General features: G+C 35.4%; 8 protein-coding genes, 3 long non-coding RNA genes and 5 other non-coding genes across 17 annotated transcripts; 5 read left to right on the top strand and 11 right to left on the bottom strand.

Annotated features, from left to right (window-relative positions):
- Positions 1-12,776: 12,776 nt before the first annotated feature.
- On the bottom strand, positions 12,777-13,713 carry LOC148923555 (uncharacterized). The gene is made up of 2 exons (XR_016132271.1): positions 13,629-13,713; positions 12,777-13,041 (listed from the first exon to the last, which is right to left on the bottom strand). It is a non-coding gene; the product is annotated as an uncharacterized LOC148923555 (long non-coding RNA).
- Positions 13,714-36,151: 22,438 nt separating this feature from the next.
- On the top strand, positions 36,152-37,104 carry LOC125208579 (uncharacterized). Its single transcript, XR_007174138.2, has 2 exons — positions 36,152-36,330; positions 36,635-37,104. It is a non-coding gene; the product is annotated as an uncharacterized LOC125208579 (long non-coding RNA).
- A 3,930-nt stretch (positions 37,105-41,034) lies between these two features.
- LOC125204695 (uncharacterized) lies at positions 41,035-42,271 on the top strand. The gene is made up of 2 exons (XR_007173619.2): positions 41,035-41,455; positions 41,672-42,271. It is a non-coding gene; the product is annotated as an uncharacterized LOC125204695 (long non-coding RNA).
- Positions 42,272-46,893: 4,622 nt separating this feature from the next.
- LOC125204522 (uncharacterized) lies at positions 46,894-49,812 on the bottom strand. Its single transcript, XM_048103206.2, has 5 exons — positions 49,512-49,812; positions 48,384-48,472; positions 47,948-48,125; positions 47,201-47,278; positions 46,894-47,102 (listed from the first exon to the last, which is right to left on the bottom strand). The coding sequence occupies exons 1-4, from the start codon at positions 49,677-49,679 to the stop codon at positions 47,213-47,215; spliced, it is 501 nt and encodes a 166-aa protein (XP_047959163.1). The 5' UTR covers positions 49,680-49,812; the 3' UTR covers positions 46,894-47,102; positions 47,201-47,212.
- A 612-nt stretch (positions 49,813-50,424) lies between these two features.
- Positions 50,425-66,667, top strand: LOC125207338 (ARM repeat superfamily protein). Its single transcript, XM_048106631.2, has 31 exons — positions 50,425-50,621; positions 50,861-50,983; positions 51,639-51,796; positions 52,150-52,194; positions 52,834-52,912; positions 52,997-53,070; positions 53,482-53,588; positions 53,972-54,154; positions 54,644-54,847; positions 54,924-55,140; positions 55,221-55,295; positions 55,373-55,710; positions 55,915-56,107; positions 56,213-56,456; positions 56,541-56,877; positions 57,020-57,200; positions 57,310-57,447; positions 57,608-57,872; positions 58,006-58,458; positions 59,049-59,503; positions 59,834-59,970; positions 60,046-60,227; positions 60,321-60,665; positions 60,862-60,987; positions 61,081-61,146; positions 61,237-62,948; positions 63,036-63,315; positions 64,470-64,703; positions 65,106-65,600; positions 65,778-65,940; positions 66,275-66,667. Exons 1-31 carry the CDS (start codon positions 50,553-50,555, stop codon positions 66,529-66,531), a joined length of 7,935 nt encoding a protein of 2,644 aa, XP_047962588.1. The 5' UTR covers positions 50,425-50,552; the 3' UTR covers positions 66,532-66,667.
- A 24,163-nt stretch (positions 66,668-90,830) lies between these two features.
- Positions 90,831-92,597, bottom strand: LOC125206559 (protein NLP3-like). Its single transcript, XM_048105805.1, has 5 exons — positions 92,136-92,597; positions 91,992-92,054; positions 91,118-91,905; positions 90,926-91,013; positions 90,831-90,860 (listed from the first exon to the last, which is right to left on the bottom strand). The coding sequence occupies exons 1-5, from the start codon at positions 92,595-92,597 to the stop codon at positions 90,831-90,833; spliced, it is 1,431 nt and encodes a 476-aa protein (XP_047961762.1).
- A 4,356-nt stretch (positions 92,598-96,953) lies between these two features.
- LOC125203265 (putative F-box/LRR-repeat protein At3g42770) lies at positions 96,954-98,498 on the top strand. The gene is made up of 2 exons (XM_048101577.2): positions 96,954-97,878; positions 98,152-98,498. The coding sequence occupies exons 1-2, from the start codon at positions 97,060-97,062 to the stop codon at positions 98,347-98,349; spliced, it is 1,017 nt and encodes a 338-aa protein (XP_047957534.1). The 5' UTR covers positions 96,954-97,059; the 3' UTR covers positions 98,350-98,498.
- A 3,515-nt stretch (positions 98,499-102,013) lies between these two features.
- On the top strand, positions 102,014-106,181 carry LOC125204269 (protein LIKE COV 2-like). Its single transcript, XM_048102869.2, has 7 exons — positions 102,014-102,261; positions 104,228-104,280; positions 104,380-104,489; positions 104,676-104,843; positions 105,184-105,281; positions 105,512-105,638; positions 105,844-106,181. Exons 1-7 carry the CDS (start codon positions 102,103-102,105, stop codon positions 105,945-105,947), a joined length of 819 nt encoding a protein of 272 aa, XP_047958826.1. The 5' UTR covers positions 102,014-102,102; the 3' UTR covers positions 105,948-106,181.
- Positions 106,182-106,404: 223 nt separating this feature from the next.
- On the bottom strand, positions 106,405-106,522 carry LOC125208717 (U5 spliceosomal RNA). The gene has a single exon (XR_007174198.2). It is a non-coding gene; the product is annotated as a U5 spliceosomal RNA (small nuclear RNA).
- A 977-nt stretch (positions 106,523-107,499) lies between these two features.
- LOC125208719 (U5 spliceosomal RNA) lies at positions 107,500-107,620 on the bottom strand. Its single transcript, XR_007174200.1, has one exon. It is a non-coding gene; the product is annotated as a U5 spliceosomal RNA (small nuclear RNA).
- Positions 107,621-108,148: 528 nt separating this feature from the next.
- Positions 108,149-108,266, bottom strand: LOC125208713 (U5 spliceosomal RNA). Its single transcript, XR_007174195.2, has one exon. It is a non-coding gene; the product is annotated as a U5 spliceosomal RNA (small nuclear RNA).
- COG0212 (NagB/RpiA/CoA transferase-like superfamily protein) lies at positions 108,239-110,681 on the bottom strand. Of its 2 annotated transcripts, XM_048102015.2 has the most exons (6): positions 110,213-110,678; positions 110,039-110,129; positions 109,492-109,718; positions 109,261-109,336; positions 108,792-108,917; positions 108,239-108,658 (listed from the first exon to the last, which is right to left on the bottom strand). In XM_048102015.2, the coding sequence occupies exons 1-6, from the start codon at positions 110,606-110,608 to the stop codon at positions 108,510-108,512; spliced, it is 1,065 nt and encodes a 354-aa protein (XP_047957972.1). In that variant the 5' UTR covers positions 110,609-110,678; the 3' UTR covers positions 108,239-108,509. The 2 variants fall into 2 exon arrangements, with proteins under 2 accessions (XP_047957972.1, XP_047957976.1); XM_048102019.2 differs by lacking the exon at positions 109,261-109,336 and having other exon boundaries at positions 110,213-110,681.
- A 4,923-nt stretch (positions 110,682-115,604) lies between these two features.
- On the bottom strand, positions 115,605-121,655 carry LOC125203555 (cellulose synthase A catalytic subunit 2 [UDP-forming]-like). The gene is made up of 13 exons (XM_048101933.2): positions 121,250-121,655; positions 120,680-120,875; positions 120,386-120,594; positions 120,189-120,285; positions 119,936-120,110; positions 118,847-119,113; positions 118,423-118,768; positions 118,037-118,300; positions 117,735-117,947; positions 117,378-117,651; positions 117,064-117,260; positions 116,636-116,986; positions 115,605-116,549 (listed from the first exon to the last, which is right to left on the bottom strand). Exons 1-13 carry the CDS (start codon positions 121,328-121,330, stop codon positions 115,968-115,970), a joined length of 3,252 nt encoding a protein of 1,083 aa, XP_047957890.1. The 5' UTR covers positions 121,331-121,655; the 3' UTR covers positions 115,605-115,967.
- Positions 121,656-130,012: 8,357 nt separating this feature from the next.
- Positions 130,013-130,084, bottom strand: TRNAH-GUG (transfer RNA histidin (anticodon GUG)). Its single transcript has one exon. It is a non-coding gene; the product is annotated as a tRNA-His (tRNA).
- A 2,860-nt stretch (positions 130,085-132,944) lies between these two features.
- Positions 132,945-133,016, bottom strand: TRNAH-GUG (transfer RNA histidin (anticodon GUG)). The gene has a single exon. It is a non-coding gene; the product is annotated as a tRNA-His (tRNA).
- An 856-nt stretch (positions 133,017-133,872) lies between these two features.
- Positions 133,873-138,636, bottom strand: LOC125207776 (G-box-binding factor 4-like). The gene is made up of 4 exons (XM_048107254.2): positions 137,685-138,636; positions 137,532-137,603; positions 134,498-134,527; positions 133,873-134,259 (listed from the first exon to the last, which is right to left on the bottom strand). Exons 1-4 carry the CDS (start codon positions 138,363-138,365, stop codon positions 134,188-134,190), a joined length of 855 nt encoding a protein of 284 aa, XP_047963211.1. The 5' UTR covers positions 138,366-138,636; the 3' UTR covers positions 133,873-134,187.
- Positions 138,637-144,179: the final 5,543 nt, after the last annotated feature.

Raw genomic sequence — 144,179 nt, 5'->3', positions numbered from 1 at the left:
TGAAAAGTTTAGGAGGGATTGTTTGGTACCAACATAATAGTGGAAGCGCAATTAGAATTTGGATATATAATCTTTTTAACAAAATACAGTTCGGGAGAACCATTTACTAAATTTAATACTAGTAGATTACAGTCTCACTTATGTTGGATATTGATGGACTTTCTATTTGGGCTGGTTATTTATTTGGCCCATGTGTTATTGATTTGGGTTAAGCCCAAATGACTTACCTCTTGCCCCAGATGCTCTGAGCCGTTGGAATTGTGGAGTGTGTTAGTTATCTGAGTGGAGAGACTCTTGAGTCTCTCATTCAACCACACTCTCTCTCTCTCTCTTCTCTCGGCAGACCTAAATCTCTCTCTCTCTGTTTTCCCTTTCTTCTCCGATGGATCTTCCACCATTCTTGGGAGATGTCTCACGGTTTCTTCAGTGATTGAACAAGTGTGGGTGGTGGTGAAGGCAACTGCTTCGGTTGCTGAGTATTGTGAAGAACTAGGGTTTAGTGTGTGAGGTTTTCTGTGTGAGTTTGTGTTTGGTGCTTCCAGATCCTGTGAGGTTGAGTCGTGGGGTGTTGCTTTCTGTGGTGAGAGGTTGATCTCTAGTCAGATTCAACGGTGCTCCCATGGACTGGTTTCTGGTTGAATAGATCTGGTTATTGGCGGGTTCCTGAGCCATATTTTGATCTATTTCGTTCTCTCTTGTACTTTGATTTAACCTGCTCTTTTCCTTATAGATCCGAGAGGATCTTGTTTGTGTTACTGACTTGTGTGGTGAGAGTGTACAGGTTCTTAGGAGACTTGTTGATACATCAACAACCCTAGATTAGCATATCGACTAATATTGTAATAGTTGATAGTTCTTTGGTTGTAATCCTGATAACTCAACAAAATCAGTCGCGTGATTAGAGTTTGACTAAGCTCTCCTAATGAAGAACAAAGAGGTCTTGGTAAATAGTGAATCCGCACCTAATCTGATCCCTACAGTGGTATCAGAGCCACGGGGGGATTAGGTCGGCACGCCAAGTCGCATAAGGAGGTGGGCAAGTGGAATCCTCCTTCAAGAGGGGATTCGCTCTGGTAAATTAGCTGCATCTTCTTGTTTTATTTTGTTTTGTTTAGTGCCAAATATAGGTTTGGGCTTTTGTTTTCTGGTAGATAGTCTCTGGCAAAGACTTAGGACTTTCTGTGCTCTCTGTTCTGTGTTGCTTCCGTTGGTTCTTGTTTCTCTGCGATCTTGTGATCTCATCTTACTTGACCACCAAGCATCATGCACTGCCCAAGTGACCCCCTGCGCCCTCCAGTAGTGAGTGATTGCGAGCTGGGATAGCCTTGGCCAGTCTTGCCCGTGACAGTCAAGGATTTGAGGTCCTCTCTGTTGTGTGAAAGCTGTGTGTCTGTCCTTCTTGTGCATGTCTCTGTGTTCCCAGGTGTATAAGGCTCTGTGTTTCTGTCTTGCTTCCTGTGTTCTTGCTAAAATTCTTGCTAAAATGGCTCAACTTGTTGGTCTGGTTCCCTATAATGGTAAAAATGATTTTGCTATTTGGAAACAGAAAATGAAATATGTTTTGATTCAACAAAAAGTGTTCAAAGTTGTTGATGGTACTTTCCTTAAGGATACTACTCAGGATAAAATTGATGAAATGAATGATCTGGCTAGGGCTACTATTGTGTTAAATCTATCTGATTCAGTGATTAGGAAAGTTGATCATAAGGAATCTGCTGCTGAAATGTGGAAATTGCTTGATACTCTGTATACTGAAACCTCTATGTCTTCAAGAATGTATCTGCTTGAAAATTTATTTAAATTTAAGCTTGATCTTGCTAAATATATATATGACAATGTGGATAGGTTTCAGAAGCTAGTTGAGGACATTAAGAGATCAGGTGATAAAACTATAGATGAATACACTAGCATAGCTCTGATGAATGTCATACCTGATTCCTATAGTGATGTTAAGGCTGCCATTAAGTATGGTAGAGATTCTGCTCCTCTAGACCTTATAATTAGCTCCCTGAAATCTAAAGAACTTGAGCTTAGGGAGAGAGCTGCTGATAAGAATGCTTATAACAAAGTTTTAAATGTCAGAGAAAGATCTAAATCTAGAGGGGGCAATGAGCTCAGTAGTGGTTCTGGTAATACCTCAAACTCTAGGAAAAAGTTTAGGTCTAGGTCTAGAAGTAAGGATCCTAAAACCTATAGGAAGTGTTTCAACTGTGGTGAAGTTGGGCACTATAAGAAAGACTGCACCAAACCCAAGAAGAATAAGTTTCCCAACAACAATACCCAGGTTAAAACCCTTGTGAATGTTGCTACTTATGATAATGTGAATGATTCTGTCTTTATGGTGTATGATCTGCAATTTTTTAATGCTTCTCCTGCCTGTCCATTTACATCTAATGATTGGCTATGTGATTCTGGATGTACTTATCATGTGAGTCCTTTCAAGGAAGTGTTTTCTGAGCTGAAACATGTAACTAAAACTTTTGTGTCAATGGCTGATGACAAGAAATGTGAAATTCTTGGAATTGGCACTATGTGTTTAAAGTTTGAAAATGGTTATGTGCTCAACTTGAAGGATGTTAGATATGTTCCATATCTTTGCTATAAACTGATGTCTTGTACTGCTCTTGAAAATGAGGGTATGGGGGTTAAAGTGGGGGGAAGGCTGTATGAAAATTTGCAAAGGATCTATGTGCCTGTTCAAAGCTAAGAAGAAATGTGGTTTATATGTATGTACTGTTGTGCCTCTCTCATGTGAAAAAGCTTATGCTAATGTTGTTAAAATTGATAGAACCATGTTGTGGCATAATAGGCTAGGTCACATGAGTGCTAAAGGCCTGAGTATTCTAAAAAAGCATGACATCCTGTCTGATAATGATGTTCATAGTGAGTTGCCTTTTTGTGATTCTTGTGTGCTGGGTAAACAGCATAGGGTCTCATTCCCTTCTACTCCTGCACCTGCAAATGTGAGTACTTGTATTCTTGAATATTTGCATATGGATGTTTGGGGGCCAGCTTCTATGTCTTCTCACTCTGGATGTGTCAATTTCTTGTCTGTGATTGATGATTTTTCCAGAAAAGTGTGGTGTTTTTTGATGAGACATAAGTCTGAGGTGTTTGAAAAACTGAAAACCTGGAAAATTTTGATTGAAACTCAGACTGGCAAGAAAATTAAGGCTATTAGAACTGATAATGGCCTGTAGTTTTGTAACAATCAGATGGATGACTTGTGTGATGGTTTTGGAATAAAAAGACACAAAATTGTGCCTTATACCCCACAGCAAAATGGGGTTGCTGAGAGAATGAACAGAACTTTACTTGAAAAAGTGAGATGCATGCTTTCTAAGTCTTGATTGTCAAAAAAGTTTTGGGATGAGGCTTTATTAACTGCTACTTATTTGGTAAATAGGTCTCCTTCTGTGCCTCTGGTTGGTCAGTGTCCTGAATATGTGTTCTATGGAAAGCCTCTTACCTTTTCTCACCTGAGGATTTTTGGCTGTACTGCTTTTGTGTATACTAAGTCTGATAAACTTGAGCCTAGATCTAGGAAAAGTGTTTTTCTAGGGTATCCTGAAGGTGTCAAAGGTTATAGAGTCTAGCTAAGGGATGAACCTGGGTTCAAGGTCATAATAAGTAGGGATGTAGTCTTCAATGAAGATGAATTCCCCTGCTTAAGATTGACAAGTAGCCCAGATCCTATAGATGTGGACAATGAACCCCTCAACGAGGTGGAGTCCACAGATACACTCACTGGAGTGGAGCATCCCAATGATGCTCCAAGTGAGGTGGAGCAGCCATTCTGGAATACTTATCCAGTCTTTACACACCTGATGAAGGAAATCCAAATGTGATGCATGATAATGCTGCCCAAAATGTTGCTGGCAATGTGCCTAACGCATGATAGCCCTGTTAGAAATTCTCCTCCTGTTCCGGTCCAGAATGTGATACATAGCCCTAGTGGCATTCAAAATGCTATAGATAATACTAATTAGGATTATGTGTTATCCAGAGATAGAACTAGAAGGGTCAATGTCAATAGACCTTCTAGATTTGATGGCTTTGTTGGTATAGTTGCTCTTATAAATTTGGCTTTCAATGTGTATGAAACTGATGGGAATGAGCCCCAAACTTATAAGCAGGCTACTAAGTCTAAATTCTGGAGTCAGTGGCATAAAGCCATGTTGGAGGAGATGCACTCTCTGAAAATTAATCTTACTTGGATTCTTGTACCTTTGCCTCCTAGTGCATCTGTGGTTGATTGCATGTGGCTTTACGAACTAAAAAAATGAGGTGGAGGGCCTTAGGTACAAGGCTAGATTAGTGGAAAAGGGCTTTACTCAACAAGAGGGGGTGGATTACACAGAGATTTTTGCCCCTGTTGTTAAATTCACTACTGTCAGGATGATGTTGGCTTTGTGTGCTCATTTTAATTGGGAGTTAAAGCAAATGGATGTTAAAACTGCTTTCTTACATGGTGATCTTGATAAGCCCATTTTTATGAAACAGCCTGAGGGCTTTGTTGATCCCAAGTTTTCCAATCATGTATGCTTGTTGAAAAATGCCTTATATGATTTAAAACAGTCCCCTAGGCAGTGGAATATCAAGTTTAACACATGTACGTAGAAGTTAGGTTTTGTCAAAAGTACCTTTGATGCATGCTTATATGTTAAGAATCTTGATACAGTGCTTGTGTTCTTGCTTTTATATGTTGATGATATGCTTATAATGGGTCATTGTTTGAAAACCATTAAGGGTGTGCAAGCTGCCTTGAGTGAGAATTTTGACATGAAGGATCTGGGTGATACTCAGAAAATCTTAGGGATTAATATCTATAGAGATAGAAAAACATCTACCCTTGTGTTGCATCAAGAACCTTATGTGTACAAAATTCTAAAAAAGTTTAACATGTTTGATGCTAAGCCTACTTCTGTGCCTTTAGTTGCTCATTTTATGTTGAGTAAAGATATGTGCCCTAAGTCTCAGTCTGAAGTTGATGCTATGAAGAGAATACCCTATGCTAATGCTATTGGATCTGTTATGTACTTGATGGTTAGCACTAGGCCTGATATTGCCTATGTTGTGTCTTGCCTTAGTAGATATATGTCTAATCCTGGTCCTGTTCATTGGGAAGCTCTAAAATGACTTTTGAGATACTTGAAATTAACTGCCAAGTATAGGTTGTGCTATTTTAAGTGTGATGAAGGTGTTTCACTAACTGGTTTTGTGGATTCCAATTATGCTAATGACAGGGATAAGAGGAAGTCAACTACTTCCTATGTGTTTACAGTTTGTAAGTCTTGCATAAGTTGGAAATCCCAGCTGCTGCGCATTGTGGCTTTGCCTACTACTGAGTCAGAGTACATTGCCATTACTGAGGCAATGAAAGAGGCTGTTTGGTTAAAGGGAGTACTCTCTGAACTTAAGTTTGTGAAGTCTTCTCTTGTTGTGTTCTCTGATTCTCAATCTGCTATTCAGTTATGTAAAAACCCTGTTTTCCATGATCGGACAAAGCATATAGATGTAAGGTTTCATTACATTAGGGATATTGTAGAAAAAGGTGAAGTCTTTCTTCAAAAGGCGCATACAGATAAAAACCCAGCTGACATGGGAACTAATCCCTTACCATTAGAAAAACATCTTTTCTGCATTAAATATTTGCACTTTGATCTAGGATAGGTTGCATGTCCCGAGGGAAAAGACCTCAGCCACCTTATCAGTTGTGGTAAGGGTGGTAGGTGGCTGGAGGCATGAAGTCCTTTTAGACTAATGGGTGTCAACCCCTCTGGTGTAAAGGCAACCTGGTGGTTCCCAAAGTGCTTGTGGACTTAGTCCTTTGGTGCTGAGGGATCTGCCTTGTAGGCTGTGATGATCTTGACCTTAGCTTATAATCAGTTTGGTTTCCCGGAATAAAGTCCAAGGTGGAGTATGTTGGATATTGATGGACTTTCTATTTGGGCTGGTTATTTATTTGGCCCATGTGTTATTGATTTGGGCTAAGCCCAAATGACTTACCTCTTGCCCCAGATGCTGCCACGTGGTCTCTCACCCGGATCATGGCTCTGAGCCGTTGGATTGTGGAGTGTGTTAGTTATCTGAGTGGAGAGACTCTTGAGTCTCTCATTCAATCAAACTCTCTCTCTCTCTTCTCTCGGCAGACCTAAATCTCTCTCTCTCTTTTCCCTTTCTTCTCCGATGGATCTTTCACCGTTCTTGGGTGATCTCTTACGGTTTCTTCAGTGATTGAACAAGTGTGAGTGGTGGTGAAGACAACTGCTTCGATTGCTGAGTATTGTGAAGAACTAGGGTTTAGTGTGTGAGGTTTTCTGTGTGAGTTTGTGTTTGGTGCTTCCAGATCCTGTGAGGTTGAGTCGTGGGGTGTTGCTTTCTGTGGTGAGAGGTTGATCTCTAGTCAGATTCAACGGTGCTCCCTTGGACTGGTTTCTGGTTGAATAGATCTGGTTATTGGCGGGTTCCTGAGCCATCTTTTGATCTATTTCGTTCTCTCTTGTTCTTTGTTTTAACCTGCTCTTTTCCTTATAGATCCGAGAGGATCTTGTTTGTGTTACTGACTTGTGTGGTGAGAGTGTACAGGTTGTTAGGAGACTTGTTGATACATCAAGAACCCTAGATTAGCATATCGACTAATATTGTAATAGTTGATAGTTCTTTGGTTGTAATCCTGATAACTCAACAAAATCAGTCGCGTGATTAGAGTTTGACTAAGCTCTCCTAATGAAGAACAAAGAGGTCTTGGTAAATAGTGAATCCGCACCTAATCTGATCCCTACAACTTATTTGGATGAAAATAGTGAAATAGAGTTTATCAAAAACCAACCTAATAGTGAAAGTAGTAATAATTTGGTTTAGTATATCTTATTATTAAAAGTTAGTTTAGTGAATCACACAATAAACTGAATAGTAGAGATAGTCTGTATGAATAATTGTGGTTTAGTATATCTTATTATTAAAAGTTAGTTTAGTGAATCACACAATAAACTGAATAGCAGATAATAGTCTGTTTGATAATTGTAAAGGTGAGATTGTTTGACGCCAACCATATAATGGGAGCAATAATGATTTGATTTGGTCAATCTTATTAATATCAGTGCAGGAGAATCATATACACAAAATTGACTAGTATATTACAGTCTATCATTTATTTAGATGAAAATAATGAAAATGAGATTATAGCTTCTTTAGAAATAAATGTATGATGCACCAATATAAATAGTTGATTATAAAGCCATAGAAGAGGAAATTGGAACCTCAACGTGTCATCAAAATTTGGCTGTCTGAAATCACTATTGACCTCTTCCATTACATTAGAGAAGAATTTTCATTCAGATACCATGGAATGCACACTAAAGGTATTGTCTGTTCTCAACTATGTCACAATTTCTTTCTATACATGATTCTTATCAAATCAACAAATCAACTTTAACATTGTGCAGTATTGTCTAAAGAAGCATCAAGAGTCAAAAGAATGTAAAAAACATAGTGTTGGAGCAAATAGAAGAGAAATTCAACAAGATACAATAACAAAAAGCACCCATCCTCGCACTGTTGAGGAGATAGAGAGGGTGATTGTAAAAGTGGGACTTGAAGGACTTTACATACAATTTGAAATGTGTTACAAGTGTGGTGTGAATAAGATTTTTGAAAAAGTGGTCACGAAGTTTAGTCTGAGCTTGGGAACTTTCAGAATAAAATACACAGATGAAGAGAGGGATGATATATTATTAATAAATGATGCTGATTTACATCTTTGTCCAAAGTACCATTTTCATGTCAGCAATACTAGTACCTGCAACACTTATATCTTCCTTTTTATAGATTAGTAGTATATCTTTATTTATCATGGTTATCATTTATTAGTAGATAGAATTGAGTCCTCGCCATTTTCTGGTTTTCTTTATGGTTCTTTCGCGAATTGTAGAATCGTATAGTTAGAGCATCTTCATCCGTGCTCTTAACTTGGTCCCAGACCCACTTTTACTCTTTGTCCTTAGGCAAGAGTACAACACCTACATCCGTGCTCTTCCGCAAGTACAAGCTCAAGTGTCCCACCATTCTATTATTCAATTTAAATACTTCAATTACAAAAACATTTCTACAATATAAAAATACATTAAAAAATAAAAAAATACATAATTAAAATCCCAAAAAATAAAAATTACATAATTAAAATCCTAAAAAATAAAATACATAATTAAAATCCTAAAAAATAAAAATTACATAATTAAAATCCTACAAATTAAAAATTACATAATTTTTAATGTTGAAGTGGGAGTATTTATAGATGAAAATGTGAATTTTGGGGGAAAAAATTGAAAAATAAATTTAAAGTATGTAGAAAACGGATATAATTTATTGGGAAGTGGGAAAATATTTTTTTTATTTAAAAACAATTTTTTAAATTAAATTCGAATATAAAAAAAATAAAAAATAAAATAAAGAATTTCCAATAGCTAAGCCGTTGGTCAATCACAGCCTGTCACATCGACCTGCTCAGCGGCACGGACGTGCTCTTAGCTAAGAGCACCGTCCTACCGCTGGCAAGGACGGACAAGCTGTATTGGCGGACGAGCGGTGACCCCGCCGCTGGCACGGACAGACGGGGCACCACTGCTGATGCTCTTAGTAGTATTCAAAGTATCATTTTTCATCATTTTCTCATGGTTTATAAAAGTAATTCCTTAACAATTTCCTCTTCCCATCTCTATCTGCTACTCCATCTATCAACCATTTAAATAGTTATTTTTAACTTTACACGAGTTTTGATGTGAAGAAAAGTGAATGGAAAAAGTTAGCGAAATACGAGTCTCATTTTTAGTATTAATTTTTTAATGTAATGTGTGTGAAAAAGTTAGTGAAATATGAAGTTCGCATACTATAAGTAAGAAAAAGTAAATAGATCTTTAAATCATGGACATCTCAAAATGACAAAGTAGATCTTTAAATCGTGGACAGAGAGAGTATGTTTTCTCCCCATACCCTAACGTCGAGATCCTTTTTTCACAAAGATCATCCGGTGAAATGTATATTCTCCTAGGGGTGTGCATTCGGTTTCCGGTTCGGTTTTTTTCAAAATCGAATCGAACCGAAAACCGAACTTTTTAGAATTCGAAACCGAACCGAAAAATCGAAAAAAAAAAAAAAAAAAAGGGACCGAATTTTAAAATTCGGTTCTAATTTTCGGACTTCGGCTTTTTTGCTCACCCCTATTTTCTCCTCAAAATGACAAGTTTATTTGATATGTGAAATGTATTATCTATACTATTGTGGTTTAATATTAGTTAAGTTAATACTACTAATAATAATTTTAACATGGTGTGAAAGTTTGGTTTGTTACAAATAAAGAAAGCGTTGAGAATATGTTCAGAAACTTCATCAAAAACACTAAAGTGACAAAATGGCCTTGTTGTGAGGAACAATTGCAATATTGCAAGAGTCTATGTTTAGAGTCAACAGAGAACTAACAAAAACCGGATGGAAGAATATCTGCGGTCCATTGAAACCGTGCAACAAATTCGAAAGTATGCAAAGCTGCTAGAGAAGATCTCAAATTGTCCATATACTGCAATGAAATCATCCAAAAGCAAAGGACAGTCAAACAATGTGCAATTTATAAACAAAGAGGAGTACGGGTTTATGTTATCAAAACTTCATCTAGAAAATACAATGGTAGAAAGAAGTGACGGGCGGGCAAATGATGTCATTTGCCATATCGAAAATAAAGCGTGTTGATTGGGAGGCAATCCTAAGTTTATTTTCATTTTGCTTCTTAATTATAAAAAACATAATAAAAATTTTAAAATTGTAAAATTAAAATTTAAATCATCGGTCAGCTGACGTATTCTCAGTGGGCCACTGACGTTATCGCTGACCAGCGCCTATTCTCCTCCTACTCTCAACGCACGTATCTCGAACGTCAAGACATAACTCCTAATTCTACTCGTCCCTGCAGTTTTGTGGATAAGTCCTTTAACAGTTACCTTGTTGATTTGGGCAAAAAGGATTGGGTAGTGATACATACGTCAAAAAAAAAAAAAAAAAAAGAGGATTCCTTCGATGATTGATCATGGCGGACGAATAATACAAGAATGGTGGTCGGGAAAAAAGAAAATTACCCATTAATTTAGGAGTATAAATGTCTAACCTTATAACACTTTGCCACCAACATAAAAGTAATTTATCGGCATCTAATACTTGTACTCTCTTTGTTCCATAAATTTTGTCCCATTTTATTTGGGTATGGATTTAAAAAAAATAATAAAAAGTGAGTTGAAAGAGTTAGTGGAAGGAATAAGATGAATATGGAATCCACTATTAAAAATAATAAAAAGTTAAATATGACAAATTTTATGGAATAGGCTAAAATGGATAAATCAAATGTGACACTTTTTAGGATGGAGGGAGCACTAACAACAAAAACAAATCATAACCTTTTCAACTACTTTGTTGGTCAAAATCTCGTTTAGTTTCTTAGAAAACCTTTTCTATATAATAGTATCAAACTAAGTCTTAAATTGATTAGTACTAGTATATAGTATATTAAATTCATACATAAATAAATCCAAGAAGTGTGATCGAGTGGCAAGAGACTCTTCTATTCTTAATCAAATGATCAAAGGATCGATCCCTTGATGTATAGTCACTTGGCCTGAGATTGTCTAGCACCAACCTATAGTGAAAGTAGTAACGTTTAAGGGTGGAAAAAAATACAAAAATACCGCACGGTACGTATACCGAATCCTTAGTGCATACCGAAAAATCGGTATATATTGAAATATTATATTAATATCATATTATATTTATTTATAAAATAGAATTAAATAGAAAAAAATCACAGAAAATCCTACTTTTAAATATTTTGTGTATAAAATATATTTTTTCGTATAACAATATTATGGTATACCGTGTAGTAGAAGTGCGGTATACCGCAATAACGGTAAGGTATACCGAAAAATCGGTATATATTGAAATATTATATAAATATCATATTATATTTATTTATAAAATAGAATTAAATAGAAAAAATCACAGAAAATACTACTTTTAAATATTTTGTGTATAAAATATTTTTTTCCGTATAACGGTATTATGTATACCGTACCGTAAAAGTGCGGTATACCACAATAACGGTAAGGTAACGGTATCACAAATTAGTCATACCGAACTTTCAGTATACCACAATGTTCGGTATGGTATCGGTATAATATTTTGTCATACCGCAGTTTTCGATACGGTATAGCGTTCTCGCTGCGATATACCGTACCAACCAACCCCTATACGGTTTGATTAGTAAATCTTATTATCAAAAGTTAGTGCAAGTAATCATACAGTAAATTGATTCGGTTCAGTAAATCTTATTGTTGTGATTTTAGTAATAGTGAAAGTGAATCATAAATATACAATAAAATTTAGTCCTTATGAAAATTGTGAAGGTGAGATTGTTTGACACCAACCAAATAGTGGAAGCAATAATTAATGAATTGGTTTGGTCAATCATATTAATAAAAGTTAGTGCGAGAGAATCATACAATATATTACGATCTATAATTGATTTAGAAGAACATAGTGGAAATGAGATTATGGCTTCTTTCAAATTTAATGTATGATATATCAATATAAATAGTAGTAGATGTGTAGACGATAAAGCCATAGAAGAGGAACCCCGAGAGGAGTCAAATCAACGCTGAGCTCTCTTCCATTACATTAGAGAAGAATTTTCATTCAAATACTATGGAATACACATTAGAGGTATGTCATAAATTTTCTTCTACACAAGATTTTTTACCAAATCAATAAGTCAACTTTAAGATTATGCAGAATTGTCAAATGAAGCAACAACATACCGAAGAACCTAGCGTTGGAACTCCAGATTCAAAGTCAGCAGAGAATCCTTCACATTTGGAAGGAACAAGTAGCAAAGAACGTCAGCCAGAGAAGGTGATTGTAAAAGTGCGACATAAGGAAGATTTCATAAGATTTGAAATATGTCCCTACTGTGGTGTGAATAAGATTTTTGAAGAAGTGATCACAAAATTTGAACTGAACAGGGACACTTTCAAAATAAAATATACTGAAAACAATAAAGATGTATTGATAATAAATAATGATGATTTACAACTTTGTCCCAAGTTTAATATACCTACCTACGACACATGGGGATCTATCAACAACACTATTATCTACAGGACTTGTATCTACCTTTTTGTAGAATTGGATTAGTGTATGCTTATTTATCATAGTTATCTTTTATGTCTAGATAGAATTGATGAGTCCTTTTTCTTTTTTCTTTTTATGGTTCTTTCCCGACTCTTAGTCCGTGCAGAACTATATAGCTAGTGGTATTTAAGGCCTCTTTTTCTTTATTATTCTCAACATTTTATCAATGTAATCCTTTAAAATTTACTTTCCAAATCTCTATCGACTACTCCCTACTTCCATTTTTTAAACTGTCATTTTGACTCGGCCGAGTTTTAAGAAATTGTATAACTTTGTGAAGAAAAGTGGATGAAAAAAGTTATTGGAATACGAGTGGTCCCATTTTTTGTATTTATTTATAACAGTTAGTCTCTCTATCTCTCTAAACTACGGACAGTTACATGAATGCAACTTATGTACTCCCTTCGTCTCATAATAGATGTCACACTTTCTTTTTAGTTTGTCCCACAAAAGATATCATATTTCTTTTTTAGAAAAAACTCTCTCTCACGTTAAATAAATACTCCCTCCGTGTCACACCCCAACCCTTATGACTTATGCACTTACTATAAATAAATTCAGAAATTTTAAATAAATAATCCACGCGCCAAGTACATATAATGCACATATTATATAATTTCAAAACCCAACACTTATCAATTGAATATACCAAACCATTCTAAACTGCGGTGGGACCCTCTCACCACTCTATATACTATAAATTTATCTACAAGCAAAAATGATGAAGAGGAGAAGGTTGCCAAAATGCATCAGCCGCCGACCCTTATAATAACTGTAACTCACATCAACCCACACATCATTGATATCTTATTCCTGAAAAATGTTAGTGGTTTATATGAGCCACAACTCAGTGTATATAAATATTACCTTTAATTCCACATCTCAGATATCAATATATTCTTTAACCAATATATAAAACAATAATCAGCAAATATTAAAATTAATTCCATATACGTATGCATATGTCACTCTGTTCAGTTTATTATTCTGTGACAAATCAAGTCTGGCATCTGCCCGGGATTCCTCTATGACTTTAAGGTCCCTCTGTAATTGGACTCATAGGTCCCTCTGTATTTGACCCGAAGGTCCCTCTGTAATTGGACTCATAGGTCCCTCTGTATTTGACCTGAAGGTCCCTCTGTAATTGGACCCGAAGGTCCCTCTATGACCCGAAGGTCTCTCTATGTTTTTTTTTTTCAGATCCAGGACAAGACCGTCAGAGATCCTCTTTAATCACATGATTCATGTACTTTCAATACCACATCATATTCCACCATCAATATCAAATAACATATAACCATTTCAGGCTCATATCATATAACTAAAATATTTACTCCAATTTAACACATGACAATCAACCACATAAAATATGTAAAATTAAAAGTGTGATTTATACACACCTGGTCACGATAGATAAACTTATCGAACTCCCGATTCGACTCTTGATTTATAACACTCGGTACGAAACTTTTTTCTCAACTTCTGTTTTCCTTCTGAACCCTTTTTTTCAATAGGTATATGTATATATATTTGTACGTCGGCCATTTTGCCTGACTCATACCAATTAAATGAATGTTATAATTACAAGTGTCTTGCTCTTATCTAAAAATGCAGCACGTACGTCAACCACATAAATAATAATATAACAATGTAGTAATTATATTAACAAAACGTACATAGCAATTTATTTAATGCATGTAACCTTTTATCCAAAAGCATACATATATATATTATATTATAAGTACGTATAAGTACTAGTACTATATACACATGCACATATATTTAAATAATTATAGCATATACATTAATTTAATTACATACTATATACACACTTCTACTTAAAATTCTCCTGAATCAAAACTATCTATATATTCAACTATACCGAGTCAATCATAAAAATAAATATATTTTCTATGATACACTTCATATCTCTGTAGCATAAATGACAATATAATATGCAATATGATGATATGCAAAATAATGTAGATTTCGGGTTAGGGATGTCACACTCCGTCCCACATAATTTTATCAGTATTCCATTTTAGTCCGTCCCACATAATTTTATCCATTTCACTTTTACCATTTTTGGTAGTGGACCTCATATTCCACTAACTCATTCCTACTCACATTTTATTATAAAATCAATACTTTAAAAGTAGGACCCACATCCCACCAACTTTTTCAACTCACTTTCTATTATATTTCTTAAAACTCGTGCCCGGTCAAATTGTCCCAAATTATGTGGGACGGAGGGAGTATTCTATTTTCTTTCTCCATCTAACACAAAAAACTATATTTCCTAAAATCACGTGTCATTCCCCAAGTATGACATCTATTATTGGACGGAGGGAGTGAAGGTGCTGGCAGCGGAAGCGGGCGCGTAAATAACAATCACATAATAATCAGATCTATTTAGCAGATTATTTAGACAAAACCTATTCGCGTAATTTTCACATGTATCATGCTCATAACTTGAATTAATCATGCTTTAAGAATATTGAAACCTAAAACATGCTTTTCTACGGAGCAAAAAAATACCTAAATAATTCTCCAAAGAATTGAAGATGGCTAGCTTCTTCTCCACGTGATGCTTTGAGTACTAGACCACAAATCTTCTCTCTGGTTCCCGAACTGTATCCCAATATCAGTGTGGGCTGATCTTACTAGAATACTAGGACTTAAATAAAGAAGACAGAAGAAATCCTTTTTGAAACAGGAGAGGAATTCGAAAATTCCTTCAGCTTAGGGGCTGAAAATTTTCGAAAATTTTAAAGATAAAATTGTGATGTTTTTGTCTCCTTTATTCTCCTATTTATATTAAGTTCTTTTTGGGCCCAGACAGGGATGTTTTGGATATGGGCTCATCCAATTTACTTTTTACTAATTAAATTGAACCCACAATTTAATATAAGTTATAATTGGAATATTACGAGCAGCCACTACAGAAGTAATATTGAACTCTCCCCATCCAAATCCGAAATTACAAGTAATCCGGGTTTCCGTTTAACTTTTATTTCCTGCCACTGATAAGTAGTCCAAAAACTCGGCACTTAGGTATTCGCCTCCGCGATCACATCGTAGGCATTTGAAAGAGAGAGTCTAGGTGTGAAAATGAGTACTTCCTTGGCCCTATTCCCCTTTGACCTAAAAGGTCTCTTAGTCATCTTGCCTTCGAGACAGGACTCACACTTCGAAAACGGTTCCTTCTCAAGACCTTTAATAAGATCTTGATCAACCATCGCATGAATCCTTCTTTCGTTGGCATGACCAAGTCTAAGGTGCCATAAGTACGTTTCATTCATTGAAGTCGAAGGTTCTTTTCTTTTCTTAGAAATTTTCGATGTAGCATTGAGTTCTGATTTACGTTGATTAAATTGTGTAGAAGTGATTGTGTACAGATTGTTTTCCATGATACCACGACAGATATAAGAAGCATCTTTCTTAATAACGCAATTGTCATTAAAAGAAATCGAATATCCATCAAAAGACAATTTAGAAACCGAAATTAAATTTCTTCTAAAATAAGGTATCAACAAAACATTCTTCAAAATCAAAAATCTATCACTAGAAAAATGCAAATAAACGTCTCCCACCGCAACGGCCGCCACTTTCGTAGCGTCGCCCAGCTGGACTTCGATCTCACGATCATGTAGCCGTCTTGTCACCTTCATTAAGTCAGGATCAAAACATATATGATCAGTTGCTCCAGTATCAATAACCCAAGTATGAGTAGATGTCGAAGCCAAACATGACTCGACTACTAGAGCATGGTGCATACCTGTAGCCTTGCCCTTCTTAGGACAATCTGGCTTCCAATGACCCTTCTCTCCGCATTTGAAGCACTTTCCAGTAGGCTTCTTGTCACCCCGCTGTTTCTTCTTTCCCTTAGCATTTTTAGCTGCCACTGGGTTCGGCGCCTTTTTCTTTCCTTTTCTAGGCTTAGAGCCAGAGGAATTAGGCGCCAAACTCATCATAGCTACCTTAGCTTGAACCATGAGGTCCTCCGCCGACTGAAGTTCAGTCAGCAGCTCTGCCAAAGTGTAATTCCGCTTGTTCATCTCAAAATTGAGCTTGAACTGTCGGAAGCTAGGGAGAAGACTTTGAAGGATTATAGTAACCTGGGACTCGGGATCGATCGTCCCTCCCAATACCTCAATCTGGTTGAGGTGACTCATCATCTCGAGGACGTGTTGCCTCACAGACGAGCCTTCCTTCATAGACTTCGTCATGATACTCCGAAAGGCTTGAGACTTAGCTGTTCGATTCTGAGTACCAAAAAGATTTGCGAGATTCGTCATGATCTCGGCGGCAGTTTCCATGGCAGAATGCTGATGCTTGAGTACTGATGACATAGAAGCCAACATATAGCACTTAGCCATCTCATTCGCCTTATGCCACCGTCTATGCGCATCTCGCAGTGCTTGCGCGGCATTAGCTGCCGGCACAGCTGGGCGTGGAGTTGTGAGCACAAACTTGTACTCTTCGGCTGTGAGAACGATATCCAAGTTTTGTTTCCATTCGATGTAATTTTGGCCCTCGAGTTTGTTTTCTTTGAGAATGGCAGAAAGAGGATTAAAAGACATCTCGACGGATTTTATTGCACTGCAAACAGAAGATTTTACTATTTGTCATCAACTTATGTAAGGAAATTGAGTAGATTAACCATAGAACTTTTCAAAATCTTACAACAGCAAAATTAATAAATTGTATCCTCCTTTGGAGGTTAATACGCATCAAAACTTTGGCAATTTTACTGGTCACAACACCGACGCATCAATATCTTCCTCCTTTGGAGGTCAACACGCCTAATGCTGCCTAAGCACGACCATTAGATTTAGCATTACAGAATTTTATTTCTACAACACACTCCCATAACAATGTTCTATCTCATAAATTCTGATTGAACCCTGAAAATTGCAGTTCCTTAGGATTATTGTCCCCACTTTGCATGTGGCAATAATATTGGGAACCACTTTCTAGTTCATTCTATTTATTATGTGAGAAGTCCGCCCTTATGAACTTACTGTTTTCGTAGGATTATTGTCCCTACTTTGTAGGTGGCGATAATATTCGAAAATCAGCTTCACAAAATTTGGCAGTCCAACCGATGGAGACCATATATAAACTTATAGTTCATAATTATCGCTTAGATATTTTAGTTATGGTTTTTCATTAATTATCCTTTAGCCTAAGACAGATTAAGACTAATTAAATTCTGTTGGTATTTAATTGACTGGATAATTATATCTTTTATTATCTTTAGTATCTTAGTTCAGGAATTATTAATCTAGAATTTAATTCTTATTCATGTCATATTATAAGATATATCTAAAATAAAGTACATTATTTATAATCTTAATTAGACATGAAATATTAAATTCATATAATTTCCAAGTTCAAGATTAGGAAGAAAATTAAATTATATCATTTAATGTAATCTTATATATATCTATCTTATTATAGATTCTAGATATATTATATTTAGGAAACTATTAAATTATTCTTATCTATATCATCTAGGATATAAAATATTCATAGATATAGAAAATAATCCAAATATTCCTAAAATCTAGGGAAATCTTCCCAAAATATTTTATTTCATTAAATAATATTATTTTTAATGATTTCTATTAATTAATCAATTAAATAATCATTAAAAAAATCTTTTGTCAATATCTTGCGATTCGAGGTTGGCACGAATCTACACGACGAAGATTTGAAAATATCCTCCGGAGACGCTCGCCGGGGCGGCGAATTCGCCGCCCTACCGGCGCCGGTAGGCGCGCCGCTTCCTCCCTTCTACTTCCCGGCGGTAAACCGCCGAGTCTCCGTGCCTCCACCGAATTCAGCCAGCCATGCAGCGAAGGCCGCACAGCTCCGGTGTACTCCCACTGCTCCGGCGGTCTCGCGCTAACCAGCAACCGCTGCACTTGGCGCGGCTGCTCTCGGACGTGCGCCGCTAGTAGTGGGCGAAGGGTTTAGGGTTTCTAGGGTTAGGGTTAGGGTTTCCGGCGAAGAAGACAGCCGCTGCTCTCGGACGAGCAGCGCGCTCCGCCTCCCTCCACCACCGACGCAGCAGACTCCGGCTTGGGCGTGTGGTCTCGACCGGCGGCGCGCACGAGCCCATGCTCGTCAGCGCGTCGCCGCGTGATCACTTCCCTCGGCTCCCACTCGACGTCGGATATCGTCGAAATTGATCGGGACCGGCTAGGGTTACGACGAATTTTGGCCGGCGGCGCGCGCGAGCCCTTGCTCGCCGGCGCGTCGCCCCATAGCCGTTGACCCTCGGCTCCCACTCTCTCGACTACCCTACTTCGATCGCACGTAGTGCGATTCATCCCGGAGCAAGCGCCGACTAATAGCACATCTCGTTCGTTCGAATCATTCAAGTTCTATGATTCGAATGTTCTTGAGTTCAACATGCATAAACCATAATAACAAAAACACAAGAACATGCTCCGTAATCAAATAAGACATGCATACATGAATTTCACGAAATTTAAATCCAAATAATCAGAGCCAAAGACTGGCTCTGATACCAATTGAAGGTGCTGGCAGCGGAAGCGGGCGCGTAAATAACAATCACATAATAATCAGATCTATTTAGCAGATTATTTAGACAAAACCTATTCGCGTAATTTTCACATGTATCATGCTCATAACTTAAATTAATCATGCTTTAAGAATATTGAAACCTAAAACATACTTTTCTACGGAGCAAAAAAATACCTAAATAATTCTCCAAAGAATTGAAGATGGCTAGCTTCTTCTCCACGTGATGCTTTGAGTACTAGACCACAAATCTTCTCTCTGGTTCCCGAACTGTATCCTAATATCAGTGTGGACTGATCTTACTAGAATACTAGGACTTAAATAAAGAAGACAGAAGAAATCCTTTTTGGAATAGGAGAGGAATTCGAAATTCTCTTCAGCTTAGGGCCGAAAATTTTGAAAATTTCAATAATGAAAAATGCGTTATTTCTGTCTCCTTTATTCTCCTATTTATATTAAGTTCCTTTTGGGCCCAGACAGGGATCTATGGAAGGTTTTGGATATGAGCTCATCCAATTTACTTTTCACTAATTAAATTGAACCCACAATTTAATATAAGTTATAATTGGAATATTACGAGCAGCCACTACAGAAGTAATATTGAACTCTCCCCATCCAAATCCGAAATTACAAGTAATCCGGGTTTCCGTTTAACTTTTATTTCCTGCGCTTAAGATTAAAATGTCCATTAATTAATTAATGTCTGCTATTGACTTAATTAATTAACTTCTTATTAATTCCAAGAGTGGACTTAGCATGAAACGCTTATTTATTATTCATAGAGTAATCACACTCCAACTAGCTAGGTTCCGAATAATAAAACATTGTTTCGCGCTCCTCTTGAGGACATTATCAAACGAGACTCAGCTCGCGCACGATTCAATATAATAGCAATCCTAGCACCGCTAGATATTGATCACCACTACCCAATATATCAGGATAATTGGGTTACGAAAAACTCGCACCATTTGATAAGTCAAAGCAGTGCATAATCAATACCGTATGCTCAATGCTAACCTACATTGATTAAGAAATAAATATTTATCAAGACCTCGCCTTTCAGTAGATAGCCTAAGGCAAGTCTTGCTGTTAGATCCGTTCAGTGCTATACCACACCAATGTCATCTTATTTCAGTAAGGCTTAGAAATATGCGGACTGACATTGCAACCTTTCTCGTTGGATAGTCAAATTCCAACTAGGTTGTGAAATTCATCTTTTTCTTTGTTTAGAACTGACCGTATTACCTTAAAGTGGACGACGCCCACAACCGGTCTACTAAAACAAAGACTTAGACTTTGTTAAGTTAACTTATACATTTAAACATGCATTAACATCCATTAAATGTAAAACATAACAACATTATGACAAAAAATAATCTGTTTTATTTATTGGAAAATAAAATAAGAGTTTTACAGTATTCAATCACTCGAAACGTGATTTCTAGTATACAAACTCTAACAATCTCCCACTTATACTCAAAACACTTTCGAGTATACAAAAAAAATGTGCTAACGTCAAAAAAAATCTCCCACTTATACTGAAAGCGGATTGAGGTCTTGAATTAGTCGAACTCTCATTCCTTCAACATGGCTTTCATACGGCTTTACCGCTAATGCCTTCGTGAAAGGATCTGTCAGGTTGTTCTCTGACTCAATCTTGACCACTTGTATGTCTCATCTCTGCACTATATCTCGAATTATATGATACTTCCTCTCTATGTGCTTGCTCGCCTTATGAGCTCGTGGTTCCCTCGAATTTGCCACAGCACCAGAATTATCGCAATAATGTGTGATGCTCTTGGGCATATTCGCAACCACACCTAAGTCCAGAAGGAAGTTCTTAAGCCATACAGCCTCTTTTGCAGCCTCCGAAGCGGCCACATATTCGGCTTCCATGGTAGAGTCCGCAATGCATTTCTGCTTTACACTCTTCCAAATTACAGCTCCACCTCCTAAGGTAAACACATATCCGGAAGTTGATTTTCTTGAATCTACATCAGATTGAAAATCTGAATCTGTATATCCTAAAGGACAGAGCTCGGCTGCATTGTAAACTAGAACATAGTCCTTAGTCCGATTAAGGTACTTGAGTATGTTCTTTACGGCAGTCCAATGTCCTTGGCCGGGATTGGATTGATATCTTGCTACCATGCCAACAACAAAGCAGATATCGGGTCTAGTACAAAGCATAGCATACATGAGACTACCAACTGCCGAGGCATATGGTATTCTTCTCATTTCTGCTATCTCAGATGCTGTCTTAGGACACATCTCTTGAGATAAATGGATGCCATGTCTAAAAGGTAGGAAACCTTTCTTGGCATCTTGCATGCTAAAGCGTCTAAGTACTGTATCGATGTAAGATTCTTGGGATAAGCACAACATTCTCTTAGCTCGGTTCCTAAGAACCTTGATACCGAGAATGTGTCCCGCATCACCCATATCTTTCATCTCGAATTGGCTGGACAACCAAGTTCGCACTGATGACAACTTCTTTTTATTGTTTCCAATTAGAAGAATGTCATCTACATATAAAACTAAGAACACAACATTTCTCTTTTCAACCTTCTTATACACACAGCTTTCATTGGGACATTTTTCGAATCTAAACTTTTGAACTGTTTGATCGAAACACTGGTTCCATGATCTAGATGCTTGCTTGAGGCCATAAATGGTCTTCTTAAGCTTCCAAACCATGTGTTCCTTGCCATTTACCACATAGCCTTCGGGTTGTTCCATGTAGATGGTCTCCTCAAGACTCCCGTTTAAAAACGCAGTCTTGACGTCCATCTGCCATACTTCCAAATCCATGTAAGCTGCTATAGACAAAAGTATACGGATCGATTTGAGCATGGCCACTGGGGAGAAGGTCTCATCGTAATCGATGCCTTCCTTTTGGGTATACCCCTTAGCCACTAGTCTTGCCTTAAAGACTTTAACTCGTCCATCGGGTCCACGTTTACGTTTGTATATCCACTTGCTCCCAATGGCAGTACAGCCTTCGGGTAGGACAAACAAATCGTAGACGTCTTTGTCTACCATTGATTGTAGTTCCGAATTCATTGCTTTCACCCATTCGCAATGATCGATATCTGCCTGCGCCTCTGCAAAATTCTCCAGGGATCAAGTACATTGCTGTCCGAGGAGTGATCCATGCACTCACCCAAACCAATGTATCTATCGGGCTCATGAGAGACCCTCCCACTGCGGCGCGGCACTACAATATCTGGAGTATTAGTTGAAATTTCTGGAATTGTTGTTACACTAGGTAGTTGTTCTTGGTTAATGGAAGTTGTGACTTGAGTGAACTCTTCAAGAGCTATCTCACTGCTGGGCTTATGATTCATTACATAGTCTTCCTCTAAGAATGTGGCATGAGTGCTCACAATCACTTTCTGATCTCTGAGACTATAGAATTCATAAGCTTTCGTTCCTCTAGGGTATTATATAAACACACAAACCTCCGTCCTAGATTCCAGCTTAGTTGGATCCTTTTCCAATACATGAGCCGGGCATCCCCATACTCTGAGATGTTCTAGATTGGGCTTTCGCCCATTCCACAACTCATATGGGGTAGTAGGAACTGATTTAGAAGGTAAGTGGTCTAAGAGATAGGTTGGATCCTTTTCCAATACATGAGCCGGGCATCCCCATACTCTGAGATGTTCTAGATTGGGCTTTCGCCCATTCCACAACTCATATGGGGTAGTAGGAACTGATTTAAAGGTAAGTGGTCTAAGAGATAGGTTGCCGAAAGCAACGCATGCCCCCAAAACGAAGTAGGTAACCGTGCATAACTCATCATCGAGCGGACCATGTTTAATAAGGTCATATTCCTTCTTTCAGCTACGTCATTCTGCTGGGGTGTGCCCGGCGCAGTCGTTTGGGATTGAATTCCCGCCACTGATAAGTAGTCCAAAAACTCGGCACTTAGGTATTCGCCTCCGCGATCACATCGCAGGCATTTGAAAGAGAGAGTCTAGGTGTGAAAATGAGTACTACCTCCATCCCAACTAAGTTGAGTTAAAATTTTGGGCATAGAAATTAAGAAATTATGTTGAAAAGTATGAGAAAGGAATAAAGTAGGACAGATAAAGAAAGAGTAAAATAGGTAATAAAATAAAGTAAGAGTGATTGGATGTTTTTTATTTTTTTCTAAAGAGGAAACAACTCAACTTGGTTGAGATATCCCAAAAAGAAATACGGCTCAACTTAGTTGGGGCGGAGGGAGTATACGAGAGAAGCCAAACCGACTCACCATGTAAGTACTCACACAACAAACACCGGGTATAATCCAATTTGAATTAAAGCTCGTGTTTGTGTCATAATTTTGGAAACCCGTTTAACCCACAAATCCTAATTGGCTAAAAGTACAAGAAAAACCCTAAAACATAGATTTCTTTTAGTTAAAAATTGCAACCCATCGGGCCAATCCACAAACCAGCCGAGCTAACCCATTTTACCCACAAACCCTAATGGGCCAACCCGTTAAGTCCATGTGTTTGGGTTGCAAAATTACAATACTAACCTACTAATTTTATTGGACTATTCAGGCCGATCCACGAGTTTTGGCTTTGATTGGCATACTTATCAGTATCAACCAAATAATGGAAGCAATAATGATTCTCTTTGGTCAATCCTATAATTAGAAGTTAACATGAGAGAATCGTTTACTAAATTAAAGTAGAGGTCTGTTATTGATTAGGGTGAAAATAGTGAATGAGAGATTATCAAACACAAACCAAATAGTGAAAGTAGTATGATTTTGTATCTTTTTGATAAAAGTTAATCCAAGTGAGTCATACACTAAATTGAATAGTAGATTACAGTCATTATGAAATTAGTGAAAGGGAGATTTTTTACACCAATCAAATAGTGGAACCAATAACGATTTGGTTTTGTCAATCTTATTGTTATAACCTATCGAGGGGAATCGTAGGCAAAATTCAATACACCCGAGTCGTATTAAAAATGAAATGTTTTCCTTTTATTAAAAACCGAAATAATTTGGTTTAATAAATCTTATTGATAAAAGTAAGTGCAGTGAATCATACAATAAATTGAATAGTAGATTATTGTGTGTGTGAAAATAATGAAGGTGAAATTGTTTGACACCAATCAAATAGTGGAAGCAATAATGATAAGGTTTGGTCAATCTTATTAATAAAAGTTAATACATGACAATAATACACTAAATACAAATAGAATTGTATTTTACGGTATATCATTAATTCAGGAGTATGATATACTCCTATCACTATAAATAGACACAAAAGAGGCCCAAATAGAGAGAAAACAATAAATAAATTCTCATATTTGAAAGGAACAAGTACCCTCAAGATATACGCATAGAAAGCACTCATCCCTGCATTGTTGAGAAGTTTGAGATGGAGGAGGTTCCAATGTTTAATATGAGGGGCAGGGTGCCCGGTGATGTATTAATGAAAATGCATTATGGATCTGAGGTATATTTATTTATAATTCCATTTTTAAATGGTGCAAAGGAGCTATATAAAAATGTTTGTTCCAAATTGAATAAGGAACCAGACTCTATCAAAATTAAATACCTAGATCATGAAGAGGATGAAATATGGCTTCAACATAATGATTCTTTCAACTTATGTACTCAACTGCCCAAAACACCTGATGGACTTCCTCAATATGATTTTAATGTTTATGATATTGTTGATAATGATGTTTAGTTGGTAATAATAGTATTTATATTTTATGTCTTGGTACCGTTCGAGTTTTCTTCACTTGATTCTTTCCCGAACTATTAGTAGTCGAACGAGTAGTGGTATCTTGTAATGGTGGTAATTTATTTTAATGGATCAATTTTTTTCTAGTATCTATTGTTCTTCTTTATATGTATACAAATCGAATGTTAGTTTTAATCATATGCATTGCTTGCACTATATCTAGCTTTAAATTGGGATTTTGTGCCTCAAATTTGAAAACAAGAATTGAGAGCAATTTTTTTGTTTACTTACACTCATATAATAACCGGTGTTTTACGCAATCAGTTTTGGTCGATTTAATATAGAGTGAATTACATATTTAGGACCTATACTTATCACGACGAATGTTTGCGGTCCCTATACTTATAGAATATCATTTGCGGTCCTTATACTTGTACTTATGCACGTTTTAAGGTTCTTTTCACTTTTTGATATTTTTTTGGACAAAAATACCCCCAAAGAAAAAATTTGTACACTATTTTCTCTCTTTCATCCTCCTTCTTTCTTTTTCCTTTGTCTATAATAAAATTAGAACTAAAATTATGGGTTTGTTAATCTTATTTCCTTGTATTCTGTTAAATTTTTTGAGAAATTTAATCATATGATGATAAAGTTTATATTTTCACGTCATTTTCCTTCATCACACTAGAGTATTTGTGATCATGCTTCAAATGTGGAGTATTATAATTAATGATCTCGTAAATAAAAGATTAAATTTGAACGACAAATTTCAACAAGTGAATATTTGAATCTAATCAATCGTAAAGTGAGGAATAATAAGCAATAAATGGAATGTATCAAATTATGGTAATTTTGGTTGTGTGTATTTAGCAAGTGGGCAGCGCCCGTGACTTATGTGGGTTCTCACATCAGAAATTTCTCTTCGCAATTCTAACAAAATAATGTAAAATAAACTTCTTAGCTGAACATTTGATTTGTCTAATTTCCTTCTTCAAATATGTCTCATCTCAATTTTTGTTGTAATTATACAAGTCGTTTACAAAAAAAAGAAAGAGAAAATATGAAGAAGAAAGAAAAAGGAGAGAAAATAGAAATATATAAATTTGCCCTTCATTTATTGGGGGTATTTTAGTCCTAAAAAATGTCAAAAAAAAAAAAAAAAAACCTTAAAACGTGCATAAATACAAGTATAGAGACCGCAAATGATGTTTTGCAAGTATAGAGACCGCAAACGTACGTTGCAAGTATAAGTCCTAAATATGTAATTTACTCTTTAATACATGTCCATTACTAAATTCAATGCCACATCAGCAATAGTGGTGCTTTTCAATACATGTCCATTACTAAATTCAATGCCACATCAGCAATAGTGGTGCTTTTCGCGTGTCTGCTAAATTATGAGAGCCACCTCAACTATATCAATAAGTTTTTTTATTAAATTTCTGACTATATTTTTATGCATAAAAATAGTATAATGACATTGTAATTAACATGTTCTGCTAATTTGATATGTTAGTATTATTTCTAGAGAGTAAAGATTAAAATTGGTTCTAAACATATGATCAGCAAACAATGTTAATTTAAAATTTTCACTTTTTAAAAATCGGGTCCGTAACAAACAAAATCATTGTCGATTCGGTCCTTTTTTACCGAATTAGCCGATTTTGATCACTCTAGCTAATTTTTAAAAAAAATATAAAATTATGAAACACTAGAAAATGCAAAATCAAAAATCAGAAATTAGTAAGTACAAAAACCAAAGAATTATAAAATGTTTAGGACCTATTTGATCTTGTTTATGAATATGTTTTTTGTTTCATCTTCGACGAAGTCCCATAATGCTATGTAGCAGATTCAAAATCCAAATTCAAAACATACATATATAGAATTTTTTCCAGATTCTGGAGCTAGATTGAAATTTCAAAATTCAAAACTCAAAATTCAACAAAAATTAGGATTTTCATTTAAATCTATCAAATTACTTGAATATACAAACAAGTGTTACAATGTCCATGATGTTTATTTGTTGGTGAGTAGTAGTATTTTAATTTTTTTCTAAGTACCGTTCGCGTTTTCTTCGCTTGATTCTTTCTCGAAATTTAGTAGTCGAACCAAGTACGGTTTGAGTTTTGTTTGTTTGCTCCTTCATGAATTTTAGTAGTTGAACCAAGTACTGTTCAGGTTTTCTTCATTTGGTACTTTCCCGAACTTTTAGTAGTCAAACAAAGTATGGTTCGGGTATTCTTCGATTGGTTCTTTCCCAAACTTTAATAGTCGAACCAAGTAATGTTCGGATTTTCTTCGCTTGGTTCTTTCCTGAACTTTAGTATCGAACCAAGTACAATTCGGATTTTCTTCACTTAGTTCTTCCCGAACTGTAGTAGTCGAACCAAGTAGTGGTATCTTACAATGGTGGAAATTTATTATAATGGATCGATTTTATTTTCTAGTAGCTATTCTTCATTTGCATACTACAGTTGGAATGTTTGTTTTAATAGTCGACGCCGCCTCTTCTAAATCTGGCCTCAAATGATATTAACAATGTAATAACTAGTATAATTGATATGTTGGCCTTATTTCTGAATATATTAATTAATGTAAGTAACATGTTCTTGCAATTGGATATGTCAGTATTACTTCTAAATGTATCTAAAATTGTATTCATAATTCCTGGGCCTAAGGGAAGCCCAATGTTAGTATTATTGCTAATTATATGTAAAAAGGTATCCATAAGTTTTGGGCCAATTGGGCCGAAGAGAATCCTAATGTGTAATAACATAAACTGTGGCGCCAGTGCAAAAACTAATAATAAAATAATATGAATATTAAATAAAATGAAAAAGAATAAAAAAGAGAAAATTATCTATTCAACTTTTCCCAAAATTATATCATTGAAAACAATTTATCCACGTAAAAAGCTGAAACTTGAAGCCTGACAAAGTGACAATATAAAATCCCGACTATTTAAAGCCAAAAGAGATTGCGTTATTGCACAACTAATTACACATTGATAATTGTGATTTATAGCCGAGATTGGATGAATACTTCCAAGGAAATTTAATTAATTAATGATGGTGTTTGTGGGTAATTATGTAACTTGGGCTTTGAGTTTTAATATTCAAGTTGTGGTCCATGTTGTGTGATTTATTAGGTGATTTATTATTAGATTGACCTATTTTATGATAAAATGGGAGGACGAGAAGAACTATATTGATAAGAAACAAGATTTGTAAAATAAGATAAGAAATGCGGACTTTGTGTTAAGATAAATTCAGATGAAGGTTTTTTTCGTTGTTGTTTGGTAGACAAGAAATTATCTAGATTTTGTATTAATAAATCAAATTAAGTAGTACTCCAATTAATTAACTTTGATATAAAAGACCTATATTTCACAAAGAACAAAACAATTCCACCCCAAAAATTGAGAATTTGGAATCATTTCAACAAAAGTACTTATTGTACCATCCACTAATTCAAGCAAAATTTACGGAAAATCAAATAAGCCTAGATCAACCAAAGGATCATTATTGCCTTACAGATTCAAAATGAAAAATTGGTTGAACTTTCAAATAGAGAAAATTAAAGAGAAAAATTAAAAAATCACAATATCATCTCTGCATATTCTAGAACCTATATTCATCTAAGTGTAGAAATCAAGGAGAAACCCACCCCAAATTTCAACGACAATAGAGTGAATCACACTTCACACTCTATGTGAGTTGATCAATCAGTCAAGCACAGGAAAGCTAGGTAATGAATCAGCGTCTGCTAGTGAAACACACTCAAAAAATGAAAGCTGGGTAATGAATCAGCGTCTGCTAGTGAAACACACTCAAAAAATGAAAGCTGGGTAATGAATCAGCGTCTGCTAGTGAAACACACTCAAAAAATTGAAGGGTAACCGACTCGCCGAGATTGAAAACGCTAACGCCGTGATTAATGTCGCCCTGCAGAATCCGGACAGACGCCATGATAGAGGAAGGGGTGGGGTTGCTGGTGGTACGAAATTAGGCAACCTGAAGGCGAAGAAATAGGGGAGAAGGGTTCGTCAGTGGAAGATTGATGCAGGGTATGAAACATAATTTTTTTTTCTTGGTAAATAAATAAGATAGGAATACTATCCGACCAAATTTGTGAGATACATATCCTTGTATTTTAAGGAAAAATTTGCGGGCTCGGATGAGCCATAGAAAAAAACACGGGCTGACATAATAGGTTAACTATGATATCAAACGCTTAGAAATAATCGTATTAGTATCTATATCTAGGCATTACTAACTTATCAAACGGCCCCTGATAATTGTGATTTATAGCCGAGATTGGATGAATACTTCAAGGAAATTTAATTAATTAATGAAGGTGTTTGTGGGTAATTATGTAACTTGGGCTTTGAGTTTTAATATTCAAGTTGTGGTCCATGTTGTGTGATTTATTAGGTGATTTATTATTAGATTGACCTATTTTATGATAAAATGGGAGGATGAAAAGAACTATATTGATTTATATCAAAAATGGTGTTGGTTAGATTTCCGCTTACAAATTAATATTGCAATATTCCAAGGTTTGATCATATAATAATTATCATTATAGAATAAATCTAGCTTATAAATTTTGATTGATGGTTGGTTGCGATTTTTTTCAAATAAAATATTTCTTACGCATGCATAATGTGTTTTCTATGGTAATGTAATTTTTGTCGAATCCGACCTCCATATAGAAAATAATAATTCTTTAATAATAATCTAGTTTTACGCATACTATAATAATTTTTTATATTGTATTAATATTTTGTTCGAATATAATTAGCAAAATATAATTGGTTTCACCATATTCTAACCCACATGTGTTTGGATATTCTTAGGCTCAATTAAACTGAACTTGAATCAGTTATGTTCTTATTAGGTTCAAAGGCACAATTTTCATATAAACATACTCCTTTCATTCTTTAACACATGTCACTAGTATATTTAATTAGTACTACTAAATCTCCTTATATTGAGGCAATTTTACCAATCCTAATTATAAGCTACTTTTCCTTTCACATTCTTTATAAATGAGTTACTAAAGATTTAATGTCAAATGTCAATGCAGTTTATGCAACTTTATTTAAAGTACTCTTCTCCAATACTAGATAAATTATAACAAAAATATCATAGAACCAAGTTTTGAACATGAACAAAATGGATTTGAAATTGTCTAGAATTAAAACAATTATAACTAAAATAGGCTTGTGTTCGTTGGTTTTTTTGTGGAGCTATATATTTAAAAGTCATATCTACAAGTAAATTAAGTATACAATTCATTACTCCGTATTTTATTTCATTACCATATAACGCTGTATTAAGTGAATTAATGGTGAATCCATGCAGAGGCACGTCATTTTTGATGAATTTGTGCATATTTGCCACATTCAAAAACTTGTTGGTGAAAAACATGTTGGGGTGTTGTCAAATCATCAAACTTGTTGGTGAAAAATTTGTTGGCGTTATCAAATCATCAAACTTGTTGGTGTTGTCCAGTGACGGAGTTAGCAATTTTATGTTGGGGCCCAAAATTTGGAGTTATTTTTTGCGTCACTATTTTCAAGTCATGATTTAATAATAAAAAATAATTATCCTATGAATAAAGAGCAAAATATTAACTTAATTTGGTTATTATTTGGTATGTTACACATATACTATTAACCAAGTCTACTAATATTTGTTTGATTAATTATATACTTGTTTCACCACAACCAAGTGATCCATAACCAAGAAATTTATGAATAATAATAATTCTAAAAAATATAAATATTTGTAATAAAATTTAAGAAATAATAAGAATTCTAAAGAAATATTGTATCATAGAAACTAGAAAAAAAATATTGAAAAAAGAGAGAAAACCAAAACAGATATTATTGAAGAAAAAAGTATAAAATACAAGGAAATACTGTATACAATATAATATTGGATAAAAATACTTAATAAATATATAAAAAATGTTAATGAATAAGGATAAAAGCATCATAATATATTATGCTTTTATATTATGCTTTTATCCTTATTCCTTAACATTTTTCATATATGTAAAAGGAATAAGTTTGGGAGCAGAGAGGTACTCGTTACCTCATGGAGTTAAAAGCGCCAATTAAACCAACTATTTCATTACAAGGATGTAAGCATTTCATAGGTACACATACAGTCCCGAATTCAGAAATATTATACTGAGAGTGCGATAAATAACTTGGAGATTTAAAATTCAATCTATCTTTCGATCCGGAACTAATGCCGTAGTTGTGATTACCTGAAGCTGCCTTTAATTTGTTCTCTCGGTTTTCTGGAATTGCTTGTCAAATGCAAGTGCAATTTAAATACTATGATTTAATTGCAATTGATTTGATTCAAATGCTCTTAGTTGGAAAATAACGGCTGTAGCTGCAGGGAGTGGAAATTGGGCTCAAGATAGATTGAAATTAACTTTTAATTTCTTAGGCCTAATTTCTTTCTAATTTGTTTTAATTGTATTAGGCCTAAAAGACTGTAAATTCGTTTTAAATAATTTTTGTACTTGTAAACAAGGATTATAATTCATTTATTTAGACGTTATTATATTTGTCATTAAATCTTTTAATTTACTTATGAAGGATGGCCTCAAATGTATACAGTATACTTAATTTCTTTAACGTAAATTCCTTTACACTTGACAAACCTAAAGATTGTGCTTGCTTTAATTTCTTCGATTATGGCCAAAGAGATTATACTTTGATTATGCTTTATTACATTTGTATGCCTTAGGCCCAAGAATATTATTTATTTACATTGTTTAGCAGGGCCCAAAGATTGTTCTTTAATTTATTATCTTGGGCTATAAAAATTATGACAGGCCCAAAACAATTTATGCCAGAATTAGAAATCGAATGAACCAATGCTGAAATTTAACGATAAATATGCCAAAATTTAACGATAAATACACACATACAGTAATATTTTGATATTTTGAAAATCAGATCCATAACAAACAAAATCGTTCTCGATTTGATCCCTTTCTTACGGTTTCATCAATTTTTGACACTCAATCGTGAATTAGTGATTTTTTTTAATGAATTAGCCGATTTTGATTACTATAGCTAATTTTATAAAAAAATTAATTTTTGAAATATTAAAAAATACAAAATATAAAATAGAAATTAGTAAGTATAAAAACCGGAGAAGTATAAAATGTTTAGGACCTATTTGATCTTGTTTATGAATATGATGGACTAGTTTGACGTTTATTTTGTTGTATGTTTTCTGCTTCGTCTACGACAAAATCCCATAAATCTATGTAGCATATTCATCCAAAAATTAGATTCAAAATCCAAATTCAAAGTGCATTTCAACATACATCGTACATAATTTTTTTCAGATTCTGAAGATATATTGAAATTTCAAAATTCAACAAAAATTAGAATTTTCATTTAAATCTATCAAATTACTTAAATACACGAACAAGTGTAATAATGTCCATGATGTTTAGTTGTTGGTATAGTAGTAGTATATTTATTTTTGTCTAAATATTGTTTGCGTTTTCTTTGCTTGGTTCTTTCCCAAAATTTAGTAGTCGAACCAAGTACAGTTTGAGTTTTCTTCATTTGCACCTTCCCGAATTTTAGTAGTCGAACCAAGTACTGTTTGGGTTTTCTTCGTTTGGTACCTTCCCGAACTTTTATTAGTCCAACCAAGTACTGTTCGGGTTTCCTTCGCTTTGTTTTTTTCCGAACTTTAGTATCGAACCAAGTACAATTCGGGTTTTCTTCACTTAGTTCTTTCCGAACTACTCCCTTCGTCCCTGAAAATTTGTCACTTATTTCCATTTCGTCTGTCCCAAAAAATTTGTCACTTTTTCACTTTTACTCCCTCCGTCCCACAAGAATATGCACTCTTTCCTTTTTAGTCCGTCCTACAAGAATATGCACTTTCTAATTTTGAAAATTATTTTCTCTCTAATGAAGTGAGATCATTCTCCACTAACAATACTTTAATTAGTTTTTCTCTCTACATCTTTCGTACTTTATCAATTTTGTATTAAAACTCGTGCCGAACCCAAAATGCATATTCTTTGAGGACGGAAGGAGTACTATTTTTGGTAGTGGACTCCTCATTCCACAAACTCATTCTTATTCATATTTTATTATAAAACTAATATATAAAAATATGACTTGCCACTAACTTTTTTAACTCATTTTCTATTATATTATTAGAATTTGTGCCGAAACAAATGGTACAAATTATTAGGGATGGATGAAGTACAATGGATCGATTTTATTTTCTAGTATCTGTTCTTCATTTGTATACTACAATTGGAATGTTTGTTTTAATAGTCGACGCCGCCTCCTCCTCTAAATCTAACCTCAAATGATATTAACAATGTAATAACTAGTAATTGGATATGTAGGCATTATTTTAGAATATATTAACAATGTAATTAACATGGTCTAACAATTGGATATGTTAGTATAACTTCTAAATGTGTTTAAAATTGAATTCATAATTCCTGGGCCTATGGGAAGCCCAATGTTAGAATTATTTGTAATTATATGTAAAAAGGTAACCATAAGTTTTGGGCCTATTGGGCCGAAGAGTGTGTAATAACATAAACTGTGGCGCCAGTGCAAAAACTAATAATAAAATAATATGAATAATTAAATATAATGAAAAAGAATAAAAAAAATCATCTATTCAATATTTCCCAAAAAATGTCATTGAAAACAACTTATTCCACGCAAACGCTGAAATCTTGAAGCCTGACAATATAAGATCCCGACTATTTAAAGTCGAAAGGGACTTGCGTTATAGCACCACTAATTACACATTGATAATTGTGATTTATAGACGAGATTGGATAAATACTTCAAGGATATTAAATTAATTAATGATGGTGTTTGTGGGTAATATTCAAGTTGTGGTCCATGTTGTCTGATTTATTAGGTGATTTATTTATTAGTGGTTTATTATTAGATTGACCAATTTTATTAAAAAAAATGAGATGATGAGAAGAAGAACTAGATTGATTTATGTCAAAAATGGTGTTGGTTAGATTTGAGCTTACAAATTAATATTGGAATATACCAAGGTTTGATCATATAATAATTGTTATCATTATAAAATATAGCTTATAAATTTTGAGTGATGGTCGGTTGCGATATTTTTTCCAATAAAATGTATCTTGCGCATGCATAATGTGTTTTCTATGGTAATGTATTTTTGAACAAGGACATAGTTTTGAGGGGTTAAAATAAAAAATTATTCCAAAATAATAAGAAGTCATATAATGTTCATTTAAAAAACTTTTTCCTTGGTTCCGTTGGATCCGAACCCCATATACATATTAATAATTCTTTTACAATAACCTTGTTTTAAGTATATATACTACAATAATTTTTATATTTTAGTAATATTTTGTTCTAATATAATTAGCAAAATATAATTGGTTTCTCCAGATTCTAACCCACATGTGTTTGGATCTTCCTAGGCTCAATTAAACTGAACTTGAACCAGTTATGTTCTTATTAGGTTCAAAGGCACAATTTTCATTTGGAACATACTCCGTTCATTTCTTTACGTACGTGATTAGTTTATTTTGACTTGTAAATTAATAAAAAGTTGAACTAGTATATTTACATAGTACTAAATCTCCTTATATTGGGATAATTTTACCAATCCTAATTACTCCCTCTGTTCGCTATTAGAAGTCTCATTTATGGACAGTACGGATTTTAAGAAATGTTAAGAAAAGTGAGTGAAAAAAAGTTAGTGGAATAGAAGTCCCATTTGTATATATTAGTGGAAGGTAAGACCCTATTACCATTTATGTTAAAAGTGAACCGGGACTCTTATTCGCGGGAATGAGTTAGTGGAAGGTAAGACCCTATTACCATTTATGTTAAAAGTGAACTGGGACTCTTATTCACGGACTGACTAAAATGGAAAAACAGGACTCCTATTCGCGGACGGAGGGAGTATAAGCTATTTTTCCGTTTAATTTTTATATAAATCTCCTCAAATTGTTATGAGCCACGTATGAAAGCAGATAGATGGAATTATCTTTTTTATTTAACAGGATTTAATGTTACAAGTCAATGCAGTTTATGCAACTTTAATTAATGTACTCCACTACACTGGAAAAATTATAACAAAAATAACATAGAACCAAATTTTGAACATGAATAAAATTGATTTGAAATTGTCCAGAATTAAAACAATTATAAACTATATAAGATTGTGTTCGTTGGTTTTTTGTGGAGCTATATATTTAAAAGTCAAATTTACAAGTAAATTAAGTCTACAATTCATTATTTTATTTCAATGCTTTATTAAATGAATGGACGGTGCATCCATGTAGAGGCACGTCATTTTTTTTTTATGAATTTGTGCATATTTGCCACATTCAAAAACTTGGTGGTAAAAAGGTTGTTGGTGAAAACTTGTTGAATATAATTGTCAAATCAAATCATGTTGTGTTGTTAAATGATACTCCTTCCCTCTCATAAAAATATATACTATTTTTTTTTAATTTGTTCTACAAAAATATACACTTTTTTAATTTTGAAAACTTTTTCTTTCTAATGTGGTGGTACCCATTCCCCACTAACAATGCCAAATTCAAAAACTTGGTGGTAAAAAGGTTGTTGGTGAAAACTTGTTGAATATAATTGTCAAATCAAATCATGTTGTGTTGTTAAATGATACTCCTTCCGTCTCATAAAAATATACACTCTTTCTTTTTTAATTCGTTCCACAAGAATATACACTTTTTAATTTTGAAAATTTTTTCTTTCTAATGTAGTGGTACCCATTCCCCAATAACAATGTCAAATTCAAAAACTTGGTGGTAAAAAGGTTGTTGGTGAAAACTTGTTGAATATAATTGTCAAATCAAATCATGTTGTGTTGTTAAATGATACTCCTTTCGTCTCATAAAATATACGCTCTTTCTTTTTTAATTCGTTCCACAAGAATATACACTTTTTAATTTTGAAAACTTTTTCTTTCTAATGTGGTGGTACCCATTCCCCACTAACAATACTTTAATTACTTTTTGTCTCTACCTCTTTTTTACTTTACCAATTTTGCATTAAAACTCGTGCCGTCCCCAGAGTGTATATTCTTTAAGGACCGAGGGAGTATGATTGATAATGGAGAGAAATGTTTCATGTGACTACATTGTACTCCTTCATTTACACGATAATACATCTAACAAAGGGAATAAATGTTGATGTGATCTGAATTGTAAATCATTCATAAAGTTAAGAAATGTCACATGTGACTAAATTGTACTCCCTTCATTATATTTCCTCTGTCCGTGAATAGATCTCGTTTTTTATCATTTTGGTCCATTCATGAATATGAGTCCCGGTTCATAATGACCATAAATGGTAAAAAGGCTCCACATTCCATTAACTCATTCCACTCACATATCATTTAAAACTAATATATATAAGTGGGACTGCTATTCCACTAACTTTCTTTCACCCATTTTTCTTAATATTTTTAAAAATTCGTGCCATAAACAAATGAGGCTCTTATTCACGGACGGAAGGAGTTTGATTGATTAAGATAAGAAATGATAGTTGCATGTGATTGTGGTGGCCCAATCAAGCCATCATTCCTATTTATAGGAGTAAGTATTTGGTATAACAAAAAGGCGTAGCAACAATTTCACTTTGATTTTAGCCTGCAGGGAAAGGGATGAGTAAGTGCTGCAGCCATGGCCGCCAACTTCGGATCCATCCCCTTGATTGGTATCTCTTGAAATGCTCTTACAAAATCAAAGTGTAGCAAAAGTTGTTCAACAGTTGGACAAAGCTTGCAGAGATGCTGGCTTCTTTTACGTGGTAAGAATAATGTCTTTCTCTTCCTTATTCTATCAATATTTTTGTCATCTGAGACTGAAATGAAATAATTCTAAATACTACTATGTGTGTGTGAGAGGGGGGGACTTATTAGCGTGTGTGATGTTGCAGAATCACCACAAGTTGAAAAGATATGTGCTTTTCGTCTTCTTATTCTATGGAATTTTATAGATATTTTTGTATCTTAAGTTTTAAGATTCAACTCATGCTGATTTGTGTGAGAAAAAAAATCAGAGTTTCTTCCTTGTTCCTTAGCATTTTGATGAACTTAGTAGTGTTTATGCAGACGGGCCATGGGATTCCGGTTTCAGCAAGGCAAACACCAACAAAAATTGTTGTATGATTAGGAATATTGAGGAGTTCATTATCAACAAAATGATGGTAAAGAGCATTTCAAGAGATACCAATCAAGGGGATGGATCCGAAGTTGGTGGCCATGGCTGCAACACTCACTCAGCTCTTTCCCTGGAGGCTAAAATCAAAGTGAAATTGTTGCTGCACTTTTTGTTCTACCAAATAGTTAATCCTATGAATGTTTAATTGCTTGATTGCACCACCACATCCACGTGCAACTATCATTTCTTGCCTTAATAAATCATAATAATGGAGGGAGTACAATTTAGTCACATGTATCATTTCAAGATTACTTAGAAACATACTCCCTCCGTTTCACTATAGTTGAGTCATTTTACTATTTCGGAAAGTTTCTTCATAATTGAGTCATTTCCTTATATGGTAACTTTTTTGTTTTTCTTACTTTACCTCTTACTTTATTCTCTCTACTTTATTCACTTTATACTTTATTTTCTCTGCCTTTTCATTTCTCTTACTTTTTTATCTATTTATTTAACGCATCCAATATTCATTTCTAAGTGCCGAAAAATTTCACCTCAACCATGACAAAACGGAGAACAAATCAGCCGACATGTTACTTGCATTCGCATCTTCGTGCCACTACCATCCTCGATCTCCATATATACCTTGAGTAAAACTTTTACTTGAATTTACTTATTTAATTATTATAGTGTTGATATTTATCTCTTATTTTAATTTCATATATTTGAGATGCAACTGAATTAATGCGATTTAATAAGTTTATGTTTGATGCAATAAATGTAACAAGTTCATAAATTTGAAAAGATGTACTTCCAATTAAATTTCAAATTAACATGCCAAATTCAAATTAGAGATAAATACTTATAATAATAAAAAAAATCATAGTAACACCCCTCCATCCACCATAAGTGAAGAGTTTCATCTGGGAATGGGATTTAAGTAAATTGTTGTCCGCGAATAGAAGTCCCATTCATTTCCAGTACGGATTTTAATAAATGCTAAGAAAAGTGGATGGAAGAAAGTTAGTGAAATATGGACTCCCCCCCTATTTATTTTAGTTTTAAATGATATGTGAGTGGAATGTAAGACATCTTTACCATTTATGGTAATTATGAACCGACTCCTATTTGCGGATGAAGGGAGTAATATTTATTGAGTTAAGTGAGAATAAAGTATGCGAGAGGAAAAAGTAAAAGAGAATAAAGTAAGAAAAAGTGAATAAAATAACATAAATTTTTTTTGGCTTTTTGCCAAAAAAAGAAGAAATCAATCTTTTATAATAGAACAACCAAGAATGAAAAGTTGATTGATTATAATGGAACGAAGGGAGTACTATAACAAGTAGGGATGTCAATGTAGCCCGCAACTCGTGGGTCGGCCCGAATAGCCCGCCAAATTTTCAGGGTTAGGGCTGAAAATTTCTAGCCCGATAAAATTACAGCCCGATTAGCCCGCACCCGATTAACCCGCAACCCGTTAGGGCCAGACCCGAAAACCCGATGGGCTGGCCCGAAAACCCGATAAAATTTCTATCGTTCTATTTGTTTGACTATAATTCGACACTTCATTGATTATTTTATAATATAGATTACTAAACAATAACTTTTATTTTTATATATTAAATATATAAATTATATGTTAAATTTTTATTAACATAATAATAGATATATAAATTAGAAACTTCAAATTCACTAAAAAATATATTTAAATTTCTAAAACATGCTTTAAAATTTCTTGATGTTTATGTTTTATTGTACATAAATCTCAAATATTAGTATTTGATCATGTTTATGTTTGAGTTTAAGCATATATATATCAAATTTATCATAATTAAATATTTTACATTCTATAAATATAACTAATTTTCACTATTATTTATAGGATTGAACGCATGTTAATTTTATCGGTAGCAACCCGATTAGCCCGTTGGGCTAGCCCGAAACCCGACCTTTTAGGGTTAGGGTTGAACTTTTGTAACCCGAATAAATTACAGCCCGATTAGCCCGCACCCGATTGACCCGCAACCCGAATAGGGTTGGCCCGAAACCCAGTGGGCTGGCCCGATTGACATCCCTAATAACAAGGAGTAATTGAGAGTATAAAGATAGTTTACACCCAAGTCCACTGCTAAAATTTAAATTAGAAAATATAACTGTAGTCAACTATACTTGAATAAATAAATAAAATTATCTCTTGTTATTACTATAGTAAAATCTTGTTTGCCTCCACGTTTTCTTGCTTTTACTCTTAAAAATTTGTTGAAACTATCTTTTAAGCTTATATTATATGCACATGTGCATAAAATTTTGGCAAATTACAGATTAGATTGCAGATGATGAGATAGACCTATCTTTTTTTTGGCCTCTCATTCCTTATCAAATTAAAGAAAAAATAGACATCTTAAACAAGACGGAAGACATATTATAAAAAAAATAATCTCAACTATTATAATTTAAATATAAAATTAAATACATAATGTTAAATTGAAAAAACCCTTACAATAAAAACCTTATAAATAAAAATATATTGAAAGGATAACTCAAAAACTAATGTTAGTAGTCCCTCATCCGTCCCGGATATTCGTCTTAGTTTTTCATTTCGGTCCGTCCCACATAATTTGTCATATTTTACTTTTATCATTTTTAGTAGTGAACCTCATATTCCACTAACTCATTCCTACTCACATTCTATTATAAAACTAATATATAAAAGTAGAACTCACATTCCACTAACTTTTTCAACCCACATTTCATTATAATTCTTAAAACCAGTGTCCGATCAAAGTGACCCGAATTATACGACGGAGGACGTACAATTTTAAAAGATGCTGAAAAGACTCTCCCATGTGATATTGCTAGCCTATAGGTTATAGATGACTTGACAGCTAGCAGCTACCATTGTTTTTAGAGCTTCCGTATGCAACTTTAATTTTCAGCCGCTCCTTCCCACTATGTACTTCTTCATCGTTCAACAGTACTAATATTGGAGTACAATTTTTTGCATTTTGGTTTGTCACTAATAAAAATTACATTTTATTTTTAATATATATAATAAGTAGATTTCATATTTTATTAATTTAATATACTCACATTTTATTATAAAATAATAGGTACAAAACCATCAAAATAATTTAAAAATACTCTTTCCATCACATAGTAAATGTCACACTTGGAAAATGACACGAAAATTAAAGAGATTTATTTTGTATATTAAGTGGTGAGAGAAAATATAATTTTATAATAAATGTGAGAGGGAACTTTTTCTAAAAGAGAAAATATGACATATTTTATGGGACAAACTAAAAAGGAAAATGTAACATCTATTATGAAACAGATGGATTACTATTATTGATAGAAAATAAATTGAACATGATCTGTATGTGACTCTTTACATCAAACAGTTTATACTCAATAAAAATAATAATTGACCAAACCCGTTATGCGATTAGGATGCGCAAGTATCTTGAACTGGTTGATTAGCTTGGACAAGACTAGACATATAAAACTTTTTAGAGGTTTTTTTATTTTTGGTTTTATATAATTGTATGATTCAACGTCTTCCTAAATTCCTAAATGGTAGAATATGTTTAGAGTGTGCCTAATGAAAGAGTACAATTTATTATAACAACTTCAACATAATGGTGAACTCGGACTAGTCATAGACTTAATATTTGTTTCTACACTAATTCTAATGTATATTTGAGAAATAAATTATGCTACTGGCTTAATGGCAAAAAAATTTATTCACGGTAAAAATAACTTTATAGTTAATATGTAGTATTACTATTTTTTACTTTAAAAATAACAACTATTTTTATTTTAGTTAGAAAAGAGAGAGAGCAATTTATTTGTAAATATAGATACTGGACATCTTGAATGAGACAAATTAAAAAAAAAAGGACATCTTCTATGGGACGGGAAATATAAAATATACTCTCTCCGTCCCAACTAAGTTAGGTCAAAACTTTTGGGCATGAAGATTAAGAAATTGCGTTGAAAAATAAGTTATTGAAATAAAGTAGGATAGATAAAGAGAGAGTAAAGTAAGTGATAGAATAAAATAAAAGTGATTGAATATTTTAATATTTTTTATCAAAAAAGGAAATTACTCGACTTAGTTGGGTCATCCCAAAAAAAATACAACTATCCCTGCTAAGGGAGTAGATATAATGAATCATTATAAAGCTATTACTGCAATAAATTTTCAATTGGTAATTGAAAAAATATAAATATAGGACACTTTGTTAAGAAAGAAAATAAAAATTTTAATAAAAATATCCCATGCTCTCAATCAGATTAAAGTATAAAACTTTAAAGGATTCCCCCTATAAAAATACCCCCACTCCATAACATTAATAAAGTAATGTTACTACCTACTCCTCTATCTGCACCAATCACCCTTCTCTTTCTCTTCCATTTTGAAGCTTTTCTGTAAAAATGGCGGACACTGCTCTTGACCTATTATGCTGGTTCCGTTGGTAGCTATTTCTTAATGTCTCTTAAAATAGACCAATTCAATTTAGAAAATCCTTTTTTTTTATTGAATTTTTTTTTCATTCTCCACTTACATTGCTCCAATCAATTTTTTTTTCTATCTCTTTCTTATTTTACCAATTGTGTATTTAAAACCCGTAACTCTTCAAATATTGTACCCAAACCTTGGCATAGGTTTTTATTTTAAACTTAATATGGAAGTCAAGGCCGGCTTGGGGTCTTCTTCTTCAACATCAAAGCCAAGAGCTCATACTAGAAGAAGGGGCATGAGGCCACAGGTCAATCTTTATTTAAAATGCTCTATGGGAACGATGCTTTTTCATTTGAGTTTATTGTACAATTTGATAGTAGAGTATACAGAATTATATAATAAAGTTGGTTCCAAATTGAATAAGGAATTAACCACCTTTAAAATCAAGTACCTAGATCATGATGGGGATGAAATATGGTTGCCTTTTTCCTTTCTATTTAACATGCCCACTTCCCCTGTGCAGGAGCTGTATAATGTTTTGCTTCCAAACTAGGAAAAGATTCAACAACTTTCAAAATTGTTTAAGATTATGCTCAAGCGCGTGATGTATGGCTCAAACCTACCGATAATTTTAGATGGTAGTCGCAGTAATAGTACTAGTATTTATTTTTTCGCCTAAATATATATGGTTCGGGTTTTCTTTACTTGGTTCTTTCCCGAATCTTATTGTCGAACCAAGTATATACAGTTCGAGAAAGCTTCTTTCCCGGACTGTACTAGTCGAACTTATCTTGTAATTGTCGTCATTTATCTATTGGATGGTTCGAGTTTTCTTTAATTGGTTCTTTCCCGAACCTTAATGTCGAACCATGGTTCGACAACAAGGTTCGGAGCATGGTTTGACAATAAGGTTCAGGAAAGAACCAAGTAAAGAAAACCCGAACCATCCAATAGATAAATGGCGACAATTACAAGATAAGTTCGACTAGTACAATCCCGAAAAGAAGCTTTCCCGAACTTATCTTGTAATTGTCGTCGTTTCTCTATTGGATCAGATCAATTTGTTTTCTTGTATTTGTACTATTTCATTTCCTTTTTTTAGTAAAAACTTTATCATCTCTCATATTTTACTTTTTCTTTATCTTTTTTACGTTGTTTTATCCCTTACTTTACTCTATCTATTTTAACCCCATCAATTTCTTAAATCTCGTGCCAAAAAAAATGCCCAACTACCCAGAGAGTATAATGGATCGATTTTATTTTCTAGTATATGCACTTGTTTTGCAAAATACAATTTTAGTGTTTGTTTTAACAGTCGACGCCGCCTCCTCTAAACTTGCCCTCAAATGATATGTTAACAATGTAATAACATGTTCTAGTAATTGGATATGTTGGTACTATTTTATAATATAGTAACAATGTAATTAAAATGTTTTAGTAATTGGACATGTTAGTATTACTTGTAAATGTATTTAAAACTGCATTCATAATCTTGGGCCTATGCGAAGCCCACTGAGTATTATTTCTAATTATAAGTGAAAAGAAAGGTATGCATAGTATTTGGGCCTAAGAGAAGCCCAACGTGCAATAACATAAATTGTGGCGTCAGTGCAAAAACAAAATTAAAATAATCTGAATAATTAAATAATACTATGAATAAAAAGATAAAATAATTAATTCAAGTTTTGAATTTAACTCACGCAAAAAGCTGAAATGGCTGATTCAGTGGAATCGAGAAAAAGATATTAAGCAAAGAGAAACTAAAATTGCACTCAATAAATCAAATAAAAATTTCTGCACAAAGTGACTTGTACCTAATTCAACCAAACGTCCTAACCCTCTTGTGTTCCTCCACAGAGAAATAGTGGTTATTTTCTCGCTTCTTTCTTTAGAATTTTGGGTACTTTGTTAAATCTCTAAATTGTTTATGATAATAATAAATCCATAAATTTTTAATTCGATCTTTTCCCAAATTTTAATCAACCATTTCTTAAAATATTGTGCAGTAGACGGGTATATATATGTACTCTCATCGATCCTTGTTTTCTTTTTGGTATATAGATTGAGGAAAAAAAAAGTTAGTGTGTTAGAGTGAAATTAGAATAAAGTAAAAGAAATGACAATACATAAAAAGAAAAAATATACTCCTTTTTGATAAATATATAAATAATTTAATTATATTAGAACGTGCTAAAATAGAAAATTTATCTAGTTAACAGAGAATAAAGAGAGTACTTAATCCATACCAAATTACTAATTAATAATCAAGAATCAATATCTAAATTTTTAATATCTAAAAAAATCTAATTATTGCATTTATCACTACTCTTATAAGTTATAACAAAGATATTATATCTCTAAATTATACAAATTACTAATTGGATTGAAAAGGAAAGATTTGGGTTACTTTTAATAAAAATCGAGTTTTTGTTGTTCAGTAAATATAGTCAAATTATAAGAAAGTCTAATTAATTCTTAATGAACATTGGAAAATTAATGGTATCATTTATCAAATAAATAGGAGTGACAAGTAAAACTGCAAGCTCAATAGAAAGTATTTGAAGTGTAATTGAGGTGAATTAGTCATTGAAATTTTTTTGTTTTTCGATTTTTGGATCCCAGTTATTTATAGTAGTAGAATTACATTAATATCATTTACATACAGATATTATATAACATGGTACTCCAAATTCCATGCTTTTACCATTGCAACAAATGGTCAATGATAGTAATATTAATAATTATGTAAGACCAATTTCAATTCCAGCAAAACGACTATTATTAGTATTTTTTTTTATCATAATTCGGTTCAATGTCACCTGATCTCTGTCGCTTTATCCCCCTCAAAAAATATTCTCGATGTGCGTCATTATCTCACCACTATTATTTACTCTGTTTTCCCTTTTCGCATTTCTTCTTTTTCTTCGAACACAACTCTTTCCTCATTACTTCTTTTCCCCACTCCAGAGTTCCATGTTCTTCAATTATCTTTCTTAATACCACCAATTACATAATACACTCATAATTTTTCACTTACAAAAGTAACTAATTAACCACTTGAGTTGTCAATGTAATTAAAATAAGTTTAATATTTTGTATACTTTCTTTTAGACCGATAGTCATTTAAATAACGAAATATGATTAGTTTCGGATCAATTAGTAAATTTTGAAAACATAACATTAAATCTCTGTTTTTCTTTTTATCTCAATTTTCTCATCCGTGTGAATTTAGATAAAATTGATGGTGATGACAATCTTATATAATTGCGTAAATCAATATCTTCCTAGCTAAGACCTAAATGGTAGAATGTGTTTTGGGTGTGCCTAATGAAGGTACAATTTATGATAACAACTTCAATATAATGGTGAACTCGGAATAATCATAGACTTTGTATTTGTTTCTACACTAATTCTGATCATGTATATTTAAAATCTCGTATTTTGAGCATTAAGAAATTGCTGGGATTTGTATTGAAAACACACACTTTCAGGTATGGTTTGTAAAGGTTCTTATTGTGTAAACTATGTTTTCCAAAAGAGACAAGATAGTTAAGCTAACCGCATAGCCTTTTGTTATTTACTTTGGAAATGGATAACATATTTGTTAATTATTGCAGTATCTCGATCAAGTCACATAACTGTAACATGAGTGTGGTTATCACTGAAAAAGGTTCAAAGCGAGATACATATCTCTTGTAGATTATTGAATGATAAAGTCACAACAATTAATTAATTAATTATTTCTCAATATTTAAATATTTCACCAAGTATGTATTATTGTCGTGCACTAATTTCATGACTTTCAATATTTATTAGCTAGAGGTGTTGATAGTGGTATTATATTGAATTGTGTCTCGGCAAAATCCAGATTCATAATTTATCGATAATGGTACTGCTAAATCATGTGTCAATGAAACGTATGAACGTATCTTCCTGAATTTTATCAATATATGTAAGAGAGGTTACTTTGCAAAAGTCCTTTTCTCATTACGATCTCCAAGTAAAAGTAATTATAAAGTATGCAAATTTTGTTAAACTGACGGAAATTGAAAAATGTGACCACAATACTTAGACTGGAGTTGAGCACTTTCACATTGAAATATAAGGACGAAGGCAGTGATGATATCTTGTGATGATACTGATTTACAACTTAGAGTCCGACCACAACAAGCGACTAGAGTTGTATCCACTTTTTAGTATGTTTGGTGGAATAGTATTTCCTTATTTTTTAAGCCATTATTTTCTGGTTTTCTTTATGGTTTTTTTCCAAATCCTAGTATGAGTCCAACCATATAGTTACTAGTATTAAAGTGTGTTTTGTGATTGTTATTCTCGACAGTTTATCAATGTAATTCATTTACTCTTGTATTTGTCTCTATGTTCTATCTTTTCTCCTCAAACCCTGATGTCAAGATCTTCTTCTCCTAATGTTCATCTCTTGTTTCGTTCACTCCGACTATATATTACTCGTATCAATTTGCTCTTAGTGACCAATCCTAGTTAATCACATTTCTCATAAGTGCACTTTTTAGTTTAGTTTTAACAACAATTGTAATAATCATATACTACAATATAAGTTGCACATAAACTTTTCCAAAATGTTAACTAGCTTGTAAGTAATGAAAAAAGATATATATACACACAACAATTATGTGGGTCGACCGTAAGGGTCCACGGAGAGAATACCGATTGTTATTATTGCCTAATGAGGAATACATGATACAATGTGCAAAGTCAGGATTTTAATACATTATGGGAAATTATTCCAAAAAGAAAAAGCTATGACAAGTGAGATTAAATTTATATACTACAATATATAAAATGGGCGACGTATATAATCACTAAATGCTTGAAAAATTGACTCAAAACAGTTGCCGGGACTTGAACCCAGGTCTCTCGGGTGAGAGACGAGTATCCTTAAACAACTAGACTACAACGGATTGTTGCTTATGAGCATGTTAAATAATTAGTAGTTGAAACGTTCGATTGATTTCATTTAACGTCTTGGCAAATATGCCATTTCATGTTTACTACTCCCTCCGTCCGTCATTAGGAATCCCATTCAATGGCGGCACGGGTTTTAAGAAAAGTTAAGAAAAGTGGATAGAAAAAAGTTAGTGGAATATGAGTCTCACTTGTATGTATTAGTTTTAAATGAAATGTAAGTGGAATGAGTTAGGTGGAGGTGGGACCTTAGTACCATTTATGGTAAAAGTGAACCGGGACTCCTATTCGCGGACGAACTAAAATGGAAAAAAGGGACTCCTATTCACGGACGGAAGGAGTAGAAAGTATTGAAAATAGGTATGATATGTATATCAACTTTAACTAATGATTAGTTTCATTGCCTTAATCATCTCTTGTTTTATCTTCAAAGCAAGGTCTTTCATATATTTCTAATTGAGAATGTTAGATAGCCACGACTTTGTTTTGCAGAAGTGCCTGGTCACATGACTCACAAAATCAAATATAACATATTTTTGAATTAGCTTATAGGCTGAATGGATGATATCAGCCTTGAAATCCATAATAGACATTCACATTCAACAATCTCGAAACCAAATTGCTATCTCATACGGCTTATAAGGTTTTCATGCCATCCAGTGTAGAAATATGCTTATTTTTCAGAACAGAAGAAGTTATGTGTTGAAAAGACCAAAGGGATGGTGCAGAAGGTAGATAGATCGTATGTGTTGGTGAGCATGATGATTTCTGAACTATATAACACTCAATCATGTGACAACATTTTAAAGCAACTAGAATATGAAATTCATTTCCCTGACATGTTTGAGCAACAAAAACAAACAAGTTGCTTGATTAAAAATCTGTTTGGTTTGGTTGATAATGCTAAATATAAGAATTAACAAGCACAGTCCCATTGCAAGTTACAACACTTTCTCCATCTTCCTCTATAACCTTCTGCGATCCTTATAGATCACGTTATATCATGGTAGCTGAGAAAAAATCATGGGTGAGCAGTTAGTTTGGGGGTCACCTCAGTTTATATTTACTTTCTGAAGAGATTATATATAGTATAGGCATCTTGGCTCACCACAAACTGGCACTACTGTTTAACTTCTAGTGAAGCTTCTATGCGTTCAATAAGCTTGTCTTTGCCCATTGCACCTTCCTGAAAACAGATATGTGAATTAGGTAATACAAGAAATAATTAGCAATGCAACAAGAAGGAATCAATAATCTAAATCATCCTCAAGCTTGAGGATTCACATTTCTAACAAGATACCAACTTTGGTCTCTGACTGATGCCCATACCAGCTATATTAGTGAAACAGTTGTTTTATTTTTATATTTTTGTTGGGGGGGGGGGGGGGGGATGCCTTCATCTAGCACCGGCCCTATTTCTATATATACATACACATATATGTCCTTGGATGCCTGCAAACCAAGTCCATCTAAGCAAAGATAGAAGGGATACTAAAAAAGACTTTCTCCACAGTTGATGTCCATTTCAGGTTTTATATGCACCATTCTCCAGCTGAACCAAATAGTAATAGAATTTCAAATAACAACATATCACAACTAAACTAGTGGATCCATACAATTCTCAGTCCAGAATCTCTAATCTAAATTCATGTAGGCCTTCCTCTATACATACCACCAAAAGGTTAGGGGATTATATTTGGTGTTTGGTGTGCCCAAACTATTGTATTAATTTACACTTGCAGATATTTGCTTAAAGCAATCATTCACTCATCTTCTCCTGCTAAGCACCAAACTATAACATGAATTCACAAATTTGACCAGCATTAAACAAATGCAATTAAACACAATTACTTACAAAGCGATCAAATGGTTCCCCATCCTTAAACAAAATGAATGTTGGCAATGCTTGTATTTTGTATTTGTCTGCAATGCTGGGATACTTCTCTGTATCAATTTTTACAATCTGGAGCCTATCATTCATTGAAGTACCTACTTGATCCAGAATAGGAACCATAAACTGACAAGGACCACACCTGGAAAAGGCAAAAAGGAATAGCATAACTGTATTAAGGCATCTCCAACTTAAGTGTATAAATGCAGCGCCAGAGAACTAAACTTCAGACTCTAGTGGGGATCCAGAGATTATGGGGAGAGTCACTGAAGGGGGAAATGTCCATTTAGTTAAGACAACAGCATTTATATATTACTAAAATCCAAGAGTAAATCAACACCAAACCCCTTGGATAAAGATATACAGATAGATGAAAGTAAACAAGTACAAGAGGCACTACCAAGTAGCATAGAAGTCAACCAGAATTGGCTTATCAGAATTCTCCAACAACTCCTCAAATGAAGTGAATGACTGCTTCTTTGATGCAACCTTAGAGAGTAAAATCCAAAGTATTAGTGAGGAAGCCGGATAGAGTCTAGTTACCATGCACAGGTGGAAGAACTTTAAGAAGAAGAATTCACAATAACTTAAGGACACTAGAAAGTACAGTGAGAGTGATGAGTGATGTGTACACTTTGTATCAGTTATACATTTCTAACTTTCTATTCCACATATTTTCCTTTACCTCCTTTGAAGAGAACAGCCTTTAGGTGAAAAGAGAAAAAACAACAACCAAAGGTACTCGAAGTCTAGAATGACACGAGAAAGATAACCCACACGCACAAAGGTCCTCATTTTTCTGAACTTGCAGATTAGTTGCCCACACACAATTTACTACATGTTGTATGAGCAATAAAAGCTGAAAGATAGCGAGCTTATCTTATAATTTAAGCTCATAAAACAGATCAAACTGTCACCAACATTTTTATTTCACTATCATTTTAATTTCATACAGAGTATATTGCTCACATTGAGTGAATGAGGTGCAGCTATGGTATGCACGTATCCTTAGCTAAATATATCAAGGCCATCAAGCTATATACCACAAGAACTGAACATAAACCGCAGCATTAAAATGCTCCACAAGTGAAACTCCAGATCCCCCAAAAGCCTTCTTTTAGTAGTATGCTCTAATTACAAAAACTCACATCTATTCAATTTTCTAATAACGACAACTAAAACCAGAATCTACAGAAATTCACGTGCAACTTGGAAACTCTGCATATCACCTTCTTGTTTGCCAAGAGTCAAATCATTCCACTAAAAACAGTAAACAAGTATGGAAAAATAAATCAAACATCAACGTGATTCTGAGAAACGACGAAATAATGGAGGCTAAACTCGAAACAGAATTAAACTGAGGCTAAACTCGAAACAGAATTAAACTCAAATCATTCCACAGATGCACAAATTCGCAATCAACGTTTCTCAACAATTCAAACGGAGGCTAAACTCGAAACAGAATTAAACTGACATCTAACTAATTTACTTCCTTCAAACAAACAAACACACACACGAGACTAATTACCGGCGTAAGCGTTGAATGGCGGGGCTTAGATTTGAGGCAACGGCTTGAAAATTGAGAAATGCGGAGCTCACTGGGGAACTGAAGAGAGGAGAAGTGAGCGAGCTTGGAATTGGAAAACGGCGACGTTTCAGCGACGATCGGAACTGCCGCAGTTGTGGAAATCGCCATTTTTCTTTGCTTTCTTGTGTTTGGGAGAATTGGAATCAATTAACAAATAATGTAGTGTGATTTGCTGGTGATTAAAACAATGCTAATTATAACACGCATATATATTAAAAAATGGCATGTGAAATGGCGTGTTGGTTAGCCTATTGTTTTGAATCTATGATGAAGCAACACCTCTTTCATAAGAGAAAGCAATCTAATTATATTATTTTAATTTCGTCAATACAAACAAAGTCCACAAAAAAATAATCATGTTATAAGTTTTACAAATTAAAAAATAAAGGATATCAAAATAATCAAAATGTTTTTAATACAAAAAGACATAAAAAAATGACTAAAGATATTACTCTTCACAAATAAAAATGAGAAATTGTGCAGATAATGAGACTACAGTCTCTTTATACTTATATTATCGAAATAGTACTACATACGATGGATAAAAATTTGAATATTATTGAAATTTCAAAAAAAAAAAAAAAACAGCCATGTATAAACTATTTTCACAAGTATTCCGTCTTGTCCTAATCTACTAGATAAACATAAATATGTTTATATAATTATTAGTTATATAGTACTACTAGTTTTAAACGTCACCATGGACCATGGCCATGAGTCATTTAATGATGAAGAGTAACAGAAATGTTTTTAGATAAAAGAAATGTTATTAGTTTGATTGAAAAAATAGCATTTCAGAATATTGTTTTAATATTAGTTGAGGGGTCAGCAAAAGTAAAATTGGTAATAAATAAATAATTTAGGGCGAAAACTAAAACCCTCTTTCCTCCAAACCTAGCTAAAACCCAGACTTGGGGCTTCGACGGAACTCAGCGAGCGGCGTTCAATTTCAGGCATTCCGGCCGCCAGAATAATTCAATCATGGCGACTTCTTCCGAAGCTCGGGCAGTAAAGTCTCTCAATAAATCCACCGGCCGCCGCCGCTTCGTCGTAAGTCTACACCAACACAATTCTGTGTTTTTGTTTGTTTTATTGCTGTTTTTGAATGATTTAAGTGATACGACTTGCTGGAAAAGGTTATTGTGTTTTTCTGTGTGATTTGTGATTACATTTGTGATTCATTGTTGCAGAATGAATACTATACTAGAATTTTCAAGTCATGAGATTTTTTATTATTGCGTGTTTATAATTGTATGCGAATTGATTAATGATGTTACTGCTCGATGCAGTTCAAGACGTTTTCACAAAGAGTTGAGGAAATTGACATAGATGTGTACCGAAGTCTGGACCCAATGAAAGCTGAACCCTCGGGAGGCTCGTCCTTTTTCCGTGATTGCCTTATAGAATACAGAGTACGTTGCTTTATCTCTTCATATGTTTCATTTAATTGTCATTTTTGGGTCTTTTTTTGCCACAATGTTTCGCTTTTGGAATACTCTTATTGATGCCGAAAGTGATGTGCGTTGAAAAAGAAATATGAGCACTTGCAACTGGCTTTAACCGTTTGGGTTGAGAAATTGCGTTGAGAATGAGACTACAGACTCTTTAGATCAAACAAACTTTAGCTTTTTTGTGCACTTGCTGGCATGCATTAAAGTTTACGTATATGCTTTGAAGTCAGTTCTATGGCGTGCTTTGCCTCGCCTCTTGTAAAATTTAATTGCTGTTTTTTTTTGTTTACAATTGCGTTGTCTTTCTTGCTTGCTGTGTTTTACTACATCATTTAGCAAAATGTGACTACTCTAAATCCTGCTAAGATTTAAGCAATTCTTTCTTCATTTAGAGTCCAAACTGCAGTCTTTTTATTTCTGGAACCATATAGCCACTTCATTGTTTTCACCATGAAATATATCTAGTCTACTTCCATACTTGGGTGTCTAGTACCTCTTAGACTAATCTGCAGGCTGATTATGGGAGATACTTTCTAAAAAAAATCAGTTGATATTAATCTTTTTTTCATATGCCTTTAGTGTTTGATATCCTCATTCTGCAACTTTTGTAATACAGGAGCTGAACACTGCTGAGGGTTTTATATCATTTTATGAGGAGATTTTTCCTCTGGTACAGACACTTCCTCAAATTATCTTGCAGAAGGATTTTATTAAATCACGTCTTCTGTCTCGATTAATAATGGAAGGGAGGCTATCACTTGAGCCAATACTGAGGTATACATATTCATTGAAGTTATTACATGAGGTATACATATTTGTTTTCTTATATGCAATGATGATGGTAAATAAGGACTTCATTGTCTCTTATAATCTACTTTAAGCCAGTCCTTCCATTTTCTGTAATTGCTTGTAGTGTATTTAATATTAGAGCAGTGCTGCTAACCTTTTTTATGCTTATGTTAGTTGTAGTAATTGATCTAAATTCTTGTGGTTGAAGTTTGTATCTTGATCATATTCACGTCTTTATAATTTGGTGCAGCATTATTCTTGATAGTTTAGGGTCCTTATATTTTAGTCATATCTAATGATCTTACTTTTCTTGGTGGGATTTATTTTGTGTGTGCCAGACTGATTTCTGCTTTATCTAGAGATCTCCTGGAGGATTTTACACCGTAAGTTCCCCTTCACTTTTATTTTCTGTTTTCCAGTCATTCAAATGTCTTGATCTTATTATAATGTTTTCTAGATACAATTTTTTATAAATAGTGTGTGCATGCCGGAAGCATGTTTTGCACCTAGATAAGAATAGTACTCCCTCCGTCCACCATTAGGAGTCCCATTCGAGTTCGACACGGAATTTAAGAAATACTATAAAGGAAAGTGGGTGGGAAAAGATAGTGGAATGTGAGACCCATTTTTATATATTGGTTTTATAATAGAATGTGAGTGGAATGACTTAATGAGTTAGTGGAAAGTGAGGTCTACCTACCATTTATAGTAAAAGTGAACCGGGACTCCTAAATGCAGATGGACTAAAATGGTAAACCAGGACTTCTAATGGCGGACGGAGAGAGTAAGATATACTTTTTGATGATGAAAATTATATATGTTGAGTAATATTTACTGGAAACTCGAGAGAGCATGGGCTGGGGTGTGTGTGGAGGCTGGGAAACAACTCATGTTCCTGGCCTTCTATGTCTACAATTGTAGAATGGATAGTCCAACTGCATGTTAAGTGTTTGACTTTGTTTCCCTCCATTGACACTGTCTTCCAATATGTTCACATTAATTGAATCTTGCCTTCTTTGCAGATTTCTTTCAGAAATTATTGATTCTTTAGAATCGCTTCTTCAAAGTGGTGCTGATAAGGACCCAGATTTAATTGAGCAGGTCTAAGAGTTTTTCATGTACCTACGGTACATTTTTTTTTTGGGGGGGGGAACATTTGATGCGAGATTTCTGTTGTTGCTGCAGATATTCACATCATGGTCATGCATAATGATGTACCTGCAGAAGTATCTTATAAAAGACGTTGGCCATATTCTAAGGTAGCATTGTTTGTAGTGGTTTTAAAAGTTGATTTGGTTTAATTACTCATCCACCTCTGAATTCTTTGTCTAAAGTAAAACATAACTGGTGGTCCTTAAATTTGATTTTATTTAAATTATTCATTGAGCTCTGAATTGTCTGAAGTAACATAAGTTATCACTGAATATGAAAACCAAATAAAAGTCTTGTATGTCCAATTGTCCATGGATTTCTATGTTTATGGGTTGCCTATAGATGTCATATGCATGATATTTTATTCTTTTTGATCTATTTTCTCCAAACACTGACCAAGCTATCTCCCATTCTTAAAATACCATATCCAAAGTTAAATGGTTTTAGTTGGTTTTTATAGATGCATAACGTTTCATTTCTTCTCTTGATTTTCTCCTCTTCCTGTTGTACTCTTGCAGAATCACGAAAAAGTTAAGATACCACCCTAAAGATTATGTTCGAGAATTTATGGCTGAGTCGGTGTCATTTTTGCTTAGGAAAGCACCAATTGAGCAACTAAAGAGAGGTATGATATCTTTTCCAGGTGAAGTTGTCCTTTACTTTTCTCTTAAGAATGCTTTAACAGTGAGCTTCTTGTATATGCCAATGACTATTGAATAGTCCCTGGTGCATATGCCTTGCATAAAGCATCCATTTATCTGATTTCCTAGTCAACATTACAATTAAGTTCTTTTATATTTCCCATGTGCTATGCATGCTAGTGACATTTCTGATAACTGAGTATGCAAGAACTTCTTTTGAGATGGATGTAGATTATGTTTACCCATTTTGTTTTGATAAATCATTTAATATATAAGTGTCACCTATTATATGTGCTCTTTAGTACTTCTATGTTTAGTCTATTCTCATATTCTTCTGAAGAGATAATTTCTTATCTAATGTTGGCAGGTATTGAGACACTTATGACTGAAGTTGTTGAGGAACCATCAGAAATTAGGAAATCTGGTGTTAGTGTTCTACTATCTCATGTTATGAGAATCACCTCGTCAAGATTGCACTCAAGGACCGAGACAGTGTTGCCACTTCTGGTTGATGAATCTTCCTTCAATATTGATGGGCAAAACTTTAAAGGTCTGTACTTGTTTTGCATGCCCTTATTCAGTTATACTGCTTGGTTTTGGATATTGCTGTGTAAGAAATTCATTAGAAATTAGCATAACATTTCACTACTATTTGTAGTTTCAGTTATTTGGTTGAGTAAGTTGCTATTTGAATCAGAGTTCCTTGAAAGTTAATTAGCCTTTAATTACTGAACATTACTAGTAAATGCTCATTAGTTATGCAAATTTGGTCTTTCGCCATCCTTTTATAAGTATAGTGGAATTTTCTCATAATTATGATGTAAAGTTTTCCAGTGCACAAATATAAATGAAAACAAGCACATTGTATAACTCCGTATGTTCTGATTGTCAAACAATCTAGATACACAGTTTGATCTCCTGTGTCTGGGGTCTTGGTATTACGTTTTCTCATCACATCCTATGCATTTACCATTTCTTTTCCCCTGACTTTGTAATTGTAATCTATTCATTTGTTCCTAAATATATTACGGACATCCAGATTCGGGACCAGTTCTTGAAGCTCTTATTCTGACCTTTGAGAGACTGCATGTGGAGCTAGATCCAGATGAATTTTCTTTCATATGGGAATGCTTGCTGGAAAAGATAACAGAATCTATGATGAAGGAGAACTCTATACACCTGACTCGTCTTTTGGCCCTGCTTATTTCTACCTTGCAAAATGATAAACTTGGGAAAGTGACAGGTGGGCTTCAAGTGGCTAGCATTGTTTCTGGATTCCTCTACTGATTCTGTTATTAATGAAGTTTTATTCTGTACAGCTTCTGAACCCTTGGTCAAACTCGTTGACCAGCTTGTGGAAACTTTTGTTGTTCGCTCTCTTGCCATGAATAACATAGATCCACACTCCGAAGTTATTGAAAAAGTTCTGCAATTAATGCTTTGTGTAATTGGTGGTCTCTCTGATACTAAGAATATGCCGGCCTTGCTGCGGGTTTCTGTAAAGTGGGAGTCGGTGTTTGATATAAGAAGTCGAACGTATGCTTTCTAATTATTTTAATAATTCAACAATTTTGTTGTCTTCTCTTTGTGGGCCTCACATGGATGTTTCCTTACAGTCTACTGACTTTCCTTGGAGATCTTCTCTTGAAGGACCCCAGTATTTACCATGTCTTTGGAGCAAATATAATGCGGTAATTTAGCAGCTACCTGTTATTTTATAATTCATTAGTTTTACATTCTTTATCTTATTTATTTTTCTGTACTGCAGTGCTTTCACTAATTTAATAAAAATATATGTTGAAGAAGTCATGTATTTGATGATGAAGTTCTGTGATAAACTGGAAGTGAATAGCTCTAGCTTTTGGGAAGGGAAATCCAAGGAGAAGTTCTCAAGGACTTCTGTGTTTTTTGAAGAGACTCTTCGTTACTGGATTGGACAAATCAGTAATTCTGTGGAAGGGAAATTATGTCCTGCTCAACAGGATAAATTGGCTGTCTTATGGGCTGTTATTGGTTGCTATTCTCATTTAGCAGATGTCCAAGAAAATCCTTCTGTACTAATGGAGTTGATAAATGCAATCGACAGGCTTCTAATAGTTGAATCCAGTAAGTCAATAACTGATGCTTAGTAGTCCTTAATACCCAGCAATTCGTATTACGCATTGTACTCATTTCGCTTCAAGAACTTCGTATTCTGCTTCAACAACTTTGTATTCTGCTTCAACTTGAGTAGACTATAGAAAGATATTCTGTCGATCAGTTCTATCTTTCTATTTGCTTTTTTCACATATATTTGTGGTATTTTTGTAGAGGCAGGCTTGCAGCAAGATACTTGGTATTGCTTACTCGGGGCTGCCTTGCGTTCTTATGACAAGTTGTTATCCAGGAGGGGTATTCCTTATGAAGAGTCTGCAATGACAAAGTTCTTGGATCTTGCTAAAAGATATAAGTTGTCACCTCACATATTATCTGCTGTAGCAGATATATTGGATTCAGTCTCCAAGTAAGCTGTTATTTTCCTCATAATTATATATTTCGTGTTTGTGTTTGTTTTCTCCTATTTCTATGACACCTTATCATGACATGGCAATGTATTCTGGTCTTTCAGTGCATCACATGGGAGAAGCCAATTTTATCTTTCGGAGTCTATAACTGGAAAGTCATTGGCTGCTCTAGACATATTTTCTGAAAATCTGAGCCATGCAAACAGAGAAATCCGCCTTTCTACCCTGCGCATACTGTGTCATTATGAATCTGTACATGATCGGGATTCAGCTAAGAACCATCCTGTCGAAAATAATTCAGGAATTGATGGTGTTGAGACTAGTCTAGTAGATGACTTCCATAACAATGTACTATTTCTTTTACATAATTTGTGCCTTACTATACAATATCTTGTGCCAGGTGTGATATTATCAGTTTTTTTTTAATCCTAGGTTCTCAACCTACTCAGATCTATTGAAGAGACAACTCTTTCAATCGCAACAAGCCGTAAAGTTATTCTCCTGATTTCTAAATTACAGACGATTCTGAGTGGTCACAGAGTTGCTGATCAATATATCGTTGCCGCTTTAAATGGAATTTTTGGCATACTTCATAACCGATTTAGCTATTTGTGGAATCCAGCTTTAGAGTGCCTCACTGCCCTCGTTGGCAAATATTTCGGGATCGTGTGGAACAGATATATTAATTATCTTGAACAGTGTCAGTCTGATTTTCTAGCATCTCATGGTCAACATGATAGAAAGGATAATGACACTATGGAAGACGCTGGTAATTGTTTTCCGGAAACATAAATTTATATTCTTGTGTTTCTTACTCCTCTCTTTTCTCTTATGGACGTATTGTCTCTTCAATACCTGCTAACCTCTGTGCTTACAACACCATAACTATTGACTTTTTGGTGACTATGTAGGTTTGGTTGGATGCTTCAACTCTGATATCATTTGTGTATTTGACAGTACTCCCTGCGTAACAATCTTGTCCCTCTTGATTCAGTCTTTACAGAAAGTACCTTCAATAGCTGAATCTCACTCTCGACAAATAGTACCTCTGTTTCTTGAATATCTGGGTTACAGTGTTGAAGAAGTCACTAGGTGCTTTAATGCTTATTATTTTCTCATATATTTGCTTATTCTTCTTGTCTGTATGAAATTATCATAGTTGACCACTGACCATCTGTAACTTTATGTTTCAAATTCGCAGTGTTGAATCATATACACTGGATCATAAAGGGAAAGAGTGGAAGGGTGCTCTTAAAGAGTGGTTGAGTTTGTTCAGAGTGTTGCGGAATCCTAGGTCTTTTTATCAAGGCCTATTTCTGAGAGATGTTCTTCTATATAGGTTGGTTTGACAAGTGCCTGCAGTTACAATTTAGTATTTAATTTATTTCACCTGTTCCTTTTTCCCCACATTTTATTTCGCCTGTTCCCTTATTCCCACATTCCTTTTATCTTACTTTTTTGTGTTTGGGTTGGGCTTGTTTGTCATATTGGTGTTACAGGCTTCTCGACCAAAATGATGCTGATATACAGAGTAAAGTTCTCGACTGCCTGTTGAACTGGAAGGATGACTTTCTACTTCCATACAATGAGAATCTGAAAAATCTAATAAATGCACAAAATCTGCGGGATGAGCTTGCCAGGTGGAGCTTATCCAGGACCTCGATGGATTCTGTTGATGAGCGACATAGAGCTTATCTTGTGCCTATAGTCGTACGGATACTGATACCAAAAGTTAGAAACTTAAAGATGCTTGGTACCCAGAAGGTATTGTATTTAGAACTTGGATGATGGATGCTCTTGACTCCAGTTTGTAACATGCTCTCTTATTATGTGTTGTTTTCATTTTAAATTGTCGCTAATCTGATCTAATTCTCAATGAGACGTCTTACCTTTTCAGAATGCAAGTGTACATCATCGAAGGGCAGTTCTAGGATTTTTAGCTGAGCTTGATCTTGATGAGCTTCCTCTTTTCTTCTGGCTATTAGTTAAGCCCCTGCTTCCCGTCTCTCAAGGTGGTGATGAAATGAGCAAAATTTGTTGGGCGTCATCCAAAAGTCAACAGTTTGAGGTTGACGCACCTGATATCCTGAATATTTTATCATCAAATACCATAGAAACCCTATCTTTGAAGAAGAAATATGGTTTCCTGCACGTTGTTGAAGATATTTTGGCAGTTTTTGATGCATCGCGCCTTAAACCCTTCCTTAATCTACTGATGAACTGTGTTGTCCTCATCTCATCGAGCTGCACATCAGCTCTTGGCAGTAAAACAAGTGAGTTATCTCCTGTAGAGAACTCTTCTATAGATACGGAGGTGCATGACAATGATGAAATGGATAATCAGAACAAGGTAATTATTTGAAGTCAAATTGGACTGATTAACTTTTCTTGTTCATAACACTACACTTTTCTAGGATGGAGAAGATTTAAGGACTGATCCGCTTAATGTCAGCCTTCCCCACTTTCCTGTCTGCATTTACATGTTTATCAGGAATTGTTTTATATTGATGAGAAAGATAGAAGCTGTAGAAATGTTTTTTCCACATTTTATACTTAATGATTAAATATATGCATTTCTCGTATAAATCAAAAGCGACCCAGTCAACATGGAAATGAGACATCAGAGCCATTTAAAAATTCTTTTACGTTATATCAGGGATTAAGGAGTTATTTTATGCCATCTTGCTCTTGTGTAAAACTCTAGTGTGTTCCATGTGTAACCAGTAGATAGACCTGTATGCTTTCTGGAGTCAGAAGGGTGAAAAATTCCTTTATGGGTTATGAATCTGTTATTTTTGTAAATTTCCAGTTGTTTTCAAGACTTCCTTAAAATCCAGCAAAGTACTTTCTCTGCAGTTGGATTCAAATATTTTATCCAACTGCTAGCGCAATTACTTTCTGTTGGATATGACTCATTCTATAAATTTTTTTTATTTGCAGGATAGGAAGCAAATCAGGGAGTTGAGGTCCTTAAGCCTTAAGGTCATATATATTGTTCTTGGCAAATACGATGATCATAATTTTGGAGGTGCATTTTGGGACATGTTCTTTACATCAGTAAAACCTTTGGTTGCTAAATTTAAGAAGGAATGTCTTGAAAGCCAAAAGCCAAGTTCACTGTTTTATTGTTTTATTGCAATGAGTAAAAGCTACAAACTTGTTCCACTATTATCAAAGGAAGAGAATCTGGTACCTGACATTTTCTCCATGCTTAGTGTTCCTCCAGCTTCAGAATCCATTTTGTCTTGTATCTTGAAGTTCACTAAGAACTTGTTGAAGCTTGACAATGCACTGGATACTGAAGATGCAACAGTCAAAAGAGTTTTTCTTCCTCATCTCGATAAGCTCATCTGTGGCTTACATTGTATTTTCACCAAAAACAATGTGACTAAAAGGTATTCATTTCCCCATCGCTGTCACTTGATTGTGGAAGTGCCCCCTCAACCCACCCACTTGCACCAAAATTTTTTTGTGTTGGTTTGCATTGATATTGACTTGTGATTGGCTTCAGCTTGAAGCTATGCCTTGATGTTTTCTTTCCAATATATATTTTTGTCTACATGTGCTCCATATTTTCTCTTCTTGTGGAATATGTTTCTGCACCCAATAGTATTCTCACAACAGAAATTTGAATGTCTCCAGATATATAGGAGAAATTTCTATGTGTATTTGAAATTTCTGTTGAAATTCTATATTTGGGGACCTTTGACCTCTTTTCTCTGTAGGCCTTTGATTAAATACCCAGGAAAAAGAGAGATAACCATCTTCAACTTATTATCGGTGTATGTGAAGGAACCATCAGATGCTAAATCATTTGTTGAAATATTGCTCATATTTCTTGCAAAGAAACGCCTCAATTTTGGTTAGCTTCTTGAACATTTCAATCTTTTGAGGCATTATTTGAATTTATTACCAACCAATGTTTTTTCTCTTGCAGATACTTGTGACCATGTATTGAAAATCATTGGCCGGGTGGTGACGGTCCTGGGCGGTGGAATCAGTAAAAAGATTTTGAGTTCACTTTCCCCACTCCTCATTTCAGCTGACTTGGGCATTCGTAGCTCTATATGTGATGTTCTTGACATTGTTGCCTCCAGTGATTGTTCTTTGTTAACATTGGTAATGCAATCCTCTTGATAATTATCGTAAATAAAATATATTCTTATCCCTGGATGAAAAAAGAAGAATAAGCCTCTCCAATGTGTTGTGCAGGCAAATATTCTTCGAGGGCTAAATGCAACCTCTGCAATGGAGATGGGTGGTCTTGACCATGACACTGTACTGTCTACTTATGAGAAAGTTAATGTGAAATTCTTTTATACTATTGGGGAAAAGCATGCATTGCCAATCCTGGCTCATGCAGTACATGATATGTCATCTGAAGAAATGATATTACGTCAAAGTGCATTCAGATTACTCCTATCCTTTGTTGAATTTTCTGGCGAGATCCTAAATGCATATCCAGAGCCTGACCGAATGTGGTCTAGAGCAATAGTGAACAGTTTTTTGTTGAAACATATGGGAAATGCAATGAACAAGGAAGGCACTGGTAAAAAGGTACTGATGTTTATATTTTCACTGTTTCGTTTACTTCTATGCCTTTTCAGATGCTTCCTGCCAATTGCAACTTTTAGTTATTGATCTGCTTCCTGCCAGATGCTTTCTGCTACATTGATATGTCAGGCTGTTTGTTGATAATTACTGGAAGCAACAGTTTTTTTTATCTAATCTAACACATATTTGTTGGTTTTAGGTATGGATTGATCTGCTTAAGGAAATGGTGCTGAAGCTTCCCAATGAAGCAAACCTTGATTCATATAGGGCCTTATGTAGTGATGATGCTGAACAAGATTTCTTCAATAACATAGTACACTTGCAGGTAACACCTCTTCTTAGTTCTTTGAAAAATTATGTATTTAACTTAGAGCAATACTTATGTGGTCTGTGCTTTATGTCATTCTCCTCAATGCAGAAACACAGGAGAGCGAGAGCGCTGTCTCGCTTTAGCAACATTGTCAGTTCAGGGAATCTGTCGAAGGTAAGCTTATCAAACATGTTTTAGATATGCTGACTAGTAGTGCAATTTTTATGTTATATCCCTAATCTTTAGAAACTTACAAATTTCTAGGTCATCACCTATGAAGTGATTGTCCCACTGCTCTTTAGCATGCTATTTGATGCACAAGATGGGAAGGATGAGAATATAAGAAGTGCATGTATTGATGCTTTGGCATCAATATCTGGTTGCATGGAGTGGCATCAGTACTATGCCCTGCTAGTCAGATGTTTCCGCAATTTGGCACTAAAACCAGATAGGCAAAAACTTTTGTTGCGACTTATCTGTGCCATCCTTGATCGTTTCCATTTTCAGGGGTCCTCTTTGATACAGGAGAGTTTGCACAAAAATATTTTCCCCAAGGTTCAGAAGTTGTTGGCCTCTGATTCTGACAGTATCAATGTTAACATCAGCCTGGTTGCACTAAAACTTCTAAAATTGCTCCCCAGTGATATCATGGACTCTCAACTTCCTACTGTCATTCACCGTATTTCAAACTTCCTGAAAAACCGGCTCGAAAGTGTTCGTGATGAGGCTAGATCTGCGCTGTCTGCTTGCTTAAAGGAACTAGGATTGGAGTATTTGCAGTTTATTGTAAAAGTCTTGAAGGGCATACTGAAGAGAGGCTATGAATTACATGTACTAGGATACACACTCAATTTCTTGCTGTCTAAGTTCCTCATGAGTCCCATTTGCGGGAAATTGGATTACTGCTTAGATGACCTCCTTTTTGTTGCACAGAATGATATACTTGGGGGTGTTTCTGATGAGAAAGAGGTTGAAAAGATTGCTTCTAAAATGAAAGAGACAAGAAAGCAGAAATCGTATGAAACTCTAAAATTGATTGCCCAGAGTGTCACTTTCAAAACTCATGCTTTGAAACTTCTTTCCCCTGTTACAGTTCATCTGCATAAGCAGCTCAACCAAAAGCTTAAGTTGAAATTGGAGAATATGCTAAAACACATAGCTGCTGGCATTGAAAACAATCCATCTGTGGAGCAGACTGAACTATTCATATTTGTGAATTGCCTCATTAAAGATGGTATTTGTGATGAAGGTAATGAACATGGAAATGGTTCTATTTGCCGGGTAGATAATAGAGATGCTGAGAGTATACAAACAAATGGAACGAACAGACTAGTGACTGTGGATCGGCAATTTTCTCATTTGATAACAGCATTTGCTCTTGGAGTTCTGCATAACTACTTGAAGAAATTGAAGCTTAGCGCAGATGATGGACAACTTTTATCATTACTTGACCCTTTTGTCAGTTTATTGGGTCAATGTTTGAGCTCCAAGTACGAAAACATTATAACATCTGCATTTAGGTGCTTTTCTCTGATAGTGCGGTTGCCTTTGCCATCCCTGCAGTGGCAAGCTGATAAGATAAAGAATTCTTTGTTGGTTATAGCACAGGGATCAGTTAAAATTAACAGTCAGTTGACTGAGTCATGTATGAAGTTGTTAACAACTCTTCTGCGAAGTGAGAGAGTCACACTTTCTAGTGATCAGTTGCATATGCTGATCCAGTTTCCATTGTTCGTTGATTTTGCAAAAAGCCCCTCATTTGTCGCCCTTTCACTGTTGAAGGCTATCATACACCGAAAGCTGGTAGTTCCCGAGATATATGATCTTGTCCAGATTGTTGCAGAGATGATGGTACAAAGTCAAGATGAGCCCATTCGTAAAAAGTGTAGTAAAATCCTTCTTCAGTTTCTACTCGGTTACCAGCTTTCTCAGAAACGCTTGCTACAACATCTTGATTTCTTACTTGCTAATTTGAGGTGAAAATACTTAATTCCAAATTCTTGGTAATTTTGCACCCAATATTTTAATATAATCATAATTTGTATAACCAATATTTCCTACAGTTACGAGCATCCCAGTGGAAGGGAAGCTGTCCTAGAGATGCTCCATGCTATTATAGTAAAATTTCCACGGAATGTTTTGGATGCACAGTTCCAAACTTTGTTTTTGCATTTGGTCGGAACATTGGCGAATGATGACGACAAAAATGTTAGAAAGATGTCTGCTGGTGCAATAAAGTGTCTCATTGGGCATGTTAGCTCTCATTCCCTTCACTCAGCACTCGAGTATAGCCTGTCTTGGTACCTTGGTGGTAAACAGAATCTATGGGGTGCTGCAGCACAGGTAAAATCAGTGAAACAATTTTTTTAGCTACATTTTTTCATCTCTCAGACTCTCACCTTGTACCACCCTGTAGTTTGGAACCATTGGGGACCTCATGTGGGAGTTTTTTTTATAATCATTGGCCATGTGGAATGAGTTTTGTACAACTATCTGTAGTCGTTAACAACTGCATAATATTTGATGGAGAAAGAAAATTTTTCCTTTTTCCATGATCATGTTATATGTTCTGATTTTTGTGGAGTGAGGAGCTTGGGGTCAAATACCTAAAACTAGCTGGTTGCATTGGATAACAAGTTAGAAGACTACTGCTTCTGGAATTCTTAGCAACCATGAGTTATTTTATAGGGATTAAGATTTAGGTTTAAATCAAAATAGGATATTTAGGTCTCGAGTGGTAGTTGAGATGAACTGCTGTTAATTCTTAATATAAAATATAAACAAAGGTGGTTGTGATAAACAGAAGTTTGCATCACATTGTTTGGTTAAATTGCTATTGTCTGATGCATTGCCTTGTACTCGTCAATAAGGAAAGTGACGTAAAATTTTCTAATATTATCTGGTCTGTTTATCCAGCATGCTTCTTGTGCTTGCTTTCCCTGTGGAGAGTAGCAACAAAAACAAAGCATTTCTTAAGCTTGTGTTATTTTCTGAAAGCTTCTGAGATGTAATTGTGTCTATCAGACAGGTTACTCGGTGAACCCTAAACCCTATCAGACAGGTTACTCATGAACTTTGATTACGATAGGGAGAAAACACATGAACTAGTATTAAGATATGTTTTCATGGAACTAAGTTTGATGTTTATGCTTATCATGCATATTATAAGATCCTTGTGTAGATAACCATTCATGATTTATGTATAGTTCTAGCTATTCTTGAACATGTGAATTTTTGTTTTTGATGTTATTACTGGATTACTACTTATTAAACTTAATCCCGAGACCAGTGATTCCTGATTTTGGAGCACTTAAGCATCCTAATGATGCCCTTCATGGTTTTCAATTTGGGTCATGGTATGATCTTTCATCTTATAATTAGTTATAGTTCTTTGCTAACAGAGAAGTTTTATTGGACAGTATTCCTTGGTCTTGTGGTTTTGCACTTCCTTCTGTTCTTGCCTTAGGATTATCTCTGAATAAAATTTTGCTTGACAGGTTTTGGGTTTACTAGTGGAAGTTATGGGAATGACTTTTCAAAGTCACCTCGTTAGAGTACTACCAGCAATGAGAAACATTCTTCAGTCTGCTGCCAATGCTCTTGCATCAACTCAACAAGATTCTTCAGATGTTTCAGTGATTCCATTCTGGAAGGAGGCATATTATTCTCTTGTTATGTTAGGGAAGATCCTAAATCAATTTCATTATTTGTTCCTTGATAGGGAGCTAGAGGTACAACTCACTAATCTATCTGTCGTACTAAATAAATTATTCTTGTTTATTTCTGTTTTAGAAGGTTATGGGTGTAGGTTTCTCCTAGATCTTCAGATCATAAGCATGACTTTTATACATCATTTGTTAAATTATTCATTTATACCTGTGTTCGGTGCTTTGACAATTTTTGTTTGCTCCAAATTCATTTTACTATTACTTATTTCAACGAATAAGGATATTTGCTGTCCGAACATTACTATGAGCCTCTCATGGACTTACTCTTTGAAGCTTTCAGTGAACTTTTCACTAAAATTTGACACCATTCTTTTTACATCTTCAGTCTTTGTATTATGCAATATTTGATCACTGATTCTGTTTTTACTTTTAGCTTCTCATTCCTGTTTCAATAACATCTCACAGGCTATTTGGGAAACCATCTGTGAATTGCTCTTGCATCCTCACATGTGGTTGCGAAACATATCATGCCAGATTCTGTCTTCTTACTTCACAGCAGTGGATAACAGCAAAACCTCAGCAGACACATTCTATCTCATGAAACCGAGTATACTCTTCCACCTAGCTGTTTCTTTATGTTGTCAGCTGAAGGTGCCACTGAGTGATGATGCAATCGGCAAAGTTATCATGCAAAACCTCGTGTTCTCAATTTCCCATCTTCATTCTTTCTTAGAGAAGAATGAACACATGGATGTTTCTAGTTTCTGGTCAAGCCTTGACAGTGCCGAGCAAGACCGTTTCCTAAAGGCTTTTGGTATTCTTGATCCAAGAAAAGGGAAGAGAACCCTTAAATTGTATATTTCTGACGCCAGTGACCAACATGATAAATATCAGCATCCATTCATTTCCTATTTTCTCCAGAGAATGGGGAAGCTTACCTTTCAGATGGAGGCCAATCAGGTTTGTTTATATATACAGAAAATAACACTCTTGATAGCTATTGAGATTATCCAGCATACAATTGATTCCATTTTTTTGCAAAATAAACAATTTCTTCATTTTATGGATTTATTATACTTCAAGATTCATGATTTATGAGTGAGCACTCTTGATGGCCTATTTGTTGTTTTTCTGCAGATGAAAATTGTATTTGCCTTTTACCAATCAATATCACCAAAACTCCTCCATTTCTATAAAGAATCGCCGCCTACAAACTTTGATGATGTCCGCAGTTTTGCATATCAACTACTGCTGCCATTGTACAGAGTCTGCGAAGGTTTCACCGGGCAAGTCATTTCAGGTAACTACTACTCTCTCTTTCCGCCCTTACTACAAAATGCTAAACGAAAGATATGCTATTCTGTGTACTACACAAGCAGAGAGTAGACACTAGGTTACAGTCAGAACCTAAAATAAACATACCTTACTGCGATACAATGTCTATCTAAATAAGTGGAGACATACAAGAATACACAAATAACAAATTAAACCCTTATAATCAGGTGTATTGTTGTTCAAGTTTTATTTCCAAGATTTCGTGTGTAGTAGAATTAACTGTGACTTTTGCTTACCCATTTCAAATTATTTGAAACCACCTTTTATGCATCAAAATCTGACATTCTCAATCATTCCAGATGACCTGAAACAACTAGCGCAAGAAGTAAGTGAAAGCATAAGAGACCGCATTGAAGTGCAGAATTTCGTCCAATTTTACAGCCAAATACGCAAAAACATTAAGGCGAAGCGTGACAAAAGGAAACAAGCAGAGAAGGTGATGGCTGTTGTGAATCCGATACGAAATGCCAAGAGAAAGCGCAAGATTGCTGACAAGCATCAAGCTCACAAGAAGAGGAAAATGATGACAATGAAAATGGGTAGATGGATGCATTAGGATAGCAGCCAAATCTGTGATTTTAGTCTGTAGATGGAATTAGTGATCGTTCCATTTTTTTGGGAATGCTAGTTTCATATACTACTACTATATTGCTATCGTTATGATTTAAACAAGTTGAAAATTGTTTTTACCATTCTACTCCTTCCGTTCCGTGTTCATAGAGTCGTTTTTCTGTATCAGGAAGCTCCACATTGATAGAGTCATTCCAAATAATGGAATAATTAGGCGTTTTATGGTCATTAACCAAAATTAATTAAAATCCCATATTACACTTTATTATTCGTAAAAACAAATCTTAACCCTATCTCTCTTCACTCCACTCATTCCACTACCTCCCACTTCTCTTCTCTCTAAATTGTGATTGACAAATTCAACACTAAATCGAAGCCCATCTAAAATTCTAACCCTAATTTGGGTAAATCGGTGTCGCCAGCCTCCCCTAGAGATGTCAAGTGGGCCGGGCCGGGCCCGGTGAGGCTCGGTGCTGGCCCAGGCCCACATCTGGAACAGGTTGGGCCGGGCCTGAGTTTTGGTTTACATAGATGGGCCCAACCCAGCTTGAGCCCAGTTAGCAAATGGGCCGGACCGGGCCAGACTAGATTTACATAATTTTTATGAGAAAAGAGATGACATTGTATGTATATGGAAAACAAATGATGCCTTCACAATTTCATACTCAATGTGCATACTCATGAAACACAAAGTACAAAAATAGTAAAGAAAGAGGTACGAAGACTCCCTCAAATCATGTTAAGTCCGGGTGGGTGGGTCGGGTATATCTTTCCTTCGGCTTGGCTCCTCATAAGTAGCACGTCCTCATTCCTTCAAAACAAAACTAGACAAAGAACTATTTACAATACCCGGTTAAAGATCAAAAACAAGGGAAAGAACCGAGTTAAGAAAAACCCTCGCGATCAAAATAAAAACTAAACAAAAAAACATAAAACAATCTCACCACAAACTGTTGGGTTGCCTCCCAACAAACTCCTTTCTTTAACGTCTTTGGCAAGACAATCTCACCAACTCTGTGTTTTCACCCGTGGGATTACCAAACTCCCCGGATCCCTCCTTCTTAGCAGTTGAATCCCCATCATAGACTCAAAGAAGGGATTCAAGACCACCATCCCCCAATCATGAAATTTAATCTTCAGTTTCTTCTTCTTGCGAGTTGGGGGTGGTGTGGATGACCGGTGATCATGGATGCTATATTCGGCAACAAGCCAAGTGTTTGGTAAAACTCATGCTCAACAAATGGAGTCTATATACTCTCTGCAGCTCTCGTCTCATCCTTATTTACTGCTTCCACAATCAATGTGACCCGCTCCTCTTCTTTTTCTTCACAAACATGTTGAATAGGTGGATCATCTAGCGTCTCGATGCACATAGGAGGGTAGACTTCATCTTCAGTCGCGAGAGAGGTCGCTAGGTCTATCAACTCCTTCATTTTATCACATAATTCAAACCATGTAAAATCCTGATCATCTTCAAGCGTCTTATCTTTGAGAGTCTTAAATCTTTCACTTCTAGCATTTTGAAGATCGCTCAAGGCTTTTTCTAATGCAAGTCCTTCTCCAAATGTGAAATCGGGATCATGTTGCCTTTTTCTCAAAATCAAATATCCTCCTCTTGTGCAGATCAATTGGATCAAATGAGAACTCCTCATCTTCTTCTTGGACGTAACCAAAGTGTAAGCTCAAATGGGCTTGTTGCATCCATAGACATCACATTCAGATGTCTCCCACATCTCACACTTACATATCTCTAGATGCTTACAAAAATTGAACATCTCTGCTACCTAGAACACAATCCAAACAAAAAATACCAAGCACACACAATAATATCTATCAAAGCAAGTAAGGAGTTAAGTTAGCACGAGTCATCCCTCTACCGGAAGCGAGAACCTCGACAACTCCGGGATTAGTCCTAATAATCGTGTGTGTGGTAAGGAAAGTATTCTAGCAAAAAATACTAAGAGTGAGAGTCAAGCCATCGGTTACCCAACCGTTGAGAAACGGTCAAAACCTCTTTAGAACTTGATGACTACTAACCACCAGGGGCGAATCTACATGGAGGTGGGGAGGGGCAATTGCCCCACCTCATATTTTCCACCCCATGTATATATTATATATTTTAAAGTTTATTTCTTTTAATCTCTCACTAAATGCCCCTCCTCAAATTCTTAAAATTTATTCATATGTAAATTTGCCCCTCTTCCTACAAATTTCTAGCTCCGCCCCTGCTAACCACACGCTTTCCACACAAGCTTCATCCTCCTTCCACAATATAATATCTGCACAAGAAACACACGGATTACGAGCATCCTGTGGAAAACAAAATAAAAACTAAAAGAAATTCACTAAGCTAAACTACCTATAAAGCTAAGAAAAACAAAAAGTAAAACATATAAAGTTCAAACAACTAACGCCTCCCCGGCAACGGCGCCATAAACTTGTTACGATTTTTAGGGTGCAATATGAGTACACAAAACAAGTAATAAATCCCTAAAAATACTACCTCTGCAAGTATACAAACGTGCAATACAGTATAAAAGGTGTCGAACCCACAATGAGGAGATTAATTGTTAAAACTAGTAAACCTAACTAAAAAGCAGTAAAATAGTTTAGTTTTGAGTTTATTTGATCAAGAGACGAGTGAAGGACAAAACGAGAAGGAAAAATATAAGGGAATCACGATAAAGAGAGAAGACTACTCCTAGTTTGTTTCGGGTTGCTTGTTCACATGAATCCTAAAGTCTAATTACTTTCCAATATTTATCCGGATCGTGTTGATTTTACGCTCTCACGCAGCTGAGCACTGATCGTAGAATTTAACACCTAGGATAAGCTGATTACGTCTCCTAGGCTCTACTCACCAACCCCTAAATCCTATAGTCGCATAGTAAGCTCGGGATTGACTTTTACGAACGTTCAACACATAAGATCCACCCAAAACTATCCCCTGATCAGTATCATCATAAGATATCATCATTGTCTTCATCCTTGTATTTCAATGTGAAAGTGCTCAACTCCAGTTTAAGTTTTTTGGCCACCTCTTCAAAAAGTTTAATCATTCCCCACGTGAGACATATTTTTCAGAATTTACGATATCTTCTTCAAGTTTCAGTTTTATAATCACCTTCTCTGTCTCCCCAGCAATGCGAGAATGAATGCTTTCTGTGTTTATATCTGCCCGAGGTTCCCCAACACTTGTTCCTTCTATAAGGGGAGGATTTTTTATTTGTTCCACTCTATTTGGCATTCTAACTAGACGGCCTCCCTTACCTATACGAAGAAAACTTTTTAGTTTGTTGGCATTATGATCTACAACTCCAACCACCAATTCTTCTCCTAGTTGTTTCCCACATGCCATTTTGAACGATTTGAGATTACGTTTCATTTTACACAGTAAGAAGTTCAAGAAGTGAACGGTGTCAATAATCCAGTCATTGTTTTTGAGATAGAACTCCATAACATAAACAAGGTCACTAGTGTGTGAACTTTGCATACAAATTGCAAAACAAGCAATACTACCTGAATCCAAGTAAGATGATTCAATATTTGGGCAAAAACAAGATTTGCTTTCAGATACCAATGCAATCCCAACAATCCATTTTCTGCCATTTACGTGAATCGTGAGAATATTTTCATCTCTGGGCACAATATTTGTAGATAAATATATGCCGACGTAATCAGTAGACAGTGCGAGCTCCATGCAAGTCATATTAGTATTTGTAGTGCTAACACATTCTCCATTAATGACCCAAACATTTGCCCCAACAATTCGGCGATGGTTCCCATATGAGATTACAAATTTCAATCAAAACTTCTTCTTTGCCAGTGAGAATCTTGTCAAATAGAACACATGTTATGTCAGCATGCAGCAGATTGACAGTATAATACCGATAAGCATTTTTATATGAAATAACATGGTTTACATCTCATTGATTTGGAAAGAAATTGCTGCGGAAGTCATTGTTAGTCGACAAAGTTTCCCAATCTGCATGGAAATAAATGGAGATAATTAATGTAATCACTAATCACAATGTCAGAATTAAGAATTACTAAGAAGAGACGGTACCTCTCTAGTGTTCTTGCAATGCGTCTAAGGTGACAGTGAGGAAATCCGACGAACTCCAGCACACCATCACACTGGTGATTGTTTTCATCATCAAATATTGGGAAAGCAAAATATCCTCCTTCATTACAGCAATACATTGCATCACTCCTAATTGGATATTCTTTTGTAGTGTACTGGAAGAGGTCACTAGTTATTTCAGGCTGCCTATTTCTGAAGACTCGTCCGGGGGGTCCGAGTTCCTCCTCTTTGGCTTCGTCATCTACCAAATAATAATGTTCCATGCATTTCTTCCTAAAAGAATCTATGTCTTTTGTAAGACTACCAACCGCATAAGGCTGATGTGTAGTTGCTAAGCACAACCGATTCAACACCATTTTAGGTGCCCAGAACTGTACTATCAAATTGTCCGATTTCCAATCATCTTCTGATGTCTTCTTCAGAAATATTTCTATTTTGTCCTTCATACTTGTACAACTCTTATTTCGCGACATAAGTCAACACCAACGTTGCGAAAAAGCAATGGAGCCAATGGAGTCAACACCAACGTTGCGAAGGTCCTTCATCCTTTTTTATACGTATCACATTCTCTATGATCAAAAATATTATCACATTAATAATCAGTAAAAATATATGCTCTCCACGCGAGATCTCTTACGGCATTTAAGATCATTCAATGTCGATTTCTATGAAATTATATATTGCATACCATAAAGGAAAAATAAAAAGCCAGTGAGTATAAAAATAGAATATTGCCCAATACTGTCTACATCTAGAAGTCCAATATTGCCCAATACCTTAAAAATTTCAATAATTTTTTACCGGATTAATCTATCATTGTTTGTTTAAACTTCAATACTGTCTACATCTAGAAGTCAATTAAAAGTATAGTATTACGAAGGTAATTTTGTAGGTTTAAGAAAGGAAAAAAGTAAATCTAATATTATAATTTTTAACAAAGATTCAAGTGAATTATTGAGGATTTTTATGTGGAATCAGCAGCAGATTGTTTTAGGTGAATCAGGTTTAATATGTTGGAATTTTTCATATTTAGAATTGATACCAATGTTTTAAACACATTATTTTACCAGCATAACCAATTAACTAATAAACTTAATTCCAATAAAATAATTTGTATACAGACGTTTTTTTAAAATCAAAATAAATAAAACCAAAATATGTACGGATGAACTTTTCTAAAGAATATATAGTAAACTATAAACTGTAATGGGTGCACTTTTTGGAAAATATTTAAATGGTAAAGGAATCATTATTAATATTATTAGAAGATAATGGGTGAATTTCAAAAGAGTAAATATTACTCCCTCCGTCCCACAAAGATTGTCCCATTTTTCCATTTCCGTCCGTCCCATAAAGTTTGTCCATTTCACTTTTACCATTTTTGGTAGTGGACCTCATATTCCACTAACTCATTCATACTCACATTTTATTATAAAACTAATACTTTAAAAGTAGGACCCACATCCCATCAACTTTTTCAACTCACTTTTCATTACATTTCTTAAAACCCGTGCCGGGTCAAAGTGGGACTATCTTTGTGGGACGGAGGGAGTACTAATAGGGTAAACGATTAATTATCAATATTGTTATAGGCACAAAATTACGGCTGACAATTTTGGATATGATACGATAATCCTACAAGAACACGCACAAAGTTCAACAGACGTGAACACACATGTTTTGGATTTGGGTCCTTTTAGGGTCGACCCAACAATAATCCGATGATTTCGGGCTGTGTTGAGCTGCGTCGAGTTAAGTTCGGGTTCGGGTTCGGGTTATCAGTTAAGAAATAATATACTCTGTAATTATTTCTGAAATGATTTTAATTGATGCAATTTTGTAATTTTAAACTTAATAAATTGTTTGGTTTAGTACTAAAAATATGACATAAAGTTAAGCTTAATAAATTAAGACAAATAAATAAGTCATAAATTGCAATAATTAAAATATAAATAATCTTGAGGAGATTGAAATTTTGGGGATCAGAGAATATGTCATTCTCATTACCGACGGTGAATAATTAAAAAAATGAGAAATTGTAGAGTAGAAGAAATATTATTTGTAGAGAAAAATAGAGATTTTTTATGAATAAAACTATATCAAATGTGATTTCTATTTGTGGAGAATGAAGAAATATAAATTTTGGTATGATTTACCCAATGATCATAGCGTGATCTTCTCATGTAACATCCCGACTTTTCCTATCTTCTTAGTCGATCTCAAAAGGACATTGAATGGATAGCCGATCAAAAGTATTGAATGCTCACAGTCAATTAAGAGGAATCTTAAATTATGCATCAAAGTATTAATTATCAAATTTGACGAAAAAAATTTAAATCTGAGCAATAAAGTATAGTGGGCTCAAATTAAGAAGAAGAAAAAATACTTCAGTTTTCACTAAAGTAATTCCTTCCTTGGAAGTATCCAACGCCAAATCTCTTCAAATCTCCTGCTTAATTACCGCAAATTTAATCCCAAAGTTTCCACCACAAGTACAATCTACAATCACTTTCGCATACAACCACCTTGAGCAACAAAGCAAGCAATGTATTGAGTGAAAATTAGTTTGGGCTGAAGTATTTAAATACTTGTGTTGGTCTGGAACTAAATAAAAACTGATTGGATTAATTGAATAATTACCAAACAATTAAATATTTCGCGATGTGATTCTTTTCCGAAATAAATAGTTGGAATGGATAGCGAGCTTAATTAAATCCCAAGATGTAATTAATTGCGACTTTAGCCGTGGGTGTAGGGTTTGGGGGACGTGCGATGTTGGGCGGCTGCGTAAATGAAGAAGAAGAAAGTAAGTGCTTAACGCAGCTCTGATTTAATTACTACTATATAAGAATTTTTGAACGACTCTAAGAAAGAACAAGGAACAAAACGGAAACACATGCATCTTGAGTGAGATTAAGTATATGTTATTGTTTTCAAAAGGCTATCTCTATGAGCAAGTTAAGGTTAGAGTACGCAAATCTGAGTTAAATAATTTAAACGCACAAGGTGAATTTTTCTATCCTACATGCTGGGATAAAAATAACAAATTATTTTCGAGATAATATTTATTTATGCAAATAATATTGTCTTGCCAAATATTATTTGTATTATGTCAAATTTTCATACCTAGAGCTTATTTTTATATTTTAGTTTTGTATAGGTTAACCAGGTTTAATATGTTGGAATTTTTCATATTTTGAATTTATACCAATGTTTTAGACCCATTATCTACCAGCAATCCAATAACCAAATAACAATTTAAGAGAATTTTCATCGTATCCATTGGGTAATACAAGTGTGATTTGACAGATCTACAACTCGTTATGATATATATCCATATTAATCTTGTGTTAATATAATATATATGCTAATGAAATTTTACAATAAAGTGAACAATTTGTTCATGAAACTGGACGCGAAAATGCACTCCTGAAGACTTGGATTTTGTATATGTATAGATAGATGGATCTATAAATGTATAGATATCCTTTTTGAACTACAAGCTACTATCTATCTTGGGTTCCAAACTAATATCTTTTCCTTTTAACAATAAGGACTAGATTATCTATAGGAATAAATGATAAGTAAAAAAAATAATTAGGATAGACTAATATAAACATACTAAAAAGTAGATACAAGTGATGCCGGTAGTTGTTTTGACTCTTTGGACAAAGTTGCAAATCAGCATCACCAGATATCAAGATATGATTATTGTCTTCATCTTTGCATTTCAATCTTTAGGTTAAGTTGTGTGGCAACTTCTTCTAAAAGATTACTCACTCCCAACTTGAGACATGATTCAAATTTTATAAATTGCTAGTAGTATTTTTCATATTTCACTTTTGTAATCAATTATCAACTCCTTTGTCTCCTCATCGATGCGAGGATGTCTGCTATCTATATTTGGCCATCTTGGAATGCCAATTTTTCTGCATGCACGCTTTGTTGATCTCTTAGCTATATATAAGAACACAAGTAAATTTACTATAATTATCAACAAAACTGAGAGAATAAATTAAATGAATATATATATACTCACAACCAAGCTCTTTTCCATCATCATCTGGAATCTTGGAAAAACTGGATAGAATACTGTTACATTATGGCCGAAGAAATCAGTTGTGTTGGTTGACGTGGCACATAATTGATGAGCTGGAAAAGTGAGCTCATCAGGCGGTTGAGTGAGAAGAGTAGAGTCCAGCTCACGCGCACTCATACTTAAGCTGTGGTGCACACACACACAGAGTAGATTCATAATTGTACAACCAAGATCAAGAAACAGAGAGATAGAGAGATTGAGTCAAGAGAGGGTTTTCACTTGAGTTCATAGCTTTATTCATTCGTCTTGATAGATCAGTAGCTAGCTGCGTTTCTAGCTTGTATTTTGTAATCTTGTTCCGATTAGTTTCAGCAATAGAATCGACTCACCTTCGTCCGTGGATGTAGACTTACGTCGAACCACGTAAACCGTTTGTTCGTGTTCTTTTCGCTTTGCTTTCATCATTCACAACGTGGCGCCGTCTGTGGGAAAGGAGGAATCCGTAGTGAATTTTTGATTTCAATGGCGATCTCGCGGTATGAGGCAGAAAAGTTTTCGGGAAAAAATGATTTCGGTTTATGGAGATTGAAGATGAGGGCAATGTTAGTCCAACAGGGATTAGCAGAGGCGCTGAAGGCAGATCCTAAAGAAAAAAAGTGAGGAGACGGATCCCAAGGAAGTTGCCAAGAAAGCGGAGCAGGCAGAGCGCGCTCATAGCGCAATCATTCTGAATCTCGGGGATAAAGTTCTGCGGGAAGTGGCCAAAGAAACCACCGCGGCTGGTGTCTGGGCGAAGCTTGAGTCGCTCTACATGACAAAATCCTTGGCCAACAGATTATACATGAAGCAAAGGTTGTATTCATATCGAATTGTGGAAGAAAGAGGGATTAGCGAGCAGATCGAAGAATTCAACAAAGTCATCGATGACCTTGAAAACATAGATGTGAAAATGGTTGATGAAGACAAGGCCATTATTTTGTTGAATGCACTACCGAGGGCTTTTGATCAATTAAAGGATGCAATGCTTTATGGTAGGCAAACCACCATTTCTCTGGAGGAGGTCCAATCGGCTTTGAAATGCAAGGAGTTGCAGAGGTCAAATCTGAAGAATGGGCCTCATGATCAGCAGGCTGAAAGCTTGAATTTGAAATCATTCAAAGGCAAGAAGTTCTCAAAGAAGAAGGATGGAGTGCAAAAGTTCCAAGATCATCATGGGAAGTCAGCTGCTGATTCGAAGGAAAAAGAAACCAGATCATGTCACTACTGCAAGAAGCCCGGGCACATCAAGAAAAATTGCTTTTCGTGGAAGAAGAAGCTAGCTGAGGAAGAAAAGGAACAACACAGCTCTGATTGTGTAGAGGCGATTGAAATCCCTCACATCTTGAATATCATGGACAGAGATGATAAGAGTTCATGGATAGTGGATTCTGGTTGTACTTTTCACTTATGTCCAGTGAAAGATTGGTTTGAGGAGCTGACAGAGATGGATGGATCTGTATTACTTGGCAACAATCAGACATGCAGGATTCGGGGCATAGGTAAAATCAGATTGAGGCTTGCTGATGGCAGTGTAAGCATTCTAACAGAAGTCAGGTACATCCCAGAAATTAAGAGAAATATAATCTCTCTGGGAATGTTGGAGGCAAAGGGATGTTCTACAAGCTCCAGTGGAGGAATGATGAAGATTGCAAAGAATGGTGTAACCATCATGACAGCAGCAAGAAGAAGCAATCTATATTATCTTGTGGCTCAAGTAATCAGTGAGTCTCTGAATGCAGTTCAATCTGCAGATATAAAGCAGTGGCATTCAAGACTTGGTCATCTAAGTGAAGGAGGCATCAGAGAGCTCATGAAGAAAGGCCTTATCAGTCTCAGCAATGATCAAGAAAAATTGCAATTGTGTGAAGAGTGTGTGCTGAGCAAAAGCAAGAAGTTGCCATATCCAAAGGGACAACACTGCTCAACAGCTCCCTTGGATTATGCCCATGCTGATCTCTGGGGACCAGCAAGTCCTTCAACAATAGGAGGTGGCAGGTACTTCTTGTCAATAATAGATGATTTCTCTAGGAAGCTGTGGGTATATGTTCTTAGAGAAAAGTCTGATGCCTTCAAGAATTTCAAACTATGGCATACTGAAGTAGAGACAGAGAAGGGAAGTTCATTGAAGTATCTGAGGACTGACAATGGGCTAGAGTTTCTGAGTCATGAGTTTGAGAATTATTGTAGAGATAAGGGAATAAGAAGGCATAAGACGGTTCCAAGCAACCCCCAACAAAATGGGGTTGCGGAACGAATGAATAGGACTATCTTGGAGAGGGTAAGGTGTATGTTGTTCAGCTCCGGGATGCCAAAGTTTTTTTGGGGTGAAGCAGCTGCTACAGCAGCAAAATTGATAAATAAAAGTCCATCTGCTGCTATAGGATATGAAACACCAGATTCAAAGTGGTATGGCAGAAAGAGTGATTATTCCAGACTTAGACCTTTTGGATGTATGGCCTATGCTCATGTTAGGCAAAGCAAGTTGGAGCCAAGGGCTTTGAGATGTGCTATGTTGGGATACCAAAAGGGTGTGAAGGGCTTCAGATTATGGTGTCTTGAATCAGGAAAGCAGAAGGTAATAGTGAGCAGAGATGTCATATTTGAAGAAGATAAAATGCCTTTTCTTGAAAAACAGAAACAAAAAGATTGTATTGGAAGCAACACTGATGGTGCAAGGGTCCAGGTGGAGCTAGAGGAAGCAGGTCCAGGAGCTGAGAATGATGATGATCTAAGTCATCAAGGAGAGCATGAGACATCAAGGGTTCCGGATGTCACTAGTACTGGAGGTGAAGGAATTGGTGCTGCATCAAGCAGCACTACAGTCAATGATGGATATCAGCTAGTCAGAGACAGAGTCAGGAGGATCCCTAAGCCTTCTACAAAGTACAGTGAATCTGAATATGTTCTATATGCTCTGTGTGTGGCGGAAAATATTGAATATTCTGAGCCAGCAAATTATCGGGAAGCAGTGCTCAGTAAAGAGAGAGTGCAGTGGTTGACAGCCATGAGGGATGAGATAGATTCTCTTGTCAGAAATGGCACTTGGATTCTGGTTGATGCACCAGCTGGGCAGAAAGCTATCACTTGTAAATGGGTTTTCAAGAAAAAGGTGGAGACAACATCAGAAGGAACAAAGATAAGGTTTAAAGCGAGGTTGGTGGCAAGAGGTTTTAATCAGCAGGAAGGGGTTGATTATAACGAGGTTTTTTCACCAGTGGTTAAGCACAGCTCCATCCGAATTCTCCTAGCAGTTGCGAATCAGAATGAATGGGAGTTACAGCAGCTAGATGTTAAAACTGCTTTTCTACATGGGGACCTAGAAGAGAGGATCTATATGCACCAGCCCGAAGGTTTTGTGGATAAAAGGCAAAGTCAGAAAGTGTGTCTGCTGAAAAAGAGCATATATGGATTGAAACAAAGTAGCTGGCAATGGTACAAGAAGTTTGATCAAAATATGGAAAGAATTGGATTCAGCAGGTGCCTATATGATAACTGTGTTTATGTCAGAGGAAAAGGAACTGATGCAGTCACTTATCTACTCCTATATGTCGACGATATGCTTTTGGCTGGACCCAAGAGATCAGAGGTTGAAAAGGTGAAGTTAGAGTTGAAAAAGGCCTTTGAAATGAAAGATCTTGGGGATGCAAAACGTATACTCGGCATGGATATTGTGAGAGATAGAAAGAAGAGACTTTTGTGGCTACATCAGCAAGACTACGTTGGCAGAGTTATCAAGAAATTTCAGATGGATAAGGGGAAGGAGACCTCAACACCGATGCCCCAAAACATCAAACTCTCTAAGGATCAGTGTCCCAAAAATGCTGAAGAAGAGAAGGAGATGAGCTTGATTCCCTATGCAAACATAGTAGGGAGCATAATGTACACGATGGTTTGCACTCGACCTGATGTAGCTCATGCAATTAGCGTGGCTAGCAGGTACATGTCTTACCCAGGAAGAGATCATTGGTTAGCTCTAAGATGGATCTTGAGATATTTAAAGGGTTCTGGGCAATGTGGGATTCTTTACAGAGCAAAGAAGTCAGAAAAGGAAGATGCTCTGATTGGATACTGCGATTCAGATTTTGCAGCTAATCTGGATAATCGGAAGTCACAGACTGGTTATGTCTTCAACCTATTTGGCTCGGCTGTGAGCTGGAAGTCGACATTACAGCCGGTGGTTGCTCTATCAACCACTGAGGCTGAATATATGGCTCTGACTGAGGCTATTAAGGAGAGCTATTGGCTAAAGGGAATGATTGAGGAGTTCGGTGTGAAGCAAGAATGTGTTAATGTGTTGTGTGATAGCAACAGCGCTATCTGCCTGACTAAACATCAAGTCTTCCACGAAAGAACAAAGCATATTGATGTGTTGCACGCTTTGTTGATCTCTTAGCTATATATAAGAACACAAGTAAATTTACTATAATTATCAACAAAACTGAGAGAATAAATTAAATGAATATATATATACTCACAACCAAGCTCTTTTCCATCATCATCTGGAATCTTGGAAAAACTGGATAGAATACTGTTACATTATGGCCAAAGAAATCAGTTGTGTTGGTTGACGTGGCACATAATTGATGAGCTGGAAAAGTGAGCTCATCAGGCGGTTGAGTGAGAAGAGTAGAGTCCAGCTCACGCGCACTCATACTTAAGCTGTGGTGCACACACACACAGAGTAGATTCATAATTGTACAACCAAGATCAAGAAACAGAGAGATAGAGAGATTGAGTCAAGAGAGGGTTTTCACTTGAGTTCATAGCTTTATTCATTCGTCTTGATAGATCAGTAGCTAGCTGCGTTTCTAGCTTGTATTTTGTAATCTTGTTCCGATTAGTTTCAGCAATAGAATCGACTCACCTTCGTCCGTGGATGTAGACTTACGTCGAACCACGTAAACCGTTTGTTCGTGTTCTTTTCGCTTTGCTTTCATCATTCACAAATACTTTAATACTACTCATTTTCCTTTTTTGTAGTAGGAGTATTTCTTTTGTCTCTGCACTAGGTCCTTCCAATGATGCTTCTTTAGCAAATATAAATGGAATTAGTTAGTAGTATTGTAGTAGTTCACATAAAATTGTTTTTTTTTAGATAATATTACCACAGTAAAAAATTTATCTCTCTCAATTTTGTTCTTTTCTTGGGTGCAACTTCCATCTTCAATTTTTACATTTTTTACATCTTCAACCACCAATTCTTCACCTAGTTGTTTCCACATGCCATTATAAAAGTTTTTTGAGTTAACACCAACCCCTTACTTGTGGCCCTCCTTTTATATATCATGTTCTCTAACAAGAAAAATATTACGAAATTAATACTCCATATTGATATTATAAATTTGAGTAAAAATAGGAGAAAATAAATGTTTTCCACGCGAGATCTGTTATTGTATCATTTATTGTCAATTTGTATGATACTATTGTCAATTATGTATGAGATTAGGTCAATGAGTAGTGATATAGGGCAAGTGCCTATTGAAGGCATAACTAGAGAATAATAGCAGCCACAAGATCAAGAAATCAAGGGCTGATATTAACCTGTGTGATTTTTTTAAATTGGAGGAGAAATCAGTTCACTATATTAAACATTTACTTCACTATAAGAAGGCGGAGGTATAATAGACATTTAACAAATAAAATAAGGGTTCTTTGAATTACTCTCTCATTTGCTTAATTCATCTCCCGCTATTGCTCCTCTTTTCCTCTTCTCTACTTCTCGAAATTTCAGATTTTTCACTCCGTCGCCGTCGCCTCATTCCGTCGTTGTCAACATCCAGCTCTTTCATTCTGTCGCCTCATTCCGTCATCGAACAAATGGATTCAATCAGAAAGATTTTTCAAAATGTAAGTTGTTCTACTAGTTTCTTCAACTGATTTAGATTTCTCATTCCGATTTCTCTCATTCCGTCGTCAAACTCATTTTTGATTAACATTTCTTCAACCGATTTAGATTTGAACATTTAATTAGGTTTAGAATTAACAGTTAATTAGGCTTAAAATCGTTTTGACATTAAGATTGTAATAGACTCCAATCGTGAGTAATTCCTTCTGTTTTTTTTTTATGCAGGTTTTGATCGACAAATAAAAAAATGCAACCAAAGACTCCAATCGTGAGTAATTCCTACCTTATATTACTCTATTTTTTTCATTTTAGTGGAGTAAAACGTGCTTAGAGTGAAATATTTCATGGTTAGAGTGAAGTGTTTGTGATGCATGTTATTAGTGACCTGATTTTTAAACTCAGTGAAGTAAAATATGCTTAAAGTGAAGTATTTCATGGTTAGAGTGAAGTGTTTGTGATACATGTATTAGTGATCTGTTTTTTCATATCAGTGAAGTAAAACATGCTTAAAGTGAAGTATTTCATGGTTAGAGTGAATTGTTGGTGATACATGTATTAGTGATCTGTTTTTTCATCTCAGTGAAGTAAAACATGCTTAAAGTGAAGTATTCCATATTTAGAGTGAAGTGTTTGTGATACATGCTTATAGTGCACTGTTTTTTTGTCTCAGTGAAGTAAAACACGCTTAGAGTGAAGTGTTTGTGATGCATATTATTAGTGATCTGTTTTTTAAACTCAGTGAAGTAAAATGTTCTTAAAGTGAAGTATTTCATGGTTAGAGTGAATTGTTTGTGATGCATTACTGATCTGTTTTTAAACTCAATGAAGTAAAATGTGCATAAAGTGATGTATTTCATGGTTAGAATGAAGTGTTTGTGATCCAAGTTACTAATGATCTGTTTTTTCATCTCAATGAAGTAAAATGTGTTTAAAGTGAAGTATTTCATGGTTAGAGTAAAGTGTTTGTGATGCATGTTATCAGTGATATGTTTTTTAAACTCGGTGAAGTAAAATGTTCTTAAAGTGAAGTATTTCATGGTTAGAGTGAAGTGTTTGTGATTCATGTTATTAGTGATCTGTTTTATCACTTTAGTGAAGTAAAATGTGCTTAGAGTGAAGTATTCCATGGTTAAAGTGAAGTGTTTGTAATCCATGCTTATAGTGATCTATTTTATCACTTTAGTGAAGTAAAATGTGCTTAGAGTGAATTATTTCATGGTTAGAGTGAAGTGTTTGTGATCCATGTTGTAACAACCCGGATTTCTAGGGTATAATAAATACGGCGACTGCTACCAAAACGGACTTAAAGGCAATAAAAACATAGGCTAGGGTTTCATTTAAAGAGATTTGACCAAAGTATTAAAGGAACTATCAAAGCAATAATTCAACGGCTTAACCTAGAAAGAAATCATTGAAGAATAGATACCATAACTATGATCAAAAGTCAAGGGTCCGACATAAATCCAAATCAAAACCACAACAAGTCTCAATCTTCTAAATCAAAGGAACAAGTGCAAAATATCCAAATAATACTAAAGTGTTTCAAAAATTCAGCGGAAACGACCAAGAGAAAGTGAAGCCATGTATGAAGACACAACTACACTCGAAGTTCAAAACATCCATCTTATTTAATTAATGTGCTCAACACCCGCCACCGGTCGTCGTCGTTCAACCTGCACATAAGGAAAACATATGCAGGGCTGAGTATTTTGAAATACTCAGTGAACTCGTTGCCAAAACATTTTATAAGTTATGCCACCCTTACCATAGTGAACTCGAGTTTTACAATTATAAAAATAAAGATCATCGAGTATCACAAAAATATTTTCATAGACTGGCCAGTCAAACAACTCCCACTTTTCTAATCAATTTCCACAATCACAACATTTCCATGGTGCGACGAAAGTGTGGCCACACTTTTCGCCCACGAGATCGGCCGACTTGCAAGGACGGCTCCCGATCCCACCGTGTACACAGCCTGGTAGGGTTTGCGGCCCTACTCAGACCCGAATTCGTTTATACATATCCATAGCCCTATAGCCCAATGGAGCGAACTCACAAACTAGGCATCAGGTGCACAATATCATAACAAAACAAACATAGGCATGGCATAACAGTTAAACCACCTTTATCTCTCCACATTCATAAATTTGCACATAAAAGAGTTTAAGAATAAAGCCCACCTCGACTGCTTAGATTTCAAGTACGTTTCTCTCTTTCGTTATTCGGCTTCGCAACCGAGGTTTCACCTTTTAATCACATAGGCACATATCACAAATCAGTTTCAACATCAACTCCTTAAAACATGCATGTCTCAACGTTTCCCCTTTTTCCCACCGATCCGGTTTACATTTATCATTCAAAACCAAGGCATGTTCATCATATAAGTTTATACACTCAACAATCTTAGATCTAACATCAACTTATGTCATACATGAGGGTCATTCACGTGTCACACCCACACACACGCGCACGCGCACACACACACATACATACACGCACACATATTTTTCTTATACCATTTAACCCACTTTCTCTCAATCTAGATGCATGGGGGGTTCAAGAATACCGATTAATCGGTTAGAAAGAAGAAGATTAATATGTAGATACCTTTTCTTGTCAAAACGAACGGTAGAAACGAAGTAGAGACTTGATTCTTCAAAAATCTTGAGGCTCAAACTCTAACTCTTCTCCAAAGATGAAGGATTGTTGGAGAAAAGTAGAAGAAAATTGAGAGAGAGAAAAGGGAGGGAGGCGTGTGCAATGGGGTGGGGGGCGATTTTTTTGATGGCTAGGGTTAGATGTTTCTCTTATTTATAGGGTTAAATAAAATCTTTAGGTAATTAGATAGAATATTTGGGAAGATTTGATTCTACACAATTAAATAAAATAAATATTGTGAAGTAGAGAAGAAGAAACAAAATGGCGTGAACTAGGGTTGGAGAATATGAAATTTTCGAAAATCTTGGCTACTTATTTAGCCAAGATTTTGTTTGGTATATTTTTCGGAGTAGAATAAAATATCACGGAGCAAAATAAAAATGAAAATCCTCCCAATAAATAGGAAAATAGGCGTGTAGAAGGGGTTCTTCATAAGGAATGGATTTTGAATATTAACTAAAATAAGATATGGCAAGATCTCTTGAGGTATGGTAAGATTTGGTAGAATATTTAAATTCTAGGTATGGAAGGAAATTAAATAAAGGATCAATTAAACAAATAAAATAATTCTTCCTTCCCAAAAATAGGTGATTTTCGAAAATCACCTTAAAACAATCATGGGTGTCGATTTCTCTCATTAGGAAATAGAGAATAATTGGGTTTTGGATTTAATTTAGATAAATATCCCAAGAATTAAATTAAATCCGGAAAAATAGGATTTCTCCCCAATAAGGTCAAGGGGTTCGAAAATTTCAAATAGAAAAATGTGGTTATAGTATTTATGGAAATATCCTAATAATCTCACTCACCCTTAAACAATTAAATCACCACATAATTCCACTTTTAATTCAAATATTCACAAGCCACGTCATATACTCATCAAGTTTGACTTTTCAAACTCCAACGCAACCCTAGACACAACTTGGTCATAAGAACTCATGCAATAAATTCATTCATCACTTAATTCACGTCTCCCACGTCATCAATAAAATTTTACGGCTCTAAAATTAGGGTTCGAATTTTCGGGGCGTTACACATGTTATCAGTGCATCTCAGTGAAGTAAAATGTGCTTAGAGTGAAGTATTTCATGGTTAGAGTTCTGTGATGCATGTTATTAGTGATCTGTTTTTTTTTAACTCAGTGAAGTAAAATGGGTTTAGAGTGAAGTATTTCATTGTAAGAGTGAAGTGTTTATGTGATGCATGTTATTAGTGATCTGTTTTTTTAACTCAGTGATGTAAAATGGGTTTAGAGTGAAGTATTTCATGGTTAGAGTTAAGTGTTTGTGATTCATGCTTTTAGTATGTTTTTTCATCTCAGTGAAGTAAAACATGTTTAGAGTGAAGTATTTCATGGTTAGAGTGAAGTGTTTGTGATGCATGTTATTAGTGATTCTATATGCATATGGTAAATACTGGATACAACAGATTCTTTGTTATATTCACTAATTGATTCTATTTTGAAATTGTTATTATCTTTTTAGGTGTTCTTTCCAATTTGTGTTGTGGAACATTACTACACCGCATGCTTCAGATTTAGCACTAAAAGTATAGTGGTGATTGACAATTCAAAGAATTGTGGCATTGAAGAACTTGGCTACAACATCAAAGCATTATCAAGAATGTAGGAAAAACATGGACATAGATGTGAGAAAAAATGATTGTAAACTTCAAGTGTTCATAAACAATTGTAGACAACTTTATTTAAATTCAATAGCCAGTTTTTATTTTACGTTAATATCTTATTCACTATTTACTTCACTATTGTACCTATTTACTTCACTATAAAACATATGTACTTCACTAGTTCACTGTAAAGGTAATATACTTCACTGTAAGCATATAATAGTTCACTAAACACACAATGTACTTCACTGGAATGAAAAAGCAGTAAACTATAGGCATGCAGAATATACTTCACTATATGCACAATATACATCACATTACGGCTCAATATACTTCATTGAAATGAAAAACAGTACACTATAGTCAATATTTACTTCACACTATAAAGCATATTCACTTTCCTATAGAGCATATTCAAATGTTTACCAATATTTTTCCAAGGATCGTGATTATCACTATAGAACAGTTTTACATCATTGTACACAAGAGTTACTACAGTATATAGTATTTTAACTTCACGATAAGTAAATGTTCACAATAAATGAACCAAAACATGTAATAAGTGAACTAAAGATTTGTAAGTTGTGAAACAAACACATATGAAAGTGAACTTATTCGAACTTGAGCTTAACACAAAAAGCAAATTTGCATTGAAATAAAAATCACTCAAATGTGTACTAAAAATGAGTCATAAGTGTTTTACAAAGGCTACAAAGTGAACTATTTCTGTCCAAATCCCCACTGCCTCTATTTTGCATTCCCATTCACCTTTTTGCAGTTCCTCGAATCATGGTTTCCAATCTCATGATAGTTTCCACATTTTCAACCTGGTTTCATTGATAACTTCATTGCTAACTCCTTCTTCGATTTCTTCCTACTTTCACTTCCCTTTTGTACTAACAACATCAAGAGGATGAACTTCAATAAAGTTCGAAACTTGTGAGCCATAGTAGTTCAGAACTTGTTAGCCATATTAAAATCACTATAAGGCATTACCGAATATACTTCAATTTATGCTCAATATACTTCACTATACGAACAATATGTTTCACTGAAATGAAAAAAAAAATAATATACTGTAAAGCATGCTCAATATACATCACTGTAAACATATACTAAGTTCACTACATGCTCAATATACTTTACTGAAATGAATAAAACAGTACACTATAAGGCATGCTTAATATACTTCACTGTAAGCATACTGTAGTTCACTGAATGCTCAATATACTTCACTGAAATGAAAAAAACAATACACTATGGCCATGTTTGGTTGGCGGGAAAGTAAAGTTGGCAAGGAAAATGATTCCAGGGAAAATGAATCCCGAGAATATGATTCCTAGTAACTTTACTTTCCTATGTTTGGACAATATCAAGATTTTAAATTTATATTTAATTTAAACACCAAACTAAAAATATACTATGGAAACGTAGTACTACTTGCTTATCATTACCACAAAATGTGTTTAGGGTTCAAGATGAAGAATATGATGAAGAATATCATAACTTGGCTATTAAATAGGGATCAAGAAATAATATACAAGTACCAGCTATAGTAATATCAATAGGCAGCAAACCAAATTTAAAAACCTCAAAAAGGTTTCACGTCTCTCGTCTCGTCCAAGCTGACCAACAGTCAAGACACTTGCGCATCCTAATCACACAACGAGTTTGGTCAATTATAATTTTTATTGAGTAATATCAATATCTAGCAAACCAAATAAAACATAAAAAGTCTCAAGTCACTCGTCTTGTCCAAGCCGACCAACCATGTCATGATACCTGCGCATCCTAATCTCATAACGAGTTTGGTCAATTATTTTTTTATTGAGTAATAGGATGCGCAGGTGTCTTGATGAAAAGAATCACATGCAGATTATATTCAATTTACTTTTCAATCGATAGATATTTTTATTAAAGAAAAAACCAATTACAGTTAATTGCAATTGATAATCTAGATTGTACAAATTGGTTAATGTCACAAAGAAAAAAAAACGAATGCACTAGAATACTCTTAATGGAGGCGATGGAGCTTCCGGCAATAGGGGCGGCGAACCGCGGTGACGGCGGATGTATAGATTTTGGGGGGAAAGATAAAAAGGAGAGAAGCGATGTGTAAGTTTTTCTGATATTGGGGAGTGATGGATACTTGAGAAATTTTGGTTGTTGGCCACTTTTAGTTTAATAGTCTTGGGCCAGGAAATAAAATAATTGTGTTGGGCTCTTTCATTTTTGGTTTTGGGACTGAGAATTAAATCAAGGACTGTGAGAATTAATTAAATAAAATGATTTTATTAATGTACAAGTTCCCAAAATTCTAAAGAAAGAAGCGAGAAAATAACCAACTATTAGATGCAGCACATTTCCCTCTCTAGGTAGCTTGCTATTTTGTTGCATATTTGAATTTTTGTTGCAAGGTTTGACTTCATCTTGGTGGAACTGGAGGTTGTTGATGGTTAAGATATAATATTACTACTATTTACTTGTTGCGCATAAATGTTCTATGTCAAGAGTAGTACATGTTTATGATTGTTGTGTGTTGGTTCCTAGCATTTATATATTGTAACTAGTTGAAGATTCAATTATTTCTCGTTAAAGGTTATTAGCTAAACTTCTTAAATTTTCATTTTCATTTTCATTTATTGCACGGATATCTCTAGCTCTTGTTAAGGTTATTAGGTCATCCACAATGGGGCGGACGATGCGACGGACGATGCATCGCGCACGATGGGTTAACCATCGTCCGCGGATGAAGCGCGGACGATGCTCGTCGTCTGTCGCATCGTCCGCCACCGTGACATCGCGGACGATGCTCACGCATTTTCTCTTCTTTTTTTTATTCAAAATTTTTTCTTATTTAAGCACCACAATTCTCTACCATTTCAAACACCCCAATTTCACATCTCCTCAATTATTCTCTCTCATCTCCTCAAAAATGAATCCCGATGGCGACGATTTGAGTATATCGGAGGGCTGCAGACGGGCCTTGACTCGAGCCTTGTTCGATTGCGTTAATGAAGCCGCGGCGGAATGCTTGGCACAAATGGAGCGGGAGCAAGCAGCGACGGAGCAGGCGGCGGCGCGGGTCCCTCGACCGATTCGACGTCGGACGTTTGTCCCCCGCGAGCACGACGTTTCTCACCAACGGCTGTTCGCAAACTGTTTTGCCGAGCAACCACGGTGGGGCCCCACCGGTTTTCACCGCCGTTTCAGAATGCAGCGAGATCTTTTTCTCAGCATTGTGCGGACATTGGAAGGACGTGATGAATACTTACAGTATCAGGAAGACGGCATCGGCAGACCCGGACTTACACCGTTGCAGAAGTGCACGGTTGCGATCCGGCTGTTGGCCTACGGCACCACAGCGGATATGTTCGACGAGTACCTTCACGTCGGGGAGACAACTGGCAGCAGTTGTCTAAAGAATTTTTGTAAGGGAGTTGTGGAGGCTTTTGGCGACACATATTTGCGACGCCCGACTGCTGATGATTGCCAGAGACTAATGAGGATGCACGAGATGGTGCACGGCTTCCCTGGAATGCTAGGGAGCATCGACTGTATGCACTGGTAGTGGAAGAACTACCCGACGGCGTGGAGAGACCAATTTACTAGTGGCTACAAGGGCAGCCACCCGAGGATCGATGATCCTGGAATCCATCGCTGACCACCGCCTCTGGATCTGGCATGCCTACTTGGGTGTAGCCGGGTCGAACAACGACATCAACGTCCTCAACTCGTCAACCCTCTTTGCCGATCAGTGCAGGGGTCGCGGCCTGGCCTCGAGTTCACTGCCAACGGCCGCAGATATCACATGGGTACTACTTGGCCGATGACATATACCCAAGATGGCCTGTTTTTGTGAAGACGATCAGCTGCCCAATTGGAGACAGGAGAGTCTTGTTTGCGGCAAAGCAGGAGTTTGGGTGGAAGGATGTAGAGCGGGCTTTTGGGGTGCTCCAATCGCGGTGGGCAATCGTGAAAGGTCCGGTGTGTTTCTGGTTTAAGGAAGTCATCGTCGACGTCATGTATGTGTGCATCATCATGCATGACATGATAGTCGAACAAGAAATTGGACATGTCACCAATTGGGTCGATGATGAAACCGGATCTAGCTCCAGCACGGCGACCCCGCCTGTCGCTCGAGGATTACCGCTGGGCTTCGGTAAGGTTCTAGAGAGACAGACCTCAATGCGCAGCCAACAAGACCACACGACGCTCATGGGCGACATGATTGAAGAAGTTTGGAAGTGTTTCGGCCATTGAAGATTTGTAGTTTATTTATTTCGTATGTAAAATTTAAACTTTCTATGGAATGAAGTTGTTTTCTCCAATTTATGTAGTGTTTAAATATTCAAAAATAAATAAAATGCTTAGGGCGGGGCTTAGAGCGGGTTATAGTCCTCCCCATTTTGGACGCCCTTAGCTAAACTTCTTAGTTTAATTACTTACTAGTTTTAGCACATTGTCAAATTAGTTGTTCCAGTTTTAATTTGTTCGTCACATCACCATTGTTGTCAGCCTCTGTTCAAGCTCTCTAGCTTAAGTGACCATGATTATTCTGGTCTTACTTGTACACAAGGTTCAATCAATTTGTGTCTGATGTCAGAGAATGATTTTGTGAGGTGTTTGTGTACTTTTGCTTGTAAATTAAGGACTTAAGGTATAAGAACCATCCCATGCTTCCCATCATTATAGTAATTAGGTACAAGTCACTTTGTGCAGAAATTTTTACTGTATTTGATTTTATTGAGTGCAATTTTTGTTTCTCTTTGCTTAATTTCTTTTTCTCGATTCCACTGAATCAGCCTTTTGCGTGAATTAAATTCAAAACTTGAATTGATTATTCTCTTTTTTATTCATAGTTTTATTTAGATAATTTTAATTTTGCTTTTGCACTGGCGCCACAATTTATGTTATTACACGTTGGGCTTCTCTTAGGCCCAAATACTATGCATACCTTTCTTTTCACTTATAATTAGAAATAATAGTCAGTGGGCTTCGCATAGGCCCAATAATTATGAATACAGTTTTAAATACATTAATTAGAAGTAATACTAACATGTCCAATTACTATAACATATTAATTGCATTGTTACTATATTAGAAAATAATACCAACATATCCAATTACTAGAACATATTATTACATTGTTAACATATCATTTGAGGGCAGATTTAGAGGAGGCGGCGTCGACTGTTGAAACAAACATTCCAATTGTCTTATACAAAAGAAGTACAGAGACTAGAAAATAAAATTGATCCATTATACTGTTTCGGTACCTGGGGCATTTCTTTTGGGTATAAGATTTAAGAAATTAATGAGTTAAAAGTTAAAGTAGAAAGAGTAAGATAAAAGATAAAATAAAGTAAGAGAGAGAAGAAAAAATAAAATATGAGAATGATAAAGTTTTTACTAAAATAATGAAATGATTCAACTATTTTGGAACGATCCATAAAGGAATATGACTCAACTACCTTGGGACGGATGAAGTAATAAATTTCTAGCATTCAAGATACCCACTTCACTACTTGGTTCGATACTAAAGTTCGTGAAAGAACCAAGCGAAGAAAACCTGAACTATACTCGTTTTGATACTAAAGTTCGGGAAAGAACCAAGCAAAGAAAACCCAAACAACACTTGGATTGACTACTAAAAGTTCGGAAAAGAACCCAGCGAAGAAAACCAGAACTGTACTTAGTTCGACTACTAAAGTTCGAGAAAGAACCAAGCTAAGAGCACCCGAACTGTACCTAGACAAAATAAAAACCTATGCCAAGGATTGGTTATAACATTTGAAACAATACGAATTTTCTATGCGAAGAAAAATTGATTAGATTATTGTTAGTGGAGAATGAGATCCACAAGAACATCATGAACGCATGATCATGTTGAGAAAGTCCATAAGAGTAAAGGAATTACATTAATAAACTGTCGAGAATAACAATCACAAAACACACTTTAATACTACTAACTATATGGTAGGACTCATACTAAGATTTGGGAAAGAACCAGAAAAAAACCTGAAAACAATAACGACTTTAGTAATATAATAGAACTATGAAAAAAAATACTAATCCAAACATACCAGAAGTGGATAAACTCTAATCGCTTGTTGTGGTCTGACTCTAAGTTGTAAATCAGTATCATCAGAAGATACCATCATTGCCTTCATCCTTGTATTTCAATGTGAAAGTGGTCAACTCCAGTTTAACTTTTGTGGCCACAACTTCAAAAAGTTTACTCATTCCCCACGTGAGACATATTTTTAAGAATTTACATATCTTCTTCAAGTTTCCGTTTTTTAACTACCTTATCTGTCTCCCCAACAATGCGTGAATGAATGCTTTCCTTGTTTGTATCTCCTCGAGGTTCCTCGACACTTGTTCCTTCTAAAAGGGGATGATTCTTCATTTGTTCCTCTCTATTTGGCCATCTAGCTGGAATGCGTACCTTACCTTTAAGAACAAATTTTTCTACTTTGTTGCCATTAACATCTATAACTTGAACCACCAATTCTTCTCCTAGCTCTTTCCCACATTCCATCTTGAACGTTTTGAGTTCACGCTTCATTTTATGTAGAAAGAAGTCCAAGAATTGCAGGATGTGAGCATTAACTTTATTGTTTGAAAGATAGAACTCCATAACATAAACAAGATCACCAGTGTGTGAACTTTGCATACAAATTGCAAAACAACCAATACAACCCGGATCCAAGACAGATAAATTAATATTTAGGCAACCCGGATCCAAAGAAGATGATTCAATATCAGGGCAAAAACAAGCTTTGCTTTCAGATTCCAATGCAATCCCAACAATCCCTTTTCTGCCATTTACGTGAATCGTGTGAACATTTTCATCTCTGGGTACAACATTTGTTGATAAATATATGCCCACGTAATCAGTAGACAGTGCGAGCTTCATGCAAGTCATATTAGTATTTGAAGTACTAACACATTCTCCATTAATGACCCAAACATTTGCCCCAACAATTTTGCGATGGTACCCATGTGACTGTTGAAGGAGATTGCAAATTTCAATCAAAGCTTCTTCTCTGCCAGTGAGAATCTAGTCAAATAGAATACATGTTATGTCAGCAGCAGATTAACACTATAAAAACCGGTAAGCATTTTTCTTGAAATAACGTGGTTTACATCTCGTTGATTTGATAAGAAATTGCTGTGGAAATCATTGGTAGTCGACCACAGTTTCCCAATCTGCATGGAATTAAATGGATATAATTAATGTAATCACTAATCACAATGTCAGAATTAAGAATTACTAAGAAGAGACGGTACCTCTAGTGTTCTTGCAATGCGTCTAAGGTGACAGTGAGGAAATCCGACGAACTCCAGCACACCATCACACTGGTGATTGTTTTCATCATCAAATATTGGGAAAGCAAAATATCCTCCTTCATTACAGCAATACATTGCATCACTCCTAATTGGATATTCTTTTGTAGTGTACTGGAAGAGGTCACTAGTTATTTCAGGCTGCCTATTTCTGAAGACTCGTCCGGGGGGTCCGAGTTCCTCCTCTTTGGCTTCGTCATCTACCAAATAATAATGTTCCATGCATTTCTTCCTAAAAGAATCTATGTCTTTTGTAAGACTACCAACCGCATAAGGCTGATGTGTAGTTGCTAAGCACAACCGATTCAACACCGTTTTAGGTGCCCAGAACTGTATTATCCAGTTGTCCGGTTTCCAATCATCTTCTGATGTCTTCTTTAGATATAGTTCTATTTTGTCCTTCATACCCGTACAACTCTTTTTACGTGACATGTGTCAACACCAACGTTACGAAAAAGCAATGGAGCCAAGGATGGTGGTCTTTGTCCTTTTTTTATATCACATTCTCTAAGATCAAATATATTATCAAATTAATGGTCCATAATAATATCATCATGAATTTTAGTAAAAGTATATGCTCTCCACGCGAGATCTCTTACTGCATTTAAGATCATTCAATGTCGATTTCGATGAAATTATATATTGCATACCATAAAGGAAAAATAAAAGGCCAGTGGGTATAAAAATAGAATATTGTCCAATAAGTATATACTGGAAGCTTTTATACAAGAGGATAATTATTTACATCAGATCTCATCCTATTTGATAGATAAATTTGAAAAGATTATGTGTAAGTGTTTCGTGAAAAGGAATAAATAAATAAAATAAATAGATTTGGGTGATAGGAATTAGGAACCGATCTCGTTTACTACAAGTGGGGAAAATGGAGATGCAACGATACCGTTTGGTGTACACAACCCTCTATACTCCACAACACAGGATTCTGGACTCCGTTTTAGTTATTTTAATTGATCTAAGTTCAATTACAGATGCGCCCAATACATCGAAACTCATTGCCCACGGATAAAGAAAAATCGTTTCAACATCAAAAACAACAAATACCTTAGAATTCAAATTCGTAAGGGATTTACTTGTCTATGTATTGTTCCATTCGACCTGTTAGGTCCCTACTTAACCTCAAAGGTTCTGCCGCGATGCCTTTAAAGCCTATACGCGATGGATAGACTCCTGTAACTATGACATATTTTCTTGTTTGAAAATAATTTCTTTCCAAAAGAAAGTAAATGGTTAATTCCATCTCAATGTATGCGTTGGATGCATTCATACTTATATACACCTCCCTGATTTTTATTTTCGTCTACATCTCAATGTATGCGTTGGATGCGATGAATTAAATGGTTAATTCAGACTCCTTTCACATTTTTTTTATTTTCGTCCTGTCTCACAAAATTTGTCACATTTCATTTTTTTATTATTTTTTATAATGGATGTTAAGGAGGTACTATATTATGTTCATGAATTTTTATATTTTTAAATGCTGAATTATTAATATTTTTGGGTTATAGAATTATTTAAATTTTTATTTGAGTAAAATTTTAAATTAAATTTAGATGACAAACCGATTTTTCGGTTCCAAGCCGAAACCGGCAGAATAAGCACCCCTATACACGAAAGTCATTTTTAGATATAATGAAGCCTAATGTAAATTAATTTTTAGTTTATTTTAGAAAGATGACCATAAAATATTTTTTTAAAAATCTCAAATTTAGATTTTATGAAATGACTTAAAAAAATAATCAATAATGATATTCATATCACATGCATTTTATAAATTGAGTATCAGATTTGCACAATCTCATGGTAAGAATTCAATTCTTATTTTGATGAAAATCCTCGTATTATAATATTAAATGATAGGAACCCATGATCCTTAGAGCATCTCCAATGCCGGCTAGCCGATCCGCGTCGTTAGCCGGTCGGCTAGCCGAATCATTGGAGGCGGCCAGCGGGTGATCAGCCAAATTTTCGGCGTGGGCTAGCCGAACGCATGTTGCTAGCCGATCCGTTGGCTGATGCGCTGGCCGCCATTGTGGCGGCCCGATCGGCCAGCGACGATTTTTTATTTTTTTATTTTTTTTTAAAACCTATACAAACGCGATTTTAGTTTCATTTTCATTTGCACCACTTGTTTTAACGAGTTTTCTCTCTCTCTAACTTTCTGTACAAGAGCATCATCGAGCGATGGATCACAACAACGAGTCCAGTCCAGCGACGAGTGGATCTCAGACTCCCACGGTACCCGTGGGATCTGGATGGGGTCAGATGGGCGGGCAGATGGGCCCAGGGTTTAACGTCCCTTGGAATCAGCTGATGGGGATGATGGCCGGAGCGCCAGGGGGTGGGAACATGCCGTGGGGTATGCCGGGCGGCGGGCAGGGGTGGGGAGGTATGCACCAGATGCAGCAGCAGATGATGCAGCAGATGATGGGTATGCATCCCGGGATGCAGGGGTCACCGGGGGGGGACACGGTCTATCGTCCCTCTTTGGATTTTTTGACGGCTTCGTCTCACACGTCGACTCCAGTGGAGACGCAGTTCACTGGCGATGACCTTTTGTCATTGCATGACATGGGGATCGATCTCGGCGATCCGGACACTCTCGTTCCAGTGGGGCGGGCCGCGGCGAAGAAGAAGAAGAAGACGAGGGGGAAGGCCAAGGCGGTCGGCGAGTCGTCGCAGCCCGTTGGTGACGACACTCCCGGCCGGAGGAAGTGGACGGAGGATGAGTACGCCGGGGTGGCCAGGGGGTGGCTGGAGGTGTGCGACGATCCGCTGGTTGCGAACAACCAGCGGGTCGTCAACATGTGGGCGAAGATTAGAGCTGCCTACAGGAGGCACTGCCCGCACGGGAAGGACTTCAGCGGGAAGGAGGTCCGGAAGGGATGGGAGCGCATCAGGGCCGCGGTCGGCCGTTTTTCGGCGTTGTACGCCAACGCCCTCCGTCAGCTCACTAGTGGGCAGAATGAGGAGGACGCCCGGAGGATAGCCGAGAGTCAGTTCCCCTTGGCGGGGAAGTACAAGGATTTCCACTTCTGGGAATGCTTTGAGTTGCTGAAGGACTCCGAAAAGTTCCGTGCGGGGTGCGACGCTGGGTGGCCGAAGAAGCAGAGGCTGAACTATACCGGCGACTACAGTGGCAGCAGCGGCAGATCCCACGACCTCCCCCCGGATGCTGAGGAGTTTCCATCCCCTCCTTCATTTGCTGGTCGCCCTCGCCCGGTTGGACAGAAGCGAGCGCAACGGGCTGCGAGGGGAGGATCCCCCCTATCGCCCCATGAGGTCCAGTCCGCCGCCCTCCCACCCGCCCCACTCGAGTACACTCTCTATTCGCGTAACAAAACGCGGGAGCAGATGTACAAGGTCTTCCAAGATTGGAAGAACGCCACTGACCCCACGGAGAAGATGTTTCTTCACTCGATGCTCGAGAGCATGCGGGTTGATTTGGATACCGCGAGGGCACAGATGGGGGGTTCCGACGTGGGGTCAGATACCCCGGGTGGCGGCAGCGGCGGCGGCGTCGAGGAGTAGAGAGTGGCGGGGCTCGTGTGTGGAAGCCCTTTTTAAAAAAAAAATCATGTATGCTTTTAAATCTTTGTACTTTTTTTGAATGAAATAAATTAATTTTCCCGTATCTGTGTCGTAAATTTAATCCGTAATTTAATCGTAATTTTAATTCCGTAAATATAGTATATTTTGAATTATTTTTATTGCGGCTGGCCTATGGCTGGCCTAAATCTGATGTGGCAGGTGGATTTTTAGTGCTGCTAGCGTGGCAGGGAGAGAGAGTGGCTGACCTATGGCTGACCTATTTGCATTGGAGATGCTCTTATATTTTATTAAAAAACTGTCAGAATTTATGTTGGTTAGGGCTTTATTATTTGATCCAGTGAGGTTTATTATTTAATTAGGGCTTTTTTCCTTATGAATTTTCTGATTTTGGTTGGTTTTCTTCAACTTGCAGTAAGAGCACCAGTAATGGTCAGTTGGTCACCTATCTACGGAGCTCATCTTAGAGTTTATCTCCATTTTTTTCTGCCACGTCAGCAGATTCATCTTAGAGTCTATCTTTCTGCAATGAGAGTCTATCCCAAAGCCCATCTCATTTTCACATCAACACTATTTTTATATTTTACTTTTAATTGTTCTCTGAAATAAAATGATACTTTTATAAAATAGGAAGAATAAAGACAACTCAAAAAAAAAACAAATTTCATTAAAAAAAACTTATCCTACATTTACAAAAAATACTGTAAAAAATAAACTAAAAATATTGATAAAAACATTAAAAATATTGTGACTAGAGAGAAGGAAAATGCAGTGAGATAAAATAAAATGGGATTAGATATGAATAATTGGTGGAGAATGGAATATATAGAGTAACAAAATGAATTAAAAAAATGAAAGAATCGGCCTAGCCGATACAGCGTGGAGGCCGAAATGAGTGGCCATCGACTCCCACTCCACAACGAGGGCCGATGGGAGCCGATGGGGGGATCAATCGATCGGTCCCCATTGCAAGTGCTCTAACATGAGAAATGAGAGGAGAAGAGGCGTATGATTAGATGAGCTTGGAAAAATCATTTTAATTTTTATCTTAATTTTTATCTTTTGTTATCAAACAAGATTATTAGATCTTTATCTAGAATTTTATAATTATTTAAGTTATCTTAATATATCTACCAAACAAGCATATCTCAAATCATATGTCAATAAAAAAAATAGTAGGAGTAGTTGCATTATACACTGTTTTAGTCAAAATTCAAAATTGGACCCCAAGAAAAATTTGTTACATAATCACCAATGAAACAAAACTGATCACCAAATCCAAAATCAATCTTCTCAAAAAATGGAGGAAGACAGAATCAACCAATTGCCGGATGAAATTCTTGTGCATATCCTCTCCTTTATCGACAGCTATGAAGCCTTTGAAACAACCTTTCTCTCCAAGAGATGGAAAAACCTGTGGCGCTCCCTCCCCTCCCTCCGCCTCCACCTCAGCAGCGCCGCCTCCTCCGACTTCGTCTCCCACTTCCTCTCCCACCGCGACGCCACAGCCCCCGTCCACAGCCTCAACCTCTCACTCGACGACAAATTTAATCTCAAACTCGTGAATAAATGCGTGCTCTACGCCATCAATCACGGCGTTCAATCCCTCCGCCTCCGCGCCTACAATACTCATCTGAGGCTTCCCGCCGCGCTTTTCACCTCCACGACGCTTTGCGAGCTCGAGCTCAAGCTGTTTAACAACAACGTGACTCGTGCACCCGGGCGGCTTCTTTTACCGAATTTGAAAACCCTTTTTCTCGAAGCCCATTCGACCTTCGATGATGACACCGGGATGGAGACGTTTGCCGGCCTCCCGGGGCTCGAGAAGCTTACTCTGCGCGGTCGTCCGTTTACTAGCCTTGTTTTAAAGGCTCCGAAGCTTAGAGTCCTTGAAATCCTTCAATATTCGCGTAGTATGGAGGAGATTTCTGCTCCATTGCTTACCTCGTTTCGATTCGAGGGTTTTTCACCTTTGGAATGTTCGATGATGAATCTCCCAATGTTGGAACAAGTCTATGTAGACATTTATAATATTGGATACAATGTGAAAAAGTTGCATCGGATGCTCCACCAACTTGGAAATGCTACCAATGTTTCATTGACTTTAGACACTCTCAAGGTATATCCCTCTCTCATACACTACTTCTAGTCTTTTACTACTATTGTTGCTTAGATGTATATATTGAGTTGTGATATAGCAAAACTCAATCTTACTGCAGAATCAGAGGTTATTTTTAGACAATATGAAGGTCATCATAATAGTCTAAAATGATCTAAAACAAACTAAAAATGACAGGTTCAACAGTTCGGCACTAAAAATTAAAATTAATTCGACATTGATTATAACCATGTCTATATATATGTATGGTAACGGTTGTTTGAAATTGAAAAGGTTCTTGAACTGGATGATGGTCCAATCGAGCAAAGTCCTCCTCCATTCCCGAACCTCAAATGTCTCAAGGTGATGAAAGGACATTACAAAATTCGTACAGTGCTTCAGAGTGTAATGAACTATTTGACAATCGGGACTTTGTATTTTGAGAAGGTGGAGTTTCCTGATGGTGTGACTGTGGTTGAAAAGAATATGTGACAACGAAGATTATAAAGTGATGATGGATCTTTTTGACTGGAAGGTGAAAGAAAAACCATATCTATACACCATTTACTATATTAGTCTCTTGTCTATTTTTTTCATTGACCTTGTGCTAGAAAATATTTATGACTTACTACTATCTTTTATCTCGTTGGCGTTTTTATATTTCTTTGTTTCATTCTTTCTATTTTGTTAAGGTGAAAATGGTTGAGGCTATTCCTAAGGTGTCAAGTTGTGAACTCAGTAAATCCGTTGAAAATTCTATAATTGATGTGAATATGTATAAAAGCATGGTTGGATCCCTCCAATATAAATTCCTCTTCTGTTGGAATGTTATTTTTCTGCATTTTGTAATTGTTTTTGCTCCTCTGATCCAGGCTCTAGGGAATAGTTGAGATTTTAGAGGAATTTTAATCTATGCATATGAATTAGTAAGATTTGTTTAGTGCTGTACTTGATGTTATGCTTGGGGAGGAGGGTTTCAAATGCTTTTCTAAAGACTTGGCTTATATGTATATGTATAGATGTATAAATGTATAGATATCTTTTTGAATACCAAGCTACTATCTTTCTTAGGTTTCAAGCTAATATCTTTGCCTTTTCTAACAATTAGGACTAGGATTATCTATAGGAATAAATGATAAGTATAAAAAATAATTAGAAAAGTCTAATCTAAACATACTAAGAAGTAGATACAAGTGATGCCGATGGCTGTTTGACTCTTTGGACAGTTGCAAATCAGTATCACTGGATAGGAGATATGATTGTTGTCTTCATCTTTATATTTCAATGTGAAAGTGCCCAACTTGGCAACTTCTTCTAAAAGCTTACTCATTCCCAACTTGAGACATGATTCAATTTTATAAATTGCTAGTAGTATTTTTCATATTTCACTTTTGTAATCAACTCCTTTGTCTCCTCATCGATGCGAGGATGTCTGCTATCTATGTTTGGCCATCTTGGAATGCCAATTTTTCTACACACACGCTTTGTTGATCTCTTAGCTATATAAAAGAACACAAGTAAATTTTGCTATCATTATCAACAAAACTGATAGAATAAATTAAATGAATATATATATACTCACAACCAAGCTCTTTTCCATCATCATCTGGAATCTTGGAAAAATATGGATTGAATACTTTAATAGTACTCATTTTCCTTTTTTGTAGTAGGAGTATTTCTTTTGTCTCTGCACTAGGTCCTTCCAATGATGCTTCTTTTGCAAATATAAATGGAATTAGTTATAGTATTGTAGTAGTTCACATAAAATTGTTTTTATTTAGATAATATTACCACAATAAAAAATTTACCAATCTCAATTTTGTTCTTTTCTTGGGTGCAACTTCCATCTTCAATTTTCACACATTTTACATCTTCAACCACCAATTCCTCACCTAGTTGTTTTTCACATGTCATTTTAAAAGTTTTTTGAGTTAACACCAACCCCTTTACTTGTGGCCCTCCTTTTATATATCATGTTCTCTAACAAGAAGAATATTATGAAATTAATACTCCATATTGATATCATAAATTTGAGTAAAAATATGAGAAAATAAATGTATTCCACGCGAGATCTGTAATTGTGTCATTTATTTTCAATTTGTATGATGCTTGCATACATAAATGATTTAAGATCATCTATTGTCAATTTTGTACGAGATTAGGTCAATTTGTATGATCGATTTTATACATTATTTTTGTATGAGATTAGGTCAATTTTGTTCTCTGCTCTATAAAACAATGAATCATTGAGCTAATATATGAGAGACTACAAGTTGAATCTAACTAACTCTCCAGCTGAAAATCAGTTATAACCGATATCTTCAAATGGCTAGTTTTAGCCCATTAATCGAGCTCCCTTCTTGCTCTTCTCCTCGAGCTCCAACGACTCCCAATTCTTAGCTCAATACTCAAACGTGATTTGCACGGGCATAACTTCACAGAGACCATGTGGCTTGACCTCGTGACTTGTGAGAACTATCATGTTAGTGAGCTTTGTGTTGTGCTTCTTTCATTTCACTGATTTTAATGAAAAATTGACAGAGTAAGAGAGAAAATGATAAAATATGAGAGAGAAAGTGAAAAAGTATGCAAAGTTAAAAGTTGGTAAAATATTTGAGAGAAACTTTCTATTTATATGAGAATTTTTCTTAAAGATAGTTGGGACTATTTTTTGTTGACAAATGGAGTATATCAGTAAGTAGGAAAGAAATTTTTATTTTAACTTTTTGTGGCCATTTGATTGCAGCAATATACATTCAATACATTTAAATTTCAATTTAGTCCCGATCAAATTTTCAGATTAAAGATATTTTGAATATGTTTTTTTTGATGGTTATGAATTTTGTGATGAGCGGTGAATTTGTAATATCCGAATCTATTGGGGCATGTATAGAGAAAAAGTGATTTACAAATGTCAAAATATATTCAGATGATATGAATTGTAAAGGACTTTTACATGTGACATATTCCCTCCGTTCCCTCATAGTTGAGACGGAACTTTTCGGCACGGAGTTTAAGAAATGAATGTTGAGTGTGTTAAATAAATAGATAAAAAAGTAAGAAAGAGAAAAAGGTAGAGAGAATAAAGTAAAAAGTGAATAAAGTAGAGAGAATAAAGTAAGAGAAAGTAAAGTAAGAAAGAGGAAAAAGTTACTATAAATGAAAATGACTCAACTATGAGGGAACTTCTCGAAATGGAAAAATGACTCAACTATGAAGGAATGGAGGGAGTAATTCTCAATCATTTGAGTAGATATATAAGAAAATAATTTATACTCCTTCCCGCGTCACACAAAATAATTCATTACTTGATGTCATGAATATTTAAGAAATTGTTAAATGTGTGGTGAAGTGTCCAAAAATTGAAAATATATATGTTTGTAAAATGTAAAAAACTGATTAAAATGAACTTTTTTATAAGACAAAAAAAAGTAGGAGTACTATTTTTATCTTTCTGAACTAATCCACATTACTAAACATTCATTTAAACTACAATAATGCAATTAGTACCTCAAAATTCAATGCACATAGCGCTGGATTATTTAGTCAAATCCAAATTTGCAACTCGCATTAATTATATCATTAAATGCCTCGTTGATGTAAGAATTGCGTTTCTGAACTTTTTTTTTTTTTTTTTTTTTCCTGGCCAATTGAACAAAATTATATATTCAATACATTTGAACTTTTATATAACAACTAACAGCATGGAAAGCACTGAAAAACAAAAGTTGTTTAATACTTTTTTCGTCTGTGACTAAGAGTCACCGAACTTGACATGAGTTTTAAGAAATAAGTGAAAAAAAGATAATGATACGAGTTTCAAGAAATAAGTGAAAACAAGATTGTGGTACATGGATCTCATTTTTATACACTAATTTTATAGTAATAAAATATGAACGAGATAAATTAGAGGGATATAAAATCTAATTTCAATTTATAGTAAAAGTGAATCGAGATTGTTAATTACGGAGGGATCGATATGACAAACTAGAATAATTATTCTCGAAGGAATTAACTTTTCTTAATACAAAAAGTTACTACTACAGTAGTAAATTAATACTATTATAGAAGAATTTGAGTATATATATTGATGGGTTGTGAACATTGAGGGGTGAATTTGAAATATCCAAATGTGTTGGGGCTTGTATGGAGAAAAAGTGAATTACAAAATCTACGAAATTGACGCAATTCCCCAAAATCCACTCTCCAATACTGTAATTCTCTCAATTTCAACTCTGCCGGCCAATGAGAGTGGAACTAATGGCGGCGGAGAGCAGCAGCAATCGGGGGAAGAAGGACTCTACGGCCTCAGGGTTGTTGAATTCGCCGACCCGCCCAAACGACGACGTTGAAGATCCCGTCAAATCCCCGCCCCACTCCCCCAACAATTCCTCCACGCGCAAGGTCAGATCACCTTTCCATTATTCACATTTTTCAATTGATTGATTTTTTGAAGAATATTTGAGTTATTTGGGGGTTTTACTGTTATCGCTGCTTTCTGTTGTTTACTTGTGCATTGTTGTTAGTTACTTTAGGTGTTTGCGTGAATTGGAGTCGGATATTGGTTGATTAGATCAGTTAAATTCTGAGAGGATAAAAATTGAATTCCAATTATGTAATGATGTTAATGCATACTCAAAATGCTTGAGAATTTAGTATGTCTTTGTGGCATTGATGGACTTGGATACTTGCAGCTAATTACTTTGATCCAGTGAGCGATGATATAGTCTTGTAAAGTCTACTTTTGTCCACTAATTAACCACTATCAAGCTAGGATTTGTATTAGTATATAAGAATAGATCATGTTTGTGATTTTGTTGAAGTTTAACCATAATATGGATTATAAAAGGAAAATGTCTTGTAAATAAAAACGGAACAATGGAGGAGAACGAACTATACGTAATTCTATAATGTAATATCCTGGTCTAGCATTTAATGATTGGTGATTCCCGTTGAGCCACATGATGGTGCTGGATTGTGTGTGGATATTACATTGTTAAACGGATTGGGCTCTTAAAGATTTCATTTGTATGTTGGATCATAATATTGGGATGTTGTCGTATTGGAGTTGACTGTTGATTATGGAAAATAAGATGCATTCAAAAGGAAAGTCCCTTTTGGAGATTCAAAGTGGAAGAGTTGGCATGTCGGCTTCCTTTCTGCTTCTTCTTTATTTACAAGTTTTTATATCTTCTGTGTTTTCAACCTTTAGTGAACTTATCAGAATAGGTGACAGTGACATTAGCAGATGAATTATTCCTAAGAAAGAACAGTAAAGAATGGTAGTAGTTCTTTAGTGATTCTTGTCTATTGAATCTAATTCTGCACTTGTTGTACGTTGATGTAGTAGTTGGAGCCTAAAATGAGCCTAGGACAAGGTCACTAGTTCAGTACCAGTTGCATGAATTATTTCTGAAACAAAGAATATGCCATATGATTTTTTAAGATTGTGTATCCACCCAAACCTGTGTGAAAAAGAAAAAAATCGAACTAGAGGACATAGAAAAGGAACAACCCAAACTCCTGCATGTCACTTTGAGGCACCTCTACTAATTATGTCATTATGTGTATGTTGTATCCATATAGAAGCAAAATGTAGGGGTAAAATCTATAAAACCCATGAAATGTTCCCCTTACTATCCAGCTGTTGGACACTTGGATCTTGATTGCTGCAAAATGCTTAAAGTCTTAGTATATTTTAAGTTATGATTCTTGGCATCTTGCTAACTACAGTGATAATGAGTGAATTCTTTCCTGACATACTATATTCTGTCCCCCCCTGTGTTTCAAGTGGTTTGGTTTGGCTACAACTGTGTAAGGATTAAGGAATCTTCTTATTACATACGTGTTGCTGCATGATTTGATTTTGATTAAAACGGTTTTTAATTAAAAATCTTAATTCTGTAAGGAATAAATATATTCAAATGTTTTCTTGAAAATAACAATTACCCAATTAAGTTCTGAGGTGAAGTACCAATACCAAATGATGAGGAGTCTCCATACTTATGACATCCCCAGAATAAGAGTATGATTTACTCCCTCTGTCCACAAAAAATAATCTCATTTGTGGACGGCGATGGTTTTAATGAGAAATTGGTAAGGAGATAGAAGGAGAAAAAGTGGGTAAAGTAAGAGAGAGAGGAGAAAAGGCAGGTAAAGTATGAAAGAGAAACTTTCCATTTTTAGAAATGGGACTACTTTTTGTGGACATCCCGAATGGCAAAATGAGACTATATTTCGTGGATGGAGGGAGTATAAAGTTTGGGTTGGATTAACAAAGCCTATTCATTTTCTGTTGAATTCTTTTGGTAAATAGCTAGGACTTGTGTTGTTATAAGGTCAAGTCACCCTGATGTATGTGCTTTATCAGGCTTGCTATGCTGTTCTTCAGAGTTGGGTTTCCAAGAAGTTCATGACTGGATGGTAATGACTCTGGCTCCAATATAGTGATGCATACTGTTTACCATCTTATTCCGTTCTTTTTTTCTTTTCTTCCCTTTCTAATGAAAATTTATATTGCAGTGTGGTTTTATTTCCAGTTGCTGTTACATTTTTTATCACTTGGTGGTTTATCCAGTTCGTTGATGGTTTCTTCAGCCCTATATATGAGAGGCTTGGCATTGAAATATTTGGTAAGTTCTTTGGTCGTATTACTATTAGAAGCTCTTAAGAGTGTATAAATCCGTGGTCCTGATTGACCGATAACACAACATTTTTTATGCGGACCATAACTCATCGATCCATTAGTCTCAAAACATGTGGATTGCTTCTCAAATTCAATGTGTTTATGGCTGATTTTTCCTTTATATCTGGTGCAGGCCTTGGATTCATCACATCAATAATCTTTATTTTCTTTGTTGGTATGTTTGCTTCGTCATGGTTGGGTTCCACTGTTTTCTTGATAGGAGAATGGTTTATAAAGCGAATGCCCTTTGTAAGACATATATATTCAGCATCGAAGCAAATTAGTTCTGCAATCTCACCAGGTAATTGTCATTTTCCATGTTCATGTATTGTTGTCAATAAGCGTCATTTTAAGTAACTGCTTGACTAAAGTCTCCTTAATAGTTAGCTGGTAAAGCTATGTTTTAATCTCAGACAATCTTATACTGTTAGATATCACTTTCTTTTACTCTCATAAATAAAAAAAATCCAAAAATAATGAGCTTGACCCTGAGTGTGCTGTGTGCTGTTTACTGTAATATCTTTGCGGATGCGAACATCTACTAGTATCTTTCGTCCTGCATAACCAAATGCCAAGGTATACGCAGGTCTCCTCTTAACACAGGATTTTGTTGTTGATTTTTATTGTGTATAAAATTACAGATCAGAATACAACTGCTTTCAAGGAGGTTGCTATTATTCGCCATCCTCGTGTTGGAGAATATGCTTTTGGCTTTATTACATCATCTGTAGTTCTTCAGGTTCGTGAAATATGTTCTCTTTTAAGTATTCTCTAAAACTAAGCTGTAAGTTCGTGACTCCTAAATAAGTCACAACTTGTATTTCTGCGGCATCAAAAAATGTATGATAGTGGTCCATATTTTACAACTTGACATTGTTGACAAGATAGGCCTTATTGGTAAATTAATTTGCATAAATTATATCCGTATCACTTACATGATTTGCCTTTGAATTTTGTTTTTCATGGCAGAGAGATAATGGGGATGAAGAACTTTGCTCTGTGTACGTACCAACAAATCATTTATACATCGGGGACATATTTCTAGTTAGCTCAAAAGACATCATTCGGCCAAACTTGTCTATCCGAGAGGGCATAGGTAAGCAGGGTACCTTTCATGTTTTGAAAGAAAAAGATGAATTGTAACATCAAATTTACTACAAACATTTGTCTGCTAAGCTAATTGATGATTTTTGTGATCTTGTAACATCAAATTTAGAACAAATTTATGTCTGCTAAGCTAATTCTAATACCCGATCTTCACTCTAGCTGCTGTCCTGAATCCATTTCCCTTTTTGTTTCAGAGATCATTGTCTCGGTGGGGATGTCAATGCCTCAGGTCATTTCTCCCGTTGAAGAGCTTGCACGTCAGAATGTCCGGATCCCTCCTGGTAGAATGATGATATAGCAACACATTGCTGCATGTTTCTCTGCAAATGTGGGCGTAATTTAATTTGTTTTTTCCTCTGATAACAATAGGGAATTCATCTTCTCATAGCTAGTCTTTCTTGGTGTAGAAATGCAACCTATTTCGCATATATATCTAGGCCTGATCAGTTCACTATGTCGACAAAAATGTATACCTATTCTGACCTATATTCTTTTGATTTTGTACAAAGGAAAATCAAATTTTCGTTCCAAATAGTTTGCAATTTAAACTTTCTCATCTAATTCTGTACAAAACTACATTCATGTTGCTTCTCTTATAAACATGAAGCCTGAAAGACTACAGTCACGTATGTATTATAAACCTTTTTCATTAATTTTGATGTTATCTTATCACTGATAATATTAAGTTAATCGATAGGTTCAATTCTTTCCATGAAGATTAAATTTAAACAAAACAAAATTAAACTAGAATTGATTGGGTGTTGAACAAACAACCCTCCAAAAAAAAGGGTATGCCGCTTTTATAGCGAAGAGCACACAGTATTCTTTAGTAAAAGGCGAAAGAATAGTTTGCTATGTGCTCAACGCGCGGCTGCATAATTTTAAACATGAATTCGGTTCTTCTTTTGTAATATTGTATATGCTATACAACCATCCTACCTCTCTTCCATGTGGGACTGGCCTCTCTATTAGTAAAAATGAGGTTTTGATACACTTTATGGATTGCACATTACGGTTTGATGAGTATCGTGCTTCAGTATATAAGTTGAGAACATTCTCCCGGCAAAAATGGTAGTAATTCTAGTAATGTTTAGTGGCCGGTGATGGCCTCATGACGGGCAACGAACAATGGGGTCGTATCTGAAGGTCCATGTCGTATTCCCTTGGCCGAATATTTGCTCTCGTGCCATAAAATAACTACGGGGTCAAAGTTCCTTTGTCATGAGCTTTAAGTAATACTCATTGTAGTTTTAGATGGTAAAAAAATATATTGAGAGTGTGACTGGAGACACTGTTAAGATATGACAAGAAGCAAAGTCTATGAAGAAGACAGACTGAAAACAACATGATTGGATTATATCTTAATTCAACCTTATGTCCTCTAGACGAAATGTTGGTTTGATTATGATACACAAACGTAATGTGATTATTGTTAGTATTAGAATTAAAAATAGGGAATAAAGAAGACCACAATTTCTATTGTTTAGGACCGGATTGAACTTTTTTTTTCGAATTTCATGTTTAGGATTGAACTTCAAATTATAGAATTAATAAAGTTTGGAATAGTAATCATTACAAATTCAAATATTGTTTAAGAATATAAGTCTACAATTTTAAATTCATATCCCTATTTGATAGTATAGAAAAGTCAATTCAAGCAATTTAGTAAAATAATTTAGTCTCAGATAACTATTGTACTTACGAATTTATTATCTTAAACCTTAAGTTAATCGGTGATTTGTTTCTGCAATGTGTAATAACTAGAAAATTAAAGATAAAAAAACACTAAGTGACAATTAAAAAAAGTACTGAACTTTACCAAAAAAAAAAGTATTAAACTTGCATTAGTTGGGATGTCAAATAGACAACCCTCTCCAAAAATAGGTGTATGCCGCTTAAATAGCAACGAGCACACGGTATTCTTTAGTAAAAGGCGAAAGAATAGTTTGCTACGTGCTCGATACACGGCTGCATGATTAAAACTTTAGAATTCAGTTCTCATTTTATAATAGTACATCCGATGCGATGCATCATCCTACCTCTCTTTGGTGTGGGATTGGGAATGCTCTCTTTGTTCTTCCACTTTATTTCTTTCTTTTCTTTTAGTAAAAGTGAGGCTTTGCTAGACTCTACGGATTGCACTGCACGTCGTGCTTCAGTAACATCCTCCCGGAAATAACAGTAGCAATTCTAAAAATGTTTAGTAGCGGTGCTGGCCCCCATGACGGGCAACTAACAAAGGGGTCATATCCGAAGGTCCATGGACTCCATGTTGTATACCTTGGCCAAATATCTCTCGTGCATAAAATAACCACGGGATCAAAGTTCACAGTTTAGAGTGTAGTTGATTATAGCCTCGATTTCGACTTATTTTTTGTTTGCTAGTAAGAAATAAATAAAAGGAAATTGAACTACAATTGATTGTAGGAAATAAATAAAAGGAAATTGATACAATTGATTGTAGGAAATAAATAAAAGGAAATTGAACTACAATAGATTGGGTTGCCAAATAGACAACCCTCCAAAAAGAAGTGAATGCCGCTTGAATAGCAATGAGCACACGGTATTCTTTAGTAAAAGGCGAAAGAATAGTTCGCAATGGGCTCAACGCGCGGCTGCATTGTTATAATTAGGAATTCAGTTCTTATTTTGTAGCACAATCCCACGCTATACAGCTTCCTACTCTCTTCGATGTGGGACTTGCCACTCATTCTTCTGATTTATGAATTAATTCAAAATCAACATCAATATGAATTGTCTCACTCGTAAACTAAACTATTCTTTACACAGGAGAGGAAGCAAGTGTTTACATGGATAAACCAAGGCACATAAGCTAATGCAGGCGCAAGCTTTTGAAGCATCAGCGTTTCCTTCGCGCTGTAGGGGGTAACTTCTCAGAGGGGCCAGTGGGAAGCTTTTCCCCAGTTTCGCGTTCAATTTTTCTCTTTAGCTCCCTTAGTATTTTAATTTGACCAAGCTTTTCTGGAGATAATTTGTCCCAGTATATTCCTACGAGCAACAGAAATCCGGTCGTTTTCTTCCACGATAATGCAACAGAACAATCTTAGCTAACCAATAGCATTGCATTTGCAGGTTCTTTTGAACATGAAAATTGGAGAAAATATTAACAGATGGAACTGACCTTGAGGTTTTGGAATTGAGGTGTTGGTGAAGATAACTCGTGTCGGAGTGCATATGATGTCGACGGGTACATCATGGACCAGTAGTTTGTCGATGGGTATGTCATCCACCAATTGCTCATCGTGCACTTTATATGTAAATGAAATGGATGATCAGATGAAATCGGAAAAAACATTAAGGTCGTTGAGTCATTCACAATGGAAAAGTATAAACTATTATAAGAGGAAGATTGTGAATATCAATGTAGTGTTGAACCTCAGTAACAATGTTCATTAGTCCCTATTGCTCAAAAGTGAATAAATGGATTCATATCTACGTATGACTGTATTAATTCGAAAGGCTGTGAACTAAGATAAGTAATTAACATAGAGACGATATAGAAGCAATCTATTGAATCTATATCAAGAGAAAAATTAATTAATTGTTGTGTGGATTTGAGAACACTTAAGGAAAAGCCACAGAGAACAGACCAGATGTGACAATTGGTGTCGAGTCATCAATGGAACCCATGTAACGTAGCATACCATATTCAAGTTCAGCAAATCCCTGCATTAAATAATTACCATAACTCCAACTGCAGCCAATGTTTACAAACAAGACAAATCACGTATAGGGATCGATTAAGGACTATCATTCCACGGAACATTTAAGGGTACGGCCCATTTCCAGAAACATATGCAAAAAAAGATAGCATCTTATACCTCACCCTTGCCAAGTCTTGCCCCGGTCTTTGGGTCTACAGCAACAGAACCAACAACGATTAAGTCCACTTTTATCTTTTCCTCCAGCCCTATCGGCTTGCCATACTTGGCAACTCCGACAGATGTGCATGCCTCCTTAATAGTGTCAGGACTCAACATTGAGTACTCAAGAACAGAAAAGAATCCGGTCCTCAGACGTGGCTGTGGAGTCAAAAGCTTTTTGCCACCTGCCCGCAGACACAAATAGTAAGCACGACAACCATCCAAACTCGATAAATGTTTTGTGCATAATGCAAGCCTGACTACGCCGATACTTATATCAAAACGTAAAATCTTATCTAAGCCAACAGATAAAGCCTACGCAACGTTTACTTTCCCGAATTAACCTAGACAGATAGAAATAGAATAGGTTAATCCATTGCTTACTACAGTAAAATGGATTAGTAAAATAAGCTCTTAAACAATTTATAATAGCTAGAAAAAGCTCCTGCAACTTATAAGCTTTTGAAACATCACATCTTCATTTGTAAAATTAAGCAACAGCTACCATTAAGTGTGAGGAATCGGACTTGTTTTTGGGGCGTATCTGGATTAACTTTCACACATTTCGCCTCTTTAAACACCTGCAATTCACTCAACTGCCACAATCGAGAAGAAGAAATCAGTCATAATTTATCAATTTTTAGAAAAATTACAATAGGATCAGAATTGAATTGAGTACTTTTTGAGCAGCAACGGCGGCGCCGGTGAAATTGGGGATGCGGTGGTGAACGGGGCGGGGGAATTGAGCTATATTCCGGGCCTCCATCAAGTCCCAAATCCGTTTCCTGATAACCCACTTCCATGCCTTGGGGTCGCCTTCGATTGCGGATTGCTCGGCCATGGAGTCCCGGGCGGCGGCATCCAAGCGCAGCCGCTCCGCCTCGTAGGCTGCCTCGTCGAAAGTGGCGTCGCTGCGGCGGGCGGCCGTCGCGGTGAGATTTCTCGAAAACGGCGGGGGAAAGGGGGGTTTTGGTTGGGGAATTGAAGGGAGATTAAGGAGTGGTTTGGAAGTAGCAGGAATCCATTTGATTGGCAGCGGAAATGCGTGAGAAAGCTTGAGCAATTGCGCATCCATACAAAAATGGCGGTTAGGAAGTGACGCGGCAGTTTTCGCAGTGTTGGATGATGTTGCGTTGTCATCTGAAGAAGTCGCGTTTTCACCCTTTATTTCTTTTCGACTGTTTCGAGATGTTCATGCAGACGTATTATATCATGAAACATGGTGCATTATATTGCTAACTTTACTAATTCATCAATATAATGTATTAAAAATGTCAATACGGTGACATTAAAATGTCAACACATAATATCAACACATTATATTGAAGTTCAATAAAATTATGTGTTGACATTTTAATGTCATTGTGTTAACATTTTTAATACACTGTGTTGATGAGTTAGCAACTTAGCAACTTAAGAAAGTTAGCAATTAATCACACCGCTAAATCAAATAAAAAAAAATCAGAGTTTAGTGAAAATTAAAATCAAATTTAACCACACTATTCGAAATCCGAACTTCAAAAACAATCTTAAGAAAAAAAAAATTGCACAAATATACTCCAAAGTCCGAAACCTGATATCCAAACTATAATAATAACAAAAAATCGAGGTTGCACAGAAATATCTCAAAACATAAAAAAAATCGAAATTCAAACAATATTTTTCTAAAAATATTTGTATTACACATAGATACTGTTTTAGATACTCCTATAATATATGCTCCCTCTCGTATCCTAAAAATGAAAACTCTTTCCATTTCAGGAAACTTCTTTCTTACTCATTTTTCACTCCTTTTATCTATTTTACTCTATCAATTTTATATTAAAACTTATATCGTTTTAAAAGTTTGTAATTATCATCCTAGGTAACTGGTTCCCGTTTGCTATGATAGTGATAGAACGTGAGGTTCTATCGATGCAAAAAGAGCACGCGTACGACATAGATTGATTGGAAAATATGATAAACACACCTAATTGAAGTTCTAGGGTTTTGGAACAAGAATGAGAAAAGAAGTATTTTATTTCTTAATTCTCAATGAATGAAAATACGATAGAATTCTATTATATAGAATTCTAAACCCTAACATGTGTCTTGCTAATCAAGAAACATAATTAGAATAAAAGATTACAAAAGATATGCAAAATATCTAAAGATAAATAACTAAAATAAGATATATGCTAAAATCAAGAAAGGAATATTGAGGATGATCTTTGGCGAGATTTGCTAGATCGAGGGCCCTATCAACTCTCCCGCCGTTGAAAACCACCTTGCCCTCAAGGTGGATCATGAATTAGGAACATGAATGGCGTGATTTGGATATTCATAGCAATGCCGGAGTGTGTGGCAGGGGTTGTGAAAGCTGCCCACTCTGATCCATCCTTTGTGATAAGCACAATTGCCACCATTTCATCATCTTGCTTATAAGCCAACTTCTTGAACATCTCAACAGCCGCAAATACCTCACCAAATTTAGCAAAGTCAAACACTCTTATCTTGACAAATGATTGATTCGCAACCATGGTGTACAATAATATCCGGAACATAGCAACCCTCTCCGCATCAAGCACCGTGACACCGCAATGAGAAGCATCCACCCACCCTAGATTCGACAACACTATATGTAACGATGGTTTCAACCCCCTTGAAAACTCCCGGGTCAAATATGCGAGCTCCGTCGTCTCCACCAAATCGAAGAGTATCACAACTCCATTCGCTATCCCCGTGATAGGAACCCATCAAATATAAGAGAATACTACAGCTGCTGTCCAAACATGTCACAACATTGTGAGGCGGGATCGAACGGCCATCAGAGGTGAGTGGCTGGTTAAATCTGAACAAATCCCGATCTACAACACAAAGCAAAGCTTGCTTCTGCAGATGTGACTCCATATAATAATCACCATAAGATGGTGTAGAGTTTGCTACAGAATGTGGATCCATTTGAGCAGATTTGATAGCAAGAAAAGCATATATTTGTGCAGGCTGCCCAGAGTCAAATAAAATAGAGACCACCATACCTCCCACTTTAGCTTCAATAACATCACCGAACTTGGATGAGGGATTATGTTGATCCTCGGGCAGTGGGCATGACGCCATGTGATGATCTGGAGGGACGAACACTTGCATCACTGATCTCGGGTGAAGAATGACAACGTTTCTCGAAATATCAAGAGTAACATCATCATTAAGAACGACGCCGTTGTTGGGAACATTGATGAGCGAAAGAATTGGGCTCGTCCCAATGTCTTCGGCTATCGACTCGTTGATCACCTGCTTCGAGTTCGCGACTTCAACATCTTGTGTAGCCGCGGCTCGATCAACTGGAAACTCACGATATGGCTGCCTGATCTCGGACAGTAGTGACGTTGGGATTGTCGATTGGGAGGCGGCGCATTGCTGCATCACACAAGAACTTGACTCCTCAAAGAATGCTGAAGCAAATACCTCCTCTGTAATAGTTTCCGAATTCTCATAGCAATTGATTGTTTCAAAACCAATTCCATTAGAAATAATATATTTGGGTGATTCCATAATTGGAGGTTGATCAACCCACTGATCATCATCAACAATATGTGAAACCTCATCCTTGGTTAATTCTGGAGCAAAGCGGTGGTAGACTGCCAATAGAAAATCGTCCCAACCTTTTCCGACATTATTATCCGTCCAGCGTGCCATCCATTCTGACGTCGGATGATCAAACAAGTATTGAGTAAGGTACAACCGATTGGATAGAGGGGTATAGTAGTAGTTGTAATAATACTGCATATGACGAATCCACTCGGCTGCATTCTGTCCGTCGAAACGAGGAGGATCGACTCGTAGGCGAGGCAAGGCTGCAGGTGCTACGCCGGGCGGTGCCTGCGTAAGCGATGGCGGTAGCTGCCATCCTCGTTCCACGGTCACTCCAGGTGGAGGGTCAGGCGGCTCCTTTGGCGCCATAAAGCCGGCAACTGCAAGTTTGGCTAAGGTTTCATCGAGCCTTCGATTCAGCGCATCATGTTGTCGTGCGAAGGACTCCTGCTCGAGCCCGTGTGTCAAGAACTTATCGTCATGGTTGGCAAAATGGATGTTCATGACTGATGTTGTAGAGAGAATATGTGGTGGGAGAAGAGTAAATCAAGAAAGCACCAATTGATAGAACGTGAGGTTCTATCGATGCAAAAAGAGCACGCGTACGGCAGATATTGATTGGAAAATATGATAAACACACCTAATTGAAGTTCTAGGGTTTTGGAACAAGAATGAGAAAAGAAGTATTTTATTTCTTAATTCTCAATGAATGAAAATACGATAGAATTCTATTATATAGAATTCTAAACCCTAACATGTGTCTTGCTAATCAAGAAACATAATTAGAATAAAAGATTACAAAAGATATACAAAATATCTAAAGATAAATAACTAAACTAAGATATATGCTAAAATCAAGAAAGGAATATTGAGGATGATCTTTGGCAAGATTTGCTAGATCGAGGGCCCTATCAGATAGGTAGTCCTATTTTAAGGTAATGAAAGGGATATATAGAGTCATATTCTAATGCTTATATTTAAATTTTAAAATGAGTGGATGAGATTAAATCTTACGAATCTCAATAAATAGTAGACAAAATATCAACAAAAGGGTAATATTGTCATTATGTTATCATATGATAATTTTCGTGAGTGTTTTTTTATATCAACATAGTATATTACAAATATCAACAATCTGACTTAAGAATATCAACACTAGTACAAGAAAATATCAACATATATTTATTGAGATTTTTGCATGGTTTTATTGAGATTTTTTCATAGTTTTATTGAGTTTTTTGATGTATTTGTTGATAAAAATCTGGTTATCAACATTTACGAAAACTAAAATAAAAAATATCAAATTTCATCATCCGAACGTCGTCGGAACATATGCAATTGAGATCTCGTTGGAATCCTTATAAAATTATCTTTAATTTGATATATTTTTTGTGAAAAAATAATTTAAATCGAGAGAGTTACGTAAATTTAAAATTTTAAGATGATTTTAATGAAAGGAAATTGACATTAATACCCTCTAATTTTATTTATTAATTTTTTTAATTAAAAATATAATACATGTGACATTATTTCAACTACTAGATCTTCTAATCTAATGACTAAGATTTAGTCTTAGTTTAAAATTGCTAATTAGTTAGCCATTGATCACTCCCAGATACGTAATATTAAAGATAAATTTGGGTTTTCCTGTTTATATACATCTGGTTAGAAAAATCAAAATTTTTCAGTAATTTAAACCACACTGATATCAAACAAAAAATCAAACCAAATTTTAAATTTTGATTTGAGGTATTTTGCTTAGCTCTAGTCTGTTATCTAAAATGCTAAATTGAGTACTACCTCTGTCACTAATAATTTGGCACCATTTGATCCGGCACGAGTTTTAAGATATGTATTCTCTCCGTCCATAAAAGTTGAGTCGTATTTCTTTTTAGTCCGTCCCAATAAAATTGAGTCATTTCCTTTTATAACAAAAGACAAAACATCTAATTACTCTTACTTTATTCCATCATTTACTTTACTCTCTCTTATATTTCCTACTTTTTTCATCTCTTCTATTTATTTAATACTCCCTCCGTCCCATAAAAGTTGAGTCGTATTCCTTTTTAGTCCGTCCCAATAAAGTTGAGTCATTTCCCTTTTTAACAAAAGACAAAACATCTAATCACTCTTACTTTATTCCATCATTTACTTTACTCTCTCTTATCTTTCCTACTTTTTTCATCTCTCCTATTTATTTAATATAAATTCTTAATCTCCGTGACCAAAAATTTTGTCTCAACTTTTATGGGACGGAGGGAGTATAAATTTTTAATCTCCGTGCCCAAAAGTTTTGTCTCAACTTTTATGAGACGGAGGGAGTAATAGAAAGTGGGTTGAAAAAGTTAGTGGCATATTAGTTTTTTAATAAAATGTGAGTGAGAATGAGTAAGTAGAATGTGGGGTCTACTACAAAAATAGTAAAAGTGAAATGTGACAAATTTTTAAAGACGGACGAAAAAGAAAATAAGTGACAAATTTTCAGAGACGGAGGGAGAGAGTAATAGACAATATTTGACGCTTCCATTTCCAAAAGGTGAAAGCACATTATCGCATCAGGCCTTTTATTGAGAATGAAATATAAATTATAGCGTTCTATTTGTTTTACAGAACACAACTTAATCCAAAGATTGACAAAGAATACATAACAAATTTTTGAAAAAAAAACTCTTTGCACGACAAATAAAAGTATGTGAGCTCGCATCATTTTTATCTACACAGACAGCAACACACCAGGCCACAGGAGAGCTGCAGTTTCCATAGTTTTCCGACCTTCTCGGACCGTCATTGATCTCGATTTCGCAGCTTCTCTTCCTACACATGAACTCCGACACCACCTAAACTTCTTTACCCTTTTGTATCATCTAATTACAGTCCAAGCCACACACTTCTAACACGATGCCATCCCTCGACAAAAAGGGGTTGATACGAACCCACAGCAACGAGAATATCGAGGCCAAAAGAATCGACCACACCACAATGATGGTCGGGAGGCGGTCCTGCCTCCCCATGAAACCCTTCAGGAACGGGTACAGATGGACGATCACCCATAGGGCGAAGAAGAGCCTCCCGAAGAGAGGCCCCCACGACTCGTACCCGTTGTTGATGGCGTCTGAGACTCCAACCACAACCCCGATGATGTTGATGATCATCAGCGTCATGGGCGGGATCAGCAGAGACGTCCACTTGAAGAGGTACAGATCCGAGAACTCCCCATCGTCGGCTGCTTTTGAAGTGACGGTGAAGTTTGTGTTGACACCGGCCAAAACTTTGAGGAGACCTTGGATTAGAGCGAAGAAGTGAGATGAGACGCCTCCGATCACCCAAAACTGCTCGTTTCTCCACAGGTCATCGATCGCAACGCCTCCCCACTGCATCTCCAGCACGCTAGTCACAGCGATGGATATGAACATCCCCATAAAGATTATACTCGCGTAGTTACTGATCTGCAGACACAACAAAAAAACAACTTGATATAACATCCGACTGAAAAACGATCGAACATCACGCTTGCATAGGAACGATAACTGACCTCTGGGACGATAAATTTGCCAGTAAGCAGGCAGACGGCTGGTAAAGCGCAGTAAGCAAGCAATGGAAGTGAAGTCAATGGATAGACGACCGAGTTAATGTACGAGAATCTCTCCAGTGGTTTAAGACCACATCCGTATCCATACCAAATGGGGCAGTGCCTGCTCAATAAAATTTCGACCGATCCCAAGGCCCATCGGAGAACTTGGTGGAGACGATCAGAAAGATTGATTGGGGCAGACCCTTTGAATGCCGGTCTTTTAGGCATACAGTAGACCGACCGCCAGCCGTGGCAATGCATTTTGAAACCAGTCAAGATATCTTCAGTAACCGAACCATAAATCCACCCAACCTAGCAATATATAACGTTCGGGGTCAGAAACTATACACGGGAGATAAATGATCTCAAGCAGCGAGCGTAGTGAGTACCTCTTTTCCCCATTCAGTTTTATCTTCGTAGCCACAGCTGATCACATGAATAGCTTCTTTCAAAAGCGATGCAGACGTTGCTCCTGCAGGGACCCCACCGTTTTCTAGGAGTGCTGAAGCAATGAATACTGGTGATTGTCCGAATTTTTTCTCGAGTTTTACTTGGGGCATCAGGGCTGACTTCTCACTGCCAATTACTGCCACACAACAAATGAGAAAATGTCAAAAAATTATAAGAAAGAAGATATAAATCTTTTTATATTAGCATGGTATATAACTGCTTAATTAGAAGATCATTTAAGGTACATCCTCACCTTCAGCTCCTTCCTCAATGTTTTCAAGAGCATGGATCTGAGTCAAAGCTTCCTTGTTCTTCGTCTTTTTCTTATCATCCTTTGATTTCCCTTTCTTAGTCTTCTTTCTAGATCCAAAGCAGCAGCAGCACCATTTTGGCCAGCAATTGCATGTTTTCCCCGGCGGTTTCGCTTTCTTGGGGGCGTCATGTCCATAAAGTGCTTGCCTCCTGAAGACGCATCCAGTTCCGACATAAATTGGACCTTGGATCCCATCAAGACCTTTCATATTTATCTGAACAAACATAAATTCAATCATTCATGAATCTAAACCACAATTCCGAAGATGTGACACGGGGAAAGGTTTTTGATACGTACATCGAAGAAGACAACGTTGCGATTCGAATATCTGTCGTGCCTATCAATTCCATCAAACCTTTGAGGGAACTGCACGTAGCATATTTTCTTGCCCGCTTGCGGATCCATCATGAAACACATAGATTCTCTGAGAGCCTTACTGTTATTTATGTAGTGATCACAATCAACATTGAGTAGGTAAGGAGCATTTGAGATGACAGCCGACACCCGTATCTTCAAATTAGAAAGAAGCAGACTCAGGGTTAGATAGCTCGTCGGTATACAGAACTCCAAGAAAGGAAAAAAGCAGGAAAGATAGTTACCAAAGAATTCATGGCACCGGCTTTCTTGTGATGCTCGTATCCAGGCCTCTTCTCACGAGAAACGTATATAAGTCGAGGAAGCTCGTTACCTTCAATGTCCCGAACACCATTTTGACCAAGGAATACCTGTATCATGCCAGGATGATCCCTGACATTGTTTCCTGGCCATGGAGTACCATCTTGCATCGTCCAACCCTCCTCGGGAACCTTCTGAGCCATTGCAACCAGCGCATTTATCCGCACTTTAAACTCTTCATACTCTCTCTGCATCAAAACAAGTTCAAACCCAGTTTTTATCGTTTTCTTGAATGAAAATAACACAACTCGACACATCTTGTAGAGCAATGCAAATGGTACGCGATAGAAATAGAGGAGAGGCTGAATACCTTCATTGCACGACGTTCCCTCACAAATGTCGGTTCTACCTTGTCTCTCAAATAGTCAACCTTTTGCGCAAAATACCATTCAGGAGCACGAGGTTCAATTTTGAACTTTTTACAGAACGGGACCCACTTCCTAGCGAACTCAGACGTCTCTGAGAGAGCTTCGAAAGTAAGCATTGCGGCACCATCATCAGACACATAGCAGGCAACCTTGTCAATGGGGTAATCCACAGAAAGTATAGAAAGAACGGTGTTGGCCGTAATTAGCGGAGGTTCCTTCAAAGGGTCCACCGTACTCACAAATATGTCTATAGGAGCTAGCTCGGAGGGCTTGCCCTCTTTCTCGTACCTGGTAGCAGAAGAATGAACATGAGAGATAGATAGATGGTGATGGAGCATTTAGCAAACAAAAGGAGAAAATGTATACCTTAACGAGAGTCTATCGAGGTACGTTTCTCGCTTGATTGGAAACCACTTTGGGAACTGATCGAAGATCCAGGAGATGGCAAACCATATCTCACATATAATTGATGTTAGCCACAGTCCATATGCATCATTGACGGGGTGACGGATTCTATAATGAAAGAACAATCCTAGAATTGCCATACGCAGCAAAATGACGATTCTGTATGGGCTTATCTTGCTTGAAGGAATCGGTATCTTCCTCGAAAGTGGTTGTCGGCCTTCATCCATCCTGTCAATAAGGACAAAACAGATTTGAGATTACATAATTACAACAAAAAGCTAAAAAGGAAGGACATTCTATATTTTAGAAAAGACATAAATGCTCAAATACCAATGATAGATTTGAGAAATTAGCAGTTTTGACAAATCTAAAATTGAAGAAAGGAGCTGAGTTTATTCATTTATACTACTTTTGGAGAAACGTTAAGCTTTCGGAAAGTACACTGTAAAAATCTTATCGTTTATCTCTAAGATTATCATACGAGTAAGTTGCATAAGCTATATTAGCTGTCTTAGTTCCTCCACATCAGCTCAAGTTTCATTAATCTCAACCGTCTAAAATTTCATCTGCCACATTGTCCCATATTTCACATACTACTCGGTATTTCATGCTATCTCTATATCAACATTCTGACACCTATGGATAATAACAATGCCGTTCAATCATATCCATGACCAATTCCTCGTTCGTGTTCTCAATATTTACAATGTTTTGTAAAGTTCACCTCCGCAGCCGAAATTCTCAGCTAATAAATAGACTATAAAACCAATATTTCATTTTCTTGCTAAGAAACACCTACTTTGCAAGGTAGCCAATTAAATCAATAATAGAAGTTAGCACGTTTAGGTCAATATTAAATACCATTAAATTTAACAAGCTTTTACAACGGCTACAAAGCAGCGATGGCAAAAGCTATAAGTCAAACAGTACGCAATTCCACTACAAGTATTAAAAGCATAGGAAATAAAGCCATTAAATGTGAGACAACCGACACTCTGTGAAGCACTTGAAAAAGGAAGAAAACAGAGAATTGGTAAAGGATGGACCTACTTGGGTAAATCAGCATCATCCAGCTCATCTCCACCCCCTTTTCCTCCTTGATGTTTCACAACTTGAAGCTTCTCATTCTGCTTCCTCTTCCATTCTTCCATCCTCTCCTTCCACGCCACAGTGCCGTAGCCATACACGGCCAAGTCCTTCTTCGGATCCATCGGCCGCGGTGGAACTACACATCAAAACTCGAGATCAAGAAAACCATCACTAGAAAAAAAAAACATCAACAGTCACACCACAAAACACTCACATGTCATGGATGAATCAGAAGAGGGCATCGGATGGATTCGCTTCCCACCATACGGGGGGATAATCAGGGCATGCTTATCGGCTGAGATCGTGTCATCCTTCATCGAGAATCAAAATGCAAACTTTATTAGAATCTTGCAGTCAATTTTTACTTACACTAATGCAAAGATCAAGAAACACAATATATGTGACAACTACCTCTTGGCCATAAGTGAGGAGAGGGATCTCGGAGTTGACAGCTGCGGGATCCATCTCTGAGTGAGTGGTGATGCCGGAGGTAGTCCGGCCAATGCCCCGGGAAGAAAAGGCTGCTCCGGCAATGTGCTGCTCATACTCATTGTAATCGAATTCGTGCTCCAAATCATCAAACTCATCCTCATCTTCATCCCCATCCACTCTCGGACTCCCTGAAAATTTGAAGAAAATGAGTAAATTAATTTCAACAACTAGATTCAGAAGTTAGGATGAGTGATAAAAGAAGAAATAAATCACCTTTAATACGCTTGTATCTAGTTTTGCATTGAGGGCAGGCTTGATTGCCCTCTCTTCTCTCATACTCATAGCAAGGCCTACAAACAGGGAATGCACATTCATTGCAAGCAACAAAAGGCTCTCCATCTACACTGAATTCAATCTCATCTCCACAAATCTGGCAAATCTGCCCGGTCAACTCCTTCACGGAAGTCACCTGCCAAACAGGGAAATCTACAGATTAGCACTAGATCAAGAAATTACTAAAATCAACAAACACAAAACTTGACAGGAAACTATTACAGATTTGTAAAAAAGTGAGAAAAATCCGGAGAGAGCCCCAAAAAACTGAGAAATTCAGTTGAGTGAAAACTAAAAGACAGGAATGTGGACTGGCCCGGAAATCTAGAAAAGCTGAAAAGAGCTAAGAGAAACTAAATCGGGAAAAAAGTTGTTAAACTGAGACATTCAATTATAATGAAAGTAGGAAAGAAGTTGGTTTTCAAATCGTCAAAACCTTGAAATCCCACAAAAAAGATCAAATCTTTAACAAGTAAAAAACTCAAGAAAGATGAAAAACTCAAATCTTACTCTTCCAATGTCATCAGCATTGATGAGAACAAACTCATTCCTGTTATGCGAGCCAGCAACGAGCCTCCCTTTAGTGTCCATGGCGAAGAATTCAGCTCATAAATGGAAACAGAGGCTGAATCAATGGAGAGAGAGGAGAAATGCGAGCCCCATTGGCGCAAGCGAGAGAGGAAGAAATGGGATTTATTTTATGGTTTTGATACTTAAATAAACCCAATTTGTATTAACAATGAGGTGAAAACGACGGATTAACAGACGCCCTAGCTAAAGAGAGAAGCTATTATTGCAATTGCATTGGCACTCGGTGAAGAGAAGTGTCGGTTTAATATAAAATTGTAGCAATTGGTAGGTGGGTATTTTGTGTGGTTTTTCTTGATTCTTTTCTTGAGAGATACCCATGTTAATGATGGAGGAGGACTTCTTCTCTCTTTTCTCTCTCCATGAGTTGAAATGAGCTGTATGGGATAGTGGTGTGTGGATCGGAGGAGGCAAATGCCAACAAGGACAAAACAACAATTGCCTATTTCTTCCTAAATTAATTTTAGAAAATATTTCTTTAAAAATTAAGTTACAATTTTATAAATATTTGTTAAATAGTTTGAGTATAATGTAGTAAGGTGAAGTTTAGGTTTATTACCGGAAAATAATTACTAGCACATTATCAATTTCTTTCCAACGGAAACATTAACTTCATTTTGTGTAATTGAATATTAAATCAACTTCAATTAACTAAGCATTTAGACTTAAAAAATCATTATAGACTAAAATTAACACTAATTGGAAAGTAAAGAGGGTTTTTGAGGTGGGGCGGCGGCGGCACATGTATCACTGAGTTTTTTTATTCACTTTTTTTACTAAGAAGTTGTTAGTGCATTTACAATGGATTAAAAATTCTCTAATCTATTTAGACATACCAAGTTAATACTCCCTCTGTTTTGATAGGTGTAATTACATACTCCAATAATACTCCCTCTGTTTTGTTGGGTGTAAATTGTAATTAAAGTATGAGAAGATTATCAAAAGAATATGAATCAAACTATCGTGGAGGAGTAAAATTTAACTTATTGAACACTTACTTAAATTCTTATGTCAAAATAGAAATGTATCACTTTGACTGGAATAAGAAGAGTATGAGAACTAAATATATCTTAAAATGAAAACTTTGCTTAATTTGTTATTGGACCATAAAACTATGAACTCTAATATAATTCTAGTATTTTTCACTGTAAAATTGGCCAAAGATATCACATACTTGACGTTCCATGTATTATTTCCCAACCCATCCCAATTAAGATATTCTCGGTCCATCCCAATTAAGATATTCTCGGTGAATATCTTAATAAAGTTTAATATTAGTAGAGCCTAAAAAAAATGTTTCAATTACCATGGGATAGAGGGAGTAAAAGTTACATTTATAATAAAATATTAATGCGGTAAAGTTAGTAGAATGTAGAGTCTATAACAAAAATAGTAAAAACGCAAACGAAACATTTATTGGTGGATGAACGAAAATGACAACCTGAAATAATTATTGATTGAAGAAGTGAGTAATAATTATGTGCACAATGAGTCTTCTTCAATCTCAACTAAACCAAACCTTAAACTGCACTAGTTGACATTTTTAATAATATAAATGTGTCTTAAGTTACGCCGGCCATCTAGTATGAACTTGAATACGAATATGATTTAGCCAATCTACAAGTGGTTCCTAAAATTGAGACATCGTCATACATGAGCTAAACTGATTCACAAATTAAAGGTGACGACAACTAACGGATGGTATGAGTATTTTTTGAGAATTTTAATACTGTTTCATAACCAAAGACTTGTAAAGGAAAATATGATAGGCGTAAATTGTGTGAATCGGTAGTTTTAGAAATTTTAAATGTGTTGTATGTTGCGTCACACCGTCAATCAACAACAATTAAGAAATTAAAAGGCGAAGAAACAATTAGTCAACTTACTAAATCAATACCTAAGATTGAAATATCGTCATACAAAATGCAATTGACCCACTGATCAAAGGTAATGAGATGATCATATTCATGTCGATGAAGGATAGGGAAACTAAATGCAAATTGACTTGCTTATTAAAGATAATAAGATGATCATATTCATGTCAATGAAGGATGGGGTACCTATAGATCTAACTATAGAAGTGAAGTTGTTACTATTTAATAATAAAAAACAGGCTAAGAACAATAACAAAGCAAAGTGAAATAGATCCCACAATGAAGAAACTCGAAATTCTATATACCCATTTTAGTGCGACATAAAGGTATGGAAACTTAGGCCAACAAGTGGTCCAAAATGCCAAAAGAAATTTTAATTTCAACAAACATTTGTCCAAATATCCCCAAACATGAAATTAAAATTTAGTTAAATTTTGGGTCCAACAAAATGTCATACTAATATAATAAGTAGTAAATGACACCGTGGCCACACCAATATTTATTTCGAGGAGGCAATTGAGATTTTAGTACAACAATAATTGGAATATAAACTATACAAACAGCATGCGATATTTTGTTAGTAGATTTTTATTATTTTAAGTAGTAGTATAAATTATTAATTATCTCTAATTATAATTATCTCTGTTTGAGGATCGTTCCAATAGGTCTAATTAAATCCTTTTGTAGAGAAAAAAGAATTCATCTTAGACATAAAATTGTCAAAATATATAAAATAATTAAAGGAGCTCCCTATATAAAAAATAAAAAGTAAATAATTGCAATAATTATGAAAAATAATTGAAGAAACTGCAAGGGCAAGCAATAGCGTGTTGCAAACAATAGAATCATATAAAAGTGATCTCTCTCTCTCTTCAAAGACACACATTGCCATGTGAAAAATGAAGGGTTAGATCCACCTTTATAAACTATGCTTACCTATCAACAGTGAAAATGAATATTAATCAGAATATATGGCAAATTAATTCCTTGGACGCATTAAAAAAGGGTGTGACTTTGAGTTTAAAAAAACCAGAAATCCAGAAGTCCTAATTCTATGATATTTACTTTATCTGCTCCATAAAAATTAACTAATGTAAGTAATATTCTTTTCTTGTTGGATTTGAAAATCATAGCACAAATTATTTTTCATCATAAAATATAGTAATATATGAATTAATTATTTCTGAAAAGTCTCATAGTAACTTAAGCTAACGCTTCACCATCTTGTAAATTATTAGGCCACGACGATTAATATTCATTAGAATTAATCGTCGACGTTAATATATTACTATTATCTAATTTGATTTATTATTTCTCTAGAAACAAAAAATTGGTTCAAGAAGACAAACTTTTTCATCTTTGGACATGTGACGCATAATTTGAAGACAGAAACAAAAGGATGTAGATTCAATGTATGTTCATATTTGCATAAGTAAACTAAGAAAAATAAATAATGTAAAAAGGGACTAAATTTTATTTTTGTAAAGAAAATGACTCATTCACTAACTTTGACATTTCAAATAAATAATACTCCACGACTCAATTAATTACTTGTGTCGGGAATACTAAATTACTTCCCAAAACAAATTAAATCGCAGGCGAAATATATTTATATATGAGTTTCTAACTCATCATTTAATTGCTAACTACAACTAATTTAAGGCCACATGATTTTAAAAATGTGTGGTCTACAATTTGCCACGTGTAATTTTCGTTTTTATTAATTTAATCGAAAAAGATAAAAAAAAACGCCAAATTAAGGTTTTGGATGAAAATGTCAATATAGTGTTTCGAAAATATCAACACAATGCTTTGAGAATGTCAACACAAATTTAGGATTGACATTGTATATGCTTTATATTAACATTTTATCTTAGCTGCATTGACATTAACCTGTGTACGAAAAATACGAAAATTCTAGATTTTTTTTTTCAAATTTTGACGTCAGAACATATGCATGTAGTATATCGTTGGAATCCTTATAAAATTATTTTTAATTTGATATATGTTATATGAATTTAAAGTTTTGGGATTTCTTTTAAAAGTTAATCATAATTAACTTGACATTAATACCCCTATTGATATTTTTTTGAATTAATCCTATGGCTTTATTGACGTTTTTTGTTGATCGTATTGACATTTCGTGGTTGATGATCTAGGCCTTTAATTTGAACATCTAATGGCTATTATTGAATTATAATTAGCAATTAAGCATTGAATTAACAATATAACACTCCCCTGAGTTTCTATATATTTGGATCCATCGTATTTAATTTTTTAAGGGTAAATTACACACCCTATATAATTTATAGGCAATTGCATAATAAATTGAATTTATTCAGTGTACAACAAATTTATTGTGCAAAAAAACACACCCTTGTCACTTGTTCATACAATATACATGTACGAAAAGTTTTAATCATATTACCTACAAATTGACAGTTATAATTTTTATATATGCTCGTGGCAATGATAAGTTATACATATTTGTATAGATATAAATATGTCATATTTATTTTTTTTAAATATAATTTATACTACTATGATTTACTAACTACAAGGCCAGTTTAATAGAAGTATATTCTTATCGTGTCTAATATATTATTTTCTCTATCAATTGACTCTAATAGTTTATGTACTATAAAAACAACATTGCGAATTTTCGTTAACTCAAAAAACCTAGCAAATAAACTTAGGGACGTGGTCGAGTGGTATGAAACTCATCTATCCTTAATCAAATAGTCAGATAATTGATCTCTGTCTTTGGGTATGAAGCAGCTTTAAACCCTTGGATCAACTATCTCACCCATTGAAATGCCTACAAATCAGCGCGAGCAATAATAACCGAGCCCGCCAATAGAATTGTTGATTACCAAAAAATAAAAACCTAGCAAATAAATACTATCAACTTACCAGGATGACCGACCAAATTTCATGCTGCCCAACAAATTCTCATCAATTATGCAGCAACTTTTGGAGTTGGACTTCTTTTTTGTACTATTGCCTTTTCTATTTCAATAAACCTTTGATTTTCCACTTTTAATTTTATACTAGTACAAAAAACTTTTTTTGTAAGAATTAGTTTCCTGGAACTTAACATTTAGTACTTTATAAAGATTAATAATTCTGGTTTTTATATTATCCATTAAGAGATTAGAACGATGACAAATAAAGCGATGCACTAGTTTTTTAATGCTCTCACAATTCTTGCATATTAATTGGGCAAAGCGTTAAGAAAATTTTGAAATCTGTCTAATTAATTCTAGTAAACGTTCTGTAACTTCAAATACTTGTTGGAAAAATATTAAAGTTTAAAGTTTTTCGCAATTATTACCTGACATAAAAATCTAGTTGCTTATGTGTAATACACACCCTCTATCCCTAAAAAATATAAACATTTGATTTAATATAAATTTTAATGTACTATAATTAATAAAATAAGAGAGAAATAAAAGTTAATGTAAATAGTATTATTAGTGAAGAGTGAACTCCATATTATTAATAATATAGTATAATAATTTTAATTATAAATAAAATAATTATGTATGGATAATATATTGTTTAACTATTTTATTGCTACGTAATGGGACCATTTATTTAAATTTTAACTAATTTCATAATTTTACATATCACCACAAAGTCTTTTATTGTAATTTGTAAATTTGTAATCAACGAATGTAGGTGGAATGCCACGCGACAATTGATTTAGTTGAAAACCACGCGCGTCGGTGGAAATATTTAAAAGGCGCGCGAATATTGAACTTTCAGATCGAACGACGCAGCGAAAGCCACGTGGCAGACAGATGGGCCACGTACAGCTAACTGAAAAGACATGCTCGCAGCAGCCTTTTTTTAGTTGGAAAAAGCATATACATATTTATTTATTTATTTGATTTTCTCCATGTCACTAAATGAAATCAAAACTAACAGTAATTCTTAGTGATTAATAAATTTTACTTAAAATTAAATACTAAGTATTATTAATACTTTAAAATTATAGCTATTAATTTATAAATATTAAGTGGTGTATAAGATATCTTAATTAAACTCAAATCCTACCCTAAAATTCCTAATACTCTAATGCACGTTTACTATATCCAATACTCTATCATATTCAAGATGACCACATTCCTGAGTAGCACGGGATTGTATGAAGTGTTGTTAGGTGAAATAAAATTGAAAGGAAAAAGGTAGTTGAAGATTTTAATGAGAAGAGGTGAGATTATTTTCAAATTTGGAAATTGGTCATCTTGACTGGGACAAACAAAAAATGAAAGATGACCATCTTGAATGAGATGGAGGGAGTAATTAAATAACTAGTCTGCACACCTTCGACGACAGAGATTATGCACTTTAAATTACTAATATACCATTCAAAAATTAATTTAGATTTTATAACTAACCTTGTCTCATAATAAAATGATCTTGCCCAATATTTATCATTCATTTGGAGTACTAGTAATATTTATTCAGATTACTATTCTACATAATTTTCAACATGTTTAGTCATAATAATATTTTTAATTTTCGTGAAGTTACGATATCCCTATTTCTTCAGTAGTAAAATTATGTCGGATAAATTAAAATTTTGAAATACACGAGCAAACTTTGAGGATGTTTTTGAAAATATTGTTACATAATTAAAATGCATTTGATAATTATATTTTATACTGAATTTCATATAAAAATGATATGTTTGGATAAACTTCCTATTATTTCCAACATTAACCCATACAAATATATTTTTTTTTCTAATAGTGTGTGATGGATAGAACATCAAATTAAATGATTGATTTTAATTGACCAGTCATCATTTATAGCACCTATAATTTTCTTTAAGAAAGCTTTGAAGTTCACTTTCCACGAGTTAAAACACAAATTTAGTACTGTCAAATCGGTCGATTTAATTCCTATTGAAATCAGTTTGAATTTGATACGATTAAATCATCAACTAATTAAGAAGTATGGTATGATGTGCTAAATCCAAGTTTTCTGCATATCAAGCTAACCGACAAAGTCACCTTCTATATTATTTTTTGTAAATTATAGCCTTTTAATTTTGTATGTATCATGATTTGGGAAATAATTGGAACCGGTCAATCTTCACCAAATACTTAATAATCAAATAATAAAAAGAACAATTAATATAATTGACTTATGACAAAAATTTGGGTTACAGCTTGTTAATGTAGTAGAATTCCTCTGCCGACACTCACGTGATTGACAATCTGAAAATAATTGTATAGTAATCACTTCGTCGTCACTGTGAGTCTAATTTATGAGTTACACGGGTTTTAAGAAATATTAAAAATGATAGGTGGAAAACAGTTAGTGGAATATGAGTCCTACTTGTATATATTAGTTTTAAATGAAATGCGAGTGGAATGAGTTAGTGGAAAGTGAAACCCTTTTACCATTTATGATAAAAGTGGACCTCAACTTTTATTCGCAAACGGACTAAAATAAGAAAACAGAACTCTTATTCACGAACAGAAAGAGTAATAGTACTATTAGTTTTTATTTATAATCAATTGTTTTATTTATTAAATCAGTGTTCACTGCCTATTTTAGAGAAGGACAGAATAATTATGCATAACGTCTATGATGACATAATGGCCTCAACTTAAACCGATAAACACTAGAAAATACTCTCTCTCTGTCCCATTAGAAATGCAATATTTTTCTTTTTGGATTGTCCCATTAAAAATGAAACGTTTTCTAAAATGGAAACACCACTCGCTCTACTTTTCCCTCTCTCCTACTTTACTCTCTCTTCATCAACTCACAAAACAACACTTCATAAAATCTCGTACCGGAAACTAAATGTTTCATATTTATTGGGACGGATGGAGTACTGTGTTGAAAAGATAACTGAGTATGTACACATTTGTATTAAAATGTGGATATTTTATTTAGTAACAAATTGTGTTATATTTTGTGGACTTTTGATTATGTTTTGTTTGGACAACAATCTTATAAAAGAGAATATTGAAGAACTGGTGGGTTATGTGCGGCATATTAAATAAGTAGTACTCCTAGTTATTAATTTACAATTGTGGGTTTCTTTATTCGAATAAATCTCGAGTAGTAAATAAAATTTAATGTAATATGGCCCATAAGAGCAATGGGAAGGTAAGAAATGTTTTAATATTCTGAAATTATGTCAGAATAGAATGAATTGCATGCTGGTGTTGCTTCACATCATTTCGATTTTCCATTTTAACAATTACTTACCATGTTTTTCATTGTATTTTATTTTATAAATTTATCTATGTTTATAATATTAATGACAAGTACCATATAACTAGCAACATATCCATATGTAGTACGGGAATGTTTTATGTTTTATTTTATTTTATTTTATTTTTTTAAAGAAAAGTATTATGGGAATGTTAACACATGTTAAAATCCATAAGTTGGTCGATAAATTTAAAAAAAGCTTGCACGAATAAAATTTAGTATGAGAATGATTTCGATGACGTTAGGGATATCAATCAAAATTAGAATTTCAAATTTAATAAATAGTGTTTCTAAAGAATAATTGTGCTATACAATTTCATCGATTCATGATTCGATTTTGATTATATTGAAATTTTATTTTTGAACAGTCACAAAATTCTAACTCTGCATTAATGTTTAATCAATGTTAGTTAGGGCCAATAATTAGTTTAAGTCAAGAGGAGTATAAATTTACTACCGTTTCACAATCGACGTAACCATTGTGAACAAGTAATCAAAATATTAAAAGTTTTAACTTTTAATTAACGAATCATTTTATTTAGTAATAACAAATTTAATTAAAAAAAGTAAGTGTGGCTGCTGGGATTCGAGCCCAGGTCTCCACGGCCACAACGTGGAATTCTAACCACTAAACTACAGCCACTTAATGACAAAACCGTTAAAATAATTATAATTATAACTAATTACTACATGTAGCAAACTAATTAAGTTGCTACAAACCAAAGTCCAAAAAACAAGGAGCTAATTCCGAGAAAGCATTGTTAACTGTGTTGTTTTACACTGAATTTTTTAATGTGTTTATTTAATCACTGACTCTTTCATATCTCGAAAATAAAGGCAACTTGCAATGATAAGGAGTACATGAAAATACAATTAAAAGTTCTTGGTAATTGCTTCTCCTATTTTCCATCATCTATTATTGCAATAATTCATTTTCAAAAGAAAAAGATAGTGCTAGTTAAAAAGGCAGTAGTACTATTTTTCCTATAAACTCACAGAAATGTACATAAAATTATCTATGTAAATTGAATTAGTACACCAATTCAAAACCCATTATTTTATTTATTATATTACTACTTCTTAATTGTGAATACTATAGAGTTAAATCCATGAAAGTTGATAAAATAATAAAGTTAAATGAACATTTGTAAACTTTCTTATAATAGATAATTAGTAGTATTAATAAATAGAGTGAACTACAAAAATAGTCCCTTTACTATGCGATTATCTCGCCAATAAACCCTGGACTTTAAAAATATCCTCAGACAACCCTGGACTAAGCGTTTATCTCGAAAATGGTCATTTTTCACTGTTTCGTGACGAAAATACCCTTTTGGGGGGTTTTGGGAGATTTGGGCAATTTGGTCTTTTTACATTTTAAATCTGATATTATTTTTGTGATGTACTAAATATGATATTATTTCAAAATTATCATTCTTCTTTCCTTTTGTCATCCTTCACTTTGTTTCTTTATTTCAATATTAGATTTACTTTTATAAAATTAAATTTTAAATTTCGAATTTTAAATATCAATAAATTTTTTTAATTATTAAAATTACTATTAGATAACAAATTAATAGTTTTAATCAATATTTGATAGTGTATAATATTTAATCAATAAGGTGCGTCGCCGCCATAGTTTTAATCAATAATTAATAGTTTTAATCATAAATAGATCATATAACACGATTTAGTACGAAATAAATATGCATCTAATGTATAGGAGAATTTGACTAAACATATTATGAGGTTGACTAAAAATTTGATACTACTAAAAATTTGATATAGGAGAATTTTTGTTTTTCTAGTTAATTTTGATTCTTTTCAAATTAATAAACGGAAATTATATTAGTGTTACATTAGATGCATATTTATTCGGAATAAATCGTGTTATATGATCTATTTATGATTAAAACTAAGGTGTCGTCGTACCTTATTGATTAAATATTAGACGCTATCAAATATTGATTAAAACTATTAATCTGTTATTTAACACTAGTAATTTTAATAATTAACAAAATTTATTGATATTTAAGAATCAAAATTTAAAATTTAATTTTATAAAATCAAATCTAATATTGAAATAAAGAAACAAAGTGAAGGATGACAAAATGGAAGAAGAATGATAATTTTGAAATAATATCAGATTTAGTATATAACTGAAATAATATCAGATTTAAAATGTAAAAAGACCAAATTGCCCAAAACCCCCAAAACCTCCCAAAAGGGTAGTTTCGTCACGAAACAGTGAAAAAAAGACCATTTTCGAGATAAACACTTAGTCCAGGATTGTCTGGGAATATTTTTAAAGTCTAGGGTTCACTGGCGAGATAAACGTATAGTCCAGAGACTATTTTTTTAGTTCACTGTAATAAATAATAATGATATCCCATACACCAATGTTTTTAACGCTCTCAATGAAACATGTGACATTTACATAATTTCATTAAATGGTTATTATGTAATGTATCGTGAATTTTATTACACATGGGCTACCCTTAGGCCCAATGATTATGGTGTCATCAAAATCCATTATTTATTACTGCTTAATAAAGAATTAAAACTACAATAAAATCACAACCTACTCCTAAGTCCTATTACAGTATCAGAAGTTGATAGGTTAGCAAATATTCATTTATTGAGCTTCAGTTGAATTAGTTTGTCATAAAATTTTATTTTATTGGTAGAATACTATGTTCTACAACGGCATAAATCAATTTCTAAAGTCAATGAAGTCGAAAATTAACTAAATCTATAAAGTTTAGTAGTTTTAGAAACGAGTGTCATTAAATGGCTAAATTATTTAAATCTCTACTCATTTTTGTAGTTGGACATGTCCTTGTCATTCATTGTTGTTTAAGACAATTCAACTCATTTGTCGTGCAATATATGTCGACATTCAAAGTTTTACTGTAAAATAAATTTATTACTCCCTCCGTCCGCAAATAGGAGTCCCGTTTTTCCATTTTAGTTCGTCCACGAAATAAGAGTCCCAATTTATTTTTACTATAAAGGGTAATAGAGTCTCACATTCCACTAACTCATTACACTCATATTTCATTTAAAACTAATATATATACAAGTGAGACTTATATTCCTCTCACTTTTTTCCATCCATTTTTTTTTAATATTTTTTAAAACTCGGGCTGTCAAGGAATAAAACTCCTAATGGCGGAGGGAGGGCATATATTGAAATTAGATGTGCAGATGCACCAAATTTTTATAGAACTTTCAGATCGCATGTACTTAGATGAGAGAGATAATAGAATAATTTTTTTGTTGATAAAAAGATGTTACATTGAAGCGTAATCCAAAGCTAGAAACTAAACTAGAGTAATCAAGATGCATAATACTATCAAATAATAAAACCTATGCAAGAGTTCAAAATAATAATAAAAAAAATAAAGTAACCAAAATATAACTAAATTATTGACTAAGCTTAAGGGTATTAATATAAATAGGAATGATTTGGCAACGAAATTATTAAAAATAAAAAATTGAAGTGTGGCTGCTGGGATTCGAGCCCAGGTCTCCACGGCCACAACGTGGAATTCTTACCACTAAACTACAGCCACTTCATGTCAATTGCTTAGGTAGGTTGCTATTACTTATTATCGTATGATTATGACTATCCATCATGAATTAAGTTATGAAATTATTTTAGTTGAAAAGGGGTGATTATGGTTCATTAGCATATGATTATTCATCTAGAATTTGGTTGTGATATTGAATTTCATAAACCAAACATAATAGTACATATTTGATCATGAGATTTAATCTTTTAAACTGAATGGACTCTTATAGTTGAGTCATACTCGGTCTACAATTATTTATTTTATTTTCTTCAATTTTTTCCACATTACATTATTCTATCTCATAATTTAATATAGGCCGACTTAAACTCAATCATAATAATCACTCATTCCTCTTCGTGCAAAAAAAAAAAAAAAAACACCTCAATTATGGTGGAACGAAGGGGATACCATTTTTTATCCGAACAACTATATTCTTCATATCCAAAATGCTTCGGGGGTGTTCGGTTTGCAAGATTGTATCCGAGATTAAATTTGTTGTGTGTTTGGTTCATGAGATTCAACCCCACAACTCAATCCTAGATGGATAATCATGGGATAATTAATCATAGTTAACCCCCTATGACTAAAATAATCTCACAACTTAAACCTAGATTGTATCTTGGTATTATTTTATCTTGCAAATCGTACACCACCTTCAAGTAATTATTCCAAACATATAGATAGCATTCTCGTAGAATCAACTTCATAATTGATTTGTGCAATGATGATGTGTGAACATGAATCCAAACTCCACCACCCTTTACATTACATCAATAGTTTCTCAAGTAGAAGCGTTTAAAATGTCGTCTCAAATGATTTGCACCAAGTGACAAGAGTTATCTGAAAAAACAAAAGGTAACATTCACTTATTTTAGTGATATTTCTTATTCTGCCTCAGATGATTTACATGGTACAATTAATCTATCTATTCCTCTTAGTTGGAACTCAATGTTAAGGAGGATCAATAACTTAACACACAACATGATAATACAGCCTCTGATTCAGATATATCTTTTGTATTTCTAAATTTATACCACCACTTTGTCCAGTCTCTCTCTCTCTCTACTCTGCTTCATCACACCATTTAATCCTTATCCCACTGCTAAAGAAACCTCACAGCATCAGCTAATACTGTTTCTGGAATTCCCTATGTCACCCAAAACACTCATCACTAGATTGACCGAACTTTCTGCAACCGTCGTGGCCTTCGCTTCTCCGCCACAGGAATCACATTCTCCATAAGCTGCAACAACATACAAGCACAACATCACTCCTCAGATAAATATGTGGTGATCAGCTTATGTGACTCAAAAATCAAAATCTCTTGGAGCTTTTTCTAGAAACTTAGCAACATGAGAGAGAGTCTCAATGTTATTGACAAGCTATTCAAATATAGAAGATCAAAGTTATTTTTATGCAGAAAATATGAAAATGTAAAGAAGTGCTTGCTGACAAAGCTATATATGGATGAAAATGCATACCTGCTTAAGCCTCTTCTTTGTCCGGTCTGCCTGTAATTGGAAATGACATGAACATTATATTTGTGAGACTAGGAAAGTTGTAAAAATATAAGATGGACAATCCTGAGACCAACAACTATAAATGGCATACATCAATTTCCTAGACCACAGTAGTTATAAGACATGCTGATAGACAGTACCATTAAGGAAATCACATAAAGCACAATATAGCTCATCAAAACTAAATTTCCATCCCTTACAACAAAAGAAGTTAATTACCGTCAATTAAGGACAGAAAAGTACAAATTCATGAAGCAACTATGTCAAAGTTAACCTAGAGTAACAGATAGAGGCTGATCCTAAGAACATGGATAAATACTTTCACACAGCAAAAAGAGATATGGATACAGGACATACAAAATTATTCATTCCATAAAATTAGTATCCCCAATAACCAACCAGAAGCTCATAATATTTGAATAAATCTCAAGTGGCTCAATCCCCAAAATTCACAATACATTTTCTTGTATTCTTATAAATCTAAATCTATTTAGATTTACAGAACTAGATTTTTTTTATATACAGCCTTGAAACAAGAAAGCACACAGCAATTTTGATATCTGAACAAACAAAATACTAGATAACATAAGAAAAACATGACTTAAGACACCTTTCCCGTTAAATAAACTGGTTTGTAACTAGAATAACGATTTCAAGAAAGAATTCAAGGATACCAGATGCTTCAATGAAAACAAAAACATAAAATACAGTATAGCATACTCTAAGCAGTGGTTCAGCCAGGTGGACTAATTTAACTTGCAGTCCACTCAGTATTACAAATTAATCAACTTATGTGATAGTATAATATAATAGCATAATACAAACAGTAATATGCACCCACAAAATAACATTCAACTTATGCTTATCAGCCCCCAAAATATAATAGTACTGCTAGTACCATTTAACCCATCAACATCCACATATAAAAAGCCGAGGTAACACCATTCAGATCAGAAATGCACTTTTCTGCCACTTTTATTTATGCAAATTCCCACTTCCTCCCAAAGTTATCATGGCACTCTCAAATCAGTTAAAAAATATAGAGCAAAGATATCTTTCTAAGAAAAAAATTCCTCTTTTTCTTCTACCACAAATTAATTACTTTATAAAATGAAGAGTGAATTTAGAATTACCATTGATGAAAAATTTGTGGCTAAAGGGATTTCCAAGTTTACTTAAAATTCATGGCTTGGATCAGAAACTTCAATTTGAGAAGATAATCAGTAACCAGTAAGAGAGGTATAAAGCAAAAATATTCCCCACAAAGAAGAATCCCTTTTTTTACAAAAATTGCAAGAGCAGATCATCCAGTTTTGGGGAATTCAAACTGGTATTTCCTGATTGAATCGCAGGATGGTTATTTGGTAGTTGGCACTACTGAACTGGACACTGAACCATAGTCCAGTTAGGTAAAAATAGAGTGCCATGAGTAAATGGGATGGGTTGTAGGTTAATGGGCTGAAAATGACAACTCGACCGCTATGGCTGCCACCATCAAAATCTGGCACAAATCATCCTAGCGATGGAGCTTTTAAAAAGAATCGTCCCAGAAAAGCGCCATGGCAGATATTTAATAACACTTCTGGTTTAGTAAACAGCTGTCACTACCAATTTCCCAAAATGCATTTATATTTCGAATCAGTGGCCATGCTTTATTTAACAAACTGTGTACGCGCGCGTGCGCGTGTGATTGAGAGAGAGAGTTGGATATACATTTTACATAAATGCATGACATCACTTGTTAGAGAAAAGCACACACATACTATGCAAATTTGAATTATTATCGTTATAAGTAGTACTCCCTCTATTCCCAATTTCCACAAATAAGGAAATGGATTTAATAAACTTAGAAAGCGAAAGAACATACATTTTCCAAGTATACCCTTATTTACTTATCAAGATCGAAAGATCGGTAACTTCAGAAATGAATTGAGTACGTGCACATTAAGGGAAAAGAAAAATTAATACACCGTTACCAATAAAAGTGGACTACAATTATTAAAATGGACATTAGGTCATAACCTAAACTATCTTTGCCGGAATGAGTTAGTATGTAAAAGAAGAACGCAATCTTTCTTGCCAGGATAGACTTGATTTCCATTAGCAGGATAGGCAGGCTTTGTTCCTGAGGGACATGCCTAAATGGGATAGACAGCCATTGCAGACTGGTTGTCTTACCCAAGTTCAATTCCATAAGGATATGAACCATTCTAAGTAAAGACAGGGAAACTCATCTATGTTCGTCAAAACCCCATTTTAGCCAAATGAAAGGAACAAGATACTCAGTACACATTTTGCTCTCTCTACCTATCATACACTCTTTTTCTTAGCTTACACTACACTGCTAGCATAACTATCTTTTACTGACAGAATTACGCCAAGTAAAAATATTGGGACACTGCTAAGCAGATAACTATTTAGTTCTGGCAATCACGCATACAAAATAGTGAATGATGTTAAAACACCACAGTGGAAGACCCAACCCCAGAGACGACTCCTTGCATTCACCAAAACTCAGTGTCTAAGAGCATGCTAGATATTCGTTTCCTGATAATACTACAATGCTTGGGCTAAGAGATCGGGGGCACACATGAATAGACTTTGCAGCTTAGTAAGTTCTGCTGCAGCCAAAATATAAATGGCAAAATACTCGTCTGAGGTGAAAAAAGAAATACCAACAGCGAAGGGACCATCAAGATGATTTGACAGTTACAAATGAAAAAACAACGTGGCAACTAATTATTCTTACTTAAAAAAATACGTATTACCATGTTAAAAAGATGATACTAATAATTAATAACCAAGCAAAAGATGAAAACATTGCTACGTTCGATTGAGCTTTGATACTACATAACAAAATTATACTTGAATCATCTCAATCGACCTTAAATTCAGGCAACATAAGTCGTTGAAGAGAATTGTCAACCAATCCAAAGTATTTACACAAAACAGGAAAACAAGAATTCCATAGCCAACGCATGTAAACTGAAATTACCTTTTCTTTTAGCAGCTGCTCATTTTCTTCCTCCAGTCTCACTGCCATTGACTCCAATTCCACTTGATACGCCTAACAAATCACAAAAAAACGGATCATTAAGAGCAGGAAAGGCTCATCACTAGAAACTATCCAGAAAACACAAATTTCCACCTGCTTACGCTCTCTAGACCTAGCCGCAGACTCCCGGTTCTTGATCATCCTTCTCTGCCTTTGCTGCGCCGCCTTATCCATGGGTTCCAACAAACTCAAACTTCTCCTCCCTCTCCCTCGACCCAAACCCCCAACATCCAAACCCCCACTCAGTGCCCCTCCTATCACACCCGAACCACTCTCGAAACTGTAAAACCTTCCACTTAAGCCTTCCTCCTTCACCTCCACACTTCTTATCTTCGCATCCTCGTCCGCTTCTGCGTCCGCGTCCTCCTCATCCTCACCGGCCTTGGCCAAAAAATCCTCCAGAGTCATCATCTCTTCCTTTGGCTTCTTCTCACACTTTTTCCCCGCCACAATCTCCCTCCACACATCATCCACCGTTTTCCTAGCCGTCTTCGGCGGCTCCCTCTCTCCATCGCTAATCGGAGTAACCGCCCCAGCCGCGTCTAGACGCGTGATCTCCGCATTCAGCAACGTACTCGAACCACTCTCCGCAGCGGAACTTATTCTCACACGAGCATTGCTCAAAAATCCAGAACCGGAGGCTAAATCATTGCTGCCGCTATCAATCCTAAGGAAATCTACAGTCGAGGAGGTGGAAGCGCACACCGAGAGCTTGCGCTTGTGATCCGAATCGCAGGATGTCGAAGAAGCCATGAACTCCGACGACGACGCCATTACACAATCAGACCTTCGATCAATTCAGCACGCATCGAGCTTGATCGCACCAAGCATTTCCCTTTCACGCGCAAAATGTGTATGCATCACCTCATACACACGAAATCACACAGAGTTTTATACCATGTGATGCTTGAAGGTATGGACAACCTACCTAGGGTTTTGGAGTGCTTGGATTTTGACAAATGGATGCCAATTTGGGGATATTGACGTGTTCGCTGGTAAGAGGCCGAAATCACTGTTGCGCTGTGAAGTAAATTTCAAAACGATTCTTGTTGGAACTGGACGGAATTGCAGGACTTATACCAGAGAAGGCTTCGTTTTGACTGGAAATAGTGCTGATCTTTAACCAAAAGTCGTGCTTGATACCAGGCGACTTTGGATATACATATCATAGTTGGATAATTTTATATATCTTACATATTTTAGATCTAAGAAGAAGTTATTTTATAGTTGAGCAGTGTATAACATAAAACAAATGAAAACGTTTATCTTTTAATAACAATCAAGTGTCAAAATCTAGATAATTGAAAATAAGAAAATCGAGTCTAAAGAATGTTAAGACGTAAATGTAGTATTTAAGTTGGTCCTTTGCACGATTTCTCGCAAATACTTCATCTTCCACATGGTTTTGAGAAATGCGATCCCACCCATATAATAGCTATTGTAATCAACACAAGAAATCAACCGATGAACCCTAGAATTTGGGTGTGAGAATTTTTGGGAGAGAAGAAGACTTTTGCAGAGAGAATCTACAAAATTTTTATTCAATGAAGTCAAGTGATCAAACTCTACAACATGAGCTAATATCTATATTTTATATTCTACCAAAACTAAGTGTATAAGAGCTACACTAGTCAGTTACAGCTACACACTCAATTGCCTTCAACGATAGTTGACAGCTCATTATTCCATCTCACTTCTTGATCTAGTAGGCTGCTTCTCCATATTCCTTAACAATCTCCACCTTGGTGATCACAACAACAAATCAGAAATATGTTATGTACAAACTAACAAGCCTACAACAATATTCAAACTTTTCTTTGCTCAAAGGCTTGGTGAGCATGTCAGCAAGGTTGTGGGCAGTGTCTATCTTGACAACTCTCACCCTGCCACTCTCCCCCTCATCTCTGATAAAATGAAGCCTCACATTAATATGCTTACTCCGTTCATGAAACATTTGATGCCTAGCCAAACATATAGCTCCACTGTTGTCACAGTGAACTGTAACACCTTCCTGCTCTATCCCAAATTCTGATATCAATCCCATCAGCCATTTACTTTCTTTCACAGTTGAAGTAAGTGCCATGTATTCAGTCTCAGTAGTTGATAGAGCAACAACACTCTGCAAATTTGATTTTCAACATACAGCAGATCCAAACAAAGTAAAGATGTAACCTGTCTGAGATCTTCTTGTATCCAGGCTAGAAGCATAATCAGAATCACAAAATCCAGCCAGAGGGTCTTTCTCTACTCCACCTTCTCTCTGGTAAACAAAATCCCAAGCTTATCAGCCCTTTTGAGATATCTCATAGTCCATTTCAGAGCACTCCAGTGTCTCTTACCAAAACCAGCCATGTATCTACTAGTGTTGCTAATAGCTTGAGCAATGTCAGGCCTTGTACAAATCATCATGTACATCAGGCTCCCGACTATATTAGAGCAAGGGATTAACTCCATTTCCCTCCTTTCTTCTTCTCCACTAGCCTTCTGATCTTTTGACAGTTTGAAGTGCATTGCCAGAGGTGTGGTTGTGCTTTTCATGTTCTCAGCCTTGAATTTTCTGAGAGTTTTTTGAATGTATTCCGTTTGAAACAACCACAACTTCCCTTTGCTTCTATCCCACACTATATCCATGCCAATGATCCTTTTAACAGCACCAAGGTCCTTCATTTCAAAACTTGCCCTCAACTGCTCTTTAACATTTCTGATTTCATTTATACCTTGTCCTGATATCTACATGTCGTCTACATACAACAGAGGATATATAGGCTCTTTATTCTTCTGCCTCTTCACAAACACACAACTATCATACAATGATCTACAAAATCCCAGCTGTGACAGATTGTCACCAAACTCCAAATACTACTGTCAACTGCTTTGTTTGAGACCATATATGCTCTTCTTGAGCAGACAAACTTTTTGCTCTGATCTAGGAACCTCAAAGCCTTGTGGTTGAGCCACGTAGATAGTTTTCTCTAGATCCCCATTTAGAAATGTTGTTTTAACATCAAGCTGTTCTAATTCCCAATTCCTTTTTGCTGCTACTGCCAATAAAACTCTGATGGAACTGTGCTTGACAACTGGAGAGAAAACTTCATTGAAATCAACTCCCTCTTCCTGGATGAAACCTTTTGCCACAAGCCTTGCCTTAAATCTTACTCCCTCCGTCCCAGTTTTTTAGTCACATTTTTCCATAAAAGTCCGTCCCACATTTATAGTCACGTTTAGAATTTTCCATATTTGGACATAAAATTTTACCCCATTATTCACTAAAATTACACCCAAATGCCATTATCAACACAAAAAAAAAAACCAAAATGTCAAAAAGGGACCCACCTTCAACCAACTCACTTAATTTATTACACACTCCACCATCTCACTTCATTAATCACACACTCCACCAATTCCTTAAAACCCGTGCCATAACTAAGTGTGACTATAAATCTGGGACGGAGGGAGTACATTATTTGACTGAGCTGCTTCAAACTTTTTCTTGAACACCCACTTACAGCCAATAACTTTTCCAAATTCAGCTTTATCTACCAAGATCCAAGTCTTGTTCTTGATCAGTGAATCAATTTCTTCCTTCATAGCCTGAATCCATTGCTATATGTAAGGCATAGAACAACATCTCATTGTCTCTATATCTGGCTGGAGGTCTCACATTTTCTCTCCTGGTTCTGTCTCTGGCCAGTTGGTAATTTCTAAGATCTGATTGTTGAGCCTCAGGGCCACCAGCTTGACCCTCAGTGTCTGGTTGCTGATCAGTGACTTCACTTTGAACACCACCATCAGATACACTATCAAATTGCTCCAACTGATCATCTTCCACCTCAAAGTGAACATCACTGATTTCCATATTAATGCACTATTTTTTAGCACTAAATAAACCTGCAAGTATACAGAGTATATATAGTATAGTCAAAGGTCAATACCGGATATCAAACACGGAAAAGGCAAACACAAAGTGTCTATCCTCTACTAAGACTCAATTAATATCTGGAAAAGCAAGTAGGTTTTGAAAAACTTTTGAAAACTAAAAACAATAAAAAGCATATAACAACTAAATGCAAAGAAAACACGGAGATAATCGATAGAGATAAGGGAATCCCAGGGATGTGCGTTCACAGTTATGGTTATACAAATTTCAACTACAATACCCTAGCACAGTTTATACTTTGAAAGGACGAGTCACCTAGCTTATGCTCATGCGATACAAACGTTGATTACAAAATTAGGGTTGTCAATCCTAACACGTAACTCCAAAAAGCTCCTAAGACCCTTGAAAAGTCCTCACTCTCAATTAACAGTGCCGTTTTAAGGGAAACTAATTGTAGCGTCTACTAAGTGAATCTAACTCGCTAGAACTCTCTCACAGTTATGAAGCAAGCTATATTAAATCATACAAGATTGTGTCACTCAATCACGCAACATCAGATGTACTTAGGGAAGAAACAAAATAAAAAAACGGATATTAAATAGAAAAAGGAATTGTATAAACCAATAAAAGTTACTAACACATCCAAAGAATCCTATGAATTTAGTTAGACATAATTGAATAAGCTAAAAACATAGATTGGAGTGAAAATATTTGGAACATAAAACTAAAGCAAATAAAACCCGTAGGTTGAATCTTTGTCGTTCTTGATGTTCTTGAAATCCTTCTCCAACCCCTTGCACAATGAAGAACTCTCAAATTTATGCTATGGAAGTAATTGGAAAAAAGATGATGAAGAATTAGGGTTGGAGGAGGAGCTATGAAAGCTCCCCTTTTGGGGGCTAAGGAAGGGTTGGATTCTATGAATGAGGTTATGAGGTATATATAAGCTTGAAAAGGATTTAAATTTGGTAATAAGTTTCCTCCAAGCATTAGGAAAGATGTAATTTTCGTTGCCCATAGTAGAAGGAAAAGATTTGGCTTCACAAGGTAATATCCTCTTTCCTTTTTCAAATTTCCGCCTAGACTGCAGCTGACAGCTTTGCGCGGCTTTAGTAGAACGGCCATAACTCTCTCCACAGAACTCCGATTGAGGTAATTCTTGTACCATCTTGTAGATATTTTCAAGACGAAGAGAATTGTGTGTAGAAAGACTTGATCAGACTTCAGGATCTCCGATAAATTGAGTTTGAAGACAGCTATCGCGCGCCGCATTTTTGTGGCGGGCCGCCGCACCTTGGCCGGCGGTCGCCGCGCGCAGTCCAGAAGCTTTTGACTCTTTGTGGCGGTCGCCACGCACTTCCCGGCGGCCGCCGGGCGTGTCTTTTTCACCGCTGAGCGCCGGCGGTCGCCGGAAGTGTTGCGGCAGTCGCCGGAGAAGCTCCAGATTTCCTACTTCGCATTTTTACTCCCTTTTTAGGCTCAAATATGTACATTTCTCACAAAACATGTCAAAATACCAAAATAGATAATATATGCAAATAATGGACATGTAATGCAACTTTGACATTAAAAACGGACCAAATAATGGCCTTAAAATAGTGCAAAATGCGAGCGTATCACATATCATGGCTAGTTTTGGGTTTAGGGTTTTTTCCTGGATCCAAGCACCAAAGCCTATAGCCTTTGACTCCTTTCTGATATCCCAGCATGATACATTGAAGAGCTCTTGCATTGAGCTTTCCTTGCTTTTGATGTGCAAAAGCTTTACATCCAAAAGGCTTTATTCTTGTATAATCTGACTTACCACCATACCATCTTTCATCTGGTATAGCTCCACCTATTCCAGAAGCAGGTCTTGTTAATGAGATAGGCTGTTGTAGAAACTGCCTCTGCCCAGAAATGTTTTCCCACACCAGAAGAAGTCAACAAGCACCTTACTCTTCAAGCAAGGTTCAGTTCATTCTTTCAGCAATACTATTCGGTTGTGGATTCCCAAGGACAGTCTTGTGTCTCTTTATACCATTCTCTTGACAAAACTGATCAAATTCTTTTGACAAGTATTCAAGTCTATTGTCAGTTCTTAAGACCTTTGGTGAAATCCCTTTCTCAGTTCCCACTTCTTTACACCATATCTTGAATGTATTAAAGACATCAGATTTCTCCTTCAAGATATAGACCCAAACTTTTCTAGACCAATCATCAATTATAGACATGTAGTATTTTCCTTCACCTAAGCTCTTAACTGATACAGGACCCCATAGATCCGAATGCACATAATCTAGAGGTGAGGTAGATGTGCGTTTACCTGTTGGAAAACTGAGCTTCTTGGACTTTCCCAGCAAGCAATCCTCACAAGCCCCAAGCTTATCATCTCCAGTAACTTCAATCAGACCCTTACTAGAGCCTTCAAACTACCCTCTGCTGGATGTCTAAGTCTGGAATGCCAACGCCTCAAATCTGGTTTTGTCACAGAGTTTGATTCACCCAGAATAACAGTTGATTGTAGGTAATACTGAAGGGGTTGGCAGTGGAAGCGCTCACATAAATCAATTACAGATAATTCAGATCTATTTAGCGGATTATTTAGACAAATTCTATTCACGTAATTATCACATGTATCATGCTCATAACTCAAATAATAACATGCTTTAAATTAATTGAAACCTAAAACATGCTTTTCTAAGGTTAAGCCATTATACCTTGATGATTCT

The sequence above is a fragment of the Salvia hispanica genome, chromosome 6 (assembly GCF_029641045.1).
Source record: "Salvia hispanica isolate PSC_SH4W2 chromosome 6, Shi_PSC_v1, whole genome shotgun sequence".
NCBI classification, from domain to species: domain Eukaryota; kingdom Viridiplantae; phylum Streptophyta; class Magnoliopsida; order Lamiales; family Lamiaceae; genus Salvia; species Salvia hispanica.
Note: the sequence above shows the minus strand (reverse complement) of the source record. Positions and strands in the feature narration are given on the sequence as shown.

Excerpts from the sequence above, each read along its gene's own strand:
- COG0212 (XM_048102015.2), bottom strand. The coding sequence starts at position 110,608 with ATGGATGCGCAATTGCTCAAGCTTTCTCACGCATTTCCGCTGCCAATC. Across the intron at positions 109,337-109,491 it reads CAAGACTTGGCAAGGGTGAG|GGATTTGCTGAACTTGAATA; the intron begins GTATAAGATGCT and ends TATTTAATGCAG. Across the intron at positions 108,659-108,791 it reads CTCAATTCCAAAACCTCAAG|GAATATACTGGGACAAATTA; the intron begins GTCAGTTCCATC and ends TGTTGCTCGTAG.
- LOC125207338 (XM_048106631.2), top strand. The coding sequence starts at position 50,553 with ATGGCGACTTCTTCCGAAGCTCGGGCAGTAAAGTCTCTCAATAAATCC. Across the intron at positions 55,141-55,220 it reads TTTGATATAAGAAGTCGAAC|TCTACTGACTTTCCTTGGAG; the intron begins GTATGCTTTCTA and ends GTTTCCTTACAG. Across the intron at positions 65,601-65,777 it reads TTCAGATGGAGGCCAATCAG|ATGAAAATTGTATTTGCCTT; the intron begins GTTTGTTTATAT and ends GTTTTTCTGCAG.
- LOC125203265 (XM_048101577.2), top strand. The coding sequence starts at position 97,060 with ATGGAGGAAGACAGAATCAACCAATTGCCGGATGAAATTCTTGTGCAT. Across the intron at positions 97,879-98,151 it reads TGACTTTAGACACTCTCAAG|GTTCTTGAACTGGATGATGG; the intron begins GTATATCCCTCT and ends GAAATTGAAAAG.
- LOC125204269 (XM_048102869.2), top strand. The coding sequence starts at position 102,103 with ATGAGAGTGGAACTAATGGCGGCGGAGAGCAGCAGCAATCGGGGGAAG. Across the intron at positions 102,262-104,227 it reads ACAATTCCTCCACGCGCAAG|GCTTGCTATGCTGTTCTTCA; the intron begins GTCAGATCACCT and ends GTGCTTTATCAG. Across the intron at positions 104,844-105,183 it reads TAGTTCTGCAATCTCACCAG|ATCAGAATACAACTGCTTTC; the intron begins GTAATTGTCATT and ends ATAAAATTACAG.
- LOC125204522 (XM_048103206.2), bottom strand. The coding sequence starts at position 49,679 with ATGGCGATTTCCACAACTGCGGCAGTTCCGATCGTCGCTGAAACGTCG. Across the intron at positions 48,126-48,383 it reads GTTGACTTCTATGCTACTTG|GTGTGGTCCTTGTCAGTTTA; the intron begins GTAGTGCCTCTT and ends TGCCTTTTCCAG. Across the intron at positions 47,279-47,947 it reads GGGAACCATTTGATCGCTTT|GAAGGTGCAATGGGCAAAGA; the intron begins GTAAGTAATTGT and ends ATCTGTTTTCAG.
- LOC125206559 (XM_048105805.1), bottom strand. The coding sequence starts at position 92,597 with ATGAAGGACAAAATAGAACTATATCTAAAGAAGACATCAGAAGATGAT. Across the intron at positions 92,055-92,135 it reads GCATTGCAAGAACACTAGAG|ATTGGGAAACTGTGGTCGAC; the intron begins GTACCGTCTCTT and ends AATTCCATGCAG. Across the intron at positions 91,014-91,117 it reads CGGAAACTTGAAGAAGATAT|GATGAAGGCAATGATGGTAT; the intron begins GTAAATTCTTAA and ends TTGAAATACAAG.
- LOC125207776 (XM_048107254.2), bottom strand. The coding sequence starts at position 138,365 with ATGGCGTCGTCGTCGGAGTTCATGGCTTCTTCGACATCCTGCGATTCG. Across the intron at positions 134,528-137,531 it reads AGCAGCTGCTAAAAGAAAAG|GCAGACCGGACAAAGAAGAG; the intron begins GTAATTTCAGTT and ends TTCCAATTACAG. Across the intron at positions 134,260-134,497 it reads CAAAGAAGAGGCTTAAGCAG|CTTATGGAGAATGTGATTCC; the intron begins GTATGCATTTTC and ends ATGTTGTTGCAG.
- LOC125203555 (XM_048101933.2), bottom strand. The coding sequence starts at position 121,330 with ATGGACACTAAAGGGAGGCTCGTTGCTGGCTCGCATAACAGGAATGAG. Across the intron at positions 120,876-121,249 it reads ATGCTGATGACATTGGAAGA|GTGACTTCCGTGAAGGAGTT; the intron begins GTAAGATTTGAG and ends CCTGTTTGGCAG. Across the intron at positions 120,286-120,385 it reads TCCTCACTTATGGCCAAGAG|GATGACACGATCTCAGCCGA; the intron begins GTAGTTGTCACA and ends TTCTCGATGAAG.